Source organism: Setaria viridis, chromosome 4, assembly GCF_005286985.2.
Source record: "Setaria viridis chromosome 4, Setaria_viridis_v4.0, whole genome shotgun sequence".
NCBI lineage: Eukaryota > Viridiplantae > Streptophyta > Magnoliopsida > Poales > Poaceae > Setaria > Setaria viridis.
Window position 1 is genome coordinate 9,733,318 of NC_048266.2, and position 141,700 is coordinate 9,875,017.

The 141,700-nt window shown below is 46.6% G+C and overlaps 7 protein-coding genes, 4 long non-coding RNA genes and 1 other non-coding gene across 17 annotated transcripts in view; 6 read left to right on the forward strand and 6 right to left on the reverse strand.

Annotated features, from left to right (window-relative positions):
- The first annotated feature begins 29,090 nt into the window (after positions 1-29,090).
- Positions 29,091-36,474, forward strand: LOC140222459 (uncharacterized). The gene is made up of 3 exons (XR_011898012.1): positions 29,091-33,774; positions 35,251-36,117; positions 36,225-36,474. It is a non-coding gene; the product is annotated as an uncharacterized lncRNA (long non-coding RNA).
- An 18,158-nt stretch (positions 36,475-54,632) lies between these two features.
- LOC117853174 (uncharacterized) lies at positions 54,633-56,669 on the forward strand. The gene is made up of 3 exons (XR_004640053.2): positions 54,633-55,844; positions 55,954-56,091; positions 56,181-56,669. It is a non-coding gene; the product is annotated as an uncharacterized lncRNA (long non-coding RNA).
- A 4,781-nt stretch (positions 56,670-61,450) lies between these two features.
- Positions 61,451-61,589, reverse strand: LOC117854362 (small nucleolar RNA Z247). Its single transcript, XR_004640288.1, has one exon. It is a non-coding gene; the product is annotated as a small nucleolar RNA Z247 (small nucleolar RNA).
- A 4,093-nt stretch (positions 61,590-65,682) lies between these two features.
- On the reverse strand, positions 65,683-68,318 carry LOC117852145 (uncharacterized). Its single transcript, XR_004639772.2, has 4 exons — positions 67,711-68,318; positions 67,561-67,610; positions 66,531-66,592; positions 65,683-65,907 (listed from the first exon to the last, which is right to left on the reverse strand). It is a non-coding gene; the product is annotated as an uncharacterized lncRNA (long non-coding RNA).
- Positions 68,319-72,758: 4,440 nt separating this feature from the next.
- LOC117852696 (uncharacterized) lies at positions 72,759-79,453 on the forward strand. 3 transcript variants are annotated; one of them, XM_034734904.2, is made up of 9 exons: positions 72,760-73,428; positions 73,514-73,651; positions 74,340-74,419; positions 74,910-75,298; positions 75,950-76,023; positions 76,968-77,053; positions 77,205-77,341; positions 78,287-78,589; positions 78,936-79,453. In XM_034734904.2, exons 1-9 carry the CDS (start codon positions 72,910-72,912, stop codon positions 79,121-79,123), a joined length of 1,914 nt encoding a protein of 637 aa, XP_034590795.1. In that variant the 5' UTR covers positions 72,760-72,909; the 3' UTR covers positions 79,124-79,453. The 3 variants fall into 3 exon arrangements, with proteins under 3 accessions (XP_034590796.1, XP_034590795.1, XP_034590794.1); XM_034734903.2 differs by having other exon boundaries at positions 72,783-73,428; positions 75,839-76,023; XM_034734905.2 differs by lacking the exon at positions 78,287-78,589 and having other exon boundaries at positions 72,759-73,428; positions 75,839-76,023.
- A 158-nt stretch (positions 79,454-79,611) lies between these two features.
- Positions 79,612-82,601, reverse strand: LOC117852698 (uncharacterized). Its single transcript, XM_034734906.2, has 9 exons — positions 82,406-82,601; positions 82,114-82,283; positions 81,968-82,030; positions 81,808-81,827; positions 81,644-81,688; positions 81,208-81,275; positions 80,756-80,895; positions 80,109-80,197; positions 79,612-80,017 (listed from the first exon to the last, which is right to left on the reverse strand). The coding sequence occupies exons 1-9, from the start codon at positions 82,494-82,496 to the stop codon at positions 79,900-79,902; spliced, it is 804 nt and encodes a 267-aa protein (XP_034590797.1). The 5' UTR covers positions 82,497-82,601; the 3' UTR covers positions 79,612-79,899.
- Positions 82,602-96,188: 13,587 nt separating this feature from the next.
- LOC117853336 (uncharacterized) lies at positions 96,189-97,639 on the reverse strand. 3 transcript variants are annotated; one of them, XR_004640082.2, is made up of 3 exons: positions 97,324-97,631; positions 96,483-97,215; positions 96,189-96,375 (listed from the first exon to the last, which is right to left on the reverse strand). It is a non-coding gene; the product is annotated as an uncharacterized lncRNA (long non-coding RNA). The 3 variants fall into 3 exon arrangements; XR_004640083.2 differs by having other exon boundaries at positions 96,189-96,603; positions 96,696-97,215; positions 97,324-97,629; XR_004640081.2 differs by having other exon boundaries at positions 96,189-97,215; positions 97,324-97,639.
- A 19,217-nt stretch (positions 97,640-116,856) lies between these two features.
- On the forward strand, positions 116,857-120,931 carry LOC117852891 (TORTIFOLIA1-like protein 3). 2 transcript variants are annotated; one of them, XM_034735179.2, is made up of 5 exons: positions 116,857-117,850; positions 117,947-118,070; positions 118,404-118,951; positions 119,706-120,099; positions 120,409-120,931. In XM_034735179.2, exons 1-4 carry the CDS (start codon positions 117,071-117,073, stop codon positions 120,096-120,098), a joined length of 1,845 nt encoding a protein of 614 aa, XP_034591070.1. In that variant the 5' UTR covers positions 116,857-117,070; the 3' UTR covers position 120,099; positions 120,409-120,931. The 2 variants fall into 2 exon arrangements, with proteins under 2 accessions (XP_034591070.1, XP_034591069.1); XM_034735178.2 differs by having other exon boundaries at positions 116,858-117,850; positions 119,706-120,094.
- A 249-nt stretch (positions 120,932-121,180) lies between these two features.
- Positions 121,181-127,817, reverse strand: LOC117852889 (alpha-mannosidase 2). The gene is made up of 4 exons (XM_034735177.2): positions 127,120-127,817; positions 126,879-127,028; positions 126,027-126,059; positions 121,181-124,542 (listed from the first exon to the last, which is right to left on the reverse strand). Exons 1-4 carry the CDS (start codon positions 127,735-127,737, stop codon positions 121,792-121,794), a joined length of 3,552 nt encoding a protein of 1,183 aa, XP_034591068.1. The 5' UTR covers positions 127,738-127,817; the 3' UTR covers positions 121,181-121,791.
- Positions 127,818-129,880: 2,063 nt separating this feature from the next.
- Positions 129,881-136,205, forward strand: LOC117851406 (alanine--tRNA ligase, chloroplastic/mitochondrial). Its single transcript, XM_034733219.2, has 13 exons — positions 129,881-130,035; positions 130,155-130,235; positions 130,343-130,545; positions 131,207-131,385; positions 131,796-131,874; positions 132,241-132,375; positions 132,488-132,637; positions 132,733-132,843; positions 132,926-133,846; positions 134,239-134,511; positions 134,798-135,007; positions 135,365-135,519; positions 135,668-136,205. The coding sequence occupies exons 1-13, from the start codon at positions 129,903-129,905 to the stop codon at positions 136,002-136,004; spliced, it is 2,967 nt and encodes a 988-aa protein (XP_034589110.1). The 5' UTR covers positions 129,881-129,902; the 3' UTR covers positions 136,005-136,205.
- A 515-nt stretch (positions 136,206-136,720) lies between these two features.
- Positions 136,721-139,853, forward strand: LOC117851407 (E2F transcription factor-like E2FE). Its single transcript, XM_034733220.2, has 10 exons — positions 136,721-137,213; positions 137,340-137,460; positions 137,545-137,622; positions 137,738-137,806; positions 137,902-138,025; positions 138,110-138,177; positions 138,259-138,331; positions 138,426-138,487; positions 138,571-138,964; positions 139,569-139,853. The coding sequence occupies exons 1-10, from the start codon at positions 136,927-136,929 to the stop codon at positions 139,646-139,648; spliced, it is 1,356 nt and encodes a 451-aa protein (XP_034589111.1). The 5' UTR covers positions 136,721-136,926; the 3' UTR covers positions 139,649-139,853.
- A 653-nt stretch (positions 139,854-140,506) lies between these two features.
- LOC117851408 (uncharacterized) overlaps positions 140,507-141,700 on the reverse strand; it is a 1,592-nt gene continuing 398 nt past the window's right edge. Inside the window, exon 3 of the mRNA XM_034733221.2 lies at positions 140,507-140,870. Coding sequence (XP_034589112.1) covers positions 140,723-140,870 — 148 coding nt within the window. The 3' untranslated portion in view covers positions 140,507-140,722. The remainder of the gene's footprint in view (positions 140,871-141,700) is intronic.

The following is a 141,700-nucleotide window of genomic DNA, read 5'->3' on the forward strand; positions in this document are numbered from 1 at the left end:
ATCGCAAGTGGACTTACCGCCCCTCGTGGTTACCGCATTTACTTTGAAAGGAACACAGTGGAAATTTGAGCTAATTGAGTTTCTATAATTTTATTAAAGCTCACTTGATGTTTAAAGGTAGAGGAAAGACTTTCAATTTTAACGTTTATGCTTTCCAAGGTTTTATCATTGGCAGCAAGCTTTTTAGAAAGAGATTCATTGATCTTTTAAGGAAGGTTGGTTTGAACTATCATTTGAATTATAATCACTTATACCTCCCTAGTAGTGTGGGCACAACTGATTCCACCCTTGACCTCCTTGAGGGCGATACCCGTTGTTATTGTTGTTCATATGAGCAACATATTCACGAATCTCAGGGCTGTCGTTCCCTAAGTGTCCTCCATTTCTTCAGAGCTCGCACGTGAGCTGTGAGTCCAAGTCTTGGATGGGTTTGAGCATCAATTCCTGGGGCTTCTCCCATTCCTCCATGTGCTTCAGCAGGAGATCTAGCTTGGCAGCTAGCATGTCCGTCTCCTTGACGGTGTGCACGCCCTGCGTACGAGGTTAGAGTCGTTCTTCACTCCAACCTTGGTTGGACACCATCTTCTTGACTAGAGTCGGAGCTCTGGTAATAGCGAGCTCGAGGAAAGCTCCTCCAGCAGCAACGTCAAGATGGGCTCGTGCTGATGTGGTTAGCCCATTGTAGAAGCTTTGGAGGACGAGCCAGTCGCCCATCCCGTGGTGAGTGTGGGCAAGGATGTACTCTTGCAGCCTCTCCCATGCCTCTGAGATTGTCTCCGTGCTTGAATGCTGAAATCTTGAAATTCCTCCATGAAGAGCATTGGTTTTGCCCAACAGGAAGAACTTAGCGAGGAATGTCATGGAGCATTTTTTCCACATGTTAACAGCATCCTTGTCCTTGCAGAACCACTGTTTTGCCCTCCCAAGGAGGGAGAACATAAACAGGCGGAGTCTAATTGCGTCTTGGGTGACTGCTCTCATTGTGACTTTTTCACACAGGCCTAGGAAGTGTTGGAGATGCATGTTGGCATCCTCGTTCAGCTTGCCACAAAAGGGGCTAGCCTACACCATGTTGATGAGGTTCGTCTTCAGCTCGAAGTTTACATCCCCCAAGTCAACAGCGGGGCTAGTGGACACGTTGTTGGTGGAGGGGATGGAGAACTCGTGATGTGCCTTTTCAGCCATAGCCTTAGGAATGGATGGTGCTGGGATGACTGGTTCGGTTGTCGAAAGAGCGATCTGAGGAGGGACGATGTGATGTCGGACCCTTCTCACAAGACGCTCCGGATTCTCGACAAAGTTGGTCAGCAAGTCGAAACCAGTCGTAGACTACCCTATTTTCATCCATAAGGAGAAAATGAAGACAAGTTAGGCTGTATAAGCAATGGTTATTCCTTAATCATAAAACCAAGAACATGTATCGATAAATCTTTTAACCAGTGCCATCCCCGGCAACAGCACCAGAAATGCGTGTTAGTTTTTTCTTATCGGTACGAATAAATCCGCAAGCGCATAGATATACCATTGTAGCATTTCACTCAGAGAGTATTCAGGGTATCGTTATTTATATTTTCCCAAAGGATGGTATTGGTGTAAAAGGATTCCATAAGGATGGCCAAGGACCGCCAGCCTCCTGTGTCATGCGTGGAGTAGGAACCTGGGCGTTGGAGTTATGGTCAGCAGAGGCCTTGCCACCGCTGCCCTAGCGCAACTGGCCACCACGCTTGCCCCGCTTTCGCTTGGAGGAGGTGCTACTGGAGGACCCAGAGTTCCCTCCCTTGCCACCCCCAGAGTTGTTGCTAGACCGACCAGCAGATTCGTGGGAGGAACCAGGGGCGTGCAAGGAAGAAAGCCTAAGGCTGGTGCTGGTGAGGAGCGCCGTAGACGGAGTCGAAGCAGGGTTCACCATCGTGAGCTCCTCAAGGAGCAAGTCATCGCGAGCCTTCAAGAAGGTGCGGAGAGGGCAGCTGCGCCTAATGTCGCGGCCAATGGCGGAGAACTTCTTGTTGAGCCCGCGGATGATGTTGAGGACGAGGGTGCGGTCGGAGACCTGCTCACCAACATCACTGAGGGCATCCACCATGCCCTTGAAGCGCATGCAGTAATCCGTGATGGACATATTGCCCTGGACGAAGTTTCAGAATTGGGCCTCGAGGTAGAGGGCTCATGTCTCCCGGTTGCCGAGAACTGGATCTCGATGGCAAGCTAGGTGGCATGGGCGGTGGCGCCGCGCTGGCCACGCTCCATGAATACATCGACGAGGTCGTTGGCGGTTGTGCCGTAGAGCCAAGACCGGACGACGCAACCCATGCACCCCCAATCTAGAGAGGCTAGAGCGGGCACATCGCAAAGGACATGGTCCTGCAGGGAGTACATGCCGACAGTGAGGACGAACTGCTCGCGCCACCATGTGTAGTTGCCAGAGGAGATGTCAAGAACGATGGGGATGAGCCTCTGGATATTCTGCACAACAACGGCTTGGGCATGCAGATTCAAGATGGTAGCAACTTCATGCAGCAGCATGGCCTGGTGGGCGTCGTTGGGCTCCTGATCGAAGATGGTAGAGATAGGCGGGACGCCCTTGCGCTCCTCGGCAATGCATGCTAGGGCGTCGCGAAGGCGAGCAGCAGCGGCGTCGCGCTCCTGCACAGCAGTGGTGGCCTCTTCCTCAGCCTTGATGGCATGGATGAGGGCGGCAGTGCGCACCTCCTTGCGAGCCGCGTGCTCGTTGGTGGTGCGTTTGGTGGCCTCGGCCTCCGCGGCATTGTGCTTGGCATTGGCGATGGAGGTCTTGGTGGTGACGGGTGGCAGGTAGCCGGCCATGGCGCTACGTGAAGAACGCACGCGGGGTTAGCAGCGCCGGCGGGGGCGCGCTACGTTGCAGAAGCAAAAACAAGAGAAACCTAGACTCGTGATACCATAAGAGCAATAGAGATTACGTGGAATAATAGATTGATTAGAGTATACAAGATGTACAAATATATAGGCAGCCCTTGGGAGAGGTTTATATAATCATAACCAATCAAGGGATAACCTACCTATCCTAATCTATCTAGGCACAGCAGGGAGACGGCCTTGGCCTGGGCGTGATACACACCAGACCCATACATGCACATAGCACATACATATCTAACACTCTTAACCATCGTGTATGCATGAGTGTTCTTCTATGTGTTTCGTTCGCATTTGCGCACATTTCCTCTTTTGTACAAACTTGTATCCCTGAAATCACTTATTTGCCAATACATGTGGAACTAGGTTATTAATAACAAATATGCGAGTAAGGAATGTTAGTTTTTCTTTATTCTTTGAGTAGTGTGACGGTCGGATTTCTGTCATAAGGACCATCAACATAGAGAAAGTCCAGATGACAATATTTTTAGTGTTGAAAAGGTGGTATTCAACTCAGAAAAATTAGTAGCACCGAATGATACCATGGTCCATCGGAGCAATTGGTACAACTGAAAAATCAACTTGAGTTGCAGCAAGCACACTGGATGATCTGGCGGCCTGTTTTTAGTAGCATCGGAGTAATTCACAGAGAAGGTAGAAAAATACTGATAGCACCGAATATTCCAATGGCTAGAAGTTGAAGCATCGGACGAAACATATTTTCTTTGCGAAGTTCCAGAGAGGTTTTGGCCAAAAGATCTTCAGCACTGGATGTTTCGATGGGGCATCGGATGAAGTGTCGGAGTAATTTTTGGCAGGGGGTTTCAATGGCTACTTGCATCGCAGGGGCACCGGATGATCCGATGCCTACCAAAAGTGACCATCGGATCATCTGATTCTCACTATTTTTACTAGCCGTTGGAGCAACGGCTCTTTGAGGTCCTTAGGATATATATACCCTGACCACTCGCCCATTTGAAGTTGCTGGAGTGTCCATGAGTGTATTCAAGACCAAGATTTATCAAGAACACATCCAGGCTATGAAAAGTGCAAAAGTGATAATCCAAGGCTTAGCACATACTTAGAGAGAGTGATTAGTGTTAGGATAGGCCTACAGAGAGTGAGTGCAAGGTGTTGCTACCTTGTGATTGGTTCAAGGAGTGAACTACCATTGTAAGCTTGGTGTACCAGCGCCTTGAAGCCTTGGTGGCTCGCCGGCAAGTCTTCGACCCTCCGGTTTGGTGCGGAGTGACGACAACGACCGTGTGCGGAGCGGGGGATGAGGATACACCTTCGTTCGTGGAGAAGCTCCGTAGTGGACACAACATCAAGGTGATCGGAAGAGAGGGAGTGATGAACCTTGCCTTTGTGGCAAGCTTCTCATCCATTTTGGTAAGAGCCTTTGTAGCGAGTCCAAGACCTTAACCGGAAGAGACTGGTGACCGGGAGCATATTCTTGGTAGAGCTCCAACGTGGATTAGGGGTGGCATTTGCCTACCGATACCATAGGATAAAATCATCGTACCGAGTTTGTATCATTTCTAACCCACTCCTCTACGTTTTCGCATTTCATACGTTCCTTTACTTTCCAGAGTAGTATCTTGTTAGGATTGGCTCTAGGTTACAAAACTCTATGGGGTGGAAAGTTTCACTAGATCAACCATAGTTGCATATCTAAATAGCATGATTTTGAAGCAAATAGTGGAAGCCATAAGCTAAGGATTTTAAGTTTGTCTAATTCATCATTTCTCCCTCTTAGGCTACGAGCATTGATTTCTTACATGTTCCTCCGCTACTGCTCTCTAGTTGCAATTTGCAACGTACTTGCTCATTGCCAGATCCAGGACCATCGTGTGGACTAAAGCCAATTATAACCCTGTTGAGAGATAAAGGAGAAAGAATATAGGTAAAGGTCTTGCCCTCTAGATTTGAGCTTATGCAACGGCTGTATAATAGCACTAACACACGGTGATGAGCAGATGAGGATATGCTATGCTGTATGCATATACGCCATGATCTAACAGCACATGACGATCCTCTAGCTAGATAACAGCTACTGAGCTACACGATCATAATGGTGGGAATGCATCCGTCCTGATCTCGTGCTTCCATCGCTATCACTATCGGTAATCAAAAGGTATGAGCCACATTAGATGCGTCAACCATCTGTAACAAGCAGGAGAGTAGAGGCAAGAAGACAGGCACCATACCACTACTTCGATCGTTTGCTTGCTCAAGCATCTCTCAAACATGGTTGCATACCTTTAGCACATTATTATTTTTTTTGCAACTTGGCCTAGACTGAAAAATGAGTTAGAAAACTGCAGTGCCATTCTTTTAACAATGATCAGAGAGCATGGGGATGGATTCATCAGATGATTTTCTCATTTCAACTCTTGGTGGCTTAAACAATGCGGTTTGAAGTTTGTAAAATCATAGTGATAGTTCCATACAAATGATTCATCCAACTCTTGGTGGCTCGGCTGGGGGTCAGTTCATGTTTATGTCAGATACCTTCCATCGGTATAGGAACGGAAAACTTGGCAATCTGTGTTGGAATATTAGCCCATCACGTGCTGCTGTTTAAGCCATTGGGCTGCAACTGGTTAGGCCAAATATTTCAAATAAAAAAGTTAATGTAATGTGAAAAGATGCCATGGGGGGTCTTAGTAAAATCTTGCAAATCTACGATGGTAAGAACCAAGGGGAAGCTCTTGCGAGTGTTTCGAGGAAGAGAAATGCTCCCTGTAGGGAGCTTTCCTAACGCGTGATTAAATAATAAATGCAGGGCATGCCAAATACGATTGTACACAAAATAAATATAAGAGATAACAAATCCAGGGAACATTTATCTTTATTAATTCATCTGAGAATTATATTCCCACTGGACTTTACATTGATATTGCACCTTAACTCTGACTAAACAATGTGTTAGTTCTTGATTCATGTGGCCTTGTGAGGCCGCTAATTAATTACATCCACAGCTTTAAGCCTGGAAGACCTTCGATTAAGCTACATATGGCCGTCGTCTTGAAGTCTCCACTTATGAAAGAGCTGTATGTGACGCAGAAAATATAGTTTGGTGATATGTCAAAGCCTCGATCTTCAGCAGGTAAGATCCGGCCTTGTCAGTCACGGAAAAGGTGATCACAATGATATTCTAACGAAAGGAGAAGACCTCATGTCGAACAAACTGATCTGGACGCTATTGAACACGAGTGGAGTGTGAGTGTGTGACATTGCTCACATACTTTGGAGATTTCTTTCGACCAACTATCGTTCAGTATCAAGATCTGCAGTCGGAGTTTTGAGTTTGGGAAAAAACGATTATGCATGAGCCGAATGCCAGGCCTCGAAATTGTCGTACTCTATCTGCTAGTCGGTCAAGCATCTATCTGCTAGAAAGTTACAAGGAAAGGAGTTGGATCTGACAACAACTATCACCTACTCACCTCCTTTATATCTGGCTATAGTCCATCCTATTCTGCGAGTGTCATCTATGAGGGGCGACTCCAGCCGCCATGATCCCGTGCCCCAGTTTCATAGATAAGGGCCGACTCGGGTTTCATTAGAGCTCTTTTACGGTATACAATACTGTCACTTATATGAAAGATTTAACCGTCCATTATTATGGATAATTTAGTAATTATTACATTGTAAAAAGTGAGATTCCAAATGAAATGATCTTCTAGACTTTATGCTATTGTCAAAAAAAATATTATAGTGATGCTATTTATATTCTTTACTATGATATCCTTATACTACATATACTACTTATGTATATTACTCGTACCACAGGTGAACTTTTTAGTAGTATATAAATAATCTTGACCATCAGATATTTTTATACTAATCTTTTTCGAATACTAGTATAGCATAGTATTGTGCACCATACAAAAAACTTCTCTCATGAAGCTCGATGCCGCTCCCACTCACTTCCACCACACACCACTCCCTACCTCTGCTGCTGCTAGAGGTAGTAGCATGACCTTTTGTTTCCGTGGTAGTTGCGCCATGCATCTAGACAAAAAGGGAGTGGGGCACCGGTGAGGCTCAAGCGACAACAGGGCTCGGGTCAGTGGCAGCCTCTGTTGTTATAATCGAGGGAATTGCTGATCATACTATGCTCGAGTCCCATAGTGAATTTTTTTTGCTTCAATAGAGATGAAATTGACAAACCAAGTTGAGATGTGCCTTGGTCTATTTATGATGAGTGATTTACTAGATGATTTGAGACTTTTTCGGTTGAGTTCATATTCCATACGTGCTTAATTATGCTAACGGCTAACCGAAGATGTTGTGTTGCGTGTGTTGCGTTATGGTGTGTTTGGGTAAACATATCTTGTGTCTTGTGTCTCTTGGGTTAGACATGCAGGTGTTAGGTGCAACATGATCGTTAGCGTCATGTTGTGAAGGTCAAGCAAGGTGTTCATGCCGAGGGATCGTGCACGGTGAAGGATGAACAGAGGGCTTGAGACTGAGGAACTCGAGGAGCCTGTGCGAGATCATGGGTGATCTACATCATGCATATGAAGAGTAAGAGTACATGCCAATGAAGATGATGTCGGTCAGGTTGAGGAGGAAGGTGCTGGCAAGTTTGAGTAGGTTGCCCATGCGCGGGAGTGCGAAAGATCTTGAAGGTGTTGTGGCACTTGGCGGAGGCTGGACACATGTCGACATCGATTAGTCACGTCATGCGTAATGTGCAAGAGAGTTATGACCAGTTTGGCCTCAAAATTGGCAGTGAGTGACACCTTGCGGGGTGTGCAAGACTGTGTGCTGAATTGGTCCTGAAAATTGAGCAATGGGTTTACTGATTTGGGCGACAAAACCATTCGTTGGCGGGTTTGCCGGTTTGCGCCTCTAAAGCACGTGTGGATACCTTGGAGGTGTTGCACCTGCAGCACTTGGATGAGCCGCTGACGAGCCACGATGAGCCGCCGCCGAGCCGCGGCACGAGGACGACCTAGCTATACGTGGACGAGCTGCTGAGGAGATGCTCGATGTCGACGTGATCGACTACGTGTTCGACTACGCTGATCGACTTCGTTGCCCCGACGCGATTCTACAACTTCCGCATCTGTGCGTCGAGTGGTAATCCCGTGATCCATATACGGCAGTTTTCCTGGTTTACGTGGTAGAAAATTTTTATTTTGCGCTAGCGTAGCCTACCTCGTATCCCAACAGTGCTACACATGGCTATTTTTGTACACTTGTGCGAAGTGTACTTGGGTGTTTTCCTAGTCTTGATCTATTTAGAAAGTTGTTCCGTTGTAAGCCGCAACTCGGCGCGACTAGGACAAAAGTCTTTGGAGGGGCTGGGTTTTAGTTGAGGAACTCGAGTGCATATCTCGAGTATGATTTGCCAGATTCGCATGGTGATTGGAAGAAAAGGTGGTTTTATATTAGCAATCATGATCCTATCTTGCTAGTAGTCACTGGCCATGCTCCAAAACATGCGGACAACTAGGTGACTGAGCCCGAGGATACCCCTGAGCTCACCAATTTGTTGGCTCAAATTTCTGAGTTCAGATCTTTGGGGCTGACTGGGATCAATGTAGCCGCTAGTTTCCTTAAGCGCAGAGTTCAGCCTCTACAGCAACGTGCTCACCCAGGCATCAAGTATACAGACTTTGATGACCCATCGCATGTGTCCCCTGAAGACATATCCAATGACGATGTGGAGGCATTGTTGGGTAAGTTATTCAGGAATTATCAAGGGGTGCCAATACTCCCGGGAGACCTTCGTCAGTTTGATGGTTGGTATGGACCAACAAAGGTATTTTCTTCTTTCCTTTGCTTACTTTGAGTAGTCGAAGGTGTAGTAGTACTTTCCGAGTAACAATTGTTGTCTTGTGGTTTGTAGTCCTAGGTGCCTTTTGGTTTCTTGCCCACGTTGTTCGAGGGTAAGGAGATAGCTGTGGTTGACACTGAAGATGCTCCTTCTGCTCCTCCTACCAAGAAACGCCGAGTAGTATGGAAGAAAGCCACTACTCAGCATGCTACGACTTCTTCGAGTTTGACCCCTAGGGGATCGTAGGGTTCCAAGGTGCGTAGTTGCGCGTTGCCTTCCAGTACTTTTTTGAGTTTCTTGTCGACTTAATCGTATTATTTGCAGAATACTATCGTTATTAGTCTGTGTGTTGAAAAGGCTGCCAACTTGACCTTTGGCGATGATGAGGCTACTTCTGATGAAGTAGTCACAATTGCTAGAGCTACTGAGTCATCGGGTGATAAGGCCATGGCTTCTGAGCTGTCAAATGCTGTGGAGGCACCAGGAGTGGCTGCTGACGCCCTGTTGTCTGAGGATATTGTTGGTGGTGAGTACGCAATCTATTCTGGTAGTCGTGCATACATAGTCTCAACCTTGGGTCTTTCAGGACTTGGTGAAAGAGTGGAGGACCTTCCTCCTGTGGCCCCTGTGGTGCCGAGTATCCAGCCGGAGGTAGCCGAGAAGAGGCGTGTTCATTTGCCACCGCAATCATCCCAGTAAGGGTTTGTATAATCTTTTCTTTTGATGATTTTGTACTTTGTAGACAGATGATGATCTCATTACTTGGTCGCTCCAGGGTTGCTGAAGACATTATTCCCGTGGAGACGGGGGCAGAGGCTGGTCCGCCGACTACATTATCTGGGCCCATAGTCGACTTGACTATGGATGATGCTCCTGAGGTTGACGACGCAAGTCGTTTAGGTGCTACTATATCCATGCTTCAGGAGGTCATCCGCTCGGTAGAGAGCCCAACAGTCCCTGCGAGTTCTGGAGGTGTGCCGCCTTCAACCATTGAAGCTGCCTCGACTGTGAATGTGACTGGTGTTGGTGCCTTGGCACTGGTTGCGATAGGAATGGGTGGAGTCGGCACAACAGGTATGTTACTGGAGTGGAAGCTCTTCGGAAGGGCAATTCCCTTGTATCTAGGAGTTAATCATGATTTTTTTCTTGTCAGGGTCTGTTGTCAGTTAAGGGCCAGAGCCTGAAGTTGCCAAGAGTACTGGGGTTCTGGTACTCGAGCTGCCACCAGAGTCGGAGATTAGGAGAGCTATCCAAAGCTTTCAGGTGTGTATAACCCATTTTCTTTGACTAATTATATTTTGACGAGTCTTAATGGCCAATGTTTTGTTGTTGTAGGATCTGTATGATAAGGCCCAGAGAAATACTCGGCCTCTTCAGGAGCGCAGTGAAGCCGCGCAGCGGGTAGCACAACTGGAGCAAGAGTGTCGCCGCATTGCAGATTCCTTGAAGGTTCATAAGGAGGCTGCAAAGTCTTTTGCAATTGAGAGAAATGATTATGAAGTCCTCCAAGAGAGATTGGAGAGTTGCTATAGATCTTTGAACCATAGATATCAGGGTTAGTACTCATAATTTTGTGAGTATGTTTGTTCGTAGTCGTGGGTTCTGATCTCTATTTTTTGTGCAGAGCTTAAAAACAAGGAGGCCGTTGCGAGTAGTCAACTGCTTGATTGGAGAAATGCTCATAATCGAGTGGCCGATGAGGCTACCCATCTTAGGATAGCATTGGCTGAAACTCAGGCGGCCTATGAGCATGAAAGGGATAGAAAGAATCGGAATAGGGTGATGCTGGCGTTGGCTATGGTGTCCTGCAAAAGCCATGGTAGAACTATTGAGAAGCTGGAAGGCAATCTCCAAGAGTTGTCTAGTGCTGCTCAGGACATAGTCAACGCCATTGCTCCACTCGAAGATGATGATGAGCCTCGCTCGCTAGTCGAGAGACTAAGAGCTACCCCGTGTAGAGTTGCTGGACTGTGCAAGACTGTCTGCAAGCAAGTCCTTGCAGTGGTCAAGTCGTATTACCCGAGGGTGGACTTATCGGCGGCTGGTGATGGAGTTGCCCGGAACTGCACCGAGGATGCCTATGCACAGTATCTTGAGGAGGCTGAGCCTATTGCAGCAAAGATGTCTGAGTTCGTATCTTTGGAGGAACCCTAGTCTTTTGAACTCGGGTAGTATTTTTTGTCAAGTACTCGTTGGTGTACTCAAAAAAAATTTCCTTGTAAATCTTGTTTTATTAAGAAGTCTGAGTTCTGATTGTGATCGATGATCTTTGTTTGATTGACTTTGTAGTTGGGGAAACAAATCCGAGTGATTGAGTAGTCGTAATATCCGGTATGCTCTTCAATTATTGGAGTTGACGTTGAGGGTACCGTGACTTTTATTGCCTTGTACTTGGCGGGATGCACGGGTGTACTGTTCACTTTTGTCCTCTATGCTCAGTGCGGTCACGAGCGTTTAGTTAAAGCGTCTGCCTAGCCTTTGTTAGTGTCTCAGGCTGATCATCACGAGCAAGCAGTAACTCTGAGTAATTGGCAGCTGTGGCCTTTTCGGCTATAAATAAGCCCCTGGGTACTCGACCAGGATCGTGCCCTTCAGTACAGCGATGGTTTGCTTCAGGTTACTGTTGTTTGATAGTACAGAGCTTCCAAAGAGTGCCCCGGTGCTAGAAGATTCCTCATAAATTAGAGCCACCGTCCCTCCACAGACTCATGCGCTCGTAGGGATAGCCGCAATGCTAGAAGAATCCTCGTAGGAGGGTTTGTCGCGTGCCTCATCTTGCAAGTCACGATCCAGCTCAGTCCACACTGGAACTCACGGGTGAAGGGTGATGAGCGCCGCGGTCTTTATCCGGCTCCCTGATCAGAGGTGGAGGTGTGGCATACGATAAGGATCTATGCACTGAAGCTGTCCAGGGAGCAGCTCGGGTAGTGCACTTCATCTTCCTGGTACTTTTCTTCCTGATCCTGCATCAAGGATTCATCTTTGTCGCCGTCGAGGGAGCAGCGGTGAAGGAGTTCCTGGAGTTTGTCATGGGAAAGGACCAAGGTATGGTTGCATATTGCACAGCTTCCTCGTGTGCAGATCCTGCCTTTTGAGACTGCTTGCATCTTGGTAGTCGGGCAGTTGCTTGTAGTCATTGTTGTGCAACTGTGTTGTATTTTGTATACCTTAACTTTATTGGGTAGTTGAATGTAACTCTGTGGAGCTTCGTTAATGCAAAGAATGCAATTATGAAGTAAGCTTGAGTACTACTTGTGTGATAATTACAAGTCTTGTGCTTTTTTTTAAGAGTAAAAATGACTAATGCCGTAGTCGCAGCTTTGTGAAGCCACTTTAGTCTTGTAGAGACGAGTTGGCGAGAGTGTTGGAATTCAACTGAAAAGCTCGAGTGGTTGTGAGTAGTTAATGAGTTGTGATAACTCGAAGAGACTTGATGGAATCAAGTCGAGAGCGAAGTGCTGGGGCTCGCAGAGCTGTAGAGCTCGAGTGGCTGTGAATAGCCGATGAGTTGTGATAACTCGAAGAGACTTGATGGAATCAAATCAAAAGTGGAGTGCTGGGGCTCGCAAAGCTGCAGAGCTCGAGTGGCTGTGAACAGCCGATGAGTTGTGATAACTCGAAGAGACTTGATGGAATCGAGTCAAAAGCGGAGCGCTAGGGCTCGTAGAGCTGTAGAGCTCGGGTGGCTGTGAATAGCCGAACGGGGGCAGAGTGTCTGCCAAGAACTTTGTTGTTCAATAAACTGTGGGTGAAGACCTAAGTACATGTCCTGCAGTCTGCTATGGGTAGTAGCGACACAGATGCTCTATATTCCAAGAGTTTGGTATTTCTTCGCCTGAGAGTTTCTGTAGTTGGTACAATCCAGGCCCTGTGACCTTGGATATGACATAGGGACCTTCCCATGGCGAGTTGAGTTTGTGCAACCCTGATGTGTCTTGAATGCGTTTAAGGACCATGTCACCCACGTTGAAGGAACGCTCTTTGACATTACGATCATGATAGTGTCATAGTCCATCGACATATCTAGCTGATTGAACCAGTGTTGCACATCTTGTTTCTTCCAGACTATCGAGGTCTAGGCGTCTTGTTTCTTCTGATACTCCATCATACTATTCGACTGCGGGAGACTGCCACATAACGTCTGCAGGGAGGATGGCCTCTGACCCATATACGAGGAAGTAGGGAGAGTGCCCAGTAGGCTTGCATGGTTGAGTACGTAGTCCCCAAAGAATATTGGGTAGTTCTTTGAGCCACTTGCCTCCTTTCGTGTTGCCGATGTTGTGCAACCTTTTCTTGAGAGCTTCGAGTAACATGTCGTTGGCACGCTCGACTTGGCCGTTGGCCCTTGGGTGAGCGACGGAGACGTATCGTACGTCGATTTTGCTGTTCTCGCAATATTCCCAGAATTCGTGATTGTTGAAGTTGGATCCCAAATCAGTGATGATCCTGTTGGGAAAACCATAGCGATGTACGATCTCATCTAGGAAGTCAAGGACTCGGTCAGCTTTGGGACAAGTGATGGTTTTGACTTCAATCCATTTGGTGAATTTGTCGATGGCTACAAGTACTCGATTGAACCCTCTTGGCACAGTTGGGAGTGGACCTATCATGTCAAGCCCCCAACATGCGAAGGGCCATGTTGGAGGTATTGTGATGAGCTTGTAGGTGGGGACATGCTGTTGCTTGGCAAAGAATTGGTAGCCTTAGCATCTTCGAACTGGCTGTTTTGCGCCGGCTAGTGCCATAGGCTAGTAGAAGCCTACTTTGAAAGCTTTGCGTACAATTGTTTGAGAAGAGGCGTGACTAACACAAATTCCTTTGTGTATTTCTTCCAAGATTTCTTGGCCTTCTTCTCGGGTGACACATTTCATGAGTATCCCTAAAGATGTGCTCCTTCTTTAGAGCTTGTCTCTGACTAGAACATAGCTCTTTCCTCATCGTGAGACTTGTTCAGATTGGTTTTTATCGGATGGTAGCTTTTGTTTCTTAATGTAGTCGATGAATGGTGATCTGTAGTCGACTTCGATCATCATGATCTCTCGGTTGGGTTCTGGAGGTTTTGTTGTGGTAGTCGCTGGAGTAACTTGCTCTGGTATAGAGGGCTTGTGGAGCTCGTGTACAAAAATTCCTGCTGAAACTTCTGCACGAGTTGAGCCCATTTTTGATAACACATCAGCATCTACGTTGTTATCACGGATGACATGGTGAAATTCAAGGCCCAAAAACTTGTTCTCTAGTTTGCGCACTTCCTTGCAGTAAGCATCCATGTTTTCCTTGTTGCGATCCCACTCGTCATGGAATTGGTTAATGACGACTAGTGAGGCACCATATACTAGAAGTTGTTTGATTCGGAGTGATATTGCGAGACGAAGACCATGTAGTAGTGCTTCGTATTCGGCTTCATTGTTTGAGACTTCCCAAAAGATCTGGAGAACATATTTGAGTTGTTCACCCTTTGGAGAAATCAAGAGTACTCTTGCGCCGGCACCTTCAAGTTTGAGGGAACCGTCGAAGTACATAACCCAATGTTCTGGCTTTTCGACTGGTGTTGGAACTTGGTTTTCCCTCCACTCTACCATGAAGTCAACTAGAGCTTGGGATTTGATAGTTGTTCTAGGTTTGAAGTCTAGAGATGGAGCTTCGAGTTCTATCGCCCATTTGGATATTCTACCCATTACATCCCTGTTGTGAAGGATTTCACCAAGCAGGAAGTCAGTGATGATAGATATGCTGTGTTCTTAAAAGTAATGTTGTAGCTTTCGTGAAGTAAGCAGGATTGCGTAGAGTAGCTTCTGTACTGGTGGGTACCAAGTTTTGGAGTCCGAGAGTACTTCACTGACGAAGTAGATGGGTCTTTGGACTTTGTAGATGTGGCCTGGTTCAGACCTTTCGACTATTATTGCTGTGTTGACGACATGAGTAGTGGTAGCTATGTACAGGAACAAGTCTTCATCTGGAGATGGAGCCATGAGGATTGGTGGTTTTGAAAAGAACTCTTTGAGCTGTGTCAAGGCTCTATCTGCCTCCTCTGTCCACTAAAACTTGTCCTGTCATTTAAGTAGTTTGAAGAAGGTTAATCCGTGTTCTCCAAGTCTTGAAATGAATCAGTTAAGGGCTGCCATGCAGCCTGTGAGCTTCTGTATATCCTTGATGCCAGATGGAGCTTGCATATTTGTGATGGTAGATATTTTCTCTGGGTTGGCTTCAATGCCATGGTGGCTAATGATGAATCTGAGTAATTTTTCCGAAGGTACACCGAAAACACATTTGGTAGGGTTGAGTTCCACCGGAATGTTCGTAGACTTGCAAAGGTTTCTTCTAAGTCTGTGACTAGATCATCCGGATTTCTTGTTTTGACGACTACGTCATCTACATAAGCTTCTACGTTGCGGTATAGTTGCTATTCGAAACACATCTGGATGGCACGTTGATAGGTCGCACCTGCGTTTTTTGGCCCAAAAGACATTGTTTTGTAACAAAATGCTCTGAACAGGGTGATGAAAGCTGTTTTGGCTCGATCCTCTTCTTTGAGGGCTATTTGATGATAGCCTGAGTAGTAATCAAGAAAGCAGAGTAAAGCGCACCCAACTGTGGTGTCGACTACTTGGTTGATCCTGGGTAGTCCAAAGGGGTCCTTTGGGCAATGCTTGTTAAGGTCTGTATAGTCGATGCACATTCTCCACTCATTGTTCTTCTTGCAAACGAGTACAGGGTTAGCAAGACAATCAGGATGAAAAACCTCTTTGATGAACCCTGCTGCAAGTAGCTTGGCTAGCTCTTTTTTTATTGCATCTCTTCTATCCTGGGTGAACCTTCGTAGTTGTTGTCTTTTTGGGGTGGCTTTGGGGTCGACGTTAAATGAATGCTCAATCAGCCCCTTGGGCACACCGGGCATGTTAGCTAGCTTCCCAGCAAAGATGTTGTGGTTAGCCCGAAGAAAGCTGATGAGCGCGTTTTCCTATTTAGGGTCTAGCCCTGTTCCAATCAGGGTTGTCTTGGATGAATCACCAATCTGGAGATCTATTGTTTCGAAATCCTTCTCGCTTGCTGGTTTCACTTTTGTTGATCCTAACTTGTTTTCTAGGATCTCGAGTTTTGTGGGGCTGAGTTTCTTTGAAGCCAAGAAGACTTGTTGCATGGGGCTAGGTGCTTGAGAAGTCACTGCAATTTCTACAGCTTCTGTGTCGCACTCGTACGATCACCTTAGGCCTCCCCGTAGTGTCAACTCACCCTTGGGTCCTGGCATCTTGAGTACCAGGTAAACATAGTTTGGTATAGCCATAAACTTGGCCAGGGCTGGTCTTCTAAGTATGGCGTGGTAAGAAGTTTCGAAATCGGCAACCTCAAACCTGATGTACTCGGTTTGGTAATGTTCCTTGGTGCTGAAGGTGACTGGTAGGATGACTTGTCCTAGCGGTATGGCCGTGTTTCTTGGGACAATCCCGTAAAATGGTCAGTCTGTTGGAGTGAGCATGTCTGTGATGTCGAGGCACATTTTCCTTAGTGTCTTGGCGAAAATAACATCGAGTTTGCTTCCACCGTCGATGAGTACTTTGGTTTAACTCGATCCTAGTTCTGAGATACTTGTCCATTGGTCCTTTCTGCTGAAAGTTATGGGTACCTCAAACCATTTGAGTGGTGTAGGAGCTACTGGCTCAATGGCCATAATCTCTCTAAGTACTAGCTTATAGGATCGCTTGGACGCGGTACCCGAGATCCCTCCAAAAATGACATTGACCATTTTAGAGGCAGTCTGGAACTCGCCTTCACCCTCTTCATCTTTATTTACCTTGCCTTTGCCCTTGTCCTTCTTCTGACCAATGTCTTCGGGAGGGTGTAGTGCGGGTAATTCTTGCATTACTCGGCAAATGCTGTAGCAATCAATTGCCGAATGTTTGCTGTTTGGATGCCATGGGCATTGTTTCTTGAATAACTCGGTGAAGGAGGGTACGTCATTGCGTTTGTGTGACCCTTTATTGCCTGAGTTGGTCATAACTGCAACAGTATTGTCGGGTTTGCGCTTGCGATTCTGATTGCCTGAGTAGTTGTTTCGAGTATCATTGTTTCAGTTTTTGTCTTGTTCATGATTGTTGTTGTTGTCGCGACCACAGTTGTGATGAGATCCGAATCTCTCACGTTCTTTATCTTCTTCGTCTGCCCATTGTTGCACCATGATCTTGAGATCTTTAACGGTGGCTGGACATCGTCCGCCAAAGTCTTGGTATGTTCGATGATCATAGAGGCTGTTTTGAAAGCATTCGATGACGTCTGGTTCTGAAATGTTGACTATTGTAGCCTTCTTTTCAAAGAAACGGCGTAGATAGTCGTGGAGTGTCTCATTTTCTTTCTGTTTGACTTGGCTTAGGCCCCGTTTGGGTCCAAGGAATTGGAATCTATTTAATGGAGTAGGCTAATTTATGTTGGAATGTGGCATTCCACAACTTTCCAAAGTTTAGATATAAGCCTATCTTAAATTCATGGGGTGGGAGATGGAAATTGATTCTATAGATTATGGTTATTAGAATGGAATTCAATTCTTATAGCACGCTCTTAGACTCGCTTCTCTATAGTAGAAGTGCAGCATACAAGTATCTCTCCCATATCACCAACTATAATATACAACTATATTCCACATACAACTATGTTAGCTTAATTAATTTGTGTCTAAATTATGATTATTAGGATGGAATTCAATTCCAATGATCCAAACGGGGCCTTAGATCAATTTTGTTGCCTGGGCGAGACATGGAGCCCGCGTAATTATTGGTAAAAACCTTTGTCAAGTCTTCCCAGGAATCAATGGATCTGGGTTTGAGTGACCCAAGCCATGTCAACGGCGCAGGTTCCAAGCATATGGGGAAGTGAATGACCTTTGTATCATCGTTGCCCCCGGCTGCTTGAACTGCTAGTGAGTAACACCGTAGCCATTGGACTGGATCTTGCTTGCCATCATCCTTGGTGATCCCTGTTGGCTTGAACTTCTCGGGTAATTTAGTCTTCATTATCCGGGCGGTGAAGGCGGGGAAATGGTTATAGTCATCGACTTCGCGTTTGCGTTGGCAGTGATGGTTGCTATTGATTACCTCTCTTAGGTCACTGAAAATTGAGGCTTCATGATCCGTTCTGCATTGGCGAGGGCTCTTTGCAGAATTAGTGTAGCTAGCCTCTCTTGTATCCCTATTTCTCCTTGGAGCCTCGCGTTCATCTCTATTTTGCCTTTGGCTATGTTGCCTTGGCTGGTTGACTACTTCATTACTTCTTCTTGGAGCCTTGCGATGGCCACCGTGAACTGCGACGTCTCTGTTGTTGTCTTGGTGGGCCAAGATGTGATGAACAAATGGGATTGGAGACTCTTTGTCGAGTAGTTTGTAAGCTTGCTCTACGAGTTGTGCTATTAACCCGTTGCCCCATTCCGCGAGTTGTGCTGTTAACTCGTTGTCTATGTCGTGAGGTATGAGAGTTGATATGGGATTGATTGAGGCAATTGTTGCGAGTGGAGTGTTGTGCTCTCGAGCTTGCACTGCGTCAAATGCTCTTTCGAGGTTTACGATAGGAATGTTTGTAGCTAGTAGTCGGTGATGATCTGCTCGGGCAGCATTGCGTGCTCTTCTTTGGTTTCTCTGTTCAGAAGTTTCATCTTGCGGGGCATTAGCTGATGATTCGTCTTGTGAAATTTCATCGAGTTGTGCAACCCGTCGAGGAGTTCTCTAGAGGCTGGCGCCCGCGTCGTTGTTTTGAGATGTGATGACAAAGATTTCTCTAATCGGGTAGTATCATCTAGAGCTTGACGTTGCGATCTCTGTAGTGCTTCCTTCCTCATGGGTTGAACTGAGCTGGATGCCCTCTTGATATAGGAGGCTGTCTATGTGAGCGACAAGGCATGACTCGTAATCTTGGGCTAGGAAAGATGGCTTCATCCCAGGCCAATAAACGAATCTTCCCTGTGGAGTTGAAGTAATTACTAAACCTTGAGCCGGGCCTGATAAAGGAATCTCTTGGACGCAGTCTGAGTCATAGTCGCAGTCCTAGACTAGCTTGAGTTCGGGTTGGATTCGAGTAAGGAAACTTTGGTGGACCAGGGCCGCGTGGGAATCGACTTCGAGTTGAAATTGACTTGTGGGATAACTTGGACGTTAGCCTGTGCGGGCTAGTCCGAGTCGAGGTCGAGTATGATCCGTAACCGAACTCAATGTTGTTGACGTTGAATTTTTGGATTATCTCAACGGGATTCTTTGTTTCTTGAAGAAAATTCTCGTCGAGACGTTCTTCCTGATTGCCGATGATGCAGCGTTGAAAGGATCCAACGCCATCAGCGATGCACAGCCAGGAGCCGAAGACGAAGGTTGCGCCCGTCTCAAAGGGGAGGGTGGGCTTGATGATGACTGGTGCCATCGATCTCGCGCGGAGAAACTCGGCGACTTCCCCTACCTGGTGCGCTAGCTGTTGGTGTTTTAGACCGGCAACCCGCCTAAGGGGTACCCTAGGTGGTCTTTTGTGCGGTGGGTGTCGTCAAGAATCAAGGAGTTGATGTTGATGCAAGGAACATGATTTAAACAGGTTCGGGCCGCTAGATCGCGTAATACCCTATGTCATGTGTGTTAATTGTATTGAACTTGTATCGAGTTGTTCTTGTTCTTTGGAGGGGGTCCCTGCCCGCCCTTATATAGTCGGGGGAGCAGGGTTACAGGGTGCATTGTGTACAAGTCCTAGTCGAGTACGTTATAGAGTCCTACTCTAACTCGATAGAGTAGTTTCCTTCTAACCCGACTAGTCTTCGGGGAGTCCATGAAGCCTACACGCCCTGCAAAGTAGTCTTTATGTCCGAGTAGGTTTCGGGTACGTCCCCTTGAGTGGGTCCGTATAGGTCATCTTATGGGCATAGGGGTGCCTAGCCGACAGAGTATGTCTTCCAAGGGAAAATCTATGATGATGGAGATGTTGTGTTCCTAGAAGTAGTGTCGTAGCTTCCGCGAGGTGAGTAGTATTGCTTATAGCAACTTCTGTACTGGCAAGTATCTGATTTTGGAGTCTAATAACACCTCGCTGATGAAGTAGATGGGCCTCTATACTCTGTATACATGGCCCGATTCTAGTCTTTCGACCATGATCGCCGTGCTAACGACATTAGTAGTCGCGGTGATATATAGCAGCAATTCTTCATTGGGAGTAGGCATCGTAAGGACCAATGGCTTTGATAGGAAGTCCTTCAACTATTGAAGGGCTTGTTCCACCTCCTGGGTCCACTAGAATTTGTCTTGCCGCTTGAGTAGTTTGAAGAAGGGTAGTCCCCGTTCTCCAAGTCTTGAGATGAATTTGTTGAGGGCTGCCATACATCTAGTTAGCTTTTGGACATCCTTGATGCACGATGGAGCATGCAAGTTGGTGATGGCAGCAATCTTCTCAGGATTAGCCTCGATTACTCGATGACTAATGATGAACCCGAGTAGTTTTCCGAAGGGTACACCAAACATGCATTTTGTTGGGTTCAGTTTCCACCGGTATGCTCGCAAGCTTGTGAAGGTTTCTTCCAAATCCACGATGAAGTCGTCAAAATTTCTGGTCTTTACGACCACGTCATCCATGTACGCTTCTACATTGCAATGTATCTGGTTCTTGAAGCACTCCTGGATGGCTTGTTGGTATGTGGCGTCTGCGTTTTTCAACCCAAAGGACATTGTGGTATAACAGAAAGCCCCGTATGGGGTGATGAACGCGGTCTTGATTTGGTCTTCTTCCTTGAGAGCTATCTGGTGATACCCCGAGTAGCAGTCGAGGAAACAGAGTAGAGCACACCCAGCCATTGAGTCGATGACTTGATCAATCCTAGGGAGCCCAAAGGGATCCTTTGGACAATGCTTGTTGAGGTCCGTGTAGTCGACACACATCCTCCACTCGTTGTTGTTCCTTTTTCACACCAGGACGGGGATAGCCAGCCACTCTGGATGGTAGACTTCTTTTATGAAGCCAGCCGTGAGTAGTTTGGCCAATTCTTTTTTGATGGCTTCTCTCCTATCTTGGGCGAATCGACATAGTCGTTGTCGCTTGGCCGTAGCTTTGGGATCCACGTTTAGTGAATGCTCGATCAACTGCCTAGGTACCCTCGGCATATCAGATGGCTTCCATGCGAAGATGTCTCGGTTGACCCAGAGGAAGCTAACGAGCGCATCTTCCTATTTAGGATCCAGCCCTGAGCCAATCAGGGTTGTCTTGGAGATGTCGCTGGTCTCAAGGTCGATAGCTTTGATATCAACTTCTCCTGCCGGCTTGACCTTGGTTGCCCCCGACTTCTTCTCTGAGATCTCGAGTTCTATCGGGTACAATTTCTTGGAGGCGGCGAAGACTTGCATCATTGAGTTTGCAGTCGCTGCCAATTCCATAGCTTCAGTGTCACAGTTGTAGGATCTTTTCAAGTCTCCATGCAGGGAGAGTACTCCCTTGGGTTTCGGCATTTTGAGTACTAGGTACATGTAATGCGGGATGGCCATGAACTTGGCCAATGTTGGTCTTCCAAGGATGGCGTAATACGAAGTTTTGAAATCAGCCACCTCAAACCGAATGTACTCAGTCCGATAATGATCCTTGGTTCCAAAAGTAACTGCAAAACCACCTGAGTAAGGGGTACAACCGTGTTACCCGAGACAATCTCATAGAGTGGAAAGTTCGTCGGGGTGAGCATATCAGTTACGTTGAGGCCCATCTTCCTCAAAGTCTTGGCAAATAGCACATTAAGGCCACTGCCGCCGTCGATGAGTACTTTTGTGAGGCGAGAGCCTGCGACCACTGGATCCAGGACAAGAGGATAACATCCTGGGTTGGAGAAACTAGTCCACTGATCCTTTCTTAAAAAGGTGATTGGCACCTCGAACCTCTTAAGGAATGTAGGCGTTGCTGGTTCAATAGACATGATTTCCCAAAGGTTTAATTTCTGGGACCGCTTGGTAGCAGTACCCGGAGTGCCACCGAATATGATGTTGACGGTGTTGGATGGGTTCTAGAACTTCCCATTGTCATCCTTGTCTCTGTCTTATTTGGCCTTGCCCTTGTCTTTTGCTCCAGAAGGTTTCGGCAGATCTTTCATGACTCTGCGAAGGCTTTAACAGTCCATCACAGAGTGCTTGGAATGTGGGTGCCATGGGCACTACTTCTTCAGGAGCTCCTTGAACGGAGTCCTCTCTTGACTTCCACCACTCTTCTTGGAGGACTGGGACATCGCCGCGACAGTGTTGTCTAGCTTCCTTTTGCGGTTTTGACCACCCGAGTAGTTGCCTCGGTTGTCGTTGGGGCGATCATTGCGATTCTTGCCCTTACTTTAGCTATTGCTCTAGTTGTTGTTGTTGTTGCCTCTATTATGACTAGATTCAAACTGCTCGATCTCCTTATCTTCTTCATCTGCCTAGGCTTGTATCATGATCTTGAGAGACTTGATATCTTCCAGGCATCTTCTCTAAAGTCTTGGAACATCCAACGGTCATAGAGACCGTTCTGGAAGCACTCTATGGCGTCCTTCTCCGTGATATCCATGACAGTGACCATCTTGTCGAAGAAACAACATAGATAACTACGTAGAGTCTCGCCTTGTTGTTGTTTGACTTGTGACTAATTGTTACCAGGATGTTGCATTGCCCCAGCAAAGTTATTTGTGAACACCACCTTTAGCTGACTCCACGTGTCGATGGAGTTTCTCTCTAGAGACTCAAGCCAAGTGAGTGGCCCTGCCTCCATGCAGATGGGGAAGTAGATCACTTTGGTGTCATCATTTTCTCCCGCTGCTTGGACTGCTAGCGATTAGCACCTTGGCCACTGGACTGGGCCCTGCTTGCCGTTGTACTTGTTAATACCTGGAAGTTTAAACTTGTCGAGTAGAACCGTCCTGCGTACTTGTCTTGAAAAGGCGGGGAACCTATCAGTATCTTCTCCCGAGTAGTCAACTTCTTGCTCGCGTTCGTGGCGGGGGTCGTTGATGATCGTACGGGCGTCGCGATTCTGGTTGAGCTGTTGTCGGAGGTCGCGAGGTTGCTTAGGCTCTACGGGGGGGCATGGTGGCTATGGATGGCAACGGGCACATTACCCGCGGGCAGAGGGTTTACAAACCAGTGCCCACGAGGGAAACCCTATGCCCACACCCGCACCCACGACCCGTCACAGGCACGAACTTGTACCCGCGCTCGTCACCCGCACGCGTAGCGTACCCAAGGGCACACACATGCCCACGGCAGCGACGGGGGGCGGCGGAGAGGCCGGCGAGCGGCGAAGGGGGCTTCGCCATGGCTTGGCCTTGGGGGAGTCCTTCTTGGCAGCGTTGAAGAGCTTGTAGGAGGCCTTGACCTTGACGAGCTTGCCCTTGGCGGCGAATCCACGGAGCTGGATGGAGAGCTTCTTCTTGTAGTTGGGGCAGCGGAGGGGCCTACGGGCGGTGGAGGGTGGCGGTGGAGGGGGCGGCACCGTGGCAGGTGGTAGAGTGGGTGGCGAAGGGGGTGGTGGGCGTCGGAGAGGCAGTGGCGGGGAGGTGGGCGGGCAGACCGGTGGTGGTGAGGAGCGAGGGCGGGCGGCCGCCTGGGTGCAGGGTGCGGGGGTGGGAGCGGTCAAGGTCGAGCGGATAAGGTGCAACGCGGGTCTACAGGAGGCCAGGAGTGGATTAGTGGAACTGGAACCCAAAAATCCTTTATCTACTTGTACAGGATCCACATGTCGGGCAGGTTCGCGGGCACGAGTAAGGTATTTTTGTTCCCGCTAATTTTTTACCCGCGGGCACAAACTCAAACCCGCACCCATGCCCGTGGGTACAAAATGGCAAACGTACCCTCGCTCTACCAGGTTTTTTCCCGCGGGCACGCGGGTAATTTGTACCCGTTGCCATCCCTAATGGTCGCCATAGCCTCCCGAGGGTCCCGTCCAACTACCTTCTGCCCTGTGCTGACTTTGTCTAGGGTTCTCAATTCTGGGAACCTCATTTCTAGCGGCTTCGAGGTGACTTGGATGCCTGCTGCTGCTGCCATGATGGAAGGAGATGCGTCGGACTGAGCTAATCGGTCTCTCCCGATCGAGTTGTTCGTACACGTGCTCCGCCAGTAGAGCCAGTTGCCTTGTGTACTTGTCTTGCACCATTGCCCGAGTGAGAAGGTTAATAGAGGTGATAGTGGCAAGAGGAGTGTGATGTTGACGGGTTGAAACTGCTTCAAACGTGTGATCCAAGTTCATGATGGGAAGGTCAGACGCAAGTCTGCAGCGACAATCTGCTCGTGCTGTGTTTCTTGTATGCCGGTGATTTCTTTGACTCTCGGTCTCTTATCCTTCTATATTGGCGGTTAGCTCATCCACCGACACATCGTCTGGATGACGCTCATGCCGTGGATGCCTTTCTGGTTGTTCTGCTCCATCGTCGTTGGCCCCTTGAGGAGTGATGATGGCAAGTAGTTCCCGCTCTGGGGAAAAACTAGCCGAGCTTGACATGATGATCTTTGTAGGACCGTCTTCTTCGTAGATAGGAGACAAAGGTGTTCCCTCCTGGTATGGAGGTTGTCGAGATACGCGACAAGGTGTGACTCATCGTCCTTGGCTAAAGCAGATGGCTTCATGTCAAGCCAATAGACGAATCTGCCTTGTGGAGTAGATGTGATTAGCAGACCCAACTGCGGACCTGATAAGTGAATATCCTCATCCAGATCTGAGTAGTAGTCGAGGTTCTCGATCGAATTCGAGTTGGATAAGGAACTGGAGAGGGTGGTTTGGAAAACAGCACCCGCATTTTGAAATCCGAACGGGAATCGAATTGTATCATAGACCAATTCACACGATGGCTTAAGCGTCGGCTCGTGGGAACCAGTCCGACTGGTGGAAGAAGTCGAGGTGTATTCGGACTCGTCCCTGGAACCTCGGAAGAGGTTGAAAATTTCAATGAATTTTTCAACGACATTCTCCAAAGCTTGGCGATGGAGGTTGATGTCGTAGTGCTTCTCCTCCAGGGTCGGCGTGATGTGGCGGTGGAAATTTCTAGCACCATCCATGACGCAGACCCAGGAGCCAAAAATGAATGTCGCGCCTACTTCGAACGCAACGGTGCGCCTACCTGTCAGCGTTTATACCCGGCAACCTACCGAGGGCCAACTATCGGTTGATTGTATTGGTTGATGAGATGTTTGGAGGAGGTCCCTGCCTCACCTTATATTGCCAGGGGCAGGGTTACAGGTCAGTTGTTGTACAAGAGTACTAGTCGGATTCGACTAAAAAATCCCACTCTAATTGCTACGAGTAGTTTCCTAATCATCGACTAGTTCTTGTCCTCCACGTAGACCACACCATCCTGCACCGTAGTTTCCATGTCTGACACATCTCGATGTACAACCCCGTATGTAGGACTGTCCAAACCTGCCGGTGGGCCCATAGATGTATGGCCGACAAGCTCGGGAGTACTTTCCCTACGTGGAGACTTGAAGAGATCATACGACTACGACACGGAAGATGTGGAACTCGCAGCAACTACTCAAGTACCAAATTCGATGATGCAAGTCTTCGTCCTGTCTAAGAAGCATTCCCCTTAGGAACTCGAGATACCAGAGAAGAAGTTGGGGGCAACCAAGGTCAAGCCGGCGAGTGAAGTTGATGTCAAATTCATTGACCTTGAGACTTGTGATAGCTCCAAGACAGACCTGATCGGCACAGGGATGAATCCTAAATAAGAAGACAAACTCATCAACTTCCTCTCAGCCAACTGAGATATCTTTGCATGGAAATCAGCAGACATGCTGGGGTGCCCAGAGGGAGTTGATCGAGCACTCACTAAACGTGAATCCAAAAGCTACACCAAAGAGATAATGCCTATGCCGATTCACTCAAAACAGAAGGGAAGCCATCAAAGCAGAGCTGGCCAAACTACTCGCGGCGGCCTTCATAAAAGAAGTCTTCCATCTAGAGTGGCTCGCCAATCTCGACCTAATGCGAAAGAAAAATAACAATGAATGGAGGATGTGCGTCGACTACACAGACCTCAACAAGCATTGTCCAAAGGACCCCTTCAAGCTCTCGATGATTGATCAAGTGATCGACTCTACATCCGGATGCGCCCTACTCTGCTTCCTTGATTGCTACTCAGGGTATCACCAGATAGCTATTGACGCTCATTGTTGACACACTTTTAGTGCAATTCAAATAGTCTTTTCATGCATATTCTTATACTAACCCGTCACTTGGCACTTGAAATAACCCCATTATTGCATATGTGTTGTATTTTGGACCATATTGCAAATTCACAAGAAATAAGACATAAATGAAGGATTTTTCTACAAGTTGGATTTGGGTTCGGACTTTGGATATTGGATGGCCCAAACACGAACATTGAACTGCAGGCCCGCAGGAGGAGCTGAAACTTGCATGGGCCATATCTTCCTCATCCGAATTCCGATTGGGTGAATTTATAAAGAAAATTGCATAGCTTGACGAGATCTACAACTTTTGTATGAAGCGCTCAGGCATTGAAAGCCAAAATAGAGCAGGGCGATCAGCCCATGAGGGTCCAGGCTGATCGGCCTGGGCCGTTTTCGGCTCCGTTCATCGCCCCCTTTCACTAGGAGGAAGCCTGCGACGTCCCTAGGGTTATTTTCTAGATACTTGGCCTCGAAGGCACCCAACCGATGCCGCAAACTATAAATACCCAAGACATACAACAAGGAGAACAATTCCCACGAGTTTAGACCTAGCCACCGCCACCACAAGATGATAAATAGGGATTAGATCAGTTCATCGCGATGACCAACACCGGCGGGAGTCAGGAGGCGCAAGGAAGCCCTCAGGCCGATTAGCCTGAGGAGCCCTAGGCCGATCGGCCTAGGGTGTTCCTGCACCCCCCCCCCCTCGCCGCCATCTTCGGTGATGACGTTCTCCAGAGTCTCTTTCACCCCTTTTTGCATCAATCTCTATAAGATGATGGGGTAAAGCCTTTGTTCATCCCTAGGATTGTTTGGATCCTTGATATGTAACTACTACATGTACTTTATGCCTATCAATTCTTCATGGTCTATGTCATTGCAATGCTTCATTCATATGTGTTCCAACCAGCCCATATTCTCAGTAGAGTTTGTGGTAATCGTGGTGATTATCTTAACTCTGTGAATTCTTTGATATAGATGTGTGAGCGAGTTTGTTGAGTACCCCTGCGTAGTGACGGTATGCAGGAAGGAAAGAGTGGAGCGAGCACATAACCGTTGTGAAGCTAGTGAAGGCAACACCCCTTTTGTGTAGTAGATGCATATTCATGTGAACCTAGATCCTAGGGAGGGAACGCATATCTATCTTTGTTTTCTATCTTGTATCACCCTTTTCTCTTTGTTAGTAGATTAGTTTGCCTCTCTACACAACTCATATTACCTGATTCTGTTAGTAAGATTAGTATAAAGTGAGAGCCAGCATCCCACTTGTTCCACAGATTGATAACCTTGGGGGAATACTCTAAGGGAAATGCTACAACTGATCCGTGCGCTTGCGGTCACGGATATGCATGCTAGCTGTCATCAACAATAGCTCTCAACGAAGAAGACCAAATCAAGACCGCGTTCATCACCCCATACGGAGCTTTCTACTACACGATGATGTCGTTCGGGTTGAAGAACACAGGCGCCCATACCAACAAGCCATCCAGGATTGCTTCAAGAAACAGTTAAACCGCAACATCGAGGCATATGTGGATGACGGGGTCGTAAAGACCAGAAATCCCAATGACCTGATCGCAGATCTAGAAGGAACCTTCATCTGAACTCCGATTGGGTCGAATTTGGTGATAAAAATGCATGGCTCTAAAAGATCTACAACTTTTTCCATATGAAGTGCTCGGACATTCGAGGCCTGCAGAGGGCAGGCCAATCGGCCCAAGGTGGTCTAGGCCGATCGGCCTGGCCCATTTTCAGCCCCAATTGACACCTCTTTTCAATAGGAGGAGGCCCTCGATGATCCTAGGGTTTTTGTCCAGATACTTAAATTAGAAGGCACCCCAACCGATGCCGACAACTACAAATACCTAGGACATTCAACAGATAAACACCCTAGTGAGTTGGATCCCATGTTGACCTAGCCACCGCAGCCACAAGATGAGGAACAGAGATTAGATCAAATCACCGTGATGGTGAATGCCGGCGGAGGCTAAGATGCTCAAAGAAGACCTCAGGACGATCGGCCTGAGGAGCCTTAGGTTGATCAGCCTAGGGTGTTCCTGCACCCTCTCGTCACCATCTTTAGTGACGACATTCTTCAGAGTATGCATGACCCCTTTGTGCATCTCTATAAGATGATGGGGTGAAGTCTCTGTTCATCCTAGGGTTAAATGGATCCTTCATATGTAACTACTATATGTACATTATGCCTAACGATGCTCCATGGTCTATGCCATTGCAATACTTTATTTACATATGTGAGCGCTTCTAGATCCTTAGTAGAGTTTGTGGTAATCGTGGTGATTAGCTTAACTCTGCGGATTCTTTGATATAGGTGTGTCATTACAATGCTTTATTTACATAGAGACTTTTTAAAATTTTTCTCTAAATTAAACATATTCTTATTTCCTTAAGTATTCAAACTCTTTACAAATAAACTTTGCATAAAATGCTAGCACGTGTGTTGCATTTGGTTGCTCTAGAAATCTATCCCAAATCCAAACCCTCAATGCCGAGGAATGATACTTCTATTCTAATAGTCAAATTATTAACTCCAAATTAAATCCCAATAAAATCACTCTTCAATCCTAGTCAAACCTTAAAATATTCCCCATTTAGGCCCTACGCAAACCCAATCCCCAATCTCATTTCAAATTTGAAATCTATATCAAGTTTGGATTCAAACTCACATTTAAACAAATGAAAACCCTTTAAAACATTAGATAGGCTGCAATCTCCCGTTCGGCTCGCTTCCTCTTTTGGCCCGGCTTGATTCGCTCCTTTCCGGCCCAGCACACAGCACGGCCCAGCCAGCCCGGCAGCCCACGCGGCCCAACTTCCTCACCGCGCGCGGCCCAGGCCGGCCTACCCCGCTCGCCCGTGCGCGTCGTCCAGCGCGCCACCGCTACGGCGCCCTCTCCCCCAACGCCGGCCGCTCGCCGGCTTAACTGCGCCGCCGCGCCGGTTTACCGCACCGCCGCTCCTGGGTTCAAACCCCCCCACCCCCTCCTCTCCCCTCCCGACAGAAGCACGTGCGCGCCACAGGGCCACCTCACCGCGCCACCTGCACCCCATGCCGCCGCCGGTCAACCCGACCTCCTCCGGCCGCCAATAATGCCGCCACCACTAATAATGCCGGCCGCCCCTCCTTCCTTCGCAGCTAAGCGTGCCGGCTGCCCTCATCCGCCCCGGGCAACGTGGCTGCCTCTCGCGCCCCGCCCTAGCCTATAAATAGCGCCCCTCCGCTCCTCCTCCGAGCTCCCCACGAACTCCGGCGGGCTGTACCATGACCCCCAGGTGCCGCGCCTCAACCCCTCTCCCTCCACTTTTCCCAACCCACGGAATGAGTCGCCCCACTCCTCCTCGCTGTTCTGGTGCCCTCGGTTTAGCTCCTAGAGGGCCGGAGCATCCCCTCCCCGAGCTCCAGTGCCGTCTTCCCCTTCTTCCATGGCGGCCTGGGCGCGAGGTAGGAGACGACCGGGGCACCGTTTGCCCCGGCACGTTCCGCCCCTCCTCTCATAACCGCCAGGCGGGCACCACCCGAGGGGTGACGGCGTCGCCTCCACCGGCGCCACCCCGCCTCCCGGTTCCCTGGGCGCGGTCCACCTGAACCGGTGGCCCAGCAGGCCACTCAGTCCACCGGCCCAGGGAGCCAGCGCACGGCACAGTACCAGCCACGCCCTTCACCCTTGCGCCAACAGCTACAAAAATGCTACAGCCACCCGGTAAGTGCACACACCAATCTATTCAGCCCTTCTACCTTTCCAAAACTTCCCCAAAAACCCACCAAAAATACTAGAAAATATTTATAAACCTATCCATGTATTCATTTCCCATTTTTCACCTCATACAAGCCCTTTCTAAATAAAGTCTCCTCCCACATAAATAGAAAACCCCTTTAAACGCACCTAGAAATTCGCATCTTGCCCATTTCAATTCCAAAAGCCCTAGGAAAATTCCTAAAAATATCTTAGTGCCACCTACTCTTATTTCCATGGTCACTTTGCCCGGGCTCCGCCTCAGTGGCCGAAGTGAGTCTGTCGAGTAAGTTTTGGCCTTGATTCTCCATGCGCCTTATCTTGCCCGAGCTCCACCCTTGCGGTCAAAGTGAGTTCGTCGTGCAAACTCTCTGGCTTCCACTTGATCTTGCTCGACAGCGTCTGTTGCCTTGTGTACTATCCCCTAGTACTAGGACAAACCAACTATCACACAAGCTCACAAGTTCCACCCCTAGATAAGGAAACTTGTCCAGCTCCACCCACCGTAGGGTCGAAGCCGAGCTTGTCGTACAAGTTTCCTAAAATCCACTCCCACCACCCAATATCTAATCTTACCCAAAGCCTACTCCAAAACCCAGTCGGGATGCTGCCCGACTAAAACCCTAATCCTTAGCCCCTTCTAGTCGTAGTGCTACCCATCCAAAATCTCAAATTATTCCAAAACCTAGCTGTTGTGATGCCCAATACAAACCACACATATCAACCCAATGTAGCTGATATGCTGCCCAACCAAAACCCAAGATAGTAGTAAAACCTAGCCATCATGCCACCCATCCAGAACCCTAAAAAAATCCATTCTTAATTCTCTAAGAAATTCAACAATTCCATCCATTAATTATTTAGAAACTTATTTCTAAATAATTAATAAACCATTCATCTTTTATCCGGAGATTATCCTTTAGAAATCCGATAATTCCTAAAACCACCATCAACATCCTTTTCCATTTTCTTTTGTCATATATTGATTGCTAGATATTGATTCTAGTATTGTTTGCTTGTTTTCATGCTTGTTTGAGCCGAGGATACACCGATCAGAAGCCAAGGATTCAGAAGATATGAAGCCAAAGTTCCGGCCGTCTAGAAAACGTGTAGATATGTTAGGCCTGGCTAGGCTCCAACTCCGTCGAGAAGATCTGGACTCCAGAAGTTTCAATAGAAGCTCCAACGACTCCAACGAGAAGCCAGGGCCCTGGTCAACCTAGGAAAAGGCACTAAGGATTTTTAATGAAGGCAAGATCTAGCATCCACCCCTTGATCATACTTTTGCCCTATTTTGTTTCATAGATAATAAAATTTACTAAGATAATAATTTAGACTCATCACATTTCTATAGGAACCTAAGGGCAACCCATCTCTATTTCCCCTTCCACCTTGACTTGAAGCCGTTTCTAACCAAAAATCCCATAAATGACCCCGAACACAACTTCATCGATGATCGAGCATCATTTTAGTAGAAATTTCTTAGAAAAGATCATATAAAATGTTTTCTTTTGAAAAAACCCAAAAAATGTGAGTTTAATAAAATGAACTAACTAAAGAGTTAGAAACCCCTAAGGACAGGATAAGAAAGTAAGGGGGTAGCCTCGCCAAAGCATCTTGTCCCAAAAGCTTACTTCAGTCGTATAAGGACTAGCTCACATGAAAGTCTTTCTAGTGAAACGTGCAACCATACGTGCCAAAAAGGTACAACCTTTGGGAGTGCCTGCTTATGTGAGATCTTGGTTCACACCCCGCTAGCTGAACCTAGAAATCCATCCCAAGGGGCCATGGTGGGCAACGGATATATTGGAGCAGGACCTTCACATAGTCATAGGTCTGGTCGGCACGGGTTGATTGAGAGGGTCGGAGACCCTATGGGCAGAGGCCCTGTTTATTTTGTGCACATTTTCCTAAGTTGATATCTGCGTAGCGGGTGATAGTCACCCCTATTTAGACCCCAATATGTCCGTGGATGGACCTAGGGAATGCGCCTAGAAATAGGCACGGGCGGGTATGGATCTCGTAGGTCAATACCGCCTACCGAAAGGTATGGGCTGACTGGACGTATGGGTAAAGTGTACAAACTCTGCAGAGTTATAAATCTATCTGGATAGCTGAGGCTCACGGTCACAAGCCCACATAGTCAAAGCTCCCATCGATTAGCAATCATAACTTGAATGTGGTGAGTTAGGGCTGAGTTCCTAAAAGAGTAGTTGAGAATGAGGCGTATGCTGGCTCAAGGGGACCTAATGGTCCCTGAGCTCCTTAAAATTTGGGAATTAGTAGGGAAGGTAACATTCCCCTCCAAGGCCAACAACATAATAAATATGCTTTCTTTCTCCTCCTTTTTCAGAACTCCCCTCACCTTGCATAAAATAGGTTTATTGAAAAATCACACCTCATTCCCTTCCCTTGATCAATCCTGCATTTAATATAATTTCAACGTTAGGATTTGCTGAGTACCAACCATAAGTGTACTCAGCCTTACTTTCATTTATACAAATCTAAGGTTCCCGGTGCTATAGCTCATTTTGCCAGTGGAATGGGCGCTAGCTCCGCTCTCTGCTACACATAGGTGAAATTTGTTTTCCATTATTTTTATACGTCCTTTATTGTTTGTGATACTAATCTATGATGAGAACCGGATCAGCTACTGATCCAGGACCTCATGCAGGTAATCAACGAGACCTTTAGAATAAGGCCCCCACAAGGCAGCACCACTTTGTGTAGTAGATGCATATTCTTGTGAATCTAGATCCTAGGGAGGGAACGCTAATCTATTTTTGTTGCTATCCTGTATCAATATCTGATGTTTAGATTAGTCTATGTCTACACATATTTGTAAGCTCGGTTTTATTAGGAAGATTAGTATAAAGTGAAAGCATGCATTCCATGTTGGAGGTATGCCCTAGAGGCAATCATAGAGATGATGATATTCCATTTGTATCCATGATTTGTATATTGTGTTCATTGAATATCCATTAAAGGCTACTTGAATTGATTTGCAATTATGTGAATTGTATGTGAAACTCTTTACTTGTATGGTTATTCTAAAGTTGTCCCTAGTCGGAGTTCATGTGAGGACACACATGAATATTAGACTAGCACATGTATTAGTTGATGACTATGTTTCACAAGTCATGGACATGGAGATGTTGAACTAATAATGTGGACACATGTGGAGACATGTGCTAGGACTGACCCAACACGAGAAGTAGTTCTCTCTTTAAACAACATATACGCTTTGTCCTTAGACCTGAGATTGTCGCATGTATTCTAGATGTGGATCGACCTACTTAGGGGCTATCAAACGCTATGCCGTAACAGGGTAGTTATAAAGGTAGGTTTTGGGTTTGTCAAGAAGCATGCTATGAGACATGGTCAATCAAGATGGGATTTTCCCCTCTCTGATTGAGAGTGATATCTCTGGGCCCCTCGAGTGATCGGATCCGAAAATGCATGGCCATGCTACGTACGGTTAAGAGTTAACCTACAAAGGGATTCCGAATCACAGGATCGAGAAAGAGCGGTCGGCTTGAAGCTAGACCAAATATCGTGAGGCAAAGGGAATAGCATGTATATTATGTTGTGATGGTTCGTCTGATATGATCTTCGTATGTGTATAGGAGTTGGCACGTCTTGCTAGAGGCCGCTACCGACTATTGGGCCGAGTAGGAGTACTTGGGCCATGTCTATACGTATCCGAACCCATAGGGTCACACACTTAAGGGGCTGGAAGCCCAATTCGGATCTGATCCGAGTTGGATTAGGTTTAGGAGTACTAATGGGCCTCGGATCCAGAGGCCCATCAGGAACCTCTATAAATAGAGGGGTGGGGGCGCCCTAGGGTTTACACCTTTTTGGCGAAACACACCTGCCGCGCCTCCCACGCCCTCGCCTATTGCAACTCGCGGATCTAGCAGTCCGGCTTGCGATGCTTCCTCCCCGCATGTGTGGATACCTTGGAGGTGTTGCGCCTGCAGCACTTGGACGAGCCATCGACGAGCCGCCGACGAGCCGACGACGAGCCGCGGCACTGGAGGCGATCTTGCTGCACGTGGACGAGCTGCTGAGGAGCTGCTGGACGTGATCGACTACGTACGACTACGTTGATCAACTACGTACGACTACGTGATCGTCTTCACTGCATCGACGCATATCTACATCTTCCGCACCAGTAGTGCGTCGAGTGGTAATCCCGTGATCCTTATACGGCAGTTCTTCCTGGTTATACGCGGTAGAAATTTTGATTTGCGCTAGCGTGGCCTACCTCGTATCCCAACAGTGGTATCAGAGCCGTAGCTGCTTAGTTTTGGATTCGGGATGTGTGCATATGGAGATATGCGAGTCTTCTGTTTGATCTATGTCCTGGTTTCGTGCCCTTGCTGCAATGGTAGTGTAACGACATACTCCTACCGGTCGGTTTCCGCCATCGGAGTTAAGTGATACACGTAAATCCAGTTGCAGTGAGGGAAGATCAATATGATTGGTCAAATCGAGATCCAGGGTCATACGCCAGGCGCATTAGATGTGCAATAGTAGATGGGATCTACTGCCGGGGTCGGGATTTTGCCGTATGCGTATGCTTCAGTAAATCAGCCGTAACTTTTCGGTACGATCTCGGATCGGGGCGATTTTTATACGAAAATTGATCTACAGAAAAAGTTACACATGAATTTCAACCGCTTTGCCGTTTTCAGCGAAATTAGATTCCCCAAATTCGGCCTCTAAGATGGAGTTTCGGGCCTCTGAAGTTTGGAACGTTAGAACGCCTAACTCTGTTTTGCAGGATGTATGTATCTTGTAATCAGTATGGCCCCTTTGTGTATGTGATGCATGTGTGTAACTCATTCGTGACCTGCATGTCGCGCGTACGGCAACACGGCAGGAGCCATAAGTGTTGTCATATTAATGTATTTAATGGTCTGCGTACCAATCTGTGATGATCCAAGCAACTATGTAATCTTCATTACTAGCTTCCTTACTAGCTATTAGGCGTAATAGCATGTTCTAGTTCTTGGAGGACTCATCACCAGAAGGATGGCGCACATGGAACATGGAGATGGAGATCACCATGGTGAACAGATTCTATGGAGATGGAGATCGCCATATGAAAACGGGCCATACTGTGTCACAACTATGTGAATGCTATTTTTTTTATGTTTTACTTTCTGCATGCTGTGATGTTAGAAGTAGAACGATCCCTCACAAAGTTTAAGTTAGTATGCCCTCCCAACTAAAACTTGCACCGTCCCATGTCTTGTACAATTAGTGGTGGATCTATGAAATTAGGGTGCCACTAGTTTTTCTTGACTAGACGGGTTTGTGTCGGACACTTACACGCATAAGGGTTGGTTTGCTTAACAAGGTTATCTTAACGGTTAAGAACCTTGGGGCATAGAGGTTGGGCGCCGAGACATAGAGATGTCACCCAACAACAGGAGTCATATGTGATATGATTAGCAAAAGTTGCTTACCGATCTACCTCGTTTGCTAGCGGTGATGCTAAAGCTCACTAGTAGACTTGTTAGTTGTGGATCCTGAATCACTAAGTTTCAATAGAGGGATATTGATTTTAGTGAGAGTAGATTCTGTTAAAATAGTTTAATGTAATTTGCTCTATTATGGATACGTTTGTCTTAGTGTATTTTGCATTACTTTGTTGTAGATTAAATGGCACCTAGCAGCACCACACCGTTTGCTTTGCGTTCGGTCCTTGAGAAGGACAAGTTGAATGGAACAAATTACTCGGATTGGATCCGCAACCTGAGAATTGTTCTCAGGGCTGAGAAAAAGGAAGATGTTCTAGACAACCCACTACCAGAAGAACCTGCTGATGATGCACCCGCTGCTGCTAAGAATGCTTACAAGAAAGCATGTGATGCTAACCTCGAAGTAAGCTGCCTTATGCTTGCTTGCATGGAACCCGAGCTGCAGATGCAGTTCGAAACAAACCATGAGGCGCACGATATGATTGTGGCGCTTAGAGACATGTTCCAAACACAGGCCAGGACTGAAAGGTTCAATGTGTCTAAGGCCTTTGTTGAGAGCAAGCTAGCAGAAGGCGCAGCTGTAGGACCACACGTAATCAAGGTGGTTGGTTACACTCAACGGTTGGAGAAGCTAGGCTTCCCACTGGGCCAAGAGTTGGCCACTGATTTCATTCTTTCATCTCTTCCGCCTAGCTATGGGAACTTCATCTCGAACTACCATATGCATGGGACGGAGAAGGGTCTGAATGAGCTGTGTGGCATGCTTAAAACAGCAGAGGCTGACATCAAGAAAAGCGCTAGTACCAGCCATGTGATGGCGATACAGAACAAGCCTAGCTTTAAGAATAAGGGCAATTCTTGGAAGAAGAAGGGCAAGGCTGGAACGTCCAAGCCAAACCCACCGCCCAAGGTTAAAGCTGGACCTGGACCTGCTCCAGACAAAGAGTGCTTTTACTGTCATGAACTTGGTCACTGGAAGAGAAACTGCAAGCAGTACCTAGCTTCCTTGAAGAATGGCGGAAGTAAGAGTACTTCTACCTCAGGTAGGCTTGTTGTTAATGTTATAGACAACATATTTCTCGCTGATACAGTTATTAATTCTTGGGTATTTGATACCGGATCGGTTGCTCATATTTGCAATTCGATGCAGGGAATGATAAGAAGTAGAAGCGTGGAAAGAGGAGAAGTTGATTTCCGCGTGGGCAATAATGCAAGAGTTGCTGCTTTGACCGTCGGGACGATGCAACTCCACCTCCCGTCAGGATTTATTATGGAGTTGAATAATTGTTATTTTGTTCCTAGTTTAAGTCGAAACATTTTATCTCCTTCATGCTTGATGAAGGATGGTTATTCATTTGCGAGTGAAAACAATGGTTGTGTGATCTCTAAGAATAATATGTTTATGGCTTTTGCACCCATTGTGAATGGATTATTTGTTTTAAATCTTGATGGTTCACCTGTCTGTAATGTAAGTGCTAAAAGGCCTCGGCCTAATGATTTGAGTCCTACCTACTTGTGGCATTGTCGTTTGGGTCATATAAGTGAAAAGCGCATGAAGAAGCTCCATTCTGATGGACTTCTAACTTCGTTTGATTTTGAATCATACGAGACATGTGAGGCTTGCTTGCTAGGCAAGATGACCAAGACGCCTTTCACAGGATTTCCTGAGAGAGCAGTAGACTTGTTGGAACTCGTACATAGTGATGTATGCGGACCAATGAGCACGACGGCTAGAGGAGGATTCCAATACTTCATAACTTTCACTGATGATTTTAGTAGATATGGCTATGTCTACTTGATGAGGCACAAGTCTGAAACCTTTGAAAAGTTCAAGGAATTTCAGAATGAAGTTGAAAATCAGCGTGGCAAGAAAATTAAGGCCTTACGATCTGATCGTGGAGGTGAGTATTTGAGCCACGAGTTTAGCAATCATCTAAAGAGTTGCGGAATTGTTCCACAACTTACGCCGCCTGGAACACCTCAGAGAAACGGTGTGTCCGAGCGACATAATCGAACTTTGTTAGACATGGTTCGATCAATGATGAGCCAGTCGGACCTACCGTTGTCATTTTGGGGATACGCTCTAGAAACAGCAGCTTTCACACTTAATAGGGTACCATCTAAATCCGTAGTTAAGACACCATATGAGATATGGACTGGAAAGGTTCCTAGTTTGTCTTTTCTAAAGATTTGGGGATGTGAAGTGTTTGTCAAGCGACTTCAGTCGGACAAGATCACACCCAAGTCGGATAAGTGCATTTTCGTGGGATATCCAAAGGAAACTTTGGGATATTATTTCTACAACTGATCAGAAGGCAAAGTGTTTGTCGCTCGGAACGGGGTTTTCCTAGAGAAAGAGTTTCTCAAAGGAGAAAAGAGTGGAAAGACAGTGCATCTTGAAGAAGTTCAAGATGAGCCAATCGGGCAAGAATCAATGAGTGATGCTAACGTAGCAGAACAAGTTGAGATACCCATGGCAAGAGAAGCACCGCCACAACCACGAAGGTCAGCAAGGCTCCGCGAAATGCGAGAAATATTATTGTTGGACAATGATGAGCCTGCGACATATGCAGAAGCAATGATGGACCCAGACTCCGAAAAATGGCAGAGTGCCATGCAATCCGAAATAGAGTCCATGGGAGACAATCAAGTTTGGAACTTGGTTGACCCGCCTGATGGTGTTAAAGCAATAGAGTGCAAGTGGATCTATAAGAAGAAAAAGGACATGGATGGAAATGTTCACATCTATAAAGCACGACTTGTCGCAAAAGGTTTTTGACAAGTTCAAGGAGTTGACTACGACGAGACCTTCTCGCCCGTAGTGATGCTTAAGTCCATTCGGATTATTCTAGCTATAGCTGCATATTTCGATTATGAGATATGGCAGATGGATGTCAAGACAGCTTTCCTGAATGGAAACCTAGCTGAGGACGTGTATATGATACAGCCCGAGGGTTTTGTCGATCCGAAAAATGTTGGAAAGGTATGCAAGCTTCAGAGATCCATTTATGGATTGAAGCAAGCATCTAGGAGTTGGAACATTCGTTTTGATGAAGTGGTCAAAGGGTTTGACTTCACCAAGAACAAAGAAGAGTCTTGTGTTTACAAGAAGGTTAGTGGGAGCTCTGTAGTATTTCTAATCTTATATGTGGATGACATATTACTGATTGGAAATAACATTCCTATGCTTGAGTCCGTAAAGACTTCACTGAAAAATAGTTTTTCGATGAAGGACTTAGGGGAAGCGGCATATATTCTGGGCATTAAGATCTATAGAGATAGATCGAGAAGGCTTATAGGTTTAAGCCAAGATACTTACATTGACAAAGTGTTGAAGCGGTTCAGCATGGAAGAGGCAAAGAAAGGGTTCTTGCCTATGTCACATGGCATACATCTCAGCAAGACTCAGTGTCCTTCGACTGCTGATGAGCGGGATCGCATGAGTAGAGTGCCATATGCCTCGGCTATTGGATCTATCATGTATGCAATGATAAGTACTCGCCCAGATGTTTCATATGCGCTAAGTATGACAAGCAGACACCAATCTGATCCAGGTGAGAGTCACTGGACAGCAGTGAAAAACATTCTTAAGTACTTGAGAATGACTAAAGATATGTTCCTCGTCTATGGAGGTGAGGAGGAGCTCGTTGTAACAGGTTACACCGATGCTAGTTTCCAAACCGACAGAGATGATTCAAAGTCACAATCAGGATTTGTGTTCACGCTGAATGGTGGTGCTGTTAGTTGGAAGAGTTCCAAGCAGGAGACGGTGGCCGATTCTACGACAGAAGCCGAGTACATCGCGGCTTCGGAAGCCGCGAAGGAAGGTGTTTGGATAAGGAATTTCCTCATTGAGCTTGGTGTGTTCCCGAATGCGTCCAGTCCATTCAATCTCTACTGTGATAATAATGGGGCAATTGCGCAAGCAAAGGAGCCAAGGAACCACCAGAAGAACAAACACGTAATGCGGCGATTTCATCTCATTCGAGACTTCGTTAACCGGGGTGAGATCAAGATATGCAAAATACACACAGATCTGAACATTTCTGATCCGTTGACAAAACCACTCCCGCAGGCTAAGCATGATGCGCATGTAAGAGCTATGGGTATTAGGTACCTTCTAGATTGACTCTAGTGCAAGTGGGAGACTGTTGGAGGTATGCCCTAGAGGCAATCATAGAGATGATGATATTCCATTTGTATCCATGATTTGTATATTGTGTTCATTGAATATCCATTAAAGGCTACTTGAATTGATTTGCAATTATGTGAATTGTATGTGAAACTCTTTACTTGTATGGTTATTCTAAAGTTGTCCCTAGTCGGAGTTCATGTGAGGACACACATGAATATTAGACTAGCACATGTATTAGTTGATGACTATGTTTCACAAGTCATGGACATGGAGATGTTGAACTAATAATGTGGACACATGTGGAGACATGTGCTAGGACTGACCCAACACGAGAAGTAGTTCTCTCTTTAAACAACATATACGCTTTGTCCTTAGACCTGAGATTGTCGCATGTATTCTAGATGTGGATCGACCTACTTAGGGGCTATCAAACGCTATGCCGTAACAGGGTAGTTATAAAGGTAGCTTTCGGGTTTGTCAAGAAGCATGCTATGAGACATGGTCAATCAAGATGGGATTTGCCCCTCTCTGATTGAGAGTGATATCTCTGGGCCCCTCGAGTGATCGGATCCGAAAATGCATGGCCATGCTACGTACGGTTAAGAGTTAACCTACAAAGGGATTCCGAATCACAGGATCGAGAAAGAGCGGTCGGCTTGAAGCTAGACCAAATATCGTGAGGCAAAGGGAATAGCATGTATATTATGTTGTGATGGTTCGTCTGATATGATCTTCGTATGCGTATAGGAGTTGGCACGTCTTGCTAGAGGCCGCTACCGACTATTGGGCCGAGTAGGAGTACTCGGGCCATGTCTATACGTATCCGAACCCATAGGGTCACACACTTAAGGGGCTGGAAGCCCAATTCGGATCTGATCCGAGTTGGATTAGGTTTAGGAGTACTAATGGGCCTCGGATCCAGAAGCCCATCAGGAACCTCTATAAATAGAGGGGTGGGGGCGCCCTAGGGTTTACACCTTTTTGGCGAAACACACCTGCCGTGCCTCCCACGCCCTCGCCTGTTGCAACTCGCGGATCTAGCAGTCCGGCTTGCGACGCTTCCTCCCCGCACGTGTGGATACCTTGGAGGTGTTGCGCCTGCAGCACTTGGACGAGCCATCGACGAGCCACCGACGAGCCGACGACGAGCCGCGGCACCGGAGGCGATCTTGCTGCACGTGGACGAGCTGCTGAGGAGCTGCTGGACGTGATCGAGTACGTACGACTACGTGATCGTCTTCACTACATCGACGCATATCTACATCTTCCGCACCAGTAGTGCGTCGAGTGGTAATCCCGTGATCCTTATACGGCAGTTCTTCCTAGTTATACGCGGTAGAAATTTTGATTTGCGCTAGCGTAGCCTACCTCGTATCCCAACATTCCACTTGTTCCGCATACTGATAAACCTTGAGGAAATACTCTAAAGGAAAAGCTATAACTGATACGTGCGCTTGCGGTTCTCGATTTGGCGCGCTAACCATCGCTAACAAGTTTTCATGCGCTGTTGCCGGGGAACAAGTCGGTTTGCTGTGTTTGATATTGGTATTGATTTTGCTAACCCACTAATACTTAACTCTTGTGTAGATTTTTTTTGTTTTTATTTTTCTTTTTAATGCCTAGATGGTTCTATTTGTCCCACAAATGGATAACGAAGAAATGTCTCTATGGGAACTAGCAATGCCATCATCAGGGGACTTTGAGATGCAAAAATCAGATTTGGCTCTTGCTACGACCCACTACAATGAAGCATGGAATCATTAAGTTGGTCGCAACAAACCCCTTTAGAAGATTGGAGGATGACAACCCATATAGACATCTTGAGCACTTCACGATGATATGCAACACGGTGCAAAAAGAAGAAGTTATGACCGCTTGGTTCAAGTGGAATCTGTTTCTATTTTCTCTTGTAGGTGAAGCGCGAAGATGGTACACACTTGTTTCTGTTGAAGTGAAGGGAAATTGGGATGAGCTCATGATGAAATTCTGCTATATTTTCCCATGAGGAAGGTTTCAAGAGTTAAGGAAGTTAGTGATTTGTTTTAACCAAGGAGAAGACGATGAAGGGAGTGACGAAGCTTGGAATTGGTTTAATGGACTACTCGAACAAGGTCCTAACCTAGGAATTTTTGGTGATACGATGTTACATTCATTTTATTTTACTAACCCCTCGCTCTGCAGAATATGTAAGAATATGTGCAGGAGGTGATTTAATGGAGAAGATGCTTAAAGAAGCTGCACATATCTTATAAAGGATAAGTAATGGGGAAGCAGTGGCTCAAGGCTGGCAGAAACGCTTTCGGAAGGAGCGTAGCGACAAAAAGAAGCTTTGGTATGTGGATATGGAAATTCTAGAAGAGATCTGTATAGCATGATTTTTGGGACATAGGCTGAATTCCTTCATTCAAAAAGAGAATTTTGATCGACTCTCATTCCCACCTCCTCTGGTCACATACTCAGTCCTTCAGATATACAGCTATAAATGCTCCCTACTTCATTGCATCATTTCACTGATCGGTGTTGTTCACGGTGGAGATAAATGTAACCGAAACTAGAGTTATGTTTCAATAATTTCTATTCGTTCCAGGATGTTTCTTGTAAGAATACAGGGATGTACTGTACTGTCCTCTGATTAATATACATGTCCCCTTGGCCAAAAAAAAGTAAAAAACATATGAATATGAATGGAACTGTCAATAAAATGATTATAAAAAGGCATGTGCGCGTGAGAACCAATAGTCCATCTAATGGATCGATACATTAATTTTCTTGAGGGTCTGTTCTCCTTCCAACATTTTCCGCATATGTACGCCCGAGCCAAACACCAGTTTTTTTCAATGTAACTAGTATAATTAGAGTTTATCGTTTATCTAACCTATAAATTGTCATCTCAGTATGTTACCATTACCAATAGAATTCACGTCGTTTACCTACTTTCTCTGTTTGAAAATATAAGTTGTTTTAGAGATTTGTCCTTAGTTCAAGCAAATTTATAGAAAAGATACATCAACATCTGCAACATCAAACTATTTTTATCAAATCTATCATGAACATATTGTTATTGCATTTATTTGGTATTATTGATGTTAATATACTTTTGTATAAATACAGTCTTGGGAAGTGTGACTCAGGACATCCTATAATTTGGAACAGAGGGAGTACTTCAGATATCATCATCTCACTATCTCATTACTGCAAGTCTACAACTAGAGTTGATACTAGCTAGTTAACAATCTTATATATCATTATTTTATTTTACTGGCACTATAATAAAAAGTTGTATCATGTTTAGCATTTGCATACATCATCGTTTCATTATGTGCTGAGAACATGTGAAATTTGGCTCTATACGTGCAGCAGCATATGATGGAAATAATTTCCTTTTCTAAAAAAAATACTATGTTTTAACTATTGTTACAATTTATACATGCTACTTAACTACTCTTCAGATATCATCATTTCACTAGCTACCAAAATCTAAGATATTACATAGCACATTTATAACTATTTTTAGTTATGAAAATTTATTTTCAATGACTGTGCAATTACCATGTCTTCAACAGCTATCATCTTCCCATTTTCTACTATATTTTCCCTACCATAAATTAGCTAATTATTTTTCCTAAGGTTTGTTTCCAATATTTAGCGTTGAGACGAAGGAAGAGACAAAATTTATCAGACCCTCAAACCAACCCAAATAGGTGCTAATGCTTGTCGGCCATACACCTAGGGACCCACCGGAAGGCTTGGACAGTCCTACAATACTGAGTTGTACATCAAGACGTATCAGACATGGAGACTACGGTGCAGAACGGCGTGGTCTACGTGGCGGACAAGGACTAGTCAGGGATTAGGAAACTACTCATAGCAACTAGAGTAGGACTCTCTGGTCGAATCCGACTAGTACTCTTATACAACAACTGACCTGTAACCCTACCCCGGCAATATAAGGCGAGGCAGGGACCCCCTCCAAACATCTCATCAATCAATACAATCAACCAACACATAGGGTGTAGGGTAATACACGACATAAGCGGCTCAAACCTGTCTAAATCATGTGTTCGAGTTCACCTTCGAGTTCCTGGTCTTCGGCAAGCCCCACACACAAAACACTACCTCAGGTACCCCCTCGGTAGATTGTCAGGTCTAAACACCGACAACTAGCGTGCCAGGTAGGGGATCTCGCTAAAGATCCACTAGTGAACTCGATGGCTCCAGTCATCATCAAGCCCACCGTCGTGTTCGAAGAAGGCGCGACGTTCGTCTTTGGCTCTAGGTTTGTATTGCGGACGGTGCTGGGAATTTCCACCGTCACATCGCACCGGCCCCAGAGGAGAAGCACTACGACATCAAGCTCCATCGCCAAGCTCTGGAGGACTTCATTGAAAAATTCAACGAAATTTTCGACCTCTTCCAAGGCCCTAGGGGTGAGTCCGAGTACAACTCGACTTCTCCCACCATTCGGATTGGTTCCCACAAGCTGGCGCTCGAGCCATCGTGCGAATCGGTCTACAACACAAGTCAGCTCCCGTTCGAACTCCGAGATGCAAGTACCGTCTACCAAGCTTCCTTGTCCAGATCCCAATCCAACTCGGATTCGATCGAGGACTTCGACTACTACTCGGATTCGGATGAGGAGATTCCCTTATCAGGTCCGCAGCAGGGCCCGGTAATCACATCTACTCCACAAGGCAGATTCGTCTACTGGCCCGGCATGAAACCATCTGCCCTCGCCAGGGACAACGAGTCACGCCTCATCGCGTACCAGGATGGAACACCTCTGTCTCCTATCTACGAAGAAGATGGCCCTACGGAGATCATCACATTAATCTCGAGTAGTTCCTCCCCAAATCGAGAACTACTCGCCATTATCACTCCTCAAAGAGCCAATGATGACGGCGGAGAGCAACCAGAAAGAACTCCATGATGCGAGCGCCATCCGGACAATGTATCAGTGGATGAACTCTGCCAATGTTCAAGCAGAAGAGACAGAAGATCAAAGGACACGTCGGCGAGCAAGAATTGCAAAGCGAGTAGAATGTCGACACCGCCTTGCAAATGACCTACCCATCATGAACCTAGATCAAGCGTTTGAAGTAGTTTTAGCGCGTCAACATAACACTCCCCTCGCCGCCATCGCCTCCATTGACCTGCTCACGCGGGTGATGGAGCAAGACAAGTATACCAGACAACTATCTTTCCTGGCGAAGCACGCGTACGAACTACTCGATCAACCGAGCCCAATCCACTCATTCCGACGCACCTCTTCCCATCATGGCAGCAGTGGCAGGCATCCAAGCCGCCATGAAGCCCCTAGAAATGAGGTTACTAGGATTGAACAACCCAGGGCGAGTCAACACAGGGCAGAAGGTAGTTGGGTGGAACCCTCGGGAGGCCACGGCCATCGTTGGCCCTACACGGAACCTGAACAACCTCGCGACCTTCACCAACAGATCAACCAGAATCGCGACATGTGTGACATCATCAAAGAACGCTGCCGCGAACACAATCAAGAAGTCGACTACTCGGGAGAAGACACTAACGGGTTCCCCACCTTTTCAAGCCGAGTACGCAAGACAACTCTACCCGACAAGTTCAAACTTCTAGGTATCAGCAAATACGACCGCAAGCAGGACCCAGTTCAATGGTTGTGGTGCTACTCACTAGTAGTCCAAGCGGCGGGAGGAAACGATGACACCAAGGTCATCTATTTCCCCATCTACATGGAGGTAGGGCCACTCACTTGGCTTGAGTCTCTGAGGAAGAACTTCATCGATACATGCAGTCAGCTAAAGGCAACATTCATGAACAACTTCACCGGAGCAATGTAGCACCCCAACAATAGGATCGACTTGTCGCAAATCAAACAGCAACAAGACGAGACTCTGCGTAGTTATCTATTTGTTTCTTCGACAAGAAGGCCACTGTTGTGGACATCACAGAGAAAGATGCCATAGAATGCTTCCAGAACGGTCTCTACGACCGCCGGATGTTCACAGATGTCTCTACTTGGGAGGTCAAAACCGCAAGAGGAAGCCAAACAATATTGTCGCAGCAATGTGTCAGTCCTCCAAGAAGAGCGGTGGAAATCAAGAAAGGACTCCGTTCAAGGAACTCCTAACAAAGCAATGCCCATGGTACCCAACTCCAAACACTCTACGATCGACTGCATAAGCCTTCGTAGAGTCATGAAAGATATACCAGAATCTTCTAGAGCTAAAGACAAGGGAAAGGCTAAAGAAGACAAAGACGAGGACAACAATGGGAAATTCCAGAACCCGTCCAACACCGTCAACGTCATATTTGCGGCACTCCGGGTATTGCTACCAAGCGGTCCCAAAAGTTAACCCTCCGGGAAATCATGTCCATTGAGCCAGCAACACCCACGTTCCTTAAGTAATCCGAGGTGTCAATCACCTTCTCAAGAAAAGATTAGTGGACTAGTTTCTCCATCCCAGCACGCTACCCTCTCATCCTGGATCTAGTCGTCGCAGGCTCTCACCTCACAAAAGTACTCATCGACGACGGCAGCGGCCTCAACGTGCTCTTTGCCAAGACTTTAAGAAAAATGGGCCTCGACGTGACGGATATGCTCACCCCGACGAACTCTAGGTTCTTCGGAGCACAGCACCTAAACAACCCAGAGAGGTTGCAATGGCAAGCTCCAATCCATGAAGTCTTGAAGAGTCTACTCGCCTAAAGAGTTTGACTACCTAGATACATGAGAACTGGAGCTTCACAAAAAGGAGTCACAACCTAAAGGTACTCTACATAGTGTATTTGAAGAGACTCCTAGGAGCATCCTTGTGCACGGACACTCACGACTACCAAACAAGCAAACATCTAGGTAGTCCGTGAGATGCACTAAATCGAAGGAATTCAAGCAAGTCGACAAGCAAACACATATTGCAACAAGACTTCAAACAATTTGCATTAACATAACTTGTTTACATTATAGACAATTATTTTTGCAGATCACTCAAGGTCTATTTGACTGGCTATTTCCTGAGCTATGGGAGTCATCAGTATTGCTGGAACTGCTCATTAGAGCAGTCCTCGGCAATGCCTTCTGCCACAGGTGCCAGGTTGGCTTGTGGGTAGAACGACTTCACCATCACCAGCACCTACTTGGAGACAGACTCCACAATCTTCTTCACATAGTCGGTGAACTTCTCAGGTACATCCTTGAGTCTCTCTACCAAGGACTGGGATTCCACGCCTTCCTTCGAGGGCTCCACCATGTCAGCGATTGGCTGGGCGGCTTCTGTTAGCTCCTTGAGAGCAAGGTCCTTCGCCTCCAACTCAGCCTGCTGCGCTCGGAGTTTCTCCATCAAATCAACAAGTTGGACCTCCCTGTCCTTGCGCAGTTGCTTCTCCATATCAAATTTGGGCTCCAGGGTTTCGTACTTCTTGATCACCTTGTCAACTTGTGACCCGGTAGTACGCATTCTGCCAGTCAATGGCACGACCCTGGAGATCATTATTCTTCTTGGAGAGCTCTACAAGCACAACAGCAAAGAACAAGTTATTACTGCCAAGGACCAAAGAGTACTCGGAAAGCAACGGAGGACAAACAACTCGCCTTCGTTTTGGGTCCTCAGGCCTCTATTGAGTACCCGGAGCCAATCCTTTTCTTCATCAGCTTTTTGCAGGAGGTTCCGATACTCGGCGGCCTGGCCATCACACTTCATCAATAGTCGGGAGGAGTACTGCCTCTCCTCGGCTAGCTTCTACTCCAACGCCTCAGCCCGCTGGATGGTGTCCCCAATCACTTTGAGAACTCTCGATTTTTTGCGGGAGCGCTGGGTCAGTGTCTACAATACATAGCAACATACTCGTATAAGCATCGAGTACCAATTTCAAGATGAAGACCAAAAAGCAGAAGTAAGGCATACATGTGTGTACTCGCCTACTTGGCGGTACATGTCTATCAGCTTAGTCTCGAAACCCACAATGGCCAGTGGGTGAGCTATCAGCCAATCTGTCTCTCAGTTCACCACGGGAGGGAGTTGCGTGTCTTCATGTTCCCTGGCACCCGGCACACCGAGAGGGACCATCGCCCGGCTGGTCAATGGACCAGCCTCTGATGACAAAGAGGTAGTCGCCACACGACTAGTCGACGCCCTCGCCTCAGATGGCGGGACAACGGGCAACACTTGCAGCACCCTGGCAGCCTCCACATCAGCTTCCGGCTCAGGGGTTACATGTGTACCCTCAATTTCAACGGCGGCCACCACTTCAAGCTCGGCTTCTAGCTCCACTTGGGCCTCCGGTTCCAGCTCAGCGTCCGGATTAAGCATCATCGCCACCAACTCCGTCACCATCACGGATGTACTCTCCGCGACGGGTTCGGCCTCCGGTAGCTCAAGGGCTGGTGCTACAAAAACATCAAGTGACACCAACAAGTTGTTTATAAAAGATGCGACAAGAGATACCGCACCTAGGGCAACCTCAAGCACGGGTTGATCCTCTGACGGTGGGACACCAGGCTCCAGGGCAGGCTCGGGGGCTGAGCGGCTACCGCCATAAACTTCAGAACCCGTGACAACTTCCTAGGCTGAGTGGCTACCGCCATCAACACCAGATGTTGCACTCAAGCCCTCAGTGTCCACACTGGCAGATCTCCTACAACAAGACAAATACCATGACACACTACTCGGTGACACTACTTGACGACATCAAGTCAACATCAGTACATGGATAGTTACTGGGTGGACCTCCTTATCTTGAGGGAGGGCCCGGTTCCCAGGCGTAGTGCCTTGACGGTTGGTGATGACTTCTTTGGCGCAGCTTGCCGGATCATAGTTGGATCCTCGCCATCCTTAGTCGCCCTCCTCTTGTTGAGTACTCAACGTCGGGGCTTCTTGTATCGTTGGCAGCCTCCGCCGCCATAGGATCAGAGTAGTCAGTTCTTCTGCCTCTGTCTCCTCCTCGACTACCTGCACATCAGCAAAGTCAAAATCGGAGTCTGGTGATAAAAGCAAGACAACGTATGGGTACTCGATCCTTGGGATCTTGTTACCTGAGGAGGGACTTCATCGGCCGACGACTTCTTAGCCACCCTCTTGGCAGCGGTAGTACGCGCCTCCTTCGGGGGTGGCGCCACACCGACTTCTGGAGAGTCCTTCACCATACGCTTGGATGTCCCCGATGATGATCCCACCTTGTCATAAAGGCGGGGCTTCACAACATACTTCTCAGCAGACTCTGCATCAGAACTACTGAGGGAGGACCAGTCTACCGACTCCTCCTTTTCTCCTTCCTTCTCCTCCTCCTCCTCGAGCGCCCTCTACACAGCCTCAAGGGATGTCATACGGGGTGTGACATCAGCGCCTGGTGGAGGAGGGTTGGAGACATACAACACATGCTGCAAAACAACAGAAGACTCGTCAGTAACAATGACAGGTGTCAAAACTAGTACTCAGGGGCTATAGCCCATGGGTACTTACAGGATTTGGCGGGTTCCCGGTGCAGTGCTCCCACAAGATCGTTGGGACACCAATGACGCTGTGGCGGATCCACTTCGGATTAGCTCGATTAAACATGATTAAGTCGCCTAATATGCGACACTTATGCCTTAGCCAAGTTAACACGAAGTGCCGTCGGATTTCATCCGATTTAACCACTTGAACAGGACCAAGTTAGCAAACTCACACGAAGGTGAGCGGTTCCAGAGAATACAACAAGTCCACCGAGTTACACAAGTAACCATTTAGATCAATACCAAAATAAACATCAGAGTTTTACAAGGTTCAAGGAAAACAACAGAAGGTAAAACAACAAGTGGAGGCTACTTTGTCGGGGTCGGACATCCCTGGTGAGGCCAACCAGGACATCAGTGATCCCTCTCCTCGCCGTCTGAGGAGGGATCCCACTCAACCGTCCAACCCGGAGGGAGTTGGGGCGGTCAAGTGCCAACAGAGGAGGGCTCAAGAGCAGCAACTTCACCTGAAAAAGAAGAGCCACAATAAGGCTGAGCTACTAAGCTCAACAAGACTTAATCGATAGAGAGTAGAGCTACTCCACCATTCTAGACATGCAAGGCTCTTAGGCTGAGGGGTTTGTTTGCCAAAAGCACTAGGTGTATCCCTACCTTCGAGTTTTAGCTCAGGTTCTAAGTTCATTATCCGGTCTAAGTTTGCAACCTACTCTAAGCAAGCATAGAACCAACCAAAAGGTCTATACATCATCATCAAGACCATGTCATCATCAGATTCCTTTATTACTCAGGGTGACATAGCGATCAAGCAGTCTCAAACTGTGAGTGGCAGACGAATCGATTCGAGTTCTTTAACCATGCATGGTGAACCTAACCTCACGACATCCGCACACCACCGAGGGTCGCTTCCTATGTCGGCCTTCCCCATCAATCCCCTAACCCGTGTCGGGCTCATTTCCTTTGGTGCAATGTTCCACAGACCCGGCCTCTGCCGTTCTGTGACCACACTTGCCACCACGTGCGGCCGCAGGGGAAACTCCGTTCCAAGGACAATGGGGCGACCGCTCACGTCCAGGTTCAATCCGGTACTCGGCTTCCTCATCCCATAATAAGTATGAGGTTAGTACTTTCAAACACTTGATCACGAACACCACCACTGTCGGGCCTTAGCAAGTTTCATAGACAGACGGGGCGATCAGCCAACCACCAAAGAGTTATCCAAAACTCTGCCCCGTCCATCGTCCTTATAGTTGTAACAGAAGGGAAACAGCCAACTCCTACAACTCGCGAGTGACAGGTGATCACTCGGCTTTTACCGCTTCCTAGTTAAGCATGGCAACTACTCGGTCCAACAGCTAGTGTTCGAAACAGGGAACTAAGTCATGCATCTATGGTTCCAAACAACTCCTATACGTAAATGCACAAACAAGATAAAGAAGGCATGCGCAAGTTTGGTAAAACATAGGGGTTCATGCATCCGGGGCTTGCCTTCAAGCGAGAAGGAAGGAAGCTGCTCTTCTGCTCGGGCGGCTTCGGCTTCTGGAGGCAGGAGCTCGGCTACACCTTCGTCTTCTGGCGCCGGGTGCAGCTCATAGAAGCCGTCGGTGAGACGCAGCTCTACACGAATGCAATGCATGCGTTAGCATTTAGACGGTTATTTCAACAGCAACACTAGCAAGTTTGAGCCCAGAAACTTGCAGCAAGTTACGGGAGAGGTGGGGAGGTTTGCTTGAGTTGGTGGAGATCAAGATATGAGGGTCGGATGGAGGAAAACTTATGAGCTGACCCTTAGACTAGAGGAATAGATGTGCTGGGCTTCTCAGACTTAACGCAGAGAAGTCCCCGAGTTTTACACATGTACCCTCGGTTCAAGGAAAAAGATACAGTCGAGCCCTCGGACGAGGCGGAGAAAGGTCGGCGGAACAAATAGGGTCGGGCGAGACGGAACAGGGGTCGGGCGGATAGGAGGGGTCGGACGAGATGGACAAAGGGTCGGCAGCTTACCTTCGTATTACAGATGAAGCTTGGGGTCGGGAAAGAACAGACTTGGGCGGAAAGACTAAGGCTTGGGCAGCGGCGATGATGTCCGGTGGTGCTCCGGCGGCGGCGGTGCTTCTTGTGGACCACAAGCAAGCTCTTGCGCAGCACGGGGAGCAAGTGGCTGGGTGGTATTGAGAGAGCGGTGTGGAGCGGAGAGGAGAGTTCCTCAGAAACTTAGGCGGTGGCGCTGTGAGCACGAACAGGGAGCAAAGTGGGAGGGCAGCGATGGCGAAGGGGAACTCCGGCGGGGCTCCGGCATTCCCTTTTATAGCTGCGCGGAAGAGAAAAGGTTGGAGCGGCGCAAGGACCAGGGAAGAAACGATGGAGTGCGCTGCCAGGGCGGCGATTGAGCAACGAGGCGGTGGAGCAGGACTTCGGGGATGGCACCGGCGGTCATTGGGCACCGATGACAGGGCGGCGCAGGTGCGGTTTTGCCGGTGGTTGAGATTTGGCGGAGGCGGGTGTCGTCGTGCGGTGGATCTGATGGAAGTGACCGCGGGAACGGCGCTAGAAACGAGGGCGCACAGGTGAGAAGACAGGCGGCTGCGGTCGCGCGGGCGAGCGCGGAGCAACAGATTGTCGGGGGCGAAGCTCTTGACAGGGCGGAAAAGGAGCTGTCGCGGCCGTGGTCTGGATTGGCGACGGAGGAATCATCGCGTAGCGCAGTCCGGGCGGCGCGACTGTGGAGGGGCGGCGGAAAAGGCAGGAGGCATCGGACTCCGCAGCCGGGGGTCCGGCGGGATGATGATGGGCGCGGGCGGCGAGGTGCTGCAGAAAGGGTTGCAGAGGGCTTCCGCTGCGATTGGGGAAGGGGGCGCGGATATCCATCCGGTCGCGGCCGGCGACGGTGCGGAGCGGCGGGGGTCGGAAGAGTTGAGCCACGCGGCGGGGAAACTCTGAAGCGGCATGCTACTCGAGTGCGTCTGTCGTGGGAGATCTGGGGGAAAAGATTTTGTGGGTCCACCGATCAGTCTCGGTTGGTCCACTGCTCAGATCGAGAGGGATACGGTGGGGAGACTTAAAAGGATCCGGCGGTATGGGTTTGGGGTCGGCAGGGTCGAAACTGGGGAGCGGTGGAGAGGGGTCGGACCTCAGGGGTCGGAAGTGGAGTACTTAAACTCGATAAAGCTAAGACAGGGGATCAGGGGCTCAGACTAAGATTAACTCAAAGATTTGGGGTCAGCCGTCACAGTGACGCGCTTGAAGAAATGCTTCAGGTGCGCCATCACCTCGTCAAGGGACAGCTCCTCTGACGTCATCCTCGACGGGTTGTTGGGACCTAAGTAGTCATACCCCGCAGTGCAACGCAACTGCAGGGGTTGGATGTGCCTTCTCATGAAGCTGAAGGCCACATTGATGCCGATCAGGCCATTACTCTTTAGGTGTGCAATCTTCTTGATCAGATCCGACAGCTGAAAGCCGTCAGAACTACTCGGCTCGTCTAGCCAATGATTGCTCCACACTGGACGGTGACCTTGGGAAGATGGGGCTCATGATTCGCAATGTAGAACCACCGTTGCTTCCATCTAGAATGGGAGTCTATCAACGCGTACTCGAGATATTGGCTCTTGTATTGCTCCCGAAGCTGGATCCCCGCCCCTCCGACTACTAGCGTATGATCCATCCAGGGGTGGGGCTTCACTCTAAAGAATTTCAAGAGCTGGAAATAGGGATGAATCCCCAAGAAGGCCTCACAGAGGTGCACGAAGATAGCAATGTGCAAGATTGAGTTGGGTTGAGGTGGACTAATTCCATATGATAGTACCTCAGCAATCCCCTGAAGAACTCGGACGACGGTAGCGCCAGCCCACGCTCGATAAAGTGCGTGAAGATTACTGTCTCGTCCAGGTAGCTCTCGAAAGGCCACACATTTTCGGATACTTCCCTCCAATCTGCGAATTCCTTCTCTTGGAGCAGATTGGCATGCACCAGTACCTGGATCTCCACCTCCTTCAAAGTGGACGGCTTCCAGACCATGGCTTGGTTCGGCGGCACCGTCTGGTTGGTCTTCTCGTACTTGGGCACCAGCAACTGGACCTCCTTCTCCTTCTTGGCAGCCTTGCACTTCTTCGACTCCGCCGCCTTGCTCGAGGATGCCTTCTTGGACGCTATTGCTCTGATGGTCTTCTGGCGCATCAGCTGGGTGGCTATTCAGTGAGGGGTAGTGGCGCTCTAGGACGGCAAGCGGCGGTGCTTGGGCTACAGTGCTCGTGGAGTGCAAGTGGCGGTGCAAGGGCAACAGTGGGGAAGATGAATGGCTCAGGCGCACTAGCTCGGGTAAACGAAAGGGATAAGATTCCTCCGTCATTTATAACCGCAGCACAAGGTAACTAAACGGCGAAGATTATGGGGAATATTTTGTCTTTTAAGCCATCAGTTATCACTGGAACGGTTACCAAGTTTTTCGGAAGAGATAAGTTTTCTAAAGACGAACGGTCACATTGGACCAGTGGTTGACCCTTATACCCAAACTAGTCGTGTAACGGCTCGGAGGCTGTGTGCCACGTGCCCGTTGGACAAAGGTTTTTTCTTCAGGTTTTAAGGGGAAACAGATGTGAAATTATAAGATTAACCCTCAGCCTGATTCTTCGATTCAACGTAAGGCTCGGGGGCTACTCCATATGGAGTGCCGATTTTTTCAAATAACACTTCCATATCAAGATTCAAGACTAAGTTAAATGAGGCTTGAGAATCTTCTAGCCGCATGGCAGTACTCGAGCACATTCGAAGACTCATTCCAATGGAGTACTCAGAAGAGCACCACAAGGTAGTCGGAGACGTCTACAGAAGTACTCGGGACTGCTGCATTTGACTAAAATGTACTCGGGGGCTTGTCGGCCATACACCTATGGGCCCACCGGGAGGCTTGGATCGTTCTACAATACTAGGTTGTACACCAAGATATATCAGACATAGAGACTACGGTGCAGGACGGCGTGGTCTACGTGGCGAACAAGGACTAGTTAGGGATTAGGAAATTGCTTGTAGCAACTAGAGTAGGACTCTTTGGTCGAATCCGACTAGTACTCTTGTACAACAATCGACCTATAGCCCTACCCCCAGCAATATAAGGTGAGGCAGGGATCCCCTCCAAACATCTCATCAATCAATACAATCAACCAACATATAGGACGTAGGGTATTACGCGACATAAGCGACCTGAACCTGTCTAAATCATGTGTTCGAGTTCACCTTCGAGTTCCTCATCTTCGGTGAGCCCATGCACAAAACACTACCTCGGGTACCCCTTGGTAGGTTGCCGGGTCTAAACTCCGACAATGCTTTCAAAGCCAGCCATAACAACAAAGCATAGATGTCCCCATCTATCCTCCTGTTTCTTCTTCCGCTACTGCATCATTAAAAGATACACTTTTCTTTCTTTTCTAAGATGGAGAAAGAGTCATCTACAATACAAATTTTTTATTCCTATTATTCGGATTTTTTAAAATATTATTTGGGCATTTAAATAACTTCAATCAAATAAAAAAATTAACTATAAATTAGTTAATCATATTGCAAGCTACAATATTCACCCACAAACATTATGTAACAATGTGCTATTATTACAATTTCAGTTGACACTATTTTGTGACCCCGTATATTCTCATTTTATTATGTTCCTACTATAATAAAAGTTAGATAATACTTAACCACTTCATACATAACAAATTTGTCAAGTTCTGATAATTGATCCTACTTAACCACTCTCCATGCATCATCATTTTACTATATCAGTCGCATCTCTTTCATATTTATTTGAAACCACTATACCTATAAGTTGTGAAAACATTTTCAATGATCATGTAGCTAGGATGGCTTTAGGAGCTATCATATTTTATTTGCACCGTATTTTTCCAAACAAGTATTGGCTAGAAATATTTTTCACAAGGACTTTGTTTGCTAACAGTTAGCAAAAGATTGGTAAGAAAATATATAAGGGATGAGAAGGGAGCAAACCTGACAACAAACCAAATAAGTGCTAAGGCTTTTAAGGCTAAGCACACATCTTTCCATCTACCCTACCCACTTCTTCCTCCGCTCCCCCCATCCCAACTATTCTGTTCCCTCCACCACCACCTTCACCTAACCCCACCGTCGTGGCTACCCAGCCGCACACCATCGCTTCCTTCCCGCCTTGTCCCAACTGATTTGCAAGCAGCAAAAATCTAGCCATGGCCGCGGCCTCCGATGCCAAGAAGAGGAGGCCAGATGCATATGAAAGTCAAGATCCAAAGCAAATCATAGGCCCATCAAAGGATCAGATCCAACATCCAGCATTGCTGCCGCCAACTACAAGTGAGTCGGAAGAGACACAGATCCAAGAATCACCTCCAACAAGACTCTTGGAAGGAGAAGAAGGCATCAATCTCATCAGTTGCCTCCCAGAATCTATCGTTGGTGAAATCATATCACTCCTCCCCACCAAGGATGGTGCACGGACTCAAATCCTTGCCGTTCAATGGAGCAATCTCTAGATCTCCTCTCCACTCAACCTCGACAATACCAGCCTACCTGCTAATGAGGAGGTAAGCTAGACTCATCTCAAAAATCATTGATAACCACAAGAGCTCTGTCCGTCACTTTGCTGTGTCCGTGCTGCTTCTCCATCGCCGTCGGCAGACACTCAACCGCTGGCTCCTATTCTCATCCCTTAACAACCTCCAAGAGCTTGAGTTTGATGCTTCAGGATTAATCTACACAGAGATTCGACGCCCGTTGCTTTCTCATCATGTTTTTTGCTTCTCTTCCACCGTTTGCATCACCACCATTAGTGAGTGTCAGATGCCAGATCCAGTCAAAAGTTTTCACTTTCCCCAGCTCGCACAGCTTGGACTTTCAAGTGTCATGATCTCCAATGATTCACTCGATAATTTGATCACTGGCTGCCCTATCCTAGAGTCCTTGTTGCTCAAACAGTGTTATGGTTTAATGGCTTGTATTCGCATCAATTCCAGTAGCCTTAAAAGCATTGGCTTCAGTCCTAGATGTACGAAACTTGTTATTGAGGATGCCCCTATGCTTGAAAGGTTGCTCCAACTTGAGAATTCCGAAGTGGAGATTGTGATGGTAATTTCAGCTCCCAAGCTTGAAACTGTGGGCTGCATTTCAGACTCAGGATTTGATAACCAACTAGTGTTCGGCACTAGATAATTAAGGTAATTGTAGCCTTCCTATTCACTTTCTTTTGAGTGCATTTCCCCTTGAACAAACAAATTATCTACATTTATAGCCATGGACTAAAGTAGTGTTCTTTGTTTGATAAAGAAATTGGATGTTGTTAACTACCCTAAGGTGGGCTGCTGCAGTGTCAAGATTTTAGCTATCAGTGTCTGCAATCTGAGCCTTGATATGGTTATCAGCTTGATGAGATACTTTCCTTGCATGGAGAAACTGTACATCGAGGTTAATGTTAATCCCTTACTTTTTCTTGTCGTCTTACTATTATTTGATTTTTCCAGTTTAAAAGTATGTTTCTTTCTCTACCTTTTTAGCTATCAGATTTTCCAAAAGACAATAATGTATGGCCTCGTGAGCATCATCATGGTCTTATCAGATGTCTTGATATCAATCTCAAGAAAGTTGTGTTGAAGAATTATAGAGGCACAGAGTCACATGTAAACCTTGCAACATTCTTTATATTGAATGCAAAAATGCTAGAGTTAATGAGATTTGAGAGTATAGCTTACAATGACAAGAAGCAGCTTATTGCAATGCAGCAAAGATTGCTTGAGCTGAAGAAAAAGGCTTCAAGAGGTGCCCACTTTTATTTTACAGCTAGTTCATGTCATCACTGGCTTCCTCATATCAAGCATGTCCATGATTTGGCTAAAGGAGATCCCTTTAGATGTACATGTTTAGAAGGTGCTTGATTTGTGCCCGCTTGGTCATTTGTTGTTCCTCACTCATTTTGTGGTGTGTCCAAACTTTCCTAATGTAATGGGATTGAGCGGTGCCTTGAAATGGTGACAAGATTTTAGTTACAGACTACTACTTTATAAACATGATACAAATAGATAATTGGCAATCATGAAATTTCATGATGATATTGCAATGGCAATCGTGTGAAGTGCTTGTTAACTTGTGCATATATCACGCGTGCAGGTATACATGAGTGCATATGTGGGTATATGAATAGTGTAATAATTTCTTCCGCTGCTAGACATTGTAATAATCCTCAACTCTGCATACAAAATTCATTTATCTGTCTATAGAATGAATTGTTGTATGAACATCATAGTTGGAATGCCTCTAAATTCACTCATTTCCTCCAAATAAATATGTAAATTACCATTATGATGTTGCAAAAAAGTAGCTTTGCATTAACGTATGATGCACCTATGTGCAACCTTGGTTGATGTTCATAGGCACCACGGTCTGAGCTTAGGTTCTCAGAGACATGAGCTCCAGCCTGGGACTACTTTTGTGAGCACAGGGGAATTGGAGACCCTAGGTTCCCATTCCCCTCCTTTTTTACGGCTGGAGTCAATGCGTAGACTAGTGGTGGCGATAGCGGAAACATTTAGTGTAGGTCGCCAAACGCCAACCATTCCTGACCATGCTTGTTGAGGAGGAAACGCTATCTAACTCGTCTCCTACGGTACATGCACATTGAGGGGATTTTTGAACCGTCATTGTAGCATTAGGTGAATCATGTGATGATCCATTATGGTGTCGATCTACCTGATTCCCCTGAGAGAAATCAGAGGCGCGGTATGTGTGGAACAACGCTCCAAACTCAGAGCTGCCAATGGTTTCGTGTTGATTAATTGTCGTGCCAATAGGCCACGAGAGGAGTACATATATACAGCTAGATTGTTTGGCCAGGACTCATCTAGATATTCTAGTTACAACAAGAATCTATCTACAACAACCGATTACAACAAACCTAGGAGTCCTGGGGCAATACACATGTAGCTGTTGGTTACAAGATCATTCTCTTAACACTCCCCCTCAATCTAAACTTCTTAAGTTGAGATTGTGCTTGAAGACTTCCAGAGGCTGAACTCCAAGAGGTTTCGTGAAACCATCTGCGACCTATTCCTTTGTTGAAATATATTCAATAACAAGAAGTTTTCTAGCTACTCTTTCTCGAACAAAGTGGTAATAAACTTCAATATATTAATCAACTTCAATATGTTTTGTACGTGCATGAAAAACTAGATTAGCAGAGAGATAGTTAGCTCCCAAATTGTCACACCAAAATTTTGCTGACCTTGGTATATCAACTCCAATTTCTTGTAAAAGAGTTTGTATCCACATAAATTTTGCAGTTGCATTAGCTAGAGCTTTATACTCAGCCTCTGTGCTTGACCGCGACACTGTTGCTTGCTTACACTCACTCCATGAAACAAGATTAGGACCTAGAAAAACAGCAAATCCACCTGTTGAGCGATGATCATCTAGACATCCCGCCGAATCAGCATCTAAGAAGGCACTCAGGAGTAAAGAGCTTGACTTGCTAATCTGTAGTCCTATCTTCAGAGTATGCTTCAGATATCAAAGTATTCTTTTCACTGCTGCCCAATGAATTGTAGTTGGAGCATGCAAGAACTGACACGCCTTGTTAACTGAGAAGGATATATCAGGCCTAGTTAATGTTAAGTATTGTAGAGCACCAACCACACTTCTATAATGTGTCGCATCATTTGGTCCAAGAGGATCTCCTTCATGAACCGACAACTTTTCAGAGGTAGACAGAGGTGTAGTAACAGGTTTGGAATCACTCATTCCAACCCGTTTCAACACATCCGAAGCATATTTTTCTTGTGTTAACAGTATTCCATCACGTACCTTGCTTACTTCAATCCCAAGGAAGTAGTGCAGATCACCCAAGTCTTTTAATGCAAACTCCTGATTGAGATCCTTTAACAATGCTGTAGTAGCACTCTAAACTGAGCTAGCAACAATTATGTCATCCACGTAAATAAGAACAAACATAGTAATTTCTCCTTTGCTATAAAAGAACAAAGATGTGTCAGCCTTTGAAGACTTGAAGCCTAATTCATGTAGCTTTGTACTTAACCTGGAATACCATGCCCGTGGTGCCTGCTTAAGCCCATACAGAGCTTTGTCTAGTTTACATACATAATGTGGTGAAGCATGATCTGCATAACCAGGCGGCTGCCTCATATATATACTTCTTCCTCAAGAACTCCATAAAGAAAAGCATTCTAAACATCTAACTGACGTAAGCTCCAATTCTTTGATATAGCAATAGATAAAATAATACTGATAGTGGCAGCTTTGACAACTAGACTAAAAGTATCCTCATAGTCTACTCCAAATCTCTGTTTGAAACCCTTTGCTACTAACCGAGCTTTGTATCTATCTAGGCTTCCACTTGCTTCCTCTTAATTTTATACACCCATTTAAAATCAATAATGTTGCTTCCCTTCTTAGGTGGAACTAAATGCCATGTCTTATTTTTCATTAATGCGGTGTACTCAGAATCCATAGTTGCCTTCCAATTTTTATCTCCTAAAGCTTCTTCTAGACTTTGTGGTTCACCAGAGGATGTAAAACAGCCATATCTAACAATTCCATCAGAATATACCTTTTGTTTGCGTATCCCGCACTGAAGGCGAGTCCTTGATCTTGTAGATTCAGGAACAGGCGCAGGCACCAGATCGATTGCAACTACTTATGCTGCAGGAGATCTCACCGCAGGTGACCCAGGCTCCTCCTCCGTCGTGTGGGCGGGAGCCGTACCAGACGTGGTGCCCCCCGACTCGCCCACGCTCGGCGCACTCAAGTGTTTCGGGGCAGAAGTGGGCACCGCAGGTGACCCGACGAGCGCGGCAGATGATGCGGCAGCCCTGGGATGGTCAGGACGCGGCTACTCCGTCCATTGATTCCCAGGTGGATTCTCGCGCAATCCCAAGGGGAATGTCGCAGCGCCTGGGTCTGGTGCTGGATCCTCCTCGCCTCACACGCCGGGGAGTATTGCTCCGTCCACCCCATGGCCTACACATCTAGAAATACCACTTCGTGCACAATCACCATTAGCCGATAAAGGGTTATGGGAATTAAACACATGGTCATCTAATAATTCATCCCTTTGATTAGAAGGCAACAGATCTGAAGGAAGAAGGGAGATTTCTGCCTGGAGTTTTGCACCAACATTCGGATGAAGCTTGGAGAAGGGAAACACCTCTTCATCAAAAACAACATCTCTAGAAATATAAACACAGCAAGTGCTAATGTCTAAGCACTTGAAACCTTTGTGAAGAGCACTGTATCCCAGAAAAGCACATTGCTTGGACCGGAATTTAAGTTTGTGAGCATTGTAAGGGCAAAGATTAGGCCAACATGCACACCCAAAAATGCGAAAAGAGTCATAATCCGGTTTTTGATGAAAAAGACGTTCTAGAGGTGTCTCATAGTTGATCACTTTGCTGGGAACACGACTGATAAGATATGTGGCAATGAGAAACGCTTCATCCCAAAATTTTAATGGCATTGATGCATGTGCTAAGAGAGCAAGCCCAGCTTCAACTATATGATGATGCTTGTGTTCTGTAGAACCATTTTGCAGGTGTGCATGCAGACAAGAAACAATATGTGAGATGCCAATTTTATCAAAAAAGGAGTGAAGCCTTTGATATTCCCCCTCCCCAATCAATTTGCATAGCAATAATTTTTCAATCAAAGTGTCTCTCAACAAGGTTTTGAAACTCATGGATTTTTTGGAACACTTCAGACTTGAATTTAATAAGATAGATCCAAGTAAATTTGCTATAATCATCAATGAAGCTAACATAATACTTTGTTCCTCCAACAGAATTGGGTGTAGGACCCCAAACATCAGAAAAATAAGTTGCAAAGGATGGGTAGAAACACTATTCGACTTAGGGTATGGGAGCTAATGGCTCTTGGCCCTTTGACAAGCATCACAAACTGACTCTTTATTTAATTCTAAGCATGGAAAACTATTGCTACTGATAATCTTGGTAACAATGGGTGTGGAAGGATGACCCAGACGATTGTGCCATCTTTCAAAAGATGGCTTGGTGACTCCAAAAACTTGCTTCATTGCAGGTGTTGAAGGAAGAGGACAGAGACCCTTGTGGCAGCATCCCTCAAGGATGGTGTTCTTCGTGTCCTGATCCTTAATCAAAAAAATATTCAGGATGAAATTTTAGGAAGTCAAAATTATCTTTAGCAAGACGATGAATGGATAATAGATTTTTGGCAGCTTTTGGAACATGGAGAATATTATTTAACATTATATCATGATGAGGGGTACGAATTAAAGAATGACCAATATGCTTAAATTCCATACCTGCACCACTCGCCGTGTGGATCTGATCATTGCCCATGTACTTGTCACAAACCGCAAGTTTCTCCAGTTCACCAGTGATGTGATCAATAGCTCCCATGTCGGTGTACCAGTTGGTGTCGACGTTGTAGGAGTTCATCATCGTAGCCACGTGCCTCTCCTCTGGCACATAGTTCTCTTCGAACCTATGCCAACAATTAGGCACCATGTGTCCAACCTTGAGACAGACTTTACAGATTGGACACCCATTGGCATCTACACTTGGGATGTTGGTGTAGCTCCTACGCTGCTGCTGGTTTTGACTGGAGTAGTTTGTGCGCTGCTGCTGGTATTGACCGCGACCTCCACGACCAGGGGTGCGGCCTTCTCCACGGTTGAAGCCACCACGCCCACGATTAGGGGCACGATTGCCTCCTCTACCACCCCTCCCTGTAGAGTTTACAGAAAAGGATCCACTACCTCCCTGCCGTAGCTCTAATCTAGTCTCAAAACTAGTTAATTGGGAGTACAATTCAGACAAGCTGATGGGTTCTACCCTAGTTACAATAGCTGAGACTAAGGGATCATAATCAGAATCAAGACCATTAAGAATATACCCAATCATCTCTTCATCTCCAAGTGGTTGTCCTGCCATGGTCATCTCATCTCCAAAGGCCTTCATCTTGCCGTAGAACTGGGCAATCATCATCACCTCCTTCTTGGTCGTGGTCAGTGCAAGGCGAACGTTGATCATCCTTGCACGGTTGTGGGAGGCAAACATATCCTCGATTGCCTTCCATGCTTGCGCTGCAGTCTTTGCTGAAGTTACTTGCGGCATCACCTCCTTCAACAATGTCGAGAGAAGAAAACCTAGGACCTGCTGGTCCGAGGCCACCCAATCATCATAGAGTGGGTTTGGGGATTTCACCCCCTTGTCATCGGCGACCTCCTTCGCCGGGGGCACCGTGGTGCTGGTGAGAAATCCAAACAAGCGCGCACCCTTGATGTTGGCTAGCACTTGTGCTGACCAGACAGCATGATTTTGTCGGGTCAATTTCTCCGAGACTTGAATGCCAAGGAGAGAAGGAGGGGAGTTGGAAGAACTAGCCATAGCAGATTGATCTAGTTCTTGAAAGCTCTGATTACCATGAGAGAAATCAGAGGCACGGTATGCGTGGAACACCGACGCTCCAAACTCAGAGCTGCCAATGGTTTTATGTTGATTAATTGCCATGCCAATAGGCCACGAGAGGAGTACATATATACAGCTAGATTGCTTGGCCATGACTCATCTAGATATTCTAGTTACAATAAGAATCTATCTACAACAACCGATTACAACAAACCTAGGAGTCCTGGCGCAATACACATCTAGCTGTTGGTTACAAGATCATTCTATTAACATCCCCTACTCTAGTGGCCTCCCAACATCAGTTTGATGGGTTAAACAATTTATCGTGTAGCTAGTATAGCTTCGTAGTAGGCTAGTTCTGCTACATTCTATATTATGTATGTTTGGGTAGGGTTCAAGGTGGAGTCGGTGATGGTGATTCCTTACCAGATGTTTTTCTTTTGTGGCATTTCTAAGGGCTATGCCTTTACCCTCTTCGTCGACAACTATAAATATGGTCTTGTTCCTCAATGGCTTTTTCGGTGATAGAGTTGACAAACAGAGTTACCTGTGGCATGGTTACAATGATATTAGTATCCCTACTCCTCTAGTTTCATCTGCGAAAGGATTGGATCTCTTCATCCCCTCTATGGCTCTATGGGTTTGTGTCTTGGCTCATGTGATGACAATAGAGGGAGCAGTGTTGTTTCCCTCCTCTTCAAGGCTTCAAGCTCAGGCATGCCAGTGGCCATCATCCATTTAGCGAGTCCAATTGGTCTCAAGGAGGCGTTGTCTTCCACTGACTCAGGCATCTCCATTGTTGGAGGTGTGTATTGTCCACGTGCAAAATATAGATAGAGTTTCAGATTCTGTCTTACGATTGTCGCCAATGAGCTTTGGTTCAACAATTTAGCAAGTGAAAGAGATAGCAGAGTGACAACGTCATATATGTGTGCATTGTATAAGCTATTATCTTAATAATTGATTTTCAAAAGTCCATCGTGTTCGTCTAGAGAGCCTAAAAATTACCATGGGGGAAATAATAGATTTGTTTGCATCGTAAATCCAGGTGGTTCCTAATTTGTAGGTCGAGATATATTTATTTAATAAGGATGGCAAGAATACAGAAATATGACTCTGATTCTGTGGGTGAGGGCCATCATCGAGTACGACATGCTCACTTACGAGACGGTTGCCATGCTTACAACCACAGCACCGCCTATCGGGACCACTTCACCTTAGCTTGTTCACTGAGAATAATGGTAGCGCAATGTCGTGAGGCTGCCGTGTCTATCGCCTACCTATACTACCGAGATCACTCACTGCCGGGCTGAAATACATGCCGCCTGCTGGACGCCAAGCGCACAATTGTTTACTGATGTGATCAACAAGACCAAACTAATCAGCCTGTCTTTCTTATCAGCGATGCCAAATAAACATGCTGCAAATGATAATGTGCCGGTTTGTTAATTACCTGGGGGAGCCTTCAATGCAAATTTACAGCTGAAACTTTTACTTAGCACGTGCGGAGCAAATATACATTACAGAATATTGAGGGAGCCCAACTCCATATAGACTTAACATCACAAACTAAGTACAATCTGGGCAAATTCTAATATGCCGCAGAAAACTACAAGCCTATACTGTTAATCCTTAATGGAATGGCAATTTCCCTGGCTGAAGTATTTGATATGCTTGGCTCTGAACTACCAGAAAACGTGAAATTCCTGTCGGTTTGAGGTGTTCCTGACGGTTTTTGTTAAACTGACAGTAACTGGCACGATTTCCTGTCGACCAGCCAAAACCGACAGGAACGACCTCGACTATTCCTCTCGGTTTCCTAAATGCCCTCAGGAACCAAGGAAGGGGTCAGGAACCGCGTAGGACTCCTGTTGGCTGGAAGAAAACCGACAGGAACCGCTTTCCTGTAGGCTCGTGGACCGACGGGGTCCACCCCGCATGAGCGAAAAAATTAACTCTGCGCGCTCGGTGGCCAAGCGGAACCACGCCAAAAATTTGCCTCCTCATTACTGTGCTGTGGGACCCGCAACACCTAAAACAAAATACACACCCGGTCCAACCCTAACTTCATTCGCCCTTCCCCCTTACGCGCTCCCACCCCCACACCGCAGCCCGCTGCCCCCCCCCCCACACACACACACACCCACCCACCACCACCACCAATTCTAACGCCCCTCCCAGCCCCACGCTGCCGACCATAGGAGCGCCGCCATCCTCGGGTCTTCTCCCACCCCCGCGACTGCCCACCCCTAAGGGTTCCCTCCCATCCCAGCACTGCCGCCAGGTCTCCTTCCAACTCCCCCCCCCCCCAACCCCACCCCACCCCACCCCTACCAAACCAAGCGGCATGTTCGAACCCACGCTCTAGATCTGAGTAGCAATGGGGCTATGATGGCGAGCAACAACGTGAGTGCGCGGTCATGGTGGGACGCATCAGCCACGTTGAGCATATCCGCCCCTTTCTCTTCCTTATTTCCCACCACCCTCTCAGATCTGCACTTTCTCTCCTCTCCCCAGTGGAGGGCCCAGTGCAAGGACACGGTGGCGCTGCTCATTGGCAGGGTATCCTTGGTGACAATGCTACTGAAACTGTATCTTTTTTCTCTTTCAGGAGAGTAAACTTGAACTGCATAATGCATTAGTTAAAATGGTTATAGGTGGAAGCTTTGTATATTACTTCAGGTATGTTGTGCAAATAATAACCTCTGCCTGGTAATTTTTGACAGTTCTCATGTTGCCATGCTCTTAGTCATGCATGGTTAGCCGTGAATTTAGTACCAGCGTGAAAATGCACAGTTCCTTTCTCATATGTATAAGAAAGTATTGTGGATGACTTCCCTGGAGTCAAGTTGTTGATATCTGGTTCTCTGCTTAGTTTTTTACTGAAATTGAACTCTTCTTTGTACCCAGTTTTCCTTTTAGACAACTAAAGACATAGTCTCATGTATGTGCTTACAGTGCAGCAAGTAGCAAATGTGAGACAAACAGTTTTTGGTGTGAAAGTATATATCCAACTTTGACTTTTCTTTTCTGAAAGTATATATATCCAACTTTGTCTTTTCTTTGCCTGCGTGATGATGCAATCCCATCACTACTTAGAGAAAGTGTCATCACTGCCATCCTATCACCGCCGTTTTTTGGCGATTTGGCGGTGATAAGCCATCACCGCTGGTTTTTACATGATCCGGCGATGAAACTAAAACCGGCGGTGATAATATCCTATCACCGCCGGTTTGCGAGCCGGCGGTGATAGGAAACCTCGGTACTACAATTTTACTCTTCCTTCACATCTGGCACCCCCTCCCCCCACCCCTACCTCTGCGCGCCCGGTGCTCCTTATCCACTCGCCTCTCTCCCTCTCACTTACCCGCTGCCCCCTCCCTCTCTCTTCTTTCCGCCGGCCGGCCCAACCCCCTCCCCGCCTCCCCCCTCTCTCCCTCACCCATCAGCCCTCCCTCTCTCCTCTCTCCGCCAGCCTCCTCACTCTCTCCACCGCTCTGTCCGACCCTCCCTCAGCTGCCCCCTCCCCTCCCCCTTCTCTCGTCCCTCACTCACAGCGGCGCACGGCGACTGTCACACCCGGTTTTAAAATAAAACCAAGTGCTACCTATATGTATGCCAGGATCAAGTTTCATACATATAGTGATATCATTAGTGAATAACAGCAACAGTATCACGTAGAAAGATACAAAAGACTTAAAATACTATCAGAGACACACAGCTTAAATCCTGGAAATGGAGGCTCCAAACTTCACAGGCACTCGACTGGGGGGTTGCGTACGCCTAAAACTCAGCATCATCTTTGCCAAACTTCACACATCTTCTTCTTCTGAGCAGCAGTAAGCAAGGGTGAGTACACTTATGGTTGGTACTCAGCAAGACCACAGGAAATAACCAGAATAACGATTTAAGTCCATCTTCAAGGTTAGTTAATCATGTGAGGGTTCAGGCCGCTCTTAATTGTGAGCACTGATATATCAGTTTACACTATGCAAAGGTTGTACATCTTTACCCACAAGTCGCGTAAAAGTTCAAAGAACTTTGGACCCAACCATGCGGTGCTAGCTAGGCACCATACCACACTTCCGAGGTGTGATTGCATAGGGTCGCTATGAGGCCTTTACAAAAATTCCCTAGTAAGTGGTAATCCGCTAAGGTTTCTGAATCAGTAGCAGGGCATAAACCCTCCCTAGTGGGTACAGTGTCTTAGCAAAGCCCACATCCCAAGAGAACCGAATTATATCCCATCTGCTGCCACCCCTCTTACGCTTTCAGTAAGGTTACCCCAGATTAAGGTCTCTATAATTAGCCAAGACCAGAGCCATGATAGTTCTTGAGGTTGTACTGTTTTCCGAGTGGTTCTCCATGTTCCAATTAACATTATCATGATATTGTGAACAAAGCATAGGTAGAAGGATGGTTATTAGGTCTCCAACGTAAAGTTACTCTTACCGCTCTTCAGATCTTGCTTTCTTGAAACTTTTAACCTTCAAAGCTTCCGAGCAGCGATCCTTCTAAACGAAGCAAACATCGGCAACAAACAACAAAACAAGTACCACTAAGAACAATACACCAAAATAAAAGAAAGGATTTAAAAGAGCGTACTAAAGGACAAGACTCGATCTAAGGTCACGCAAACGCAAGAAACGCTGAGATCGGAACTATCGAGATGTTTGATTCATAAAAGAAATTAAAAGACTATATGCTTGATCCATTTTAATTAAATAAAACATGGACATAGGTTATTTTAGAGAAGTACCCTATTTGGAATTAAGCAAGTTATATTTAATTATTGAAAACGGGGTAAACTTTAATATTTACAAATATTTTATTTGTAAATATTAAAGTATGAGTTATGCCAATTTAACAATTACCTTTAGAAACTTAGAGTATGAATAAAACATCTAATCGAACTTTGTATTTCAGGTTCAACTAAATATATTATATTAAAAACAAATTGGTATTTATATTAGCCAAATTAACATTTAATTATGAAAGTCGAGATATAACCTATGTAGTTTTTATTTAGAAGGCAAATTGAATAATATTAATCAAATTAAATTTAATTTAGAAAAAGCCGAGGTTTATCTCTAATTAGCTTTTAATTGGAAGAAACATTTAGATAACCGTTAATCAGGTTAACATTAGTTTATGAAAAACCGATGTATATCATAATTGGCTTTTATTTAGAAAAGGATATGAAGTAAGCATTAATCAAATTGATGAGTGTATAACTTTAGGTAGCTTTTATTTAGAGAAGACGCATGTTTATTAGGCATTAAACAAATTAATATTAAATTTATTTTCAAAGACATGAAATGTTGGACAACATCAACACTAATGTGTATTTTATGTTGTGAAGAATCTAACACAAATTGAACAGATTAAAACGTAGCTAAAACGTGAAATCTGCGAGCTAAACAGGATTCCAAGAACCTAAACAAGAAAAAGTGTAGACTAGAGAGGTTAGCAGGAAAGATACCAAGACACAGAGAACAGAGCCCACGAAAAGCTGAAAATTTGGGGTTAGATCTGCAAAAAGATTAAGGATTGGATTAGACTGCAACGAACTGAAAGTTTGAGGGCTTTTTGTGTAAGGTTGAAAGACACAAGGAAAAGGGGAAGGATATACAAGGTTTTCAGGGGTCGAAACGCAAAAGTGCGCCTTGTCTTCTTCCATCTCCCGATTGCATCCGGTCGACTTGACAGAACCATCAGGGGGGATCCCGGCGGTGCCTTCGGTCGGGGCTAGGGGGCGCGGTTGCGGTTGCGGTGCAGGCAGCGCCGGCGTGGCAGGTGGTGCGGGCGACGGAGGCGCAACGCGGCCAGGGAAGCAGCACGAGGCGGCGGCGGCCGGAGTGGAGGCGCGGGATTTGGCCGGCGGTGGAGCTTTGATGGCGGCGGCTTGGTGGCGTGAGGAGGCGAGGGAAGCGGGGTAAAGAGCTCCAGTGGCGGCGGGGCATCCATTTATAGGGACGGAGGAGGGAGCGGAGGAGGCGCAGTAGAGGAGAAGTAAAGGGGCGGCGGCGCCATGAATGGGAACCGACTGGTGGTAGGCGGCCGTTACTGGAAGAGGAAGAGAAAGGGGGGGCGAGTGGTGCTCGTGGGGAAGGCGAAGCGGTGCAGGAAGGCAGGGGGGCGCCGGGGAGGTGGACGGGCGCGGGAGGCGGAAGGATTCGGCCGGCCTGGCGACGCGACCTGGAAGATGCGGCGGTGCCTGTAACCGGTCTGTGGGGTCCACCAGTCAGCGAGAGGGCGCGGAGATGGGCCGGCAAGAGGACTTGGGCCGGTGGGAAAAGAGGCCGAGTGGGCCGACGGCCTGCTGAAAGGAAAGAGAAGGGGAAGGAGAGGTGGGCCGCGGAAGTTGGGCCGATGCAAGGGAGAGAAGATGGGCCGGCAGAAAAAAGAGAAGGAAGGGGAGATTGGGCCGGCGCTGGAGATTTCTTTCAGGCCGAAGCGAAGGAGGAGGAGAAAGGGGCCGGCCTAAAGAGATAGATTGAGGGAGAGGTTTTTCTCTTTTTATTTTCAGAATTAATTTCTTGTGTAAATAAAAATTTACTCTGAAAATTTAGATAGTTTGAAACACGAGGAATCCAAATAAAATATTTGGTGCTCATGAAAAGGATTCTAGAATCATCTCAAAATTAGATTTAGCTATAGGAAAAGGAGAATAAATTTTAGAAAAAATTGGAAAATTCGCAGAAGGGTCTTAACAACGTCTAAACACATTTTTGAAACTTTTTCACTCATAAAACACCAAGATGCATCGCCATGAATGCACAGACACAGAACCACATTATTTAATTTTGAAAAACAAACAATTATTTTTCCTATACTAAATTTCCTATAAAGAAAAGTAAATGTTGGGAAAAAATTATAATATAGAAAATCATTGTTTAATTATTCCTTTTAATCATATCCTGAAATTCAAAAAAATTAGGGTATGACAGCGGCGGCGTAGGTGGACGGGCCCGACAGTGGCGCAGGTGAGTACCTACCTACCTCCCTCCCTCCCTCTCTCCATGCGCAGTGGCCGAATCCGACACGCCATGGTGCTCTGGGCACCGACGGCGGCCCGCGATGGCTGGATCCGCACCGCCGTGGCACTCCGGTCTCCACCGGTGCCGGACTCGGCGCTGCGGCGGTGGAGCGGCAGCCAGGCAGCAGGGTGGCGGTGGAGTGGCGGCCGGCAGCGGGGTAGCAGCGGCAGCATGGGCACTAGCGGTGGTGGGCACTGCTGCCAACGGGGCAACGGGGAGCAAGCACGCCGGCGGCCGGCGGGGTGCGCCGCGAGGGCAGCCGGTGGGGCGTGGGCCCAGCATCTTTTTTTTTGAAAAAGGTCATTACCGCCGATTTTGGCGGTTCCAGCAGTGATTAGGTATCCCATCACCGCCGAATTTCAGATGACGGATCTAAAACCGGCGGTGATGGGGAGGTGGGGACCGGCGGTGATGGGGAGGTGGGGGCCGGCGGTGATATAGGATTGTGTAGCAGTTTCATTTGTAATTCAGATAACACTGTTTGAGCTGTCTATTCAACAGTAGAGTGTACTAATACAACTTGTCTATCTCTTTTTTTAGAGGGTGAGAAGGGCTCTCCTTTGGTTAAGTTGCAGTCTGTTTGGTGAAACTCCAAGCAAATGGACTTGTTGCTGGTGAAGAGTGCAATTAACCTCCTCAGATCGATGATGTTTAGAAAGGCCTCCTTTTGTGCAGTTGGCATGCTGCTCTGAATGCTCCACTACAGCTAGGAGCTAGACTTGCTTCTCAGTTGATTCATGAACTAATATGTATGTTATTGGATTTGGATGACACTTGAACTTGTGATGAATTAGATGGCCTTTATGGATCACGTGTGATGGCAAGATGCATTCTGAACTAATATGTATGTGTAAAGCTGAGATGTATATATTATAATACAAAAAAGGTGTGCAGCATGATTCCGGCCTGATAGATTTGTCCTGTCGACATCCCATCACGAGAGAAATGGTTGTTCCTGTTGGCCGTGCTTTCCCGACGGGATTTCTTGACGATTAAGGCAACAGAGAGTAGGGTTGACCAGTCAACTAGAGGCCGTCAGGAACTACCGACAGGAAACAATTCTTGTCGGCCGGCCATAAGGAGAAACTCGTGTTTAGTTCCCTCCAAACTTCCAACTTTGACACTATGCACAAAGAAGATTCCCCATCACATCAAACTTGCGGTACATGCATGGAGTATTAAATGTAGATGAAATCAAAAACTAATTGCACAGTTTTGTTGTACTTTGCGAGACGAATCTTTTGAGCCTAATTAGTCAATATTTGGACAATAATTCACAAATACATACGAAACGCTACAGTTGCGCATTTATGGCAAAATGTCAATTTTGTTACTCCCAAATTAGGAACTAAACAAGGCCAGTCAGGAATTGTGTCCTGACGGTTTTTGACCCTTTTGTGTCGTTTTCTGGCCGGCAGGAATTTGCTGCCCTTTGGTAGTGGTAATTATTGGTCGTGGCCATTCAGAAACTAAACGGCCAACGTTGCGCCAAGGACTGAGCACTGCCGGCTTCTATGGGCCTGATTGGTTTCCTTCTCTGCCGAGTCTGGCTCGCATCACCCATTCAAGCTCCCGCCGGCCAGGCTCGCTAAATGCAACCCCTTTTGATTGGTTAATGTTTGCACGCTGCTAGGCTCACGTGGGAAGTTGATTGGTTGCCTACTCCGCTGCGTTTTTTTCCTGCGCGCTCGCCTCATGCATCGGCTGCTGCATCCCGGGAGCCTGGCTCCGGAGATACAAAGGATTTGGTCGCACCGTGGGAGTCAAGCTCTAGGCGTCCTTTTGCATGCCGCGAGCCAGGCCCTGCAAGCAGCGTAGGGAACCAATCGCATGTAGGTCACGCGCGGGGAGCTCGGATCCAGCCTGGTGCAGGAACCAATCGCACCCTATATGCACGTACATGTCTACCTTCACTGATTTCTGCAATTCTGCTGCCTGTAGCTGCTGCTAACTACCAGGAGGTCTGGTCAATGCCAGCTTATAGTGCTGGAAGGTACCAAGAGGTAGCTGCGTATGAAGTATGAAAAACAGATTTGCATTGCTCAAATCTGAGAACTCTAAGCATGTGTTTGGTTCTAGGACGTGGGATGGGTTAGCTCCGTCCCAATTTTTTACGGGTTGAACCTATCTCGTGTTTAGTTGAGAGGGATAGATCCATCCTAGTTTTTTGTTTGATTGGAGAGGTTTAGAGGGATGGGATGGAGGTCATTTTAACATCGTCAACACCAGTTCTCAATGGCTCCCACCTGTCATGTATGCGGCATATTTGTCATCCTCTATTTTTCTTTTTTTTTCACGCATCCTATCTTCTTCCCCGAGCTCCCGTGCTATGCCACCGCTCCCCAAGCTCCTAGCCACGCCACCGGTCGGTTCCTCCTCGTCGCGCCCACGCCGTCAGCCTTCTCCTCCCCTGAGCTCCCCTGAGCTCCCCTGAGCTCCCTTGTTATGTCGCCCCCCCCCCCCCCCCCCGGAGCTCCCTTGGAACGCCACCGGCCGGCTCCTCCTTGCCGCACCCGCGCCACCCTACTCCGCCGACCGGCTCCTTCCTGCCGCATCCGTGCCGCCCTTCCTCGGCTAGCCAGTGCCCACGCGCCGCGCACTCGTGCTCTGCCGACTGGCGTCAATGCCGCACCCGCGCGCTACTGTTTCACCAGCCGGCGCCTTGACGTGGCGCTCGAGCCACTCGCCTGCGGCTGCGGCCCCACCAACGGGGTCAGACAGTGTGCGTGGGAGTGAAGTGGGTTGATGTGGTCCAGTGGACCATACCATCCCGCATCTATGGGATATATTCCCTATCAGGAACGAATCCAACCCACTGGATCAACCAAACACCATGAAAAACTTCTAAACCAACCCAACCTACTTCAACCCTAAAACCAAACACATGCTTAAGCAGTAGCGTTAATTCTCAGCCCATTGTTCAGCTTTAGACTGAAAAAAGAAACATGGAGGTATGATTGCCATCTGCACTCTTAGGCCAGTCTCAATGCACAGTTTCAAGACACGATTTCCAAGGTTGAGAACTGGTAATCGTGCTTGCTGGGTTTTATAGTGATGAAACTTCTTTCATATATGATGAAACTTTCTCTCATCTCTCCTCGTAATGAACTTGCTATGTGAGAAGATTTGCTAATATGTCTTGTTATATTAGATCATGCAATTTTTTTATAAAACCTCTGCGAAGATTGGCCTTAGAGCAACTCCAAGATGCTGCTAATCTTACCTTCAATATTTTTTTTAGGAAAAAAGGAGAAAAAACGAACTCCAACAGTCCACCCAAACCTTCCCCAATTTTTTAGCAACGCTAAAAAACAGCCTACCACCGTGTATATTTTAGCGTTGGTATTCCTCCCCCAATCCTAATTCCCGCACGCTCGCGTGTCCCTTCTGATGGGCCCAATACGATGACGTGGCTTGTTTTAAAATATTGGGAGCTATTTATTAGCGATCTGTAGTGGATTGATATGTTTTTGAGGGAATTTTTTTTGAAGAACCTCCAATACATAATTTTGGGAAAGAATTTTTTGAACTTCTCAGTTTTCTTCCCCAAAACGGCGCCGCCTCTCTGCTCGCTGCTCCTGTGCCATCGGCCGAGGGTCGCCTCTTCCGTTCTGTTCGCGTGGCGGATGACGTGGTGGGTTATCAAAAAACTCCCAGCCGTTGATGTGCGCCCCAAACTAATCCGAGCGGTCCACTGGAAAACTCTTCTGCCACCGCCGCTACTCTTGCAAAACCCTCGGCCCGGGGCGCCCGGGCGGTGCGCCGCCGCCGCCGCCCCTCCGCCTCACGCCATGGCTCGGCCGGCGCTGCCGCCGTCTTCCTCGCTTCGCGCCGCCGTGAAGAGAGAAATCGACGCCGTAGAGGCTACCGCTCACACTCCGGCGCCACCGCCCCGCAAGAAGCGCCGTCGAGGAGGCCGCCTCCCGGTGACCCCGACACAGCTCCCCCTGAGCCCAACCCTCCTCACGCCCCAGATCATCCCGTCGGCTGCATCAGGGAACGCGTCCGTCGCCGGCCTAACGCCGACGCCCGCGAGATCCGCCGTCAAGCGCGAGCCCGGCGCTGACACCGATGTGGGGGCCCGCGGGAGGGCGGCCGGGAAGCCGAAGCAGGCGAGGGACCTCCGCCATGGCCGTCGGCCCGCGGCGACGGAGCCCCCAACCCTCTGGCTCAACCGCCGCCGCCTCGGTCGGATCCTCCACGAGCTCGCGGGCGCGCACCGGTGGCGCGAAGCTGCCGGCGTCGTCTCCACACACCTCCGCGGCATCCAGAGGCCCGGCTCCTTCCAGGAGACCCGCAGCTTGTTCGTGGTGAGCAACTATGTCTGATAAAACTCAGCGACTTTTGGTTCGGCGTAGATGGGGTTTCTGATGTGCGCCAGGTGCCTCATGTAAGGTCGCCATGGAGATCCATAAGCAGCTTGCTGAAGACAGCGGTGTGCAGCAGAGCAGCAGAAGGTCCTACTACCTCAGGACCAAGAAGTTGTTTGATGTTTGGTTGCGAAAGCTGATTTGGTTTCCCTCATGCCCAAAAGTAAGATCCGAATTCAGCTGTAAAGACTAATAATTTAAATAAAGACTAATAATTTAAAGTGATTACTGTTATCAGCTACTTCCTCCGTCCTAAATTATAGGTCGTTTTGTCTTTTCTATGTTCATAGATTTTGCTATGCATCTAGACATAGCGCATATCTAGGTGCATAGCTAAATCTATGAATTTAAAAAAGCTAAAATGACCTATAATTTGGGACGGGGGAGTAGGTAGCTGGAAATTCTAGTATGATGGTTAAAATTTGAAAATGCTGCTGAATCTTAACATGTACCTCTGGTTAGACAACTAGAGTTTCCTGTCATCTGGATTTCTACTACTCGTTCCGTTTTAAAATGCAGGTCGTTTTGGCTTTTCTAGATACATAGATACATAACAAAATCTATATATCTAGAAAAGCCAAAACGACCTATATTTTGGAACGGAGGGAGTAAAAAGTATCATTTAGGACATTATCTGGTCAAATATTAAATTTTGGAGGGAAAATGGAGGTTATGTAATTCTGCATTGTAAAAAAAAAGTTTTCATGGTAATGTGCTGGTTGCAGTTTCATCAGTAGAATGCTCCTTTGTTGCTTTAGATGGAGGAGTATTATGTCTTCCTTTTTTAAAACAGACCAACTGTATGACTTATGTTCTACTAGTTTCTTAACCTTGTAATTTTTATTTGGCAGAAGCACTTGGTTATACTCGAACTGGCTTTATTTTACCTTTCACAAGGCAACATCGACAATGCATACAATACAACAAGAATGTGCGTCACCAGTACGCTCAGTTCTCTCTTTGGTTCTGTTGTGGACACCTCTTGATCTGCTGTATTTGCGGGTTAAAAGCCCATTTCCTTCACTTTCCTGTTCAGTTTATAAACCCAGTATAGGCTTCCAATAAAAGGTCATGTGATGCGCAGTTTATTAGACATGCATTTTTTTTTCTTTGATGGAATCAAGCATCAGATACTTAAGTTGTATTGACATGTCAATTTTAGGTACTGTTTTGAGAATCAGCATATGCACTTTTTTCTATCACTGTAGAAAATTCTACTTTTCACCACTCAGATATTTATTATGCTAAAAAAATTATTACTACCTTATGTGGCGTTGTTTGTAATGCTTGCGGGGTGTTTAAGCTTTTGGGTATTAGCGGCTAGTCACTTCTTACTTCTGTTCAGTATGCTTTTTGTTACCAACAACGTGATTTACAAAGTGCTACAGTGTGAGAACTTGATAGCTTCTTTTGTTTACCAGCCTTATCGCTAAGGACAGACTGCAGACAGAACCAATCCTAAATCTGATTCATGGTTTGATATCATTTGATAAATGGTATTCTGGCTTGCCTAAAGATATGCAAGTTGAGGAGTTTGATGTTTATAGTGAAGCATGTGCTATTTCTATTAAGTCAGATGGCTGTGAAGAAACTGGTCTTGTGGATGATTCAGATGACAATAGCATTGATGATGATGCCAGTTTGTCTGCTTACTCTTCAGAAAGTTCGATCAACAATGAGGATATAGACAGAAAAATAAATAAGAAACCTTTTCTTGTTTATCCTAAGGAGGAAAATGATCCACTTGGATCAGAAGTTAATGAAGATTTCCGAAGCATATTTTTGAATACCTCTGATGGTCCTACCTGTGGTAAGTACCATATTCATAGTAGCTTCATGATGCTCTTTTGTTTTCTGTTTATGTTAGTGAGATATGTTTGTATGTCTACCTTACCTGAATAGAGTTGTACTCAGAATGTAGATAGGTCACATATTGGAACCATATAGACTACAGTAAATAAATATTGGTTATCTATTTTGTGGCACCAACCAGTATTTTTTTATGTGTTTGTATTACTAGCCCGTATTTTGTTCAGTACATCCAGTTCTTCATTTTGGTATGGAACAAACTTGGGTTTCTTTTTTTTTTTTGGAGATAAACAAACTTGGGTTTCTTTGTTTCTAGTGTGCGTGCATCTTTTGTTGGGGTGGTGGGTTTGAGAGTTTCTGCTGCATGTAAGTTGTAGCTTCATCTGTATCTACTGTCAGATTAATCATCAGAACAAATGACCTTATTAAGCTGAATTACCAGTATATTTCTCTACTAGTTCTTTTATCTCATTTTTAAGTCGCAACTGTAGATTCTCATGATTGTATCTTAAAATGTTACATCCTCTTACCTTCACTGAAGGGTTGGAGAAGAGCCTGTTACCTTTACGGTTAAAGATTCCTACTGGGGCTTCAAATGATTGTTTTGATAGATATTGGCAGTACAAGTCAGCACCTAATACTTCCTATGAAGATGCAGAAAAATGCCTAAGGTTGGCTCTTCATTCAAATCCACCAGTGATGGCAGCCTTGTTGCCACTAATACAGGTAATTGGAGCTGATGTCATCGCATACATATTAGGAATTATCTGATTCTGCAATGCATTCACGCTGAAAACAAATGGAACTGCTAGCTGAACTAGCCTAGGGCTATGGATGCAGTTTGTTTGATATACCATTTCCATCTGTTTTGTGCTTCAGTCTCATTTTGTGCCTCCAATCATTTACCTGTTCCCCCCCTAAAACCCTCCGTATCATGTAGAGACAACATAAGAGATAGCCTGACCAATATGTTATATGTGGTTTGTTCCTAAACACTAATAGTGTGTTTAGTTTGCACCATCATACCGTCCGGAACCATCCGATCCAAACTCTGTCAGATGACCTCGCGAGCAGTAATCCGCGATGCAGTGTCTCCTCAAACTCTGTCAGATGACCTTGTTTGGAACCATCCAAACCTAGGGAAAAATGATCTTGTGAAGAATCAACTGGCCCCGGACGGAGCCGCTCCTCAAATCAAAGGAGCTGTAACTACTGCACACTCCATATGCCCATGTTTAATGTCTTGGCAGTACAATCTCCTGTGCAAGTTTCTTTCAGCTTTTTTTTTTATCTTATGCCCAAGCTATTCCTTGCATGAATGTCCTGATTCTCCAGGCAGCGCTCTGCTTCTGCACCACCAATAGATACCTTTAGAGATTACATTTTGTATTTTCTTTTTAGATTTTGTCACTGAGCACACCATATTAGGTTATGAGTATGTGCATCTTTGATTACCTTATTGGCATTTCTCTAGTCTTTCATCTCTGAGTCCATCAAGCCAACCATGCGCTGCTTCTTTTTGTACACAAGTATTTATTTCTCTGCAAATTATGGACGCACAGGTTTTTGTTCGAGTGCTTTTGAACATTTGTATACATTTTGTTTCCTTGTGTGAATTTTACTGTTATCATTTGACATTTGTTCAAAAAAAATCATAAAATTTTTGATAGATTCTCCTGCTTGGTGATAAACTGAAAGATGCACTTGACGAGCTTGAGAGAACCTGCCTCAGTTCAACTACAGCCCTCCCTTTCAGGTAAAGCGATGTGTTGCCTTGAATCTCATCCCTTATCTAATGTTTCATGATATCTTTCAGTTATCATAGTTTCTGCTTTTGTTACACTGTATATATTAAAAACAAGCTTTTGTGATTTAAGTAATTGAAATTAATTTGTTTCTTGCTGCAGGTTGAGAGGTAGACTGCTAGAAGAGTATTTCAACCAAAACCAAGTATCAACCATTTCCTCTTGCTATGAGGAAGCTTTGAGAAGAGATCCTACATGTAGCTACTCAATGGAGAGGCTAATCAAAATGCATAGAAAAGGTGTGGGCTAAAAAATTTTTCTTCTTCCAGATTGTTCTGCTATTTGATCATAGTGCTACTTGAGTATCTGAAATTCTGAATTGTTCTTCATATATCTGTAGTAAACACTTCGCTGGTATGATTGGGTATATGCTACCATGTTTGGACAATATATCATATCCATAGGGTTTTTTTTTCACTGCATTGACGCTTTCTTGCTATCTGTAATAAAGTCATGTTTGGACAACCACCGGTCCAACTTTTTTTTTTTGTGATCAAAACATAAAGAACTAGATAGACGGGCAAGATAGGATTGATTTTAGTAGTTTTTTCATGAAAAAAATTCATGATATGTTTTACTTTTTTATTTTAAATATCATATTTTCATAGAAATTGATAGTCAAAGCTCTACTCCCTCCATTTCACTATGTTTGTCCATGACATTGGGAGGACATGTTCTACAATGTTTGTCCATTGAGGATATCAAGTGTGTAGTTATTGCAATATTTCCACTTCCTACCGCTGATTAAATGCTCCAACAGAATAGAGAAGTTTGACTTAGGACATAATTGAAACATCTTACATTTTGAAACAGAGGGAGTAGTTCATATATTCCACTGTCTTTTTGCTTCCTTAGAAAGGACCTTATGTACAGACTACAGAGGCACCCACCCTTGCTGAAAGCTCCCACACAAGGCAGATGGGGTCTTGGGAAGGGAATTTATGGGCAGCCTTACCCGTGCTTATTTAGCAAGAAGGCTGATTCTAATTTCTAACCTAGGACCTCCAGGACCAGTGGAGAGATTCTACATTCTGTGTATATTTTGCTTGGTACAAAAAATATTTAAACTTCAATGTGGGTTGTGGTTATGAAAGTTTATGGCATTGCTTCTGCAAAATTAAGATTCAAAGTTCCATATTCTGAGCAATATCTGCATTCTTGTTTTCTTTTGCTGGTTACCACAGGATACTATAATACAATCCAGCTACTCGAGGCAATAGCTCTACATTTAGATTCCGTCAATGGGAAACCTTGCATCTGGGAGGAGCTTGTATTGTGCTTCCTTCGGCTTTTCTCTGACAAAACTGCTGACTATGAGGATTGCATAGCTTGTACTAATACCCAAGGAGATCAAGCATTGGACGTTTTCAGTAAATTTTCTTCATTCTTTTTTGAGCGATTTACAAGAGAATCATGGAAGGCCCGATGCAGATGGTGGATGCACCATCATTTCAGTCAAAACACCTATGCATCAGAAACCCTGACAGGTAGCTGCTTATTCCTCAAATTTATGGGCAGCTACATATATATACACTTTAAATTAATAATGAGAATGATGACTACTATGCGGGATTGTCCCTCCATACCCCCCCCCCCCCCCCCCACCCACCCACCCCCACCCAAAAAAACAGAACAAAAAAACTGTCAACATAGTATGCACTGGTACAGTGCTTCCTTAGAGAAACTATAGCAGCATTATGGTGTGAAATCAGCATACTCTTTCTAGTTTTAACTTTCAAGCTCAGTATCAACCATATATGCCTCTCCCCTGGCATGCCATCTTTTTAGACGTTTGTGATGTGATCAAAGCTAAAGCAGTTTATGTTTATACAGGTGATTGCAAGCTCCTGGCTGCCAAGGCAGCTTGTGCTGCTCATCTGTTTGGGCCAGAATTCCCATACGTCAAAGCAGCTGGGAGCTATATTGCCAAGCAAGAATCTCTAGATGAAGTCAGTCTCTTAGTCAGAAACAAGCAGAACTCTGTCAGGCTATTACAAACGTTGGAGAAACTAACATCTTGATTCGTTTTGGTTCAGTATTTCACCATTGCATGGCATTGTTGTTACCATATTGACAGGATTTTGTAGAAATCCTCAAAACGAGGTAAATTTTTGTAGGAACAATAGCAGTCACCAATAGTGTTTAGGCATAATTTTTGGCGCTGGTGACGCCATGTGTTGAGTGTAGCAGCGAAAATGTATCAATTGTTATGTTAGTACAAATGGAAACCATCTCGAGCTTGTGTTCGGCTTGGTTTTGGGGATGTAAATGGAAAAGTTTGTAAGTTCTCCTTGGAAGCATTTGAAAGTAAGATAATTGACCTTGCAAGAAAATTGAGACTGTTAAACTTACATTGTTTTTCTATGGCAATATATAACAAAATCATTTAAAAGAAATATGATTGCAAAATCATTATCTAAAAATGATCACGAAATTACCAAAACATCACGGTGGAAACACGGGCTATATGGCTATATGGATCACTACTACGCGAAAGAAACAATACAAATAAGTAAAGAGAATTATGACATAATCCTATATCATCATAGCTAAAAGTTTTGCCAGACGATAGGAATGAGTGGAGAGTAACTTCAGATAATTATGGCATAATACTCTATCATCATAGCTAAAACGTTTGCCAGTTTTCCATGATTTTGGTTGCAACGACTAGAGCTAACTGCTCACCAGTGTGAATTGCATAACCAGCCGATCAAAGAAAGGGTTCTACTTCCTTTTTTTTTTTATGAAGTGGTTCTACTTCCATTCCTTATTTACAAGCTGGTCGGCAACGCCTTCTCTAGTTCGCAGCCTCCTCCAACCTAGGCATGTTGTTGACTCCGCAGCCGGGGCACGTGTACCGCCGCTGCAGCTCGTCTGTAAGTGAAGCGTGCACCTTTTCGAGTTCAGCTGCCCGCGTGTTCCAGGTTAAAGAAAGCTTCAGCCAAAGCAAGGAGACATGAGAATAAAATTGTATAGAAACATCTCTGCACAAAAAAATCAGGATATCCTCCAAGTTCCTGCAGCTGCTTCATCTCTCCCATCACAGCCTCCATAAGCGCTCTCTTTGCTTGGACATCAGCCAGCTCCTGATGAACCTGCAAATAAAGTGCCAAATTATTCGTTTTGTAAATGAGGCTGGCTGGACAATGTACAGGGCCACCAGGACCATTCTCCAACTAATGAAAGAGAACGATTAATGTTGATATTGCTTGAAACTGATCGGACAGCAGTGCAAAAGCATTGAACTGAAAACTTGAAAAGGAAAGCTGCTGTTTAGACGATGTTATGTGACTTTATGCTACACATCCTCTGCCTGCATGTCATCCCCGTCCCTTGGCATTGCATCGCCAACTAGTGTTTGTAAGGTTACGTTGTCTTCAGGAAACACAAGTACAGCTTGACAGTTCACATGAAATCAATTTTCTGACTAATGAACATCTTACTGGTGTGGTTCAATGTTCTGTATTGTATAATTAGTAAAATAATGTACAGAGCACGTCAACTGCCACTCAAATACCATGTGATCCACAGCCAAAGGATTTCATCAGAGTGGTCTTATGATTAGAAGAATGAATAGAGGTTCAAAGATTTGTGCTTATTCAGTTAAATATTGTGCGGATAAATATAATGCACTACATAAGAAGGAGACGCACCTTATCATGATCAAGCAGATCCTTTTTATACTCTCCTTCCAAGAGCTGCATCTCAGCATCAATGTTGCTCGCCTTATCAGCCAAATCTTTCAGAATGCCATCTGATTCAATAGTTTCACTCTTGTCACCAACATGCTGGCCTGAAAAGGGGGACATCCCAGATAGTCTAAGAAACTTAATGAAGTGCCCGTCTAGATAGATCATATGTTAAATACGTTGGACTACAAAGTTCGGTATAGCAGACTTATGGGTATAGATAGATTCAAGCAGAGTGCATCACACAATTCTTAGATCTTAATTACAATCATCCACAGTTTTTTTCTGTACAAGGAAAAAAACACGCAGAAGCAAGAAAAAAAGGAAATGGCAACATCACTTTTATATTCAAAGGAACGCCTTATACAGTTCAGGAATAGAAAGTGGTGTGTTGCATTATGATTTTCCCTACTTACCTTCTGCAGACTGCAGCCCACAATGATTGTATTCCGCTAATTCTAGAGAGAACATCTGTTGAAATTGCCTGTAGAAGAGGAGTTTTTATTTTATTTTTTTCTAAATTAACATGGTAGTAAAAACAGACTTTGGAAACAAGCTTCGGACAGCAAGCAAATGCCAAATTTATGTAAACTGGAAAGTGAGAATCTTATAAGTGGATTCACGTGACATTCCCTGATAAAGGTTTCATATCAAAAGATCACCACTCGCTTCCTTGTATCGCAATTTCTCAAAGATCCAAACAATATACCCTATCCCTATTGAAGCAGTAACTTCCCAACTTTGCTATATGCAAGCCAGATGAAGATATGCAGCATCAGGTACAGTTTGTTTTATGATTCCACCAAATAACAAAAAGGTCATCACAGGCAAATAAAACACAAGATTCTGTACCTTATCTCAGCGTTCATCTCATGCATCTTGCTGATGAACTCGTCTCTGCAGCAGTGAAGGCAAGCGCAAGAATGATCAGTGGCCAGCAACAAAATCATCCAAAGCACCACGTATATGACATGTTATCTAGCAACAAGGAATTAGACAGATTTCAGAGTACTCACCTCTCACTGTCTCCCTTGCTCTTTTTGGAGCAAATCCATCAAGCACCAACACCACACACCCAGCAATTCCAATTCGAACAATTATGAATAAACATACGTCAATTCAATATTACAGCAACAAAGAGCCCTAATTTGCTGCGAATTTCCGAGATCATCTAACCTTCAGCTCGTCCAGCTCAGATCCCACCTTCGAGATCTCCTCCTGCAGACGCGAGATGGTCGCCTAAACGAACCGATGAAATTCGGATTACGAAACTGGGCACAAACGAGATAAATCGTCAATTTCGGGGCGAGGCGGGGAGAGACCTCTAGCGCCTGGATGGTCGAGGCGGCGATCGCGGCCTGAACCTGGCTCCCGCGGAGCTCCAGCTCCGCCGCCTCTCGCGCGCGCTTGGCGGCGTCGAGCTCCGCCGCGGCCGCGTCGGCCGCGGCCCGCACGTCGGCGAGGCGGCGCCTGAGGTCGGACACCCTGCGCTCTGCACGCACACGCCAAGCGGGAGACGAAGCGTCCGATCAGCGCGGCCGCGCGAACAACCCTATCGCCTCGCGCGGTGGGGGATCTGAGGGAGGGAGGGAGGAGGGGTTTTTGCGTGCTTACCGCCATGGGACTTCTCGGAGGCGAAGTCGCGGATGATGGAGAGGAGCTGCTTCGGGGTCTCGCTGCCCGCCGCCGACGCCGGCGCAGCCATCGGCTCAGGGGAAGCGGTCGAGGGGACGCCCTTCTCGACGCTTCTGGAAGGTTCGCGAAGGGGGTTTTCCCGCCTTTTTGGATGATGCCGGTGTACGGTGTCTGGAAGGGTGGAAGGAGGAATGGAATGGGCTTTAAAGCGCTTGTGGAGTGGAGGCCCAAGTGATTCACTGCCATGTATGTATGTGTGGGGAACAAAAAATGGGCTTTAAATCGTCGAGACGTTTAGGCATCTCACTTGTTGGCCCACAGCAAGAGTTGGCATTGGCGGGCAGCCCAAGACCCGAATTTCCGCGAGGAAAGAAAGGAACGAACAGAACAGAGTTGTGTCTTGTTTACTTGTTTATGCGAACGGGTATGTGACCCGCAGAACCTATACATCTTTCGGAAGAAATTTTGTATCTAATCTTCTAATGTTTGAGATCCGTACAAAGCCAAATGAATGTATCGGATGAAACCGTATGAAGCAGAGCCACTCAGTGCCCATGTGCGCATGCATGCAGCTGGCTTGATGGAAAGGAGCTGGACACGTGTCAATATCCCATTACGTGCTATTGAGGAGTGACGGGATGGTTTTTCTTTGGATTTGATTTCATTTTTCTCTCAGACCGTACGTTTTTTCTTCCGTTTGGACGATCGTGTTATTAAGAATTAATGCAACAAGATGAGAGATGCAATATGATTATATTTTATTGCATTTTTTAAAAAATCAACATTTTAGATGAACTATCTCAACATTTTTTACATAAAAAAGTTGGTGAATGTCAAAAAACTCTAAACGGAATAGGCTCAACATTTTTTCTCACCAACATTTTATTGACCTTAACTTGTTTAGCCAACATATATTTCTTTATAGTTTCAGCTCTAACATCTACAGTTGACCAACATTATATATTCAGTTTCAACATTTTTAATGAATAGGCTCGACATCTCTATGAATATAATTCAACATATTTATATTTACAGTCTCATTATTTCCGATGAAATGGTATAACATTTATAGTATTTCAATGCAATATTTTATATTTAAGATTCAACATTACCGGTGGTTTGGTTCAACATTTATACTCCTTGAACCCAACATTGTATATTCAACTTTAACATTTTCATTTCTTTGTCCACCATATTATTAGTGAAACTCAACATTTTACATTTTCAGTTTCAAAATTTTTAGTGGATTCAATATTTTTAATATTGCAAAACATTTTATATTTCAGTTTCAACATTTCCGATGGTTTGGTTCAATGCCTTTACTAATGAAACTCAACATCTATTTAATATTTCTCAACATTTTTGACAGTCCTCAACTCTTTCTTAAAGTTACGGTGAATCCCCAAATTGATTTAGGTTGCCCAACATTTCCAAAAATGACTTAACATTTTTCCAAACTATTTTTCTCAACAACATTTTATTGATCTTAACTTGTTTAATTATCATATATTTCTTTATATTTTAAGCTTTAACATTTCCAATTAACCTACATTTTATGTTCCGTTTCAACATTTTCAATCAATAAGCTCCACATTTTCTACTAATAGAATTCAACATTTAATATTTACAGTCTCATTATTTCCAATGGAATGGTCCAACATTTCTAATATTTCAATGCGACATTTTATATTTAAGATTCAACATTACCAGCGGCTTAGTTGAACATTTTTACTCTTGAACCAACATTATATATTCTATTTCAATATCATTTGTTTGTCCAATAACTTTATTAGTGAAACTTAACATTTTATATGACCAGTTTCAATAATTTATAGGTATAGTTCAACACTATTAGATTGCGATGCAACATTTTATAATTCAATTTCAAAACTGACTAATACTACATTTATAATTAATTGACTAATTCTACATTTATAATTAACAGGTGGAGTAACACTTCATGAGATGTTGGCCGATTTATGATGATTGTTGTTTCTTATTTGACTATAATCATATGGATCATATAGTTCTGGAGTTTGTTTGGAGAATTAACTTTTCTTAGTTCTGGAATTTGTGTAATAATAACTTCCTTTCCAAGATACGTGTTTTTGTCGAACATATCGTTTGTATTCAGACAAATCATACGGATGATATGTACAAAATAAATATTGGTATATTGATACTTTCTGAGTTATTATTTCATTTTTGAACATCAAATTTCAACTTGCAAGTCCCCACCTGTTACTATCCCTCTTCAAACCACATACCCCGCAAAAATATTCAACTTCTGAGCTATATGTATAGTATCATGAAAAAAGTCAAAAGCACCAAGTATGCAATTCTTCACGTATTTGTATAGTGTCAGAAAAAAAAACTTAAAGGTACCCGGTATGATTTTGCGTATGTGTGTGCAGTCTAACGGAATAGTCAACTGATGAAAACAGTCAAATAGGTGGTGTTGGACCTTAATGGACCACTCGGCCTGTTCGCTACAGCTTATTCAGCTGGCTTATCAGCCATCAAACAGTGTTTTTCTCTCATAACAAATCAGCCGTTTCAGCTTTTCAGCCGGCTTATAAGCTGAAGCGAACAGGCCCACTGTTGGACTTATAGTTCAACCTCTTACACATCTTCCGGAAGCCATATAGGGAGCCCTGTGACCAGAGTTGGTCAGCAACGTTTCCGGAAGCTTTTTTCTTATCAAACTTTCGGTGCTTGAGATTCATGCAACTAACATTATCTGTCGGATGTACTTATCTCGCCCAACATAGCTACCTCCACACAAGCCGCCGCCACTTCTGCAGCACCGTCGACTGCCATCGTCGGCCCATCGCGCCGAGCTCCGCGGCCTCCTGCGCACCACCGCTCGCGGCCCTGAGCACCGCCACATCCGCAACACCGAGATCCACCGCAGCATCGAGCGTGGGCGCCTCCCGCGCGCCGCGATCTGCGACCCTGAGCTCCACCACGCCCCGCAGCAGCTCTCTACCGCCTACCTCATATAGGAGCCCCCGGTCAGCAGAGCCTCTGTAGCACCAGCCTCTAGAGGAGATCATAGGTTCGATCCCCGGTGGAGACGAATTCTCTAGCATGTGTGTTTTTCATCCGAGTTGTTATAGGTACACACGCGTACGTGTTCAGTAGTATGCATGGATATATAAACAGACGCTATGGCTGAACCTAGATGAGAAGGGGGAGAAGAATAGATCAGCTTGGTGTCAATTTGAATTAATTTTTTCAATAAAGGAACATGTGATGCATATACATGCAGCCATACATCAATTTGAGTGCTCAGGACTTCATACAATACAGAAGGTACGCATTCAACTACAGTAGTAGTCCCTCAGTTCCAAATTGTAAGTCATTTAAACTTTCTTGGAAAGTCAAAGCATCTCAAGTTTGCTAAATTTATACAATAATATACTAACATTTATGATACCAAATAAATACTATTAAATTATTCATTAAATGTTTGTAGATATGCTTGAGAGTGGATGAGGTAGCTAGACACTTCACCGAGATGCTTTATGTCAAATTTTGTTGCCATCAAGACGCATATATAGTGTCAATGGATCAAAGAATGGCACATAAATAGAAAAGAATCGGACATGCAAGAGTCAATTCACGCAAAACAGGAGCAAAATGAAGCAAAAATAGAACTAAACAAAATTATGGAAGAGAAAAGTTGGATCTGTACGCTGAGAATCATTGCAACTGATAGTCTTGATGCGTGGCTCACAAAAGAGATAGGATGAAAGAGTGTGTCCTCCTACTATGAATTAAGTTACTACAGACCGTTGCATGCTTTAAAAATTATAAAGCCCCTAACACATAGCAATTTACAAGTGTAATTTCGCTGATTAACCTATTGTAAAACCTTTAGAAGTCTCATCGTATCACTCTTGAACAGCAGACAAAACATAGAAAAAAGAACAAATGATCTATCATAACTTAATATTGGCAGGGAGATGTGTGCCACGCAATTAAATTTAAAATTGAATTCTCGACGAGATGCACATGACCAAGTTAAATACTTTTCATATGCAAGGAAGTAATACATCACATGGAGTCTTCGAAACTCTAGAGTATTAACATGCACATGGAGTAAAATATTTTGGGTTGAGGATCAAACAACTGGAATAACCTTCAGATCAGTATAACAATATCAATATGTTTTCAATCCTTCCCATTCCCACTTGGCTTCAATCAACGTACTCTCAAGTAAAAAAATCCAATATAAATGTTGCACCCACGCTACAACAAATAAAATCATTTGAATAATTTATTTTCAAGTAAAAATATCATAATTATCAGTGAAAAACATCTAGCTACCGCGCTATTTGTGCGAGCCACTTTGCTAGTTGGTAGTACTGTAATAGTTCGTACGTGCGTGTCACGAGCAACATAGGACGACGTCATGAATGGAACTCCGGCCGGGCGGCGCCTCGCTCACGCCTATGATTAGAAAGCTATCGCTCACCAGTGTACCACCCGCCGACCTCCGGCATCAGTTGCCGACGCGCACTGCTAATTCAGTGACCCTCATGGCCTCATTACAACCTTCATTTCGTCAGAAAGTTTGGGATCTTTCGGTCTGGGATTCGGTTCCTGACCCCTGACGGGGGAAGTCTGACTGGCCAACGGTTGACCCAAACTAGAGCACGCGGCGCACGAGCCTGCCACGAATCTGCTTGGAGTGGGAGCAGCTGGTTCGCCGTCGGCAAGTTTGCACTGTGCTCGGGGGCCAGAACCCGTGCAGGGCTTTGGAAACCCCAGCTTCTGCGGGGCCCAACTGGTAGCCCGGATAACCAAATTTCCAGCTTGGACGTTCGATTTGGAGTCCTTTTGCGACCCCGGCCCCCGACTAGCGAGGGCGAGGGCACGCCCACGCGGCGCGAGGCGTCGTGGTCTCGTGGATCCAGCCGGTCCCAACTCCCAGCCCGTGCCCGCCGGCCACGGCAAGCTGCGCTCACCGGACTCCGAACGCCGTGCACACGGGTGGTGCGAGCGGGTAGCCTGTCCCGTATCTTTGACCTCCACTAGGAGACAGGATCGATCGATCCCCGTATCGATCAGGTGCCGGGAATGTCAAGCTTCTCCGGCTCCGGCCGGGCGGGAGGATCGCTGCGCCGACGCCTCTGGGTTCGTGGAACCAACGAAAGGAGGTGGGACAGTGCTTTCATGGGGGTAAACGCGGATGGCCATGCCCATGCCCATGCAGGGCGTGTTTCTCCTTCTCGTTTTGCGAAAAGAAATGCAGAAATCTGTCGGTGACGTCTGCTAATTTCGTTCAGGGAGGAGGGGGGTTTGCGTGTTTACCGCCGTGGGACTTCTCGGAGGCGAAGTCACGGATGATGGAGAGGAGCTGCTTCGGGGTCTCGCTGCCCGCCGCCGACGCCGGCGCAGCCATCGGCTCAGGGGAAACGGTCGGGGGAAACGCCCTTCTGGAGGTTTCTGGAAGTTTCGCGAAGGTGTCTGGGAGGGTGGGTGGTGGAAGGTGGAATGGAATGGGCTTTAAAGCGCTTGTGGAGTGGAGGCCCAAGTGATCAATGCTATCTGTGTGTGTGGGGGGGGGGGGGGGGAGGGGGGGAGTCTTAAATCGTCTTTAGGCATCTCATTTGTTGGCCCACAGTAAGAGTGGGCATTGGCAGCCCAAGATCCGAATTTCCGCAAGGATGAAAGAAAAAGTTGTTCAAGTGCGTATGTAGCACCGGTGCGTGTAAAACAAAAAAAGATCAGAGTTGGTGTCAATTTGAATTTCTTTTTTAGATAAAGGAACATCAACATGTGATGCATACATACAGCCACGCACTAATTTGCATGGTCAGAATTTTACACAATACAGAAGACACACATCAACTACTAGTACAGTACTTGGTACCCTGTAGCTAAATCGAGTACCGTACATGATTACAATATCTTCATTTCGTCAGAAAGTTTGGGATCTTTCAGTATGGGATGTGGGATCCGGATCCTGACGGGAAAGTCTAACCGACTGACGGTTGATTCAAACCACGCCGCGCACGAGCCTGGGTTGGGCCTACCATGTGTTTTGTTCCGGGGTCGAAGTCGGTTGGGATGGGTCGACCCCTATTTGGTTGCAAACGAGTGTGGGTAGCCAACCCTCTAGGGTATACTCCCTTGAGATCCGGGTGGAGCTCATCCCTTTATTTCGGTGGGGTCGCGCGGACCTAGTTTCGCTCGCGCGCGTGACACTGGGTGCCGCAACACTACTGTCACAGCGTCACCTTCCCCCTCCGGACACCCAGCGCCCCCGCCGCCTCCATCCGCCGCCGCCGCCCATGCCAGCCACAACCGCCGCCCCCATCCTCCGCCCCTCTCTCACACGGTGAGGATATGTCCCGGCTGGATCTCGCCGTCGCCGCCTGAGATCTGTCCGTAGCGCCGCCACCTCCCCTGCCCGCCGGCCAAGCGCCGCCGCCTCCCCTACCCACCGTCGCCCCTCTCAAGGCTCGCCGTTTCCCCTTACCGCCGCCACCCCTGCCAAGGCCCGCCCCCGCGCCGCCCCCGCGCCGGCTGTGCCTCCGCGCCAGCCCGCCGGGCTGCTCCCTCGCTGGGGCCAGCCGGGCGAGCTCCGCCACTGGCCGCGCGAGCTTGGAGGCTGCCCGATGGGGCCGGCCACGTGAGCTTGGAGGCAGCAGTGCGGTGCGGTGGAGAGGAGGCCCGTAGAAGATAGGGAAGGGAGGGAAAAGAAAAAAAAGAAGAAAATGAGAATGACACGTGGGACCAACAGATGACATGTGGGTCTGCAACTAACAGTGACTAACGGTGTTAAAATGACATCCATACCAACCCTCTCGACCCCCTCAACCAAACAAAAAACTGGGTCGGCTCCAACCCAACCCACATCATCCCAAAACCAAACACTACCTTAGTTGGTCAGTTGGAGCAGGTTCCCTGTCGGCAGGAGGACACCGCTACACTGTGCTCTGGAGCTGGAAGTCTGAACCCGTGCAGGATCCTAATTAGTTCGGGTCACATTGGATGGTTTGATACCAATTAGAAGTACTAAACATGAACTAATTATAAACTAATTGCATAAGCCGTGGCTAATTCGTGAGATAAATCTATTAAGCCTAGTTAATCCATGATTAGCACATATATTACTGTAGCATCACATTGTCAAATCATGAACTAATTAGGCTTAATAGATTCGTCTCGCGAATTAGACTTCATTTATGCAATTGGTTTTGTAATTAACTTATATTTAATACTCCTAATTAGTCTCTAAACATTCGATGTGACAGTCTACGGGCCCCAAATTTCCATTGCAGCAGCCGATCAAGGACGGTAGGAACAAGAGCTTCGACGTTCGATTTGGAGACCCTTTTACGATCCCACCCCAGACCCGCTAGGGCACGCACGCACACGCGACGCGAGGCGTCGTGGATCCAGCCAGAGTCCCAACTCCCAGCCCGTGCCCGCGGCTCACCAGCCACATCAAGTTGCGCTCACAGAACTCCGAACACCGCGCGCACGAGTGGTGCCAGTAGGTATCCTGTCCCGCATCTTTGACCTTCGCTAGGAGACCGGGTCGATCCCCGTGTCAGGTGCTGGGAATGTCAAGCTTCTCCCTCTGGCTCCGACCAGGCGGGAGGATCGTCGCGCCGACACCTCTCGATTCGTGGAACCAACCAGGGAGGTGGGATAGTCGGACAACACTTTCATGGGGTAAGCGCGGATGGCCATGTAGGGTGTGTTTCTCCTTCTCGTTATACGAAAAGAAATTCAGAAATCTGTTAGGTTTTTTCAGATTCAAAAAATAAATCCGGCCTCACTGATCAACATTTTGAGAGCTTACAACCGATGAGAAACCGATCACTACTGGAAAATGTGGCTTTAGTCCCAGTTGGATAGGGCCACACGTCCCGAAAATCCAACCGGCACTAAGTTTTTGAGACAAAAGGAGGATGCTTTACCCATGACTAAATATCCTAAAAAGTTTCAAAAAAAATAAAAAAAAGCCACCCGCGCCGGTCGTCCTCCGCTCACCCGCCCGGCCACGCCCGCGTCGGCCGCCTGCCCATGCCCACCCAGCCGCCCGCCCGCGGCTCGCCCCACCGGCGTCACTACCCTACACCTTGCCCCGCTGCCGCTCCTCACTGCCAGTGAGGGGTGAGCAGAGAGGGAAGGCGAGGGGCAGCAGAGGGGGAGGGGCGGGAGAGGAAGGGGAGGGCGCGGCGGCGGTGGGAGGGAAGGGGAGGGGGCGGACCGGGAGAGGAAGGGGAGGGAGCGGCGGCGGTAGGAGGCAGGGGGAGGAGGAGGAGATGGCGGGAGGGAAGGAAAGGGGGCGGCAGTAAGAGAGGATAAGGAAGAAAGGGAGGGAAGGAGAAGATAATGTGGAGGGGGGGGACGTGTGGAAAGGGACATTTTGTCCTGGTTGGGAACACCAACCAGGACTAAAGGGCCCCCTTTAGTCCCGGTTGGTGTTTCCAATCGGGACAATTCCCCCTCGTCCCACTAGCAGTTACAACCGGGACTAAGGGCCTATTTGGGACTGCTCTGCTCAAAAAAAAAAATAGCTCCACTCCACCAATTTCACCTTTTTGTAGCTCCACTCTACCAACTCTAGGAAAATAGGGAGCTATATACCTGTTTGGCTACCGGATGCAAATTCAGCTCCAGAAATTGTAGGAACTAGTGGGAATAGTCACTCTTGCCCTTGGGTGGTTTTTTCCCGTGCTGCTACAGTACCCGTCGCTACAGGAACTAGCGCTGCTACAGAACCCATCGTTACAGTACTCTAGATAGGAATGGGAGATTTTCTATGATCCATTCCATGCCTTTCAGGAGAAAAATCAACAAGCTCAAGCATTTTGTCTTCGTTCCAACGGAACTAAACGCTACGACATATAATTTTAAAAAGTACACAACACAAATATATGGCACCAAATGAAATTACAAAATCAATCACACCAACATTAACTAGTTCCAAGCAAGAGAAAGGATCGTGGCCAACTCATCACAAAATACATCTATAGTTGGAGCATTGGCATTTGAAGTAGACCGATCGGATGCTAAGGGAGAAACTGCATATTTGTTATACCTTTCCGGGATAGTAGGTATGTAATTAGGATCACGATCAAACCGATCAAAGTCAATGTCTTCACCTCCATGTTCACGGATATAATTGTGAAGGACTATAGTAACCACAACAATCATCTTTTGCTTGTACATGGGGTACGGTGGGATCTTATACATAATTTGCCACTTTATTTTTAATAGTCCAAACGATCGCTCAATAACATTGTGAATAGATAAGTGAACATGATTGAACCTTTCCGCGGGAGTCTTTGGTTCCGTACCCCTATGCTATTCGGGTAAATGCTACCTTTCACCCTTGCAAGGAGCTAGATACCCAGCGCGATTAGGATAACCCGCATCAACGACATAGTATTTGCCTGCAAAATGAGAAGATAATATAAGTTATTATTTGTTCAACATTAGGATAAGTAAAACATAAATCATATAAAGGCGATGTTACCTTGTGAAGGATGTGGGAAGAATTCTTCATCCAGTCTAATTGCATTGTACAGCACACTTGTGTCATGCATAGCTCTGGGCTGACCTGTGGATACATAAGTGAAACGCATGTTGAAATCACAAATAGCTAGAATATTTTGGGTTGCCATTCCGATTTTTCCAATATATCTTACCACCTCATTGGGTGACAGAGCGACATGAATATGAGTGCCATCAAGAGCACCTATGCAATCTTTGAAGTGTGGATATGCACGTCTGTCATCTCTTATCCTTTTATGGACAGTAGGGAAGTTTGGAATTTTTGATCTAATGGAATCCTTTTCCATAGCAATCAAACAGAATAACACCTCATCAAATTTCCTACTTATAGTTTCACCAGAGTGGTTGAATCTATTTTGAGCTCTCCTATTAGACTCATTTCCACCTAAAGTGTATAATAAAATCGCCAACATCTCAAGTGTGTTCATATGCATGGAAGGTTTAAGCCCGTACCTTCCCACCAATAAATCATGAAGGTTCGTAAATATATCCTCCTTCAACGAAGTTGTCTATAACATTCACCCGCATTCCTTACTGTCTCCATCAACCATCCCATGTCACAAAGGTTTGATATTCTTGGTGGGTTTTTATCTAGATAAAGATCGATGTAAATTTGAGCTACTTGAGCACCACCAACAAGAACTAAACTTCAAAACTGCTCACTCTCCTTACTACTATCACTCTCACTCTTGGACACCTGCAATTTAACATGAAACAAAATGACATGAATATATTTTGACTAGACAGGACACAAATATCACATTAAAAAAATGAGAGCAAAATATACCAATCATGAAGTACACCCTCGATCTTCTTTTTCCATTGCCAATGGATGGAGACACCTCCTCAATGTCATTCCTAGCAGCACCTCCATTGTCTTCTTCTGTTAGGGACACATGAATATCATCACCACCACCATCAAGGTTCTCACCATTATCATTGTCTACACCAATAGGAGTATCATGATTTTGGGTTATGATAGGGTTGGAAGTCATAGGGTTCCAATGATCTGTTTCATCATTAATGATGTCATCAAACATAACTGTCAAATCATCCATATTTTATAGAGGTTTTGTCCTAAAGCCGCCGCATCCTGGGATATCCTGTAGTGAAAAAAAAGAATTGAAAATAGTGTTAGTAATGAGTACGAATGATTCATGAAAAATTTTTAAAAAAATACATCCTCACCTTCCTTGCCTTCCTCCACCACTCATCATCCATGTAAATCACACCATTTATTCTATCCCAACCTGTTCCTGTTTGCCTCTTTATTAATCTATTCATGCTGATAATTTTATCTTCAACTTATCCCACTTGTTTTTCAATTGCATCTTGCTAAGATAAATTCCTGTCATCTGATAAAACCGATTTGACACTTCGGTATAGCCTACATAGTTCAAATGTCTATTTGGTATATTGCCTTTCTTAACTTGTTTGGATCGAAGTGTATGCGTCGGTCCAGTCCACCATATCTTCCTGACCATGATGTTCACATGTATTTTCAACTATTTGGAACACTAGCAATTGTTCAAATATCACAACACTCATGACACATTCATACATGCATAGCAAATCTATCAGCATAGATGAACATACATCAAGGACAACTCACATACCTCCTCTTCTTCATTCTTCTTGGCTGCCTTGGAGGGCTTCTTACTCTGTCCTTGGCCCTGGCCTCTTCCTGATTGCTTCTTCCCACGGCCATGGCCGACACTTGCGTCTTCAGCACCAAGAACGGCCTCTTCAAGGTTAGGGTCAGCCCCGGCTAGGGTGTGGCTGCCCCTGCCTAGGCCACAGCCACCTTTGGCCAGGCCACGGCCACCCGCCCCTAGGACACGACCGAACCCGGCCAGGACTCCGGCCACGACCTCTTCGAGGTCAGGCTCAGCACCGGCTAGGGGCTGGCTGCTGCCGGCTTGGGCACGACTGCCCACCCTCAAGCCACGGCCGCCCGCCCCCAGGACATGGCCACCGCCGGCCAGGGCATCATCAAGTTCAGGTTTAGCGCCGGCCAGGGCCTAGGCCTGCCACCTGCCAGGCCACGGCCGCCGCCGACCAGGCCTCCGGCCAGGGCATCATCGAGTTCACGTTCAGCGCCGGCCAGGGGATCGCTACTGGCAGCCTGGGTACAGCTTCCACCGGCTAGGGCCTCTTCGAGTTTAGGTTTAACGCCGGCCAGGGGATCGCTGCTAGCGGCATGGGCACGGACGCCCCCGACTAGGCTGCCGGCCAGGGCGTGCTCCATGCCCAAATCAGCGCTAGCCAAGGGGTGGATGCCGTCGGCCAGGCCGTGCCCGGCCATGGACGCTAGCGAGTGGAACGACTAGAGGAAGGGGAGATGGCGGCGGCGGCGGAGGCCAAGGCGTCACGAGGGAGAGAGGCGTCGTGAGGGAGGGGGGCGGCGGAACAAGAGACGCATCGCGAGGCGTTGTTTTTTTTCCCTCAAAGCGGTATGTGTAAACAGTGGCATTGGTGGGTAATTTCCACCCAACTCCAAGAGAAGGTATGAAACTACTCCCTCTGTCTGGAAATGCTTGCAATTATAGGTTCCCGAGATGAAGTTAGTGAAGAGGAAAAAAGACACATGTGCCCCTAGTAGTCAGACAGATTTTTCGTCCTCCATCACACGCGCACGTCACAGCATGATCGTTGATTGGCTGGACGGGCAGATTCCTCAAGGTACAGAGCAGAGGGTCCTACCGCTGCTAGCTTTTACAGGTCTAAAATTGCAAGTTTTCCCAGACATAGCACCAGGTCTAGAATTGCAAGCTTTTGCGGACGGAGGGAGTAGTTTTTTGGGAGCACCGAGCTCCAGAAAAACCTTAGAGTTGCCCCCCGGATCCACCTTTTTCTGGAGTTGGTATAGTTGGAGTTGGAGATGTTTGGCAAGATGAATCTGGAGCGAAGCTGCAAAACTTGGAGCTGAGCAGTCCCAAACACGCCATAAACGGGGGGTTTTAGTCCCGGTTGGTCTTTCCAACCGGGACTAAAGCTTCCCCCGTCGGTAGCCTTCGGTGGCTCATTTTTGACTCGGGACTAAAGACACTTTAGTCTCGGGTCCAAAATCTACCGGGACAAAAGCTCCTAGATGGAAGGTCAGTTCTCCAATAGTGGATACTGCAGTACTTAGACTGCTTACAACTCAAATGAACCCCTACATACCTATTAGAAATCTGTCGGTGCTGCCTTCTAATTTCGTTCAGTATCCGTCGGTATGATTAGTTTTTTTGCCGTGATATCGATCGATAGAATAATGGTTTGGTGACCCGACTGATGGTGACCTAATAGGTTTGAACTTTGAACTCGAATGAATAATTGCCGTGGCTACTCATCCGATGCATTTTTTTAAGCTCCCCGTTTTAAACACAATTGTCTGAATATCATGACGATTTGGATGTTGAACGGTGACATTGCAGAAGATGGTAGTATCACACAAAGGGGTTTCAGAACTGAAGGACCAGAACAAGCCACGAATAATCCTTGATGGTCGGCTACACTGCTCGTGTTCTCCTCTAATTTCATTTTTGGATAGTTGGATATGATTAGTATTGGTGTCATATCGATCGAAATAATAGTCTCGGTCTTCGTGACCCCGGCTGATGGTGATTGGATCACGATGTCGTGCCATGTTGTCAGCTCCATCTGACAGGTCGGACTCAAAAATGGATAATTGCCTGGAACGAATCCGATGCGTTTTTTGAAGCTCCTCATCATGGCATTTGTATACGGCTGTCTGAATAACGAGACGATTTGGATGTTCGACGATGACATTGTAGCAGACGCCACTGAGGTCACATCGCTATCTCTGACACGGGGACGAAGCGTCGAGGAACTGACCAAGAACCGAACGAGACTTGCCCAACGACCAAGCCTTGATGGTCTGATAGGGCTAAGCTTTTCACTAGCAAAAAGGAGAGTCCTGGCTAGACGTTGAACACGTTTCCGTTGAGCCTTAGACGTGTATTGGGTGAGAATGAAGCATGCACACCTAACAATCTTGTCAGTGAATCCGGTTAGTGGAGTGGTAGTTTACTTGTACATTTCCTCGGCCCATCTAGCCATCTGATGGCTACTCGGTGGTAGGACATCCAGGGCTCGAACCTGTAGAGAAGTTAGTAGAGTACCCCTGACCAGCAAGCAGTATACGTAAAGGGAAAAAAACTTCAGAAGGGTGTATCCATGTGAAGAAGTTGTGAACAACTCTGACAGTCATATATATCCGGCATCCTGAAGAGGTGGTCATAGCATCTAAAAAGACGTTACGGTGCCAGTTCAACATGCGAATAACATAACGTACAGTACCATCAGCACATACAATACTTTGAACAAAACATCAATATTACACGCCAACTGAATCCCCATGTGCAATCCCCCAAGCAAACTTGCCTCCTTTGTACTAGCCCCTGCGAATCAAAAGATGAGTGGCAAGAACGGAAGCACCACGTACAGGGATCGATAGTAACCACTAATTAATGAACATATATGACTACAAAAATCGAGTACTACCCACCATTGGTCCATTTCCAACTAGAGTACCAAAATTCATGGCAGCACGGGCAAAGCAAAAAAAATCTCACCCGTCTCCTCCCGTATCACCGTCACATGCGGCCCTCCTCTGAAGGAGCCCATTTCTATCAAAATGAACAAGCATAAGCAGAGCCGTCAGTACATATACTTTGGCATGCATGATTGCGCGTGAAAGCAGCGATTCAGATGCTGATACCCAAATAGAGGATGGAACAGAGATGCAGGACATGGTTCTAGCTGAAGATAATGGATGTAGACAAACATGGGGGGAGCACGCATGATTGGGCTGCCGCCCATGTGTAGTCTGATGTCTAATCGGGGCTTTGCGAGGGTACACTGCATTATCGTGTCAAAATCTAGCCAATAATCGAACGCCTCGCTCCGGCCTCCGGGTGGTTACCATGCAGCAGGCAGCAGCAATGGTTCAGCCGCCTCCGGGCTCCGGGCGGCGGCGGCGGGGTGCCATGAGTTGTCGATTGGATTGGTGCTCTTGGTCGTGCTTGATCTGGTAATACAATTATATATAATCCACGGTGAATCATATGGCAACAAGCAGTAAGACCATCTGTCAACGCTGTGCGCTAGTGCTTTGCCTCTTGGTTGAAGATTCTTTCTTGCACGCGCACGCGCGCCTCCGCAGTCCTCACGTGATGAACAACTACTACAACTTGTGTTACACTACTTTTAGGGGAGGCCGAGGACCGAGGTTTCACGCACTGCAGCAATGGAAAACGAAAAGGATTTCTCGAGATGTCAGCCTGGTTCCGAACTCTCGAGATGGCAGCATTGTGGATAAGCCATATTATAAAACTGTAAAAAGTTACCGCGGGGGCGTCGCACAGCTAACAGCTTTCCGCAGACGAGGTTTGCCTTGAGATAATCCTTGTGCCAACAAGATTGCTTATACTTCGGTTTGGCAGTCCGGTGAATAGTGAGAAGGGGACAAGGGGTTTCCCTCCTCTCTTTTTTACTGAAAGCGTTGGGTTTCCATGGGCCAAGAAAGAATACATTGCCCTTTCCTGGTTGCACTGAAGGAGATGTCCCATTGGAGGCCGACATGCAAAGAGGAGGCATCCCCGCCGCCTGCCTAGATTCACTCCAAGAAAGCCAGTGGACCCCCGATCCATTGAATTCGCAGTACTCGCCCTGCCACCTGTCTCCCCGGAGCCCCATTCCCTATCCTATCCAATGCCCATCGCCCCATCCTCATCCTGCGGCACATATTATTATCTAAAATTTGTGGGTTAACTTCGCTATGAGTTTTCACATGCTGCGAATTTCAGCGATTTGTTACGAAAAGATGATGTTGTCAAATGTTTGCATTTCGAAAGACTTGTATATATGGTCAATAATTCCGATTCTAACAGAGCAATTGCGCTAGTTTTTGCAACTTGTAAGACGAGACAAGCGAAGAAGATAACTAGATAAGGGTTGCCAGCTACACGACGGCGGAAGAGAATAGAACACGCACACGCAGCATGCTGGAGGGTCCCGGGGATGGAGCCATGGAGGGGCTTTCAAGCGATGGTTTTGTACGCTCGCGCTCGCGAGCGGCGGCGGCCCAAACGGCCACCGGGAAGAGGGATTCCGGCCACATGCGCCGCCGAGGTGGTCACGTCGCGCCGGAGTGGCAGCGGCACATGCCGGCAGGGCATGGACATCGCCCGGGCCCCGGGATCGCAGCACGCCACGGCTGCGGTTAGATGCGGGGAACGCATGCACATGCATGTAGGATAGGGATTAGGGGATGGGCAACCGGGCACGCCTATCCTATTCCTATCCATATGCATAGACGACTGATTCAGAGGTAGTACGTATGTATTCTCTTCCCGGAGCTGAGTGATTAGTTTCCATACTGTTGAAAATTCTGTTCGTTCATCGTGAATAAAATGGGTTACGCCAGCTCGGCATTTAAGTTGATGCATGCACATTATCATTACGAAAATGATGTCGACATGGGCATGCATGTCTATCCAACTGGAAGCCTGAGTGGATCGGAGCTTCATACAATTACTATAGCATCATTACTGTGCTAAAAGACCGAAAATAATCTGAAATAAGCCTATTTTATGGGATTATGATAATCTAGGGGTATAGATTATGATCTGGATTATAATCTATAGTGTTTGTTGTCTATGTGAGATTATATAAATTAGATTATATAATCTAGGGGATTATAATCTAACAAACAGGACCTCATTATTCTCGGCACAAAGAAAACCTTGAGCCCCTGATTGGGGAATACGCAGAAGGGCAAAGGGGACATAAATCCATGCATGTGACACGTACGCACCGGTCACATGCTTCCAGCACTGCAGTGCCGGCATGTTGGCAACCGAATTAACGACCGGGGGGTCCCCGGCGGCCTGCGGGCTGCGGGCTGCAACTCCACATGCGTTTGTTCCGATTCCACGGGCCATGGCGCTACCGGTACCGGTACCGGCACGGCGGCACGTACGCCCGCTCGCAACAAACCTGACAGTGGTCAATGTAGGGGACGCACTCGATCTACAGGGCATCAGTAGGCGTAGTATCATGTGAAATAATTGAGCAATCAATCTATACGCTAACACCCTCCCAGCTTGTACGTATTGTCGCTTTGCCCAGCACAATCATCTGCCGCATGTGGTGTGTCATCGGATTCGCTTCTTGGGTGAGCCTATCGTTTCACCCGTGCCCCACTGGCAGATGTAGCCATTGTTCTCTTATGTGCTAGACTGTTACGTATATGCTCTTGAGCGTAGTACTGTAGTAGTGTTCACCAAATTATTAATAGACAAGTAAATTCAGTGGATGAAGTTAATTTTGAGCACAGCTTCTTGTTCCTCGGCCAGTTCGATCGGTCGCTAGTCATCGCATCTACTGCTGATGGGGTGCATGAGGTGTGCAGCAAGTGATCTTTGTCTGGTCAACTGCACGTACTGCCATCACACCAACTTCACAACAAAACTTGGGGCACAGCACGTAACAAAATGGAGTGGACAACCTGCCCTGCTTCTTTCTGACGCGCGCAATGGAGACCGGGCAACTCCTTGCATCGTCCAATTGGTATCACGGATGCCCCTGCAGTCATTTCAACGTGGGAGAAAAGGAAAGGCAAGCGGCAAGCCGGCAGGCATGCATGAGCGCATGACACTGATGGATCAGCGAAGCAGCCTTTTTGCCACCTGACTGGCTTGGTTGAGGTTGGCGAACAGACACCGGCCGGCTTTCCTCTTACATTGGTTTTGTCTCATTATTTGTTCTTTGTTTAGTACTTTGATGATGAGTTGAGGACTTGAGGTCTTGAGGAGGGTACGTAAATCTTTGGCACGGCCATCTCTCTTTGCCAAAAGGTGGCTAGTCTTTTAACAAAAGTTGCCGTGTACATATAAAATTGAGTGACATTTGTGTGCCAGATGCTTGTGTTGAGTAGCTGCAGTATCCCTACTGCCGGCAGGTACATATAGCCTTTGGTCCGTTGCATATAAAGATGGCTAATTTTTACTTTTTAGCTAGCTTGGTCCATTCTCATTAAACTGAATCCTGAAATCGTCCGAACGCAATGACGATGACCCCCTCGTGCCTGGCATTGTCAAACAGTAACACTGCCGAGACAGAGAAGTTTACTCACTTGGAAAGCATGCATGGTCCATGGATACACCCATGCATTTGCGGGCCTGAAGCCGACAATGTTCGCACGGCCACCTGGAATCCATTACTCCTACTTCTCATCCTCTGTGGATCTTCTGTTCTTCACTGCCTGGCTTCAGAGTGGGTAAAAACAGGTAGCCGTCGTCCTCGGCGCTCCATTCCGCTTCCGCGAAATGGCACCTCGCCGGCTTTCCTCCTGTTTTGCTTTCAGGGCTGTCGCGAAAAGGCGTGCCGTGCAGAAGCCCTGAGCCCCATGCGCTGCTGACACGCACCCAGTGGCCACATGCCCACATCCCGGCGAGGAACCCGGCTTTTCCTCCATTTCTTGCTTGCCATTGCCACTCCAAGGACATGGCCGCGTCGCATCATACATGTCCACCTGCATGCCCCGAACGCTGAGTCGCTGACCCTCTTGCAAGCTGCAGCTTCAGGCTCCAGGCTCCCAGCTGCCCGACTGCCATCTTTATGCCGAGTTGCCGGCCCGTCCGCTTGGCCGCGGCCCGCGCGCGCCCCGAATTGATGACACGATGTGAGAGTAAGGACACTTAGCTGGCTTCCAGTATGCGTTGACGCCCCGGGGGGGCCTACCACCACTCGGGTAAAACGATTCGAATGTTTGACACTAATCAGGAGTATTAAATATAGACTAGTTACAAAACTAATTTCAGAACCTTTAGGCTAAATCGCGAGACGAATCTATTAAACCTAAGTAGTCCATGATTTGAGAATATGATGCTATAGTAAACATTCGCTAATGATGGATTATTTAGGCTTAATAGATTCGTCTCGTGATTTAGCCTACGGTTTCTACAATTAGTTTTGTAATTAACTCATGTTTAGTCCTCCAAATTAGCATCCGAATATCCGATATGACACGGACTAAATTTTAGCTCCAGGATTCAAACACCTCCGACTCGAAGAATGAAGAAGAGAAGGGAGGAAAGGAAGATGAGGAAGAGAAACCCCGCCTAAGGCATCCGCCACGAGTACGTAACGCACTCCCGAGTCGAGCTAGTCGCGTCTCGCCGACTCTGACGACTAGCTCAACTCGTCCGCCTCACAAAGGCGTGTAAACGCGAGGCCTTCGCGCGCGGCTTCCGCCGAACCGGCCGGGCGCGGGTGATCATGAGTCGTGACATGAGCAGGCGAGTACGAGGGCCCGCCCGACCCGTGGTTTCACGTGAAAAAGATCGCGCGCTGGGCACGCGTCCCCTTGGCTAGCTGGCCAGGCGGAGACGACGGGAGCCAACAGTGGCTTGGCCGTACGGTGTGGAAAAAGGTCGTCGTCGAGAGATCGACCTCACGGCCAGCTAGCCGAAGAAGGGCGTCGTGCGCGCGCACATGCCCTCGACGGTGGGTTGGCCGGGGAAACGCCGGCCGGGCGCGACGGTTGGTGAAGTACTTACAATAGTATTTGCACAAGTTGGTGATTGCGAGCCTAACAGTACGTGGCAAGCAAGTGCACACGATCCTCCGCTGAAACTGGTGCAGTGGGTGGCGCAAATTATTTGGCGGCGAACCAAGCACGGGTCAAATGCTACAGTATGCGCGAACATGACATGCATATCGCGCACTGCTCGGGGAAACGCACGGGGCACGGGCCGTAACTGGGGGATTGAATCGATTGGGGGGGGGGGGGGGGGGGGGGGGGGGGGGGGGGGGGGCGGGGCGCGGCCAGGCCAGGGTGGTTTGGCTTCGCGAGGTAGCGCGACCGGATGTGCCCCGGCCTCCCGCAAAAACCCGCGCGCCGCTCCGTGTTTGGTTTCGTCTCGCGCCAAGAGGCCGACCGTGACATGCAGCAGACCGGAGCCGGCAGGGCATGGGCACGAATTGCATCGCGACTTGCCGCACTGCGGCTAGATGCACGGAATGCATGCGCGTGTAAGGCAGGGGAATGGGCATGCCTATCCTATCTTTGGTGGGTTTTTTTTAAAAAAAAAATATTTTTTTCCCTAGGAAGGTGAGGATTATCATGAGTTTGAAATGTAAACTATTTTTAGCATCAGATTCATACTAGCGATTCACATATTACGCAAATTTAAGCTTATAGATGTACTGGTTATCTTAGGTGATGGAAAATGCCTATATCAGGGGTTTTGGAATTACGAAGTTATTTGACAGTCTTTTTCGTAAGCCAGCTGGTTGTGGCATTGCGGCCACCATGAGCTGCAACATAGTTATTCCATCGCTACGCCCTGTTGGTCCTTATTACATAGCTGTTCATCCTGGTGCCATATCATAGTTGCATACACCATCAATCACATGAATACAAAATACTCTGTCCCAAATTACTATCCATTTTAATTTTTCTAAATACATATCTTTTGATATGCACATAGATATATACCTACATCAAGATACATAATAAAAGTGATGTATTTAGAAAAGTCAAAACGAATATTTATTTGGGATGGAGGGAGTACATAAAACTAACTCAACTATACATAGTACATTTTCTCTTGAAATTTAGGTCCATTTTAATTTTCAGCTAACGTTTTGCGAAGAGAGAAGGCAGAGATGGTCCGCTCACTGTACCACAACCCCCAATTACCGCCGGATGTTAGATGGTATAAGTAGAAAAATACTGATGAACAATTCGTTGGTATAGACCTCCCACGAACGATTGGTCGATACTTCAAGTTTCTACGAGTCACGGTCGTTATATATTTTTACATGTCCCATTGACCCATCTGTTGGTACATCCAAAAAATACATCCAACCATCCGTCAGGATACATAGAGCAGGCTGAGCACTCCCAACACGCTTCCAGCCTATACTCGCGTGAAAAATTTGCCTCAGGACCCACTAGTCAGTCCCAAACCCTAGCTAGTTTTCTATACCTCCGGTTCACACGCTGCCACCACCCCCGCTCTCCCTCGCTCATCTCCCCAAAATTCTCTCCTCCGCGCGCTCCCCCTCACCCAAATCGTCGCCGCACGTGCATGGATTTCTCTCCGATTCGTCTTCGCATGCTCATCCCCGTCCACTGCATCCTCCAAATCGGCCACTGCCAACCCTAGCCCCTCCAAAATGTTGCCTGCCCCCTCATCCAACCACCCCTCCACCACATCTCGATAAGATTTTACTTCTGTCACTGCCTCCCGCCGCCCCTCCTCCCACTGCCTCCCGCCACACCTCCACTCGCCGCCCCTCCACCCGTTGCTTGCCTCCCGCACGCTGCCCCTCCACCCGCTGCATCCCGCGCCGCCCCTACACCCGTCGTTCCTCCACCCGCATGATCCCGCCGCCCCTCCACCAGCAGGCAAGTGACACCCCTCCAGCAAGCGTCGCCTGGACCTGCAAGCATGTGTCGCCCGGTGCTGCTGGCGCGCTGAAGCCGTTCGCCGGTCGGACCTGCAAGTGCGTGCCGTCCTGATCTGTAGGCCACAGACCCGGCTTCGACTGCTTCTATTCCGTCGCCCCGTCGACGACCCTTAGAAGGACGCCACTGACTCACCGACGCTGCCTCACCCACTACGACGCCAGCTCTGAGCCGGACTCGGCCGCATCCCCAAGATATAGACTGACCAAGGTGTCGTCGCTACTGCACCGACCTGACGAGCTCGCCGCTGACCTGACCAGACCAACCCTCTACTTCTGAAGGTTGAATCCTAACATTCCTCTTAATTTAGTTCGTGAGCATTCTTTGAAATTACACTGAAGGATGATGAATATGTTGGGTTGGCAGATACAAATTACTATATATGCACTATTACTGAATGATGTGTGTGCTATTATTGTCTTCACGTACATAAACCCGAAGCTCTTGATACATAATTTCACTGCTGGGGAATGCGCCTTCAGTACCGGATCCAAACCCACATTTAGTACCGGTTGTGGAACCGATATTGCTATTTCAGTACTAAAGGACCTTTAATACTGGGTCAAATAACTGGTACTAAAGGGGGGTCTAATTTGGGAACCCCACCCGGCCACCCCTGCATCACCGCTGGCCACCCTTCCTCCCCGTCACCGCCAGCCACCCATCCTCCTCGTCAGCTGAGCCTGGTCCCGGCCCTTGTCCCCGCCGCCTCGCCTCCCTGCGACCCCCTGCCGGCCCCTTCGCCCGGCCGGTTGCCCTTCCTCCTTGTCGGCCGAGCCTGGTCCCAGCCCTCGTCCCCACCACCTCGCCTCCCCTGCAACCCCCTACTGGCCCCTTCGCCCGGCCAGCTGCCCTTCCCCTGCCAGCCCTCTCACCCGGTCGGCCGCCCTCGCGACGCGCTCCACTGGCCTCCTTGCACCGTTGGCCGCCCTCGCCCAGAGCGAGAGAGAGGGGTGAGACCACGCATCTCATCCTGGCGCGCTGCCACCCCTTAGATCCTGCCGCCCCCACCGCGCCTCCACGCTCTCCCACCGTGTCGGCCTGCAGATCCGCGCCGTGCTGCTGCTCCACGCATCGTCACCTGCTGCAGCTCCCCGCGCCGTCGCCCGCCACTTCGCCTTTGCGCTCCCCCACCGCCGTGTTGTCGCCTCACCTCACCCCGCCGCCGCTCCTCACCGTCGTCGCAGTGAGGGGCGCGCGGAGGGGAGACGGGAGGGTTGCACGTGGAATGGGAGGAAGAGAAGCGACCATGCACTGTTGGCTGTCGTGGGGGGAGAAGGGAGAGAGGATGGCCGTTCGGGAAAGAGAGGGAGAGTCATGAGCGGATAAGATGGTGAGGAGCGGACGTGTGCGGTGACTTCAATCCAGTGAGGTCCAAATTTCGGATCCCCACCTACCAATTAGTACCGGGTGGAGACTTCACCCGGTACTAAAGGTTGCCAATTAGTACCGGTGAACCCTCCACCCGGTACTGGAGTTCACGAGGGCCTCGTCGTGAACTAGCCGTTAGATCCGGTACTAATGCTCACATTAGTACTGAGCCAAAATGCAACCGGTGCTAAGCCTCGGGATAAATGCTCAGTTTTCCATTAGTGTTTGATATACAACATACATGGGTATCTATACAGAAGGAACATTATTCCTCGCGTGGTACGTACGTACGCGTCACATGCTTACAGCGCTGCAGTGCCTGCTATTTTGCAACCGGATTAACGACCCGAGTCCTCTCGGCACACATGCGTACGTTCTGATTCCCAGAGCCATAATGGTGCTACCGGCCGGTACGTACGCCTGCACCAAACGTACCTGACAGTAGTGGCCACTGAAGGCGCTACATACCCACAGGCAAATCAGTGGAAATAATTGAGCAACCTATGCTAATACTTCAACATGCACGTATTGTCGCCTGTCCAACACAATCATTTGCGGCATGTGGCGTGTCAGTGTGTCACCGGTTACGCATGATTATCAGTTATATCACTCTTCGAAGGTGTTTGGATACCAGGCTAAACTTTAGCTTGCCACATCGAATGTTCGGATACTAATGAGAAAGACTAAACATAAGCTAATTACAAAACTAATTGCAGAACCTCTAGGCTAAATCGCGAGACGAATCTATTAAGCCTAATTAATCTATCATTAGCGAATGGTTACTGTAGCACCACATTGTCAAATCATGGACTAATTAGGCTTAATAGATTCATCTCGCGATTTAGCCTAGAGGTTGTGTAATTAGTTTTGTAATTAGTCTAGGTTTAATACTCATAATTAGTGTCCAAATATTCGATGTGACGGGGACTAAAATTTAACCCCCTCCTCCCAAACACGAGCATATATCCCCACTCATTTCTAGCTTGTCAGGCTTAGAGCATATATCCAAGATGGGAATCACCCTGGTGAACTGAGGTATAAAATATTTCTGGCTCTTGTATGTATGCAACTGTAGATGAACTAGCTTGTGATGCAACAAAATAAAATATATAATTGTGTCTATAAAATAAATTCATCCAAATCATCTTTCTCCTTAGCTTGTTTCGTTAGTTTAATATTGTTGCGCTGTTCTTGTGCACGGCCTAGCACTAGGTCAATTATTGGCGGGTTGTAAAAACTCTCTTCTAATATAAACCATTAAGATTGTACGCGTTAATAGCACGGCTTAGGATATAATGGTACTTTTCAATCATAGAGGGAAGTTTTCTATTAAAAGTGATAAACCATACTATGTTTCAAGAAAATCGGCTAAACCACGAAACCATTCATACATACACGTTTGATTCACAAAACCCATTATCTAAAAAAAATTGATTCACAAAACCAAACACATCTTTACGATCCCTCCGGTAGCCGGCCACCTTGCTGCCCCGAGCTTCACTTTGAGCATGAGGTACACTTTCCAAGCCCTGTCAAAATCCCTCCTCCCACCAAAATCCTAATCCCGAACGCTGATTCCAGTATCAAGGTGACATTTCAATCACGCCTGATCAACAGAAAATGCATGTACAAAATGTTGTAAGGGCAGTGCAAATGCGGGAGATTGTGAATGTCTTTTTTCGATAAGTCATGCATCTTGCTTCGGCTCAAGGCATCGATCGCGCCAACTTTTTTTTTTAGAAAAGGGTAGGATTTTTATTACTACAATACTTTTACATCCAAACCCCTCATGCCGAGGTACCCCTGAAAGAAAAGAAAATTACATTGACACCCTTTTGAGGTCCTCAGGATCATCTTTGTCGTCACTTGTTGGAGCCACCTCTGCTTGGTGCTCTGCCTCGGCACTGAATGGAAAAGAAGAACACCAAGGAAGAAGCTTGAAGCCAACACCCGTGCAGACGAAGAAACTTCAAGGTTTTGAATCACAATCAGTGACATACCAAAACTAGGAGACCCCAATTGACGGAGAACTAAGAACAAAAAGGGAATTTGGAGACACGAACCCGATCTCACGAGTTCATGGCACACATACCTAACGAGCCTATCGCCGGATGAAACGCCGTCGCCGCCACTGAAGCTAGCTCGAAGGGACAAAATCGGCGGTGGAGACCTCACCGCCGCCACCGTACACCAAACCGCAACCAACATGCCTCTTCGGAAGCAAGAATCCTACCCTAAACTAACCTAAGGAAATAGGTAGTAGTATGGAGTATGGACAACCGCACCCGTCCTCAACCGGACCCCTCACCTCCCAACGCCGAAAACACCGTCGAAAGGAAGAAATTCGGCCAGGAGCACGGCGGAATCGCAAATCGCCAACGAGTTGCCTCTACGATCTACTGTGGGAAAGAAGACTCCGAAAGCGAGTTGTCTCGTCTATCGCGCCAACTAGAACAACTTTTGAAGTCGCACGGCTCTCAACAAAATGAAGTGGACATCACGATCTGCTTTGTTTCATGATCTACCGCGCCCAATGGAGATCGGAGAGACTCAATAAGTATTTGGATCCTTGAGCTAAAGTCTAGTCCATATCACATCGAATCTTCGGCTAATTAGGATGACTAAATATGAGTTAATTATAAAACTAATTACACGGATGGAGGCTAATTCGCGAGATGAATTTATTAAGCCTAATTAATTCATGATTAGCACATGTTTACTATAGCATGTTTCAAATTATGGACTAATTAGACTTAATAGATTTGTCTCGCAAATTAGCCTCCATATGTGCAATTGGTTTTGTAATTAGTCTATGTTTAACACTCCTAATTAGTATCTAAATATTCGATGTGGCAGGAATTTTAGTCCGGACTAAAGAACCAAACACGCCCTTGCTACTCCTCGGCTACACTCCTATGAAGTATAGTTATTTGAACCGGACCGGACCGACGGTTGGACCGTTAAAAAACCGGCTTGGTTCACTTAAAAGATCGGCCGTGCAATAGAACTGCTAAAAACCGATCGTACCGGTCAGTTTTTTACGAAACCAGTGAACCGGCCGGTTCCAATTGAACTGGACTGGTTTTGCTTCTTCACAAGTATACTCCTCGTCCACTCAGTGAAACCTTATCTCCACAAGAGCATAAATGAAAATCTTCGTATTTTCACGTTTTAGGTCACAGAGACACAGGCGCGCACCATAGATTCGCACGGGGAAGGAAAAATCGTGAGAAAAAAAATTGGCGCGCACCGCCGAATCCCACCGCCGTCCTCGGTCCTCCCCGGCTCCCCGTTCTCCTGCTCCATCGGTCCATCCCCGCCTCCCCGTTCTCCTGCTCGGCTGCTCTCCAAGCTCCATCCCCGCCCTTCCCATCTCGCCGCCAAGCCTGGGCGGTGGGCTCGGGGCCTCAGGGCCCGGCGCTGGACTCCGCACGACGGCACGAGCACGACAGCAGCACTGCAGCAGACGCACCCGCACGGGCGCACGGCCGCAGTGTGAAGCTGTGTCGAACATGCATGCATGAACGGATAGTGTTGGATGCCCCCATTGTCCCTGCTGCAGTCATGTCAGTGTTGGAGAAAAGGCGAGCTGGCATGCATGACACCAATAGATCAGGTCCGCAGCCTTTTTCGCCACCTGGTTTTGTTTACGGACAGACACACGCTTTTTCGCCAGCAATATTTTTCTTTATGAGTGAGTGTTTGATTTTAGTCCGAATTAAAATTCATATTTAGAAACTAATTACACAGATGATGGAAGTTAATTTTCAAAATGAATCTATTAAGCCTAATTAATCCATCATTAACATATGTTCACTGTAGCACCACATTGTCAAATAATGGACTAATTAAGGATTCGTCTCGCAAATTAACCTCCATCTGTACAATTAATTTTGTAATTAGTCTATATTTAATACTTCTAATAAGTATCTAAACATACGATGCGATAGAAATTTTAGCAGCTCCTAAGAAACAAACGAGTCCTTAGGACTATGCTATTGTCGCGTGTTCCGGCGACATCGACCATGCAGTACTTGAGCGTACGATATTTCGTGCAACGGCTTTCTTGGCCAAAAGGTGCCGACTCTTTCAACAAAAGTTGGCCTGTGAGATACCAATGGAGTATCTGGAACTTCGTATGGTAGATGCCTGGTTGTTTTGATTATCACTCGTATACAGTACATAACAAACCAGACATGGTCGATGCTCTTGGTCTCTTGGAGCAACCACGGCCTGGTACTTATTTTTAGCATCCGTCACATCAAATGTTTAGATACTAATTAGGAGTATTAAACGTAGACTATTTACAAATTACATAAATGGAGGTTAAACGGCGAGACGAATCTATTAAGCATAATTAGTTCATGATTTGATAATGTGTTTGCTAATGATGAATTAATTAGGCTTAATACATTCGTCTCGCCGTTTAGCCTCCACTTATGTAATGGGTTTTGTAAATAGTCTACGTTAATACTCCTAAGAGCAACTCCAAGAGTATTCTAATAAATTCTTCCCCAAAATTATGTATCAGGGGTTCTCCCAAAAAAATATTTCCCCCCAAAAACATATCAGTCCACAGCAGATCGCTAATAAATAGTTCTCGATATTTTAAACACAGGCCACGTCATCATATTGGGCCCATCGGAAGGGACGCGCGGGCGTGCGGGAATCAGGATTGGGGAGGAACGCCAACGCTAAAATATACGTGGTGACAGGCTATTTTTTAACGTCACTAAAAAATTGGGGAAGGTTTAGGTGGATTGTTGGAGTTCATTTTTTTCTCTTTTTTCCTTAAAAAGATATTGAGGGTAAGAAGAGTTACTCTCATTAGTAACTAAATATTCGATGTGGACGTAAACATGATCTCACCACCTGCGGATCAGGGAGTGCCTCGCCACTTGGGTCGCCAACGCGGGTCTGGAGTCTGGACAAGGCCTTCGGGGGTGTTTGGATCCCCGGGCTAAACTTTAACCCTCGTCACATCGAATGTTTGGATACTAATTAGGAGTATTAAACATAGGCTAATTACAAAACCAATTTCACAACCCCTAGGCTAAATCGCGAGACGAATCTATTAAAGGGGTGTTTGGGAGGCATGTGCTAAATTTTAGCACCTGTCACATCGGATGTTTGGATACTAATTAGGAGTATTAAACATAACCTAATTACAAAACTAATTGCACAACCCCTAGGCTAAATCGCGAGACGAATCTTTTAAGCCTAATTAGTCCATGATTTGACCATTCGCTAATGATGGATTAATTAGGCTTAATAGATTCGTCTCGCGATTTAGCCTAGGGGTTGTGCAATTAATTTTGTAATTAGACTATGTTTAATACTCATAATTAGTGTCCAAACATCCGATGTGACACATGCTAAAATTTAGCACCTGCTATCCAAACACCCCCTAAGTCTAATTAGTCCATGATTTGACAATATGGTGCTACAGTAAACATTCGCTAATGATGGATTAATTAGGCTTAATAGATCCGTCTCGTAGTTTAGCCTAGGGGTTCTGCAATTAGTTTTGTAATTAGCTCATGTTTAGCCCTTCTAATTAGCATCCGAATATTTGATGTGACACGAACTAAACTTTAGCTCTAGGATCAAACACCCCGGGACCCTCCTCGGGGGGCAGCGTCACCGTCTCACCGACTCGCCGTTTCCCTACTGTTTCGCATTAAGGGCTTTGGCCAAAAAGGCGTACGTGCAGTGCAGCCGTGCATCACCACGCAAGCGTGGGTGCCTGGTGTGGCGTGCATCTGCAGTGCGCGCTCGTCCGGTCATGCCCTGACACGCACTCGATCGCCCGGCGCGGCGGGGCAGAGGGATTTCTTGCTTGCTTGATTGGCACTCCAAGGACATGGCACGCACGCATCATGTCAGGCCAGCTGCCTTGCACCGACCCTGAGGACACTCCCAGTCCCTGAAGGCTGGTAGAGCCTGAAATGCCGGCTTTTCGCTGACCCCCGAAAGGTCTGTCCCGTCTACTGGGCCTGCCTGATTTTACATTGACATGTACTGAAGATGAACGCAAGCTTATGGTAAATCCGGGCTTCCTTCTTCCCGTGTGAGTTGATTGAATAAAGCTTTGCAAGTGTGCGTGGTTTAAACATCCGCAAGTGCGAAGTGTCTGTCTGTATATGATGTCGAACCCAAAAATGTGGTTACCCACTACCGTGCCAATGTGCCATGCGTGCGAATCTACCTGCAGGCATCACGAGACTCTGCAGGAGCAGGACTGTACCTCCTCCGTACGTGCCAAAGAAACGCTATCCCATTTTATTTCAAAAAAAGAAACGCTATCCCAATGTGCACGCGTCAACGCGCACTGTCCCAGCCCGAGATCGAGATGACCCTCACCGGTCACCGCTGCTAGCCTGCTAGCACCCACCACCACATCCATGCCTTCGTACGAAGGAATCTCCCTTTTCGGCGTGACCAGAGCCCCAGAGCTGGGTTGCACAAACAAAGCGAGACGGGGTAGGGTACGGTACGGAGCCGAGGACGCGACGCGCACGGCCGTCCGGGCGGCGCGACTGCCCACGCCGACCACGCCCAGTGGCCGCGGCCTTTTGTCCCATCCCATCGGCGCCCCCGTCCCGTCCACGCGCGAGGTCGGCGCGCCCCGCGGCTTCCGCCAGACCCGGCCGCGCGCGACGTACGAGCGCCCGTGGTTTCACGTGAAGAGAAAGAGGCCGCCGGCGGTCGGCCAGGCGGGAAGGAAGCGAACGGAGGGTGGAGAAATGGTGACCGTTTCGTACGTGCCCCGGCCCGGCCGTTTGCGCTACGCGCTGCCGCGCAGGTGGTAGCCCTGGACGCAACGCCTAGAGGGCTCACGGTCAGCTGGGCAGCTAGCCAGCAGCCGAGCGGCGTCGTGCGCACATGCCCTTGACGGCGGTTATTGCTAAATCAACTACGGAACAATATCGGACGAGTACAAACTCGTGATTACGTAGAGGGTGTTTGATAGCTCTCGTTAAACTTTAGCACTTATCACATCGGATGTTCGATACTAATTAGGAGTATTAAATATAGTCTAATTATAAAACTAATTGCACAGATGGAGTCTAATTCGCGAGATGAATCTATTAAGCCTAATTAGTTCATGAATTGACAATGTGGTGCTAACATTTGCTAATGATGAATTAATTAGCTTTGATAGATTCGTCTCGCGAATTAGACTCCATCTATGCAATTAATTTTATAATTAGCTCATATTTAGTCCTTCTAATTAGCATCCGAACATTCGATGTGACCTTGAGCACCTCGTATCTAAACACCCCCTTAAGCTCGGTAGGATCTAAACACCCCCTTAAGCTCGGTAGGAGTACCAGAATATACTAGCACGAAATTCCCCCCTTGCAAGCTACAGCACATATAGCTGGTCTCGCAATAGGCACGTAACGTGATCCACCAAATTCATCAGCCCATTCCGGCCCCAGCTCCGGTCGTCGTGCACTCGTGCAAGCAAGTAATGGTGAAACCCAGCTGCTCCACCAAATTCCTCCAGCAAGGTCAGCTATGTCCATCGCAGCGCTAACAAAGAATTATCAAAATGCAATGAAGAAAGGGTCACAGCTAAGGCAGGGATGGAAGAAACCCACTGAAGGAAAAGTAATGGTGAATGTTGATGCGGCCTTTGATGAAGATGGAGGAAGAGGCAGTGTGGGATCGATCATAAGGGATAGCAATGGAGGCGTCTTAGCTGCTGCTCATAGCTATTTGCCCCATTTAATCGATGCACCGATGGCAGAGGCTTATGCACTGAAGGAGGGGTTGATGCTAGCGCAGCACATCGGATGCAATCGGTTGATTGTTCAATCAGACTGTATGGAGGTGGTCGAGATCATGAGGGCTGGTGGATTCACGGCAAACTCGGCTGCGTCTATACATGATGAATGCAATATAGTGTGGAATGGTTTTCAGGAGATAAGTACCGAGCACTGTCATCGTGAGGCGAATCAAGCTGCTCACTTACTTGCAAGAAGAGCAATGCAAACAAAGCAAAATTGTACATGGGATGATGAGCCCCCTAGTTTTATCCTTGATTGCATTGTAAACGATGTTACTATCCTGAGTGAATAAAGTTTGCCGTACAGTTTCAAAAAAAAAAGTGCGCAATGCTCTGGCCTGCCGAGAATCGTGGGCGGTGGTACGCAAACATAACGCGCACGGCGCACAGGGAGGCACGAACGCGATCGTCCTCCTCCGGATCGATCTCGCACGACGGCCCCGCGACCGCGACCGCGCGTCTCGTTCCGTCGGCACCCGCTGGATTTGGCGGGGGGCGGGGGCAGAACGCGACCGGGACGCGGGCGCGCGGCCGGCCTCCGCCAAACCGGCCGCGGGTACGCGAGGCCGAGGACCCGTGGTTTCACGTGAACTGGAGCGGCCGCGATGCGCGCGCGCGCGCGCGCACGAGAGCGGATTCGCCAGGTCCCGTCTCGGCTGGCTGGCTGGCCAGGCGGCAGCGAGCGGCTGGCCGTGGCCGTGGGGGGTGGAGAAATGCTGGCCCTTTTTGTACGCTTGTTGCGGCCGCCTGCCTACAGGTGTCTCGAGGCCCCGCCGCGGCAAGGCAAGCGGCCGCGGCCGCGCACATGCTTGACGGCGGTTGGCCGGGGAGGGGGCGTCAGGCGTGGGCGTGATGGTTGTTTGGATAAACACTGAGCAAGCTCGTGATTGCCTGAGCTGTGATGTTTTTTTCGGCGATGTACCAGGCCTGCTTGCCTGGTCTGGTGTACCGAGGAACTGCGGGCGGACTAAGAGTCCTCTGTTGAAAACCAATGATGGTGTCTGGTCGGGTGTGTATGTATCAGTGTATGTGGCGGCAACCGGCAAACCAGAGGCATATATTCACAGTTTCACACCCCGCATTGATTGGAACGTTAAGAAAACAGCTATATTTCACTGAAGGAGATAAATAGCAGTTTTCTAATTTTCAGTAACCCAAGAAGATCTCGTACGTATCACACTATACTATATCTGCATAGTTTAAAGCTGTAACACAAAAGTTTAAAAGGATGAGAGAAAAATTAACAGGAAAAATTTCACTAACACCTACGACATGAAAGTAGTTTGGTTAAATCCACTATGAAATATATTTTGATAGTGCATTTATTTGGTGTTGATAGCTATTAATGATCTTTTCCTTTAAAATTTGGATTCAATTTAGAGAAGTTCGATTTACCATAAAACTAAACTGTCTTGCATTTTGGAACTGATAGAGTTTTTTTTAAAAGAAAATATAGCGTTTTTGTTGGTGCATATGATTCGGCAAGCAACGGATGCTGAAAAATAACATAAGAGCACCACAAACAAATGTCAAGCTTTATCAATTTAATGGTAATACGCAAAGGGGGCGCTCTGCTAGAAAAGGGACAATGCCCTTTCTGATACATTCAATCTAGCACGCAATTGAGGTGCTAAATCGTTCTCATCGAAGTTTATATTGCACCAAATTTCCAGCTTACTTCCTGCATCTTCATTCACAATCCGACACGCCCATTCCCCACAAATTGATAAGCCATCTATTGTTGACAGAGAAAAAGATGCGCTCTCAGGATGATTTAAGCTAAAACAGTCTCATTTTTCCAGAAATGGACGAAGATGCCCTTTTTTCGCTTGGTAAGAAGGTGCCTATCCTCACCTGCTACTGTCGCTGGTACTGATGAACCCTAGCTGCTCTTAGCCAGTGATGACCAAGTGTTAATCTCACGCCGCGATCAAAGAATATCTCGATAATCATGTCCAACCTGCTCGTGTTGCGATGTCTAGATCAATCATCATTTGGTAGGGATGCTCTAGCTACAAACGTAGTTGGCATTTTCTTTTCTTTTTCCAAATATATTATTTTATCTGTTTTTTTGTTTATTCCAACAGGGTTTTTTTTTGTAATGTTATGCTACACGCCTACCCATCACAAGTCTCCGGCTCGAATTCACATGGATATTTGATTAGTATATGTGCTAGCTTAATCATCAAGCACTAGCCTAATCTGTCCTTGCTCTGTACTGCTAATTGCTAGCTACTCAGTGCCAATATAGATTTAGAAACATGTGCCTCACTAATGCTTGACTGGAGCAAATATTTAGAAAATTAACATACACCGAAAGCATACTTTTTGTAGTCGCGCGGGCACATACTTTCTTGGGTTTTGAGGAAGTGTTGTTTTGAATGTTTCAAAAAATAATTTTTAATAGCCAAAATGTTGTAATAACATAGTGCTGTATAACTTCACAAAATTATAACCTAGGTAAACTGCACTTTTGGACGAGGTAAGTTGTTGTCCCGTTTTTTTCACATCACATCTCTTGTGACACTTGTTGCACTTCGCGAGATCTAAGGGCAAAAATGGATCTCTAGCTTCTTCCGGTTCTTCAAGAATCAGCAAGATTTTGCTGTGTGACACATGTATATTGACCACATCAAATGAAAATTAAACTGAAAGCTGGTGCAGCACTGTGGCTTAGCACTGACAGCACACCAGACAGCATCTCCAAGCATATTTTTTTAAAAAAATCTCCCATAATTCTTTTTACAGAACCAAGAGAGCTTGCTGATGCAAAGGCATCGTCAGCCACGTAGTTTCCCTGGGCTTCGTTGGAGCAGTTGGTTTTTTCTGGTGGAAGCAAACAATCAGCCGGTAGTAAACAAACAAGGCCGTGTTTAGTTCGGCGGATTTGGGGTGCCAAATTACTGTTACAGCACTGTAGCACACTGTAGCGTTTCGTTTGTATTTGTGAATTATTGTCCAAATATTGACTAATTAGGCTCAAAAGATTCGTCTCGCAAAGTACAACAAAACTGTGCAATTAGTTTTTAATTTCATCTACATTTAGTACTCCATGCATGTACCGCAAGTTTGATGTGATGGGGAATCTTCTTTTTGCATAGTGTCAAAGTTGGGAGTTGGGAGTAACTAAACATGGCCCAAGTCACCCCTTGGAGGAAGTGAGGAAAGCACGCAAAAAAAACAAAGCCTGATCACATGGCATAACATGTGCCCATCTGTCAAAAACACATCACACTGTTTCACCGACTCGATTGACACTCGTCAGAGGAATAGAGAAAGGACGAAGCCCATGGAATTACAGCTCTCCCATTGGTCATGTCAGATCAAACAGTGCATCTTGAATAGTTTTGTGGTAAAGGATACTCCTGATATGATATGCCTGAATTTTCTAAGAAATCAAACCGGTTTGCCAGATTGGTTGATCAGAAGGACGCGGCAGCTTATGGGACGAGATGTGCTCTAGTATTGTTTGAGTTGTGGATAGCTTGGAATTTCTAGTCACATGCTCGTCGATCTCGATGCACCGTTACATCAGCAGTGTCACGCGGTGAGGTTTCTAGGATATTAATCCATGGGTGGACGGTGGTAAGTTTTATTTTATTCGTTTACTGTTATCAGGTCCCGAACCTATTTCCCTCTAGAACATAGTTTTTCTTCCTTTCACTCTACAGAGAATCCTCAACAACGATTTGTTGAAAAAGGCACTATACGAACCATGATGAAAAGTAATTTTTGTCTCATGGCCTTTTCTTACCAGCAAAGTTTTCTCTCGTAGCTGTCATACAAACTTCATCATTACCTGGCTGTGCAATCCCAATAAAATTGTAGTAGCCTAATAACAGATGATGTCACTACTTCCCTCCAAAAACATAGCATAGCCTAAATTACTTGAGGTAAACAAAAAGCCCAACTACATGTGACCTACCCCCCCCCCCCCCCCACCAAAAAGAAGAAGAAGAAGAAGAAGAAGAAGAAGAAGGAATCACCAAACCTTGGATAGTTCATAGTTGGACAGCTGCTCCCAGGCTCATTTTCACCACTCATCAAACCAAACCACCAACCAACCTGCCAAGAAATTCACCAAAACATATCCAAAAATGAGCACCAATGGGGCGTACTTGTGCCTACAAAGATGCCAAAAAAGCATCGCCATTTTGGTAATGGCATCGAAATACTGCTAAAAAAGACTATTAATAAATGCGCGGCGCCCAGTCCACTCCAAGATCTCATCTTCCCCTCCCTGCAGGCTGTGTGCGGCCTCCCTCTCCCACCCGCCATCCCCTCGAGCTATTAGTACCCGCCACGCCACCGTCCCCCCTACCTTCGCCGCCTGCCTCTCCGTACTCCTCGCCACCTTCCTCCACTCACCCACTTGCACAGAGCCCGCGACGGCTCGGAATCCGCCGCCGGCGCCTCCTCTCACCGGAGCAGTGAAGCTACACTGAGCGCCATGGGCCCCGCGCCGAGGGAGCCCATGAAGCAGCGGGTGAACCGCTGCCTGCTGCGGCTCTCGGACCGGGACACGGAGGCGATGGCGGCCGCGGAGCTGGACGCGATCGCGCGCGACCTGGAAGCCGACGAGCTGCCGGTGTTCGTGGCCGCGGTCTCCGACGCGCGTCCCACCGACAGGACGCCGCTGCGCCGGCACTCGCTCCGGCTGCTGGCGCTCGTCGCCGGCGAGCACCCGCGCGACGCCGTGGCGCCGCTCGTTCCCAGGCTCGTGGCCGCCGCGCTGCGGCGCGTCAGGGACCCGGACTCCTCCGTGCGCGCCGCGCTCGTCGACGCGGCCCGCGCCGCGGCGGGGGCCGCGCAGTCCCCGCCCGTGGCGCTCGGCCCACTCACCGACGCGCTGCTCCACGAGCAGGACCAGTGCGCGCAGCTGGCCGCCGCGCTCGCCGCGGCCGCGGCCGTCGAAGCCTCCGAGCCCACCGACGACCTCGCCGCCTACCTCGGGGCGCTCCTCCCGCGCCTTCTCAAGCTCCTGCGCAGCGCCGCGTTCAAGGCCAAGCCAGCGCTCATCTCCCTCATCGGCACTGCCTCGGCCGCATCCGGCGGCGGAGCCGCATCCACCGCTGTGCCCAGCCTTCGCGACGCGCTCACCGGCGATGACTGGGCCGCGAGGAAGGCTGCCGCCGAGGCGCTCGCCTTGTTGGCCCTCGAACACGGAGACGACCTTATCTCCCACAAATCCTCCTGCATTACCGTCTTCGAAGCCAAGAGATTTGATAAGGTCGGTCGCAATTATGAAGTTTTGATCTTGGCCACGGTATCCTCGTAGATCTGCGGCTTTCTACATTTTTTTTGACACTTTCTTGGCACAATGCAGGTAAAGATTGTGCGTGAGTCCATGAATCGGATGATCGAGGCGTGGAGGGAGATCCCAGACGTGGATGAGGAAGTCTGCTCCTCCGATGTGCCATCATTGTCCCGCGCTAGATCTTCTCTCACAGGTGATGTGGCTTGCTACTCTTGAGGTTCTACTCACTGATTTTTTTTCCTTCTTTTCACCCTTTTTTTTTGTGATTTGGGTAAATTTAAGGTCTATGCTTGGTTTGGGGGTTTGGACTGCATACTGTACATTAAAGAATAACCTGTTTGGTAAAAGACAGATATTTGGGTAAAACATACTGGATAATAAATATTTTTTTGTGAAGAAATTATTTCGGTTTTTGAACTTATTTTAGATATGCACTGCATACATTTGTTGGATTTAGTTGTCTGGATTAGAGGTGATCAGACAACAAATGTTCTTTACTAACATTATGGATTATATAATTGAACAGAGACTGTAAGTGATGGCAGATACCCCACTGATTCCTTGGGCTCCAGCTCTGCCCCTTCAATTACAAGGAGAAACTCATGGCCGGCTAACAGGCAGCTCCCACCGGATGCATTGCACAATGCCAGCAACAGAAAAGCCAGCCCTCCTTCCAACGCAAGCAAGAAAATTTTGCCACCTCCGCGCCGCAACGCAGACCAAGCTAAGAACTATGAGGACAAGGTTGATATTACTGTTGCTCCGGACGCAACACCAATCAAAATGGTGACCGAGGAGAAGCTCCTGAAAGAGGGAAATGTTAGAGAGAGGCTTGAAGCGCGGAGGGTGCTGTTTCAGAAGACTGGTGAGAAGGGTTACAAGAAGTTGGTTGGTCCCAAGTCAGGATCTAGAGTTGTTCCATACAACGGGGATGGTGATTTGGAAGAGACTGCCCTGACCGAGGATGCGCCCGATGAACTTCAGTCAGCTCACAAGGATGAGGACCTGTCGAAGATCAGGATGCAGCTGGTTCAGATTGAGAATCAGCAGGCCAGTTTGCTCAATCTTCTCCAGGTAATTAATTATCCCTTGTTCCCTTGCATATCATATGACAATAATTTGCTGAAACTCGAATTTCACCTTTTTTTCCCTTTTCTTTTTGTTTGCTTAAGAATCTCGCATATGCATGAGTAGATGAGATGTCCTGGTAAGATCTTATTGCTTGGAAAATTTACACCAAGCAAACTTTGGTGCAAGCTCACTCATTCCCGCTGTTAAAAAAAAAAGAACCTACCATTGCCTAGCAGACGTTTTTTTCGTGTAATTTGGACTGAACGTAGGACTCATCCTTCTTGCATCAGGATATTTATTACGTATTATTTGGTCACAATGAGCAGCCATGACCGTTTGGTATGAATCATACATTCATTCAATGCGTCCTGATTGCACTAGTCATATCAGTATGCATTCAGGTCTGGACAGTGGCATGGTGTGGGGAAAACCTGGACCGCAACAGTGCAATAGGGCACTTACTAGCAATACGGCAGTGTCTTAATCACCAACTAACATATTAACCATGAGGCTGGGTTATCAGGAACATTGATATTGTCTGCCTGCATCTGTAAAGCATCAGCCAATGTTCTGATCACATCAAATAGGCAATATGTTTTGCATGTTTAGTGTATCTTCTCCCGCTGGTCTACAATATTTTTTATTTTTTTATATAAAACTCAAGGATGATTTTCCAAAACAATGCCTAGCATTGAATTATTCCTGTTACTTTTAAATTGAAAACACTTCTGATGCTTTAATTACTTTTTCTTATCAGAAATTCATGGGGAGCTCTCAGAATGGGATTCGTTCCTTGGAGACGAGGGTGAATGGGCTCGAGATGGTATTGGACGAGATATCCCGTGATTTGGCTGCCTCGTCAGGAAGGATCCCAAACAGCGAACCTGACACCAATGCATGCTGCATTCTGAGCCCAAAATTCTGGAGAAGACATGATGGAGGTAGATACACTTCCAGGTACTCCGTCTCAGATGCACCAAACTACTCTGAGGAGAGCAAGACTTCTTACAAGTGGGAGAGGCAAAAGTTTGGAGCTCAGGGCGGGTTCGTCACCAACCCCTTGGCAGAGCCAAACACTTCATCTGTAAGAAGCACAGGTATTACCCAGGAAGGGAGAAGACGAGACTCGGCTCAATACAGGTCAAGGTAAGGTAATAGAAGCCACCAGTAAACTCTGTCATCCACACGATTAGATTTGCTAGGTACGCTAATGAAAATTAGGACACTTGGAAACTGACAGCAGCATAGCACATGAAAGTAGTTGCTTTCTTCTTTAGCACATCAGAATCAATTTAATTATGGCCCCTGCCCCAACCCTAATACTATCTACCTATTGTGATTGGGATTCCTTCTCAATTGGCACCAACCTACCTTTATTGTCAAATTTGCATGGTCTTGTTATAACATTTTCTTATTCAATCAATTGCCAACTAAATTGTCACTCTTTCCATTTTCTTCAGGTTGGGTTAGGTGCAACAAAATTGGTTCATGTGAAGTGAGAACTACTTGCCTTAGCAAGGCAGCAGAGCGTTTGAAGATCCCACTATTGGTGCATTTTCGGAGGCGTTTTCTTTTCTCCAAGCTTAGAGCTGAGATGATACAAATTGTGAGGTTTTATTCATGAGTCGCCCGGGGTTCAGACCCCTGATATACAGCCTAAACTCTAAAGCAAGACCCTCGCCACGAGCTAGATAATCATGCAACAGACATGAAATTGCTGGTGGAGACTCACTGAGGGCAGAATGCATATGTGGAGTTTAGCGATGAGAAAATTCTACGTTCTGTTTCCTTCGGAGCAGATCCTTGCACGGACATGTAGTCATGGATGTATCTTGTACTGCTTGTAAATAGTTTGGATACTTATTCCTGTGCTCGCGAGGTGTTGTCACAATTTTTTTTCTTTGGTATGCTGAGATCATAAAAGTAGGGAAAAAAACGCTCGCAGATTGCAATTGCAACAAATGCAAGATATTCTTTGGTATAGTTTGTTATTCTCCCTTTTGCTGATTCCTCTACCAGTGTGGCAAATGCCAAGAAAGCCAGACAGAAAGTATGGTAGGCCAAAGTGTAGTATCAGATCAAGAAACATGATGTCAAAACAACTACCCAAGGGCTGCCAAAACGTGACTACAAACTGATCACATATCACGGTGTGTGAACCAGACAGTATCAAACAGAATGCCAAAGATGGATAATCAGGTTTGGCCAAATACCACAACAAATCATACGGTATAAAGCAACGTGAAAATATTTGTGAACTTTGTAGCCAGGACTAGTAAAGAAGTCCCGATAGAGAGTGTGGCGTGAGGCACTCAGCAATCCTCACGTGCTTACAAGCAGAATTCTGTACATATAAAGATCTCAAAAGCAAGAATCATGTACCTAAACTATTTCAGGTTTTTCCCAGGAGGCTGATCACACTACGAAAGAAAAAAAATGCAAAATAAAAATGTACAAAACTTCTCTGATGTAGGTTCTTGTTGTGTGAGCAGTGGCCGGAGCAACACTCTAGTAGTGAGCATTCGCAATTGGACGCTAATTGAATTAGCTTTGCTTCAATGTGCCGCAAATATTCCAAACTGCTGTGCATAATAACCAAGAAAATGAAGCGTATGCACCTTCGTGGATAAAGAAGCTGCAACCAAATGCATCAGCTGCAGTTGTCAGGAAGTTCAGAGGTTCAATCACCAACGTTACGCCAAGAGAATGAACACATATACATGCAGCACTGTATCTGTTCCAGCTCAATCCGGCTGCCACTATCAACTGTTTTAGGAAGATCCATCTTCAGTCTTACTTGTAGGAATGTTCAAGACCCATCTTAAGTCTAACTTGCAGGCAAACTACTCCTGCGGTGATGGTGGCTGTAGGTCTAATTTGTATGCCTGAATCTCCATCGGTGAGATAAGAACGTTTCCCTCCTGAGCAACATCACCGATCTGCTCAAGGTACCCTAGCATTTCAGGGTCATCATGTAAGAGGTTCAGCGAAGTTGCTTTCACACTCACAGCCGACAGATCTTTGAACATGTAGAACAGATTTACTGGTTCTTCCCCAACTGTTGTACACTGCAGTCCACCCCTTTTGCAGTATGAGGCGTCCCAGCCTCTCCTCTGCAACAGAATAGCAAATCTTGGGTCGGCTGCTTCAGAATGAGGAAATCTTAAAGGCTGAGGGACCTTCAGGTTCACGATATGCACATCACAGGGCAAAGACGCAGTTAATGGAGTGAATGACTGTTGAGGCAGCTTGAAGGATTTTTCATGAGGTTTTTTGCTCTTAAAAGCATGCATTGGGTAGTTCAGGTGTGCCCCAACACGGTGCGAGAGGAGAGATGGCTGAAGAGTAAGCAAACTGTGGGTTTTAGGCAAAGCTGAGACATTGGACTCCCTGAGGAGATGGAATATAACATTCATTGGCCGGTTGTCCATTACTCCCTGCCCCAGACCACGGCCATCATCCTGAACCAGCCTACGATCCAACATAATCTCTAGCCATCCAGTTTTTAAGCTTGCTGCCCCTAATGACTGCTTGGAGTGTACAGAAAACCGATTACCAAGTGAATCCTGCAAGAAGGCAAGTGATGGCATTGGGTAATAATTTCCCTGTAGAGGAATCTTATCATATGTCTGCCTCCTACTCATCTGAAAGCCATTTAGATCAGAATAGAAGATCCTTTGGTTGTCAATATCTGTCTTGTACCTGACAATCAGTTCCTTATCATTAAAAACATGGCCAACAAGCTCAACATGGTATTCCTTCTCGATCAACATATCCTGTATAGAGTCCCCACAATCGTAAATGCGTGTGCTATGTGAGAGAGGTGACTTATGCCACTCCGTCTTTGGAAGAGAATGAGCTTCTTGAACCAATGGCCCTTCAGTAAGGATGAAATGTCCTCCTTCCTCTACAATTGAGCGAGCCTGCCCAATTGGTTTGAACAAGTATGCCCCACTTCCATGGCTTCTGTACATGCCAATTTCTTCACCTATCACAGTTTGTTCCCCATCCTTGAGACGAGTTACTGTCTGAAGAAGGCCATGACTTACATCAAAAGAAAGAGTGTAATAAGAGTTCTTCATTTCCACTGTTTTGCCTTCCAGCTTTGAACAAACATATGGTTCAGGGCAAGGAAATCGCTGTGAAGCTGTGAATGTTTTTACAACAGCAGGAACAGCCTTTTCACAATCCTGCCCAGTAACCACATAGTAGGTCTCCAAACCTAGTGCAGGAACAGAAGCCCTCCAATAAAGACGGTGCCGGCCTGTCGAAATCTTTTCATCGCTGACAAACTCCCACTCTGGGGAAACTTGACTTTGCAAACAGGAACCATTCGAATTGAGAACAGAAATGTCAGGAGTACTTACAACAACCATAACAATCTCATCCCTTGTTTGTTCTAGTGGGTTAAAAAAGACAACTGACTGTGCGTTCCCTTCATGAGGGTCAAGAACCTTATGCACTGGCTGAACATCATACTTTGAACGTTCCTGCACTGGTTCAAAATGTGATAGCAATGTAGGGTCAGATCTATCATGGAAATCTCCTAAAAGCACTTCGACAGCCCTGGACATAAATAACTGTAGATCTTGCAGTGAAGTGTGCATTCGAGTGCCATAGTCCACCACAACATGATCCTTAGCTGTGCCAGTAACCCCATCATGATGTTGAAAAAGAGCCAAATTCCTCCTTGCTGCTGTCAGTTTGTGTGAGAAGCTGATGGGGAGTTTAGCACACTGAAACTTCTGACAGTATCCTAGAACAAATGAACCCAGAATCTCTGAGGCTCGGAGCGTCTGTTCTAGTACACGGTCAACAGCTTTGAAGAATGGCCTCGACACATAGTAACCACTCCAGTAATCCTGATTTCGATCAGCATATGTGAAGAAATCCCCTGAAAGTGTTGGAAAACCTTGCAGCTCAGCAGAACCCAATTCACCCGGGCGTGAATAGTTTATCTTTTCAGCTTCATCTCTCAGTGTGGAGAAGTAATCCTCCAGGGTACCAAATTTGACTTCAGCATTGAGATGGGGGTTAGAGTTTATGTAATCAAAAAGCTTCTCGTAATTGCGGAATTGTACTTCTGCTTCCTCCACACTAACATATCGGAAATCATCACCCAAAGGAATGAGAAGTGTATTCGTTCTGTACAGGGTTGACTTTTTCCTGTACTGATCTAGAAGTTTTGTTGCTCTCTCTTGCACATTGTCAGTATCTGTCTCAACAGGATCAAATCTCCATGGGCAGGATTCATAGCTGAAACCACGCATTCGAGCAAAGTCAAACTGGCAGCAGATAGCTGGTTCAGGTCCACATGTGTGTGGAATGTCATAGGAATAGAAGGGCATCATATGAACAAATATGTCAGTTGTTTCTTCAATATCCCAGTTCTGCCTCCACAAATATTCAAGATTCTTTTTCACTGCAAGCTCCTTTTTCAGCTCATAGTGCGTTCTCTGGATTAGCATGTTATGGAAACCCATTCTCCTAAGCAAATAGGCCATTGTAGATGAATAACCAAATGGGTCGATCGACCAAGAATTTTTAGGAACAACTCCAATAGTATCATTGAGCCACATGTTCCCCTCCATCATCTGTGAAAGAAATCACAAAGGTCAATAAATTTCATCATAATTAAATAATACGCGTTACAATCATATCCAAAAAGAACCAATCGGTATCAACTTTGCTCCGATGGACCCATACCAAATCAGGCATTATAGTGCAAAATTAAAATATCAATTTTGCATTAAAATATATATAGCATATAGCCCGATTCCAACGAGATGTACTGCATGTACTCCCTTGGTTAGATTGGTAAATTTCTTCTTGAACCCAAAAGTCAAGCAACAGTGTGGAACTTACAAGGAAAATCAATAGTCACTCCTTATGGACTATAAAATTGGTCTTTTGATACGGTTTTCCTTTCAAATAAAAACTTCAATGATGCATTTGTCTCACTTGATAAGTAAAAAAGGATTGACTAAAAACCATATGTAAATACAAGTATACAACAGACACCGGTAGTATCCATTCTAAATGGCAAAGTGGTATGAGGCGCAAGCCATTGGCCCAGGTTCAATCCCCAGGCACCCAGTTTGGAAGGAAAAAAGATGTGTTCTCTTCCTTGGATAATATATAGGAGCAAAGAGACAAGGACTGATTGCCCTGGCAAAAACTAGGGGAGAATCAAAGAAAACAATCAGCTGCCTAGATCCCAACATAAATGTGATATAAGACACAAGGTCCACATATCTTTCTCATATCAAATGGTGTTCTCCAATTGACACCTCACTATCATCGAGGGCAGTGTTTTAAAGGCGTCGCCTAGGCATCTAGGCGGACCCAGCTCACCTTGGAAACCGGTCCACCTTGTCGCCTAGGCGATAAGGCGTGCAAAGATTTCCAAGGTCGCCTTATCGCCTTTAAAACACTGATCGAGGGGGTAGGCATTTAAGGAATTTGTTTTTCTTTTCTAATCCATGATATAGACCCATCCAGTTAGCGGTTTCTTTAAAAGCTTCCGGATTTAGGATTTCATGCAATGGGCCATGATAAAGTTGTATCATCCCACTGGACTATGCTAATTAGATTTCGTATATTCAAATATAAGCAAATATGTACATTCATAAGCGTTATTAGGCGCTAAGCAGGAAACTGCACAACGAAACACACTGGAAAAAGCAATAACATGTTCCAACTATGACATAGCTAGTCCCCATAGGCCATAAGTTCTTCCTGTTGTCATCTCAAACCAAGAGTATGACGTTATCTTTTTTGGTTATACTATCCCAAAGTTTGTGATGTGCTCTTGCTCAAGTTTGAGAAATGAAGAAAACTTGATCCCAGCTTTCAAACGTGAGAAAAATATAATGCTACTATACTAGCAAATAGCATCAAACCAGAGTCTATAGCACATCCTCTGAGTGTTTTTTTTTATATGTACAGTTCCATGTGTTTTTCAACATGGTGCACATCAAATAAGAAAGGGATAAAGAATGCACTTTGTTTACACATCAGCTACAGACAGTCATAATATAACGTTTAGCAAAGAGCAAAGATATAAAAGTGTACTTGCCTGTTCTATGATGGCGAAGTAGTGCGAGTTTGCCTGCGTTGAGAAACAAATGAAATTCAATTTAGCTTCCTTTTAAAGAGAAATAACTTTGAGGAAATACTTTGCCGGAAAAGATTAAATCAACAGACAGGACAACCGAAATGGCAGTGTTATAAAACAGGATACTAGATACATAGGAGCACAACATCTGTTGAAAGAATGGCTGAACACAAATAAAGCTCACAGCAGAAACAACATACTAAACGGAAACAAATAAATTAAACATGCCAGTGCTGTTTGTGACTATTTAGCCAGTCTTGACTGTTGAATCTCCTCAGCATGTGTACTAATATGCAAATTTTCTAGAGCAACAAAGCCTGGTACTATAGTTTATGTAGCATAAATGCATGCTCAGCTGCCACAGAATCTATAAATTTCCTAAGTATGAAGTGGACAGGTAGCACAGAAGTCACAAATACACAACACCCTACAAGCAGACTAGGCCCCAATTGACTCCTAAGCATAGAAACTACAAGTACACAAATCCAAAAGAAGTTACACTCAATTCATGCCTAAATATGAAACATCGTTGAATACATACATGGTACTAAGATTCGAGATCACAATGTGCGCAAGGAGAAACAGTGAAATACAATGATACAGCATCCTAGTTCTGCAAGCACAGCACGCCAACGTTCATTCCTAATCACTAGGCAACTAGGTAAACGTGAAATAAAATTCCATTCCGTTCGTTCATGGCCTAGACAGATGGTGCAAGCACAGCATGTCAATGACAAACACAAACAATGAAACAGAAACTGCAGTCTACTCCTTAAACCCCATCTAAACCACAGAATTTTGCTTCCCTCTCACCTCATCGTTCATGACCCATCCGCCGCTCACGATTTCGAGTTGCCCATCACGTACAAGCTTAGCGAACGCCTCCTGCTTCTTCCGCGGTGCGTCGCGCCACCACCTCTCCAGGTACGACATCTCCTCCCATATGAACTTCCTGCGCGAATCCTACAACATAGCAGACTCCTGATGATCGTCGAGAGGGGCAGAGCACCAGAGCCCAAAAGCAAATCTCGAGTGGGGAGAAGTCGACAACAACCTTGGAGAGGGACTCGACGATGGTGTCGAGGATGTGGCGCGACTGACGCTCGTAGTACTCCTCGACGGTGCGGATCCAGCCGGGGTCGTTGTGCGAGTGCGGCGCGACGAAGACCTTGAGCTTCTCGCCGTCCCACTCGTCGCCGCGGTACTTGACCTCCCACCCCTGCTTCCAGGCGCCGCCGTCGACGTCGAGGAACTGGATCCGATCGTAGAGGTCCCTCGTGGTGATGTCCACGGGCGCCTCTCGCCCGATCCGCGCGGCCACGGCGGCCGCCGCGGCCTCGGCGGCGGCCGATTCGCGGTGGCGGAAGGCCGGCCTGCGGGTGAGGCGCGCGCGGGGGCGAGCGGGGGGCGGCCGCGCGGCGGCGGGGCGGGAGGAGGGGAAGCCGAGGCGGAGGAAGGCGAGAACGAAGAGCGCGGCGAAGGCGGCCGCGGCGAGCCAGAGGGCGCGGCGGGAGTAGGGGGAGGAGGCGGAGTGGGGGCCCCCGCGGCGGCGGGAGGAGGCGGGCGCGGAGAGGGAGGACTTGGAGCGGAGGTGGTGGTGCGCCTTCGGCTTGGAGGTGGTCGGGAGGAGCGCGCCGGAGCGGCCCCCGCCGCCGCCGGAGAAGAAAGGCATCGCCGCAGGCGAGGGGGAGTGGCCTGACTGACCTCCGCGCGCGGGGTCGGCTCGAGTGGGTGTGGCTTTCCGCCCGTGCCCGGGTCCGGCACCGGCGATATTTTGAGCGCTTCGTTTGATTCGCGAGTCGGGTGGGCCCTGGTGAGAGCTCGTACGAATGGTATGTTTCGCTGACGCGTTGGGCCTTAGGTTCAGGTGGGCAGCGATTCAAGTGGGCTGTCACGGTGGCGCCATGAAGTTTTTGGTTGGTGAGTTTGGTGTTCATGGTGGCGGAGCTTGCAAGCCATCATCCATCATGACTCCGTTTTTTGAGGTGAACTGGGAACGGATTCGTTCGGACTTTGGAGGACAACTGTGGAATGGAGTACGTGACTGTCGTGAGATTTTTCTTAGCCCTTGTTTACTTCCCACAAAACTCCCAACTTTAACACTATGCAAAAAGAAGATTCCCCATCACATCAAACTTGTGGTACATGCATGGAGTACTAAATGTAGACGAAATCAAAAACTAATTGCACAGTTTTGTTGTACATTGCGAGACGAATCTTTTGAGCCTAATTAGTCAATATTTGGACAATAATTCACAAATACAAACGAAACGCTACAATATCGCATTTATGGCAAAATGCCAATTTGGCACCTCCCAACTTCCCAAGTAAACAAGGGCTTAGACGAGTTACTGTAGCATGCAAACTCATTTCCGTAAAAAAAGTCACCTAGCTCATTTCCGTAAAAAAAGTCACCCAGCTGGTTAGCAACTCCAAGATACTGCTAATCTTACCCCCAATACCTTTTTTAAGGGAAAAAAAGAGAAAAAACGAACTCCAACAGTCCATCCAACCTTCCCCAATTTTTTAGCAACGCTAAAAAACAACCTACCACCGCATATATTTTAGTGTTGGCATTCCTCCCCTAATTCTGATTCCCGCACGCTCGCGCGTCCCTTCCGATGGACCCAATACGATGACGTGGCCTGTTTTAAAATATTGGGGGCTATTTATTAGCGATTTGCTTTGGATTGATATATTTTTGGGGGAATTTTTTTTGAAGAACCCCAATACATAGTTTTAGGGAAGAATTTTTTGGAGTACTCTTGAAATTGCTCTTAGCCAACTTTGTGAACCAAACAGACCTCTGGATTTTCTCCCAACCTCATAGTATAAGAGCAATTCCGTCAATAGTCTTTAAATCAAAATTCCTAAAGATCAAACGAAGGTTCTCTCTTTTTAGTACCACGAAAATATTTTCAACTCCAGCAATAACCCCCATAGAGAAAGAGCTCCCTAGAGATCCCCAGAAACGGAGGGTGGAGGGAGGAATTTGGAGGCCTCCTCATAATAGGGAGACAAGTAGAGGACATGTTGGGGTGCGATTTTTTTATCTGATCCTTTAAACTTGGGATAGAAGTTGTTTAGAGGATCTGCTGAGAGAGAGAAAAGAAACAGAGGTGCGATACACTTAGAGTGCAGGTGCTAGCTTAGCAAAGTCCTGGCACCGGAGCCCAATGGCTGGTTTGGTTCCTCTGACTTATTTTTAGTACCCGTCACATCGAATGTTTAGATACTAATTAGAAGTATTAAACGTACTATTTACAAAACCTATTACATAAGCGGAGGCTAAACGGCGAGACGAATCTATTAAGCCTAATTAGTCCATAATTTGACAATGTGTTACTACAATAAACATTTGCTAATGATGAATTAATTAGGTTTAATAGATTCGTCTCGCCGTTTAGCCTACACTTATGTAATGGGTTTTGTAAATAGTCTACGTTTAATACTCCTAATTAGTATCTAAACATTCGATGTAACACGTGCTAAAAATAAGCAAAGGGAACCAAACACCCTCTAAATATCACAAAGATGAACAGTAGCTCCATGGTTGGTAGAATGCATTGAGGTTCCAAGTTTGATTCTTGGCCTCTGCTATGGTTAATTGACACACTGCTTCTGCTCGAATTCAGTTTGCAGAGCAAGGCTACCTCGGTGAGATCCGTGAGGCAGCCCTTGTCAGAACTGAGGAACAACGCACACGACGGCAGCAACGACCTCCACTCCACACGCCGTCGCGATAACCCCCCAGCGCGGGCAAGCCAAAACCACAAACACCAGAAGGGCACGCGGACTCGCGGAGGCAGAGCTCTCCTCACCCCCTCAGGCTCAGCCATGGAGGTGGCCGCTCTCTCTCCCACCTCCCGCCCCCTCCCCCTCCTCTCCACCGCGCCAGCCCACCGCCTCCGCCTCCTCCCTCCCCGCTTCGTCTCCGGCCGCAGGCTCCGCCCCTCACCTCGACACCAAGGTAAGCCCCCCTCCTCACGCTCACTGGGAGGCCTGCTCCTGTTCAAATTGTACAATCTGCAGCATCGGTTCCAGAGTTGGTACGGATTTCATGTGTGGGAGCGTATGTTGTGGTTGCAGGGTTTGGCTGCGTGAGAGATGGCTGGGGACAAAGGCATTCTGCTCGTGAGAACGGATTCTTCCTAACAAACAACTCGTCAGGTTCTATTATTCAGCATAACACCTCTGCCATTTTACTAGCAATTGGTAATTTGTTTGCGACTACTGTTCTCGTTCGACGTCACAATGTTTTCTCCCCTGATCTGCAGCCTCAGTAGAACCAGCAACCCAGGAAGTGGGCACCGCTATTCCAGGGGAGTGGAGCGGGGACGCAATACGGCGACGGTTCCTTGAATTTTATGCTGCCCGCGGCCATAAGATCCTCCCTAGCTCGTCGCTTGTGCCCGATGACCCAACAGTGCTCCTTACCATCGCAGGGATGCTTCAGTTCAAGCCTATATTTCTTGGCAAGGTGCATCTTATGAATTGCATAATGTTTTGTTAGTGCGTCTAAAATATATTTGTGGAAGGGACGCATGGCATCAGAACAAACAATTATGGTTTATGAATATCTGCTTCTATAAGATGGGAAATTCTGAATGTGGTCGGTAAAATGGGAAATGTTGCGCAAAATAGATAAGCATAAACACGTTGTTACCCATAGGGACATCTTGTATTCTTATTTACAGTGTTTTGGATGAGTGGTGTGTTTTGGAATTTGTGGGATGAACTAAATCATTACGATTCAAAAAAGTTCCTTCACTCCCTCCTAGTCCAAAGTTACCCCATACCTCTTTTTAGATTCATGTACGTTTTTATCTGTTGGTAAGGTGTTAAACAATCTGTTTTTATCTGTTGAAATGCATACATGTTTTATGCAAACAGCAGTTCTATGTGAATAAATAAAAGGTAAAACTTTATAACTGCAAGGACATTTTCTAAGGATTTATTCATAATCATTTATTTGAATGGGTAGAATAATCTAATGCTAATCTTAGCATGATCCTACATGTTTTTGGTAAATTTGTAACAGCAATAAGATTCTATCTCTATTTATAATCATATAATCCTGGCTTCAACATGCAACAGTTTCAGAATACTTCATTTTGATGTTCTTATATTGCCACGTACAGGAACCTAGGCGTGTGCCATGCGCCACTACCTCCCAGAAATGCATACGAACAAATGACATTGAAAATGTGGGACGCACAGCTCGACACCAGACCTTCTTTGAGATGCTTGGGAACTTCAGCTTTGGCGATTACTTCAAGAAGGAAGCAACCGCATGGGCATGGGAGCTGGCAACCAAGGAGTATGTACAGTTCCTTTATTCCTCATGGAGCTTGGTCTCCTTATTGGTGAATTATAAGCTGTTCATCTGAAAAGTTTGCCATGTGTTTGCGTATTACCATAGAGACATTCATACTCATATGCTTCTAGGATCTCAGAGTTGTCCTAACGCATTTGTATTGTCAGGCATCAATTGGTATTAACATGCTCTTTGTTACCTGGAAAGATAATACTTGCATTTGAACCATCAATGATTTGTATAAAACAGGAACTGGGTGATCAGTATTGCTGTAGTTCTGTGATTTCTGTCAGCGCTAATGATTGGCATGTCGGGCTTTACATTTCCAGTGATCAGAAAGCTTTTTACCCATGTCTTTAGTTCATTTAATTTTACAAGTTTTTGAGTATCTTGTTCTCATTCTCTTTATTTAGGTATGGGTTGCCTGCAGAAAGGCTGTGGATTAGTGTTTTCGAAGATGATAATGAAGCATTCAACATCTGGCACAATGAGGTCAGCTATCTAAAATTTATATTTGATTTTACCACATCTCACTACCAATTTAAGAGTACAGGAGCACAGTGCACAGTTAGAAAGCGAGCTATGTCTTAACCACATTTCATGATCTTTGCTCTTTGATAGCTTTTGTTTTATTTGACAACTGTAAACTGTAGTAGATGGTAGAGTACAGATTTACGGTTATGATTCATTGATCATCTTTAATTGTCAAAGAATGCATATTCTGTTCACAAGAGGCACAGGGGTTATATTTCATAACCTGTGGATGGCGTATGGCCGTTAAAAGATATTTGTTCCATATTAATTGGCAGTTGTCTTGCAGTATGAGTGATGGATTCTATATCTCTTTATTTTATGAAGGTTGGTGTACCAAAAGAGCGTATAAAGAGGATGGGTGCGGAAGATAACTTTTGGACTAGTGGCGCAACTGGACCCTGCGGACCATGCTCTGAAATGTATTACGATTTCTATCCTGAGAGAGGATCATCAGATGCGGTGTGTAAAGATGCCTGTGGAATTAACAGTTTAAAAAATTTACATGTTTTTTTATTGTATGTAAGAGATTCTCAATAACTGAAATTAGTGATATCCATATAGTTGTGTGCAGGATTTGGGCGATGATAGTCGATTCATTGAATTCTATAATCTCGTCTTTATGCAATACACCAAAAAGGATGATGGATCGCTAGAACCATTGAAACAAAAGAACATCGACACAGGAATGGGCCTTGAGCGTATGGCACGTATTCTTCAAAAGGTATTGCCTATCGTTTTTTTTCTCAGAAAATGATCTGCCATACTTTTTTTTTCTTAAGTTATGATCTAACTCAAAATTGTTATTGTCTATCATAGGTTCCAAACAACTATGAGACAGACTTGATTTTCCCAATTATAGAAAAGGCAGCTAGCTTGGCGTTGGTGTCCTATGCTAAAGCTGATGATGCTGTGAAGACAAATCTTAAAGTGTGTTATTCAGGATGTAGTACTTGCTTTATGACAAATATTGGGATACCTATAACCTTTGATTTTTTTTCTATTTTTCCAGATAATTGGCGATCACATGAGAGCGGTTGTTTATCTCATATCAGATGGGGTTCTTCCCTCGAATATTGGGAGAGGGTATGTTGTTCGAAGGCTAATAAGAAGAGTAGTTCGGACGGGTAGATTGATAGGTATAAGAGGTGATGGTCATGGAAATCCTGAAGGTGCATTTTTACCTGCACTAGCTGAGGTAGTGATCAGCCTTAGCACTCAGATAGATCCAGATGTCGAATCACGAAGGAAATCTATTATTGGAGAACTTCAAAGGGAAGAGCTACGATTTGTCCAGACCTTGGGAAGGGGTGAAAAGTTATTAGATGAACTTCTAGATGAGGCCTTACTAAGTGCTGGTAATAATGGAAATAAACCTTCTCTATCTGGAAAAGATGTTTTCCTTTTGTACGACACATATGGTTTTCCAGTAGAGATTACAGCTGAAATAGCTGGTGAACGAGGTGTCACTGTTGATATGAAGGGATTTGATATTGAAATGGAAAACCAAAGGAAACAATCTCAGGCTGCTCATAATGTGGTCAAACTTTCTGTAGGAAATGAGACTGAGATAGTCAAGAGCATCCCTGATACTGAATTTCTGGGATATGACTCTCTCTCTGCCACTGCTGTTGTTAGAGGTCTCCTAGTTAATGGAAACCCAGTTAATGAAGTTTCTGAAGGTTCTGAAGTAGAAATATTATTAGATCGGACACCATTCTATGCTGAATCAGGTGGTCAAGTTGGCGATAATGGTTTCTTATATGTGAATGGAGGTGCGGATAGAAAACAAACAGCAGTCATAGAAATCAATGACGTCCAAAAATCTATAGGAAATATATTTGTGCACAAAGGCACGATTAAGCAGGGATCTATAGAGGTTGGCAAGGAAATTGATGCTTCTGTTGATGCAAAGTTGAGGCAGGGGGCTAAGGTATGAAATTGTGGCATTGTATTGCTTCTTTTGGTTACCTCTTTTATTTTGTTGCTCATTTTTATTTGAAATTGCAGTAACTAGAGTTCTGATTTAATTACATGGTCTTTAGGTGGTCTTTAAACAAGAAACAAAGGAATATTATTCATGCCTTATGATAGCATCGCGTGTAACATTTCGGATCATATATGCAAATTTGTTAGTACTATAGATTATAACTTTTGTTTCGTGACTGTCATTGATTAGCTTAGCTACTATAGTTATAACCATTTTTTTTTGTTAAAATTCAGACATGAACTCTGTTCAATGAATATCTTTACTGAAACAAATATTATCATGTCATTAGTCATTACATTTTTATATAACCTCGTTCTGTTTCTGGTACTGTGTAGGCCCATCATACTGCAACACATCTACTGCAATCTGCTCTTAAAAGTGTGGTTGGTTCAGAAACTTCACAGGCTGGTTCCCTTGTGGCGTTTGACCGTCTCCGATTTGACTTCAATTTCCATCGCCCCCTTTCTGAAGAGGAATTGGTGAAAATTGAATCACTCGTAAACCAATGGATTGGCAATGCAACGCATCTGGAGACAAAAGTCATGGCTTTGCAAGACGCAAAAAATGCTGGTGCCATTGCGATGTTCGGAGAAAAATATGGTGAAGAGGTTGGTATATCTTAAAACAAGATTAATGCTGAAGAGATTAAGATATTGCATTAGTGTGACTGTAAGAATCATGAAAGCTGATGCATTATGCATCTGAATTTAAAGGAGCAATTATGCCAAAAAAATTATTATGAATGGTAGAAGCAGTACTGTTAGAGCATCAGTAATGAGTATTTGCAAATGAGGATCTTAATTATCTTTAAGATTCATACTATTCAGTTTTTAGGAAAGCATAGAATCAATAGTGATGATGAAACTTATATTAATTTGTATTTTGCTCCAATAGGTCAGAGTCGTAGAGGTCCCTGGGGTCTCATTGGAACTCTGTGGTGGAACGCATGTCAGTAATACTGCTGAGATCCGTGGTTTCAAGATAATCTCAGAACAGGGAATAGCTTCTGGAATCAGAAGGATAGAGGCAGTCGCAGGTGATGCATTTGTCGACTATGTCTGTGCTCGGGACAACTACATGCGACGCTTGTGCTCATCCCTTAAGGTATGATGGCATTCGTATTGTAGAAAGCGTGCTCATTCCTTTCTTGTTTATCATGCTTCTGTTTGTCAGTTGGGCAGCTATACTTTTATTTATCCGATGGTCTTTATCTCCTGTTCAAATGGACTTTGGATTTGTTACTTCAAGTGTTTTGAACCCCGTTTGTAATTGAAATCTGCATGCCTCTTACTATTGATCACAGGCATGTGTGCTAATGTGCACTGCGTACTTGCAACTTTGCCCAAAAATTACTTGATTTGAGACATCATGTTAGTTATTTACATTGGTAGAGTGATTGACAGTATGTTTCTCCACTTACATTTTCCAATTGATGTTGTAACCGTGTGACTCATGTTTCAGGTTAAGGCTGAAGATGTGAATGGCAGAGTAGAAACGATTCTTGAAGAACTAAGAGCAACCAGAAACGAAGTATCAACTCTACGCAGCAAAATCGCGGTGCTCAAAGCAGCATCTCTTGCAAGTAAAGCCACAACCGTCGAACCCCACAATGTCAGGTACTTGCTTTAGTTATCGCCAAATGCATCCTCCACATCTCTACATGCCCAGTCTTCAAAGGTGCCATGTGCTACCAAAAGGGTGACCACCTCTCTCTCAACTCGAAAGTTGGCAAAGACGATCTGACCTAATATCTGTTTTCTGCAGGGTCGTGGTCGAGAACATGGGCGACGTGGACGCTGACGCGCTGAAAAGCGCCGCCGAGTACCTCATAGGCACCCTGCAAGACCCTGCTGCAGTGATCTTGGGATCAAGCCCGGGAGACGGTAAAGTCAGCTTGGTCGCCGCCTTCAGCCCCGCAGTCGTCAAGATGGGGCTGCAGGCAGGTAAGTTCGTTGGCGGCATAGCGAAGCTCTGCGGGGGAGGCGGCGGGGGCAAGCCCAACTTCGCGCAGGCTGGTGGCAGGAAGCCGGAGAACTTGCTGGACGCCCTTGAGAAGGCCCGAGACGAGATCGTCGCGGCGGTGTCGTCGAGTTCCAGCTGATCCTTCACTCCATACTTGATAGCAGTATATGCATAGGAAATGTAAAGGTGTGATGGCCATTGGGCATTGGCAGCCAGGAAAAAAACAGTTTTGGATACTCTACGTTCTGTGCAGACGATGGAGCAGTTTTTGTCAGTTGTAACTAGGCAGCAATACCTGAGAGGAGGGGGCAAAAAATCAGAATCAAGTTTCATACGCAAACAGACTTCGTTATCATTGTGGTGCCTTTTGTCAACCGGAGAACGGGAAGTTCTTCCGGAGATCACGAGGGGAAATGATGTAGCGAGAGTGGCTGTCCGCCCTTTCCGGGGCATTGCTGCCGCTGCCGGGCATCCAAAAGACCAAAACGATAGGAGGAAGGTTTCAAACCGGCACGTGCGTTCCCCTCCCACTCCCTGCCATGATTCCATCACACCGACATGCGCAGTCCGCCCCTACCCACTCCAATCATCCGCTTGCCGAGCCCATCGCCCCCCATGGCCCCAACCCCACCCAAACTACCCGAGTGCCCAGCCACCTCTGCCGAGGCAGCCATCACCGACAGGCGGGACCCGCACGGCGCCACAGCCCCATCGAGCCCAAGCGCCCAGAGGCGGGCCCGAGCCCAGCCGCAACCCAAGAAAAAGGCCAAAAAGTTGGAAGCGGCCGAGCCGCGACAGCGCGGGGGTGGAGGCGTTTGAAAAGTGTGGGTGGAGCACCTGGAGCCGCCGCCGCGGGCGCCAAATTACCCAACGGCCACGCGTGAATTCTCGCCGCGTTGCCCCCATCCGACTCCGATCCCCGCAGATCTACGGGGTGGAAAGGACAATCGAAAAAAAAATTACTTCGAGCGGCAGAGGGATTCCCTACTCTCCTCCCCTTCCGTTCCCTCCCCCGCCCGCGCCGCGCCAACCAAACCCTCCCCCGAGCTCCCGCGCCCGCGATGGACGCCGCCTCCGCAGCCGCCGGGCCCTCCTCTTCCGCCGCTGAAGCCGCGGCCGCCGGTCCCTCCTCTTCAGCCGCGGCCGCGAGGCCCTCCTCCTCCTCCGGCGCCGAGCCTCCCGCGGCCGCCGCCCAGCCGCCGCCTCCGGCGGCGGCTCCGCAGGTGCTGTTCCAGGTGCCCGTGCAGGTCGGCGGCGCCAGCAGCGGGAGCGGGAGCAGCGTCGCGCGGGCCTGCCGGCACCACGCGTACAGCCGCAAGCAGAAGTCGCTCGGCCTGCTCTGCTCCAAGTAAGCCTCTCCCGCCTCGTCCTAGTCCGCGTCGAACCCCCTCCCCCCTCGTGGGCTCGTGCCGTGCGGCGGTGCTCTGACCTAGGTTCGCTCCCCGCGGCGGCGGCGGTGGGGGGTTGGCTGCAGCTTCGTGGCGCTGTACGACCGGGAGGACGTGGAGACGATTGGGCTGGACGACGCGGCCAAGCGGCTCGGCGTCGAGCGCCGCCGGATCTACGACATCGTCAACGTGCTCGAGAGCGTCGGGGTGAGCCGCGGTTTCCCCCCAGCTCTCGTTCTTTTTCTGCTTCCAATCTTGATCGATGCGCGCTCAATTCTTCGGGGCTTGCAGATTCTTGTGCGGAGGGCCAAGAATCGGTACACGTGGCTCGGATTCGGGGGAGTCCCTGCAGCGCTGAAAGAGCTCAAGGTCTGTCTAGGTTCCCCCCTTCTCCATTCCCACCACTTTGATTTTCATCTTGCCTCCAAATTATAATCCCGTAGCTCATAATTTACCCCCTTTTCTCATTGTTCGGTTTGATCAGGAGAGGGCGTTGAGGGAGATGTCCGGATCACCAGTGTTACTGCCCATGGAGGAGTCATCCACTGCTAATGTTAGTTTCTTCTAGTTGATTCAGTTGCCCTTGGCCGTGGTACAAGTTACTTGCTGCTAAAATTACCATTTCCTCTGGATTTTGTGGTTGCAAAGCTCTCTGACGATGAAGATGATAAATTGGAGGATGGTGATGAGGATGCTGAGAGCGAGAAGCTCAGCCAGTCCATTGACAATACATCTGATAAGCCTGACGCACCTGGCTGCCGCCTTAGATCTGGTATAGCTGCTTAACCTTGTTCCTGCTACACCTGGTGACTTCTATGCTATACGCGGACTTGGAGTTTGAGTGCTGTAATTGCAGATCATCGGAAGGAGAAGTCCCTCGGGTTGCTCACTCAGAATTTTGTCAAGCTCTTCCTCACCATGGAGGTGAGTGGCACTGAATTTGTCCCCTGTTCTGCGGCGTTTTCCCATTGAGATTGACTTTAATGGGGTTTCCATCTGGTGCAGGTTGAGACGGTCTCACTGGATGAAGCTGCTAGGCTTCTCCTTGGAGAGGGACATGCTGAGAGCAATATGAGAAGTTAGTGCATGCATTTCTTTGTTTAGTTCCATGCTTGTGGCTATGCTTTTCCTATCCAAGTAGAACTCAGATGATCCTAATATTTGTGATGCAGCCAAAGTTCGGCGATTGTATGACATTGCCAATGTACTATCTTCTTTGAACCTCATTGAGAAGGTAGGCTCTTGATCGCCTGCCGTTTCAATTGAATGGAAATGATTATTCTGCTTAGCATTGATTCTTCGACTGTTTTGGTTCAGACACAGCAAGCTGACACAAGAAAGCCTGCGTTCCGGTGGCTGGGCCAAGCAAAGCGAATGCAAGAGAACAATGTCACGGTTGCTCTAGCCCCTGTCAGGCCCAATAAAAGAGCATTTGGTACTGATCTTACAAACATTGACAATAAGCGGGGCAGGTTGGACTCCGCAATGGAGAACAAAGCCAAGCTCATGCAGGGTGCTGGCAACATAGTGAAGACTTTTGAGAGGCAGCTGGGGCAAGGAAACAGGAGTGACTTTGTTTATGGGCCCTTCCACCCTGCTGTTGCAAAGAAACAGGAAACTGATGATCACACCATTAAGCAGAAGGAGAGAAGGACCATTCAGGACTGGGAAAACCTTGCTGTGTCCTTCCGTCCGCAATACCAAAACCAAGGTGAGCTTAACATATCCTTCCCAAATGATTCAGACTTACTGAATCTTGTTTAAAGAAACAAAACTGCATTTTTTAAAAGAGTCTGGAAAATACATTAGTTACTGTGAAATGTTATGATGAAATGTTAAAGGTTTGGTAGATTTTCTAGAGATTTATATTGTCATAAATGTCAAATTTTAGCTTTCCACCTCTAACAATGTACTATATAATAAACGAATCAAGTAGCAATACTACTACTTGCCTTATTAGTTGTGCACTTAATATTGTCTGCAGTACGATGTCTAAAAAGCAACATCAACACCAACAGCCAGTAAAACCATAAAGGCGATTATATATGTGACCTAAACTCAGATACGAAAGAAACATTTACATTTTACAATTGAAAGTTCTTATTCTAAAACCAGTCAAGGCTTAATATTTCCATGTTATTACTAGTGATAGATATTTCTGATGGGTTTACACACAGGTTTTGTATTTTTGACAGTTATGCCGTAGGTCCCCTTGTGCTGTTTCTGTAAATCTACTATTGAGAGTTGATGTTGATACTTTGAAGAGCTGATTGGGTTGAGCTTAACACAATTTCTTCCGCGTTTTCCTGTTGCAGCGTTGAATGATCTTTTTGGTCATTATGTGGAAGCATGGAAATCATGGTACTTGGATCTTACACGGGAAACATCATCATGAAATAGAATTTTGGCAGGTCTGTTGTAAATCGATTCCAGTAGGCAGATCAACTCAGTTGTTGATGCATGCTTAGGAACTGATTTGTACAAGGTGTAATAAAAAACAAAGGCAATGTTGGCCTTTGATTGATTGTGTTTACTCAAATGCAAGGAATGAGGCCATTTTATCAAAAAGGAAAAAAGGCAGAAAAATTGACCGATAGTCACATTGTTTGTTGACAATCACTCCATAGTCAACACTAAAGGTTACCATTTCCAGTATTTGTTTCGTTGTTCTATCAAACAGCATAAAGGAGTTGGTTTGGTATGATCACCAAGCCACCAAGCCTCATTGGGAAACAGCTTAAGGCCTTTTTTTTTTTTTTTGCATTTCTTGACCATTCTTGAACTTGAATTTCTGACGAGTTTGTCTGATCTAATGCTGCCTCCTGGATTCTGTCTGATCTAATACTGCCATCTGTTTAAATGATACATCCATCTGAAACACCTGTGTTTGATCCACTAATTCATTGACTGATTACAAGAGCATGAGCTAGTTGTTTACACAGGTTGCACCAACAGAAGAAATCAGTCAATTAAATCACAACCAATAACATCGACCGCATCCAGGCTATATTCTAGCGTTTGAGGTAGGAATTTACCAAGCAGATGTAAGTCATGATGATGTATAATCAAGCTCGCAGTTTCACAAACTGCACAAGGAACGCACATCACCCAGCTATCAGTAGCAGTAACCAAATGAACATTGGCTGACAATTTATCAGACAGGCTGTGAGGCACAGCAAATCGACATGACAGATAAGCATGAATATCAACCATGGGTGACGCAACACTCATCAACCATCGCACACATAGGAAGTCATACCAATCACATCACTCATCAACCATTGCACACACAGGAAGTCATCATCAATCACAACATTCATCGACCATCGCACACATAGGAAGTCATGACCAATCGCACTCATACGGTACTTTCAATAAGAGGTATCGGCTGTGCTTCAATTTATGGATGACATGGGTACAATCGACAATAGCCATTTAAGCTGAGCAGTCAACAGCCAAGCAAAATGCTTCACTTTGGCTCAGTGAAGAACTTGTTAATCGCTGGCATGATTTCAGGGGTCTTGTCACGCACAAAGCTCCTGAGACCGTGCATTGCGTAACGCCTCCCCTCCTCATGATTTTCAAGGACACCAGCTGCCCTCCCTGCCTTGTTTACCCTGTAAAATTCAAGCAATTTAGATCGCAAATCAAGCATGCACATGGTTCTTTAACTAAAAAGTAATTGGACAGCATGAATTAAAACAATTCATATAAGTGGTGTTACAACGATACGAAACCAAGTTGTAGTTATAGAAAGCCATTTTCTTTGCATTATACAGATCACACCACACATGTAAAAAACAGCAATTCATTAGCCCCACTTGAACTTAAGAAGAACAAGAGTCCAAGATCACAAACAGTAAACATGTATGCATACAGCATTGGTTATACAGGAGGGGTACATGTTACACACACACAAACAGCTCAAACTTGTGGCTTTTCATGCAACAAGAGGTACTACATGCACGATCAAGCTCATGCTTTTACTCAAAAGAAAATAATTACCAGCATGCAACTACACTAACAAGATGTCCTCCAAAAAACAAAAGGACATGCATACAGTTTGGCTGTGGCATTTTCCAACCTTATGTTACGCTTCCAAAATTAACCGAGTCCTGAATTCAACTCCTACCAAAAAATTTACTTCATGTATTTGGACCCTTTATATCTTGGAACGATTGACTTCCTACGAAAGGTCTAGTAATTTTCAACCTTGCCGACCAGAAAGAACGAATTTCCCAACATAGAAAAACTACAGCCACAAAATTTCACCTGATGGATACAACCATAGCCTGGTAAGTCAACTCCAACCCATGGGTCTAACAGTCCAAACGAGGAAGAACTGAAGGGTACTGACTAGTGAACTTGAACTACTTATAGACCACTCAACGAAAGCACCCAAACCCAGCAGATCTACGCTGCTCCAGCACGCACAGCACATCTCTTG

Bases quoted from the DNA above. Each gene is read 5' to 3' on its own strand.
- LOC117852696 (XM_034734903.2), top strand. From the start codon at position 72,910: ATGGCTCGGCCGGCGCTGCCGCCGTCTTCCTCGCTTCGCGCCGCCGTG. The intron at 74,420-74,909 runs GTGCGTCACCAG...TTTGTTTACCAG, and splicing joins GCATACAATACAACAAGAAT to CCTTATCGCTAAGGACAGAC. The intron at 75,299-75,838 runs GTAAGTACCATA...CCTTCACTGAAG, and splicing joins CTCTGATGGTCCTACCTGTG to GGTTGGAGAAGAGCCTGTTA.
- LOC117852698 (XM_034734906.2), bottom strand. From the start codon at position 82,496: ATGGCTGCGCCGGCGTCGGCGGCGGGCAGCGAGACCCCGAAGCAGCTC. The intron at 82,284-82,405 runs GTAAGCACGCAA...GTGTGCGTGCAG, and splicing joins CTCCGAGAAGTCCCATGGCG to AGCGCAGGGTGTCCGACCTC. The intron at 80,018-80,108 runs ATATCCTGATTT...AACCTGGAACAC, and splicing joins CAGCTGCAGGAACTTGGAGG to GCGGGCAGCTGAACTCGAAA.
- LOC117852891 (XM_034735178.2), top strand. From the start codon at position 117,071: ATGGGCCCCGCGCCGAGGGAGCCCATGAAGCAGCGGGTGAACCGCTGC. The intron at 118,071-118,403 runs GTGATGTGGCTT...ATAATTGAACAG, and splicing joins CGCTAGATCTTCTCTCACAG to AGACTGTAAGTGATGGCAGA. The intron at 118,952-119,705 runs GTAATTAATTAT...TTTTCTTATCAG, and splicing joins GTTTGCTCAATCTTCTCCAG to AAATTCATGGGGAGCTCTCA.
- LOC117852889 (XM_034735177.2), bottom strand. From the start codon at position 127,737: ATGCCTTTCTTCTCCGGCGGCGGCGGGGGCCGCTCCGGCGCGCTCCTC. The intron at 127,029-127,119 runs GTTGTTGTCGAC...GCTATGTTGTAG, and splicing joins TCGTCGAGTCCCTCTCCAAG to GATTCGCGCAGGAAGTTCAT. The intron at 124,543-126,026 runs GCAAGTACACTT...TTTCTTTCACAG, and splicing joins ACTTCGCCATCATAGAACAG to ATGATGGAGGGGAACATGTG.
- LOC117851406 (XM_034733219.2), top strand. From the start codon at position 129,903: ATGGAGGTGGCCGCTCTCTCTCCCACCTCCCGCCCCCTCCCCCTCCTC. The intron at 130,036-130,154 runs GTAAGCCCCCCT...TTGTGGTTGCAG, and splicing joins CCCCTCACCTCGACACCAAG to GGTTTGGCTGCGTGAGAGAT. The intron at 135,520-135,667 runs GTACTTGCTTTA...TGTTTTCTGCAG, and splicing joins GTCGAACCCCACAATGTCAG to GGTCGTGGTCGAGAACATGG.
- LOC117851407 (XM_034733220.2), top strand. From the start codon at position 136,927: ATGGACGCCGCCTCCGCAGCCGCCGGGCCCTCCTCTTCCGCCGCTGAA. The intron at 137,461-137,544 runs GTGAGCCGCGGT...CGGGGCTTGCAG, and splicing joins ACGTGCTCGAGAGCGTCGGG to ATTCTTGTGCGGAGGGCCAA. The intron at 137,623-137,737 runs GTCTGTCTAGGT...CGGTTTGATCAG, and splicing joins CAGCGCTGAAAGAGCTCAAG to GAGAGGGCGTTGAGGGAGAT.